General features: G+C 52.9%; 2 protein-coding genes and 1 pseudogene across 6 annotated transcripts; 1 reads left to right on the top strand and 2 right to left on the bottom strand.

Moving 5' to 3' along the window:
* The first annotated feature begins 19,907 nt into the window (after positions 1-19,907).
* LMBR1 (limb development membrane protein 1) lies at positions 19,908-94,757 on the top strand. 4 transcript variants are annotated; one of them, XM_037131937.2, is made up of 17 exons: positions 19,908-20,171; positions 27,414-27,486; positions 29,658-29,697; positions 35,315-35,454; positions 46,786-46,889; positions 62,293-62,419; positions 62,831-62,899; positions 63,809-63,873; positions 67,631-67,703; positions 76,193-76,273; positions 79,930-80,006; positions 80,673-80,750; positions 83,796-83,869; positions 84,105-84,195; positions 85,443-85,509; positions 92,656-92,817; positions 93,820-94,757. In XM_037131937.2, exons 1-17 carry the CDS (start codon positions 20,106-20,108, stop codon positions 93,903-93,905), a joined length of 1,473 nt encoding a protein of 490 aa, XP_036987832.2. In that variant the 5' UTR covers positions 19,908-20,105; the 3' UTR covers positions 93,906-94,757. The 4 variants fall into 4 exon arrangements, with proteins under 4 accessions (XP_036987832.2, XP_053527870.1, XP_053527869.1 ...); XM_053671895.1 differs by lacking the exons at positions 92,656-92,817; positions 93,820-94,757 and adding an exon at positions 88,509-92,644; XM_053671894.1 differs by lacking the exons at positions 92,656-92,817; positions 93,820-94,757 and adding an exon at positions 86,153-88,502.
* Positions 94,758-101,210: 6,453 nt separating this feature from the next.
* RNF32 (ring finger protein 32) lies at positions 101,211-123,659 on the bottom strand. Of its 2 annotated transcripts, none has more exons than XM_053671826.1 (9): positions 123,446-123,659; positions 121,867-121,957; positions 121,082-121,352; positions 119,589-119,731; positions 116,241-116,273; positions 115,589-115,713; positions 115,395-115,503; positions 102,675-102,842; positions 101,211-102,058 (listed from the first exon to the last, which is right to left on the bottom strand). In XM_053671826.1, the coding sequence occupies exons 2-9, from the start codon at positions 121,879-121,881 to the stop codon at positions 101,816-101,818; spliced, it is 1,107 nt and encodes a 368-aa protein (XP_053527801.1). In that variant the 5' UTR covers positions 121,882-121,957; positions 123,446-123,659; the 3' UTR covers positions 101,211-101,815. The 2 variants fall into 2 exon arrangements, with proteins under 2 accessions (XP_053527801.1, XP_036987762.2); XM_037131867.2 differs by having other exon boundaries at positions 121,082-121,346.
* Positions 123,660-125,591: 1,932 nt separating this feature from the next.
* On the bottom strand, positions 125,592-126,069 carry LOC119039248 (kxDL motif-containing protein 1-like; annotated as a pseudogene).
* Between the last annotated feature and the right edge of the window lie 11,985 nt (positions 126,070-138,054).

The following is a 138,054-nucleotide window of genomic DNA, read 5'->3' as shown; positions in this document are numbered from 1 at the left end:
TTGTTCACTCCAGGCACTGTGTTGCATAGCAGACCTCCTGACATTATTTCCCCTGCTAAACTGAAACTTCACAGCATCGAACCAGAACCCCGAGTTCCTCCCTCCCCCAGCCCCTGGCAGCCAACTTCTTCCACTCTCTGTGTCTATGAACTCGGTTACTTGTGACTCCTCAGGGAGCGGGACCCCGCAGCACTTGTCTTGCTGGACTGGCCGACTTCACTGAGCATAGTGAACAGCGGCTCTGCAGTTTCTTACTAAACTAAACACCCCCTCACGCAGGTCCCAGCATCCACACGCCTTGGTCCCCACCTGAAGGAGGTGAAGACTTAACGTCTCCACAGAAACCTGCACCTGGACGTTTACACAGCTTTAGTCATATTTGCCAGATCTTGGAAACAACCAAGACGTCCCTCAGTAGCTGGTGGATAAACCGTGGCCTGTTCAGACAACGACACCGGACTCAGCACTCGAAAGAAATGAGCTATCGAGCCATGAAGAGACAGGGAGGAAGCTTAAATGCAATCACGAAGTGAAAGGAGCCAGTCTGAACAGGCTACTTTCTGTGTGATTCCAACTCTAGGACACTCTGGAAACGGCAAAGCTACGGGAACAGTAAAAATATCCCTGGTCCCCAGGAGTTAGAGGGGCGGGGGGAGTGCCCAGGCAGAGCACAGAGGACTTGGGGGCAGCGAAAGGACACTGCATGTGACCCTATCATGATGGATACAAGTCGTTACATGTTTGTCCAAACCCGTAGAAGGTGCAACCCCCAAAGTGACCCTCACATAACCAGGGCTATGAGTGATTTTGACTGTGATACAGTTTGATACATTTTCATCCATTGTACCAAATGTACCATCTGGTGGGGGTCTTGACAGTGGGGGGGGGCGCTGTGCATGGGGGGCAGTGAGGGGGCTCGTGGGAAATCCTGTACCTTCCTCTTAATTTTATTGTAAACACTAAAAAGGTAAAGTCATTAAAAAAATAAAGAAAAGGCTTTGCCTAGACGATGGCTAGTGGGGATGAACAGTTAAAAAATTAATTTAGTTTTTACATCCTTTGAGCCTCATTAACTCCTTTTCAGGAAATTGCCTACTTAGGGGATGGTGCTCCACCCGTCTCTCCAACGGAAAACTCCTCAGATTTACCCTCTGTGCTCTGGGCCATGAGTCTTGCGAGGGCCAGACCTGGGTGGGCCAGGTGCTCCTCCAGGGCGGGGCCCCACAGGTGAGCCTCTTCCCCTCTCTCTCCTCAGGTGCACACCCCCGATCCCTTCCCAGGAAGAGGGAGCCAGAAACCCGAAGCAAACTCCGTGTGTGCGTGGATCTGAGGATGATTCTGTTCTACCTCCCTCTTGGTTGGTGGTGTGGCAGGTACAGAATTGTAGGTTGAGTGTAATCCCCCCCCCAACTTGGAAGGTGTGGCTTCATTATTCTCTAGCATCTGGTGGTGGTGTTGGTGAGAAATCAGACGCCATCTGATTCTTGCCCCTTTCTGAGTTTGGAAGAGCTGTGGGCCTTTTGCAATTACTGTGCTGAGAACTTTTATTTTTATACTTTTATTTATTTTTGCTACTTTCACTGTATTTTAACTTTCACTGCTAGAACACCACCTGGGTGGAGGTGAAGGAGGATGACCCTTCGGTAGTCATGGGGACGAGGACCATTTTGTACAAATCCCTCCCCTCCCCAACCACGTCTCGGATGACCAGTCAGGGCCACCCTTGTTGGCCTGTCATCCGGTCCGTTGGGGCCCGAGGCTCCACAGTGACAGGGCAGTCCCGGGTGTCAGTGGTGGTGGGGAGGCCACGGTCCTCTGTGGAGCTGGGCTTTGGGCCCGTCCTTGGGAAGCTGGGTGAGGTGGCAGTGAAGCTGCTGCCCCATGGCCCGAGTCCACGCCCCTGTCCATGTCCTCCAGTGGTGGACATGGTGGTGGCCCACCTGTCAGCAGCTTCTTGGTGGGCCTTGAGTTTATAATCAGACCCGCTTGGTCTGTTCGGAGTCGACTCTACAGGAGACATGCGTGAAGCACAGCTGGAGAAAGCCCTGGCTGCACAGAGTGAGGAGAAATGGCACCTCAGGGACAAGCTGAGCAGGGCCAGAGAGAAGGGCGCGGGGATCGGGTGGACCTTGGGTGCCGCTGGTGTGTGAGAGTCACTGTGTGTACCCAGGTTCACCGGCACCTGCAGAGGTGACCACAGCCTGCTGGCCACTGAGGCAGGACGTGACGCGCCCCTGGTGCCCGTGCTGGAGGAAGAGATGCACTGGCTCAGGCGAGAGGAGAGGGTGCAGAGGTCACAGGAAGAGGCCGTGAGGGTCACCATGTCCTAGGTGCCTTTTCGAACCTGCCAGGAGGCCAAGAGCTGAGCCCTGCCAGTGCCCTGCCCAAGCAGAACCAGGCCTTAAAGTAGCACCGTTCCTTCCTTCCACTCTGGCCTCCCCCAGCTGCTGCCGTGACCCCCCACCTCCCGCTGACAACCCTGGAGGCCAGAGGTGCAGGAGCCCCTTCTCCTGCCCACACTACACACAGCAGTCAGCTCCAGAGTGGGCAAACCGTCCACATGTGAGGAACACGGGTGTCCTGGGACACACCAAGATGTGGGGGCTTCTCGTAGTCATGGTGTTTGGGTTCTCTCAGCTGCAGTGAGAGAAACACTGTGCTTAAGAAATGCATCTCTGACCCAGCTGGTGTGGCTCAGTGAATTGAACGCTGGCCTGCAAACAGAAGGGTCACCGCCCAGTTCAATTCCCCATCAGGGCACATGCTTGAGTTTAGGGCTAGGTCTCCAGTAGGGGGCGTACTAGAGGCAACCACACATTGATGTTTCTCTCCCTCTTTCTCCCTCCCTTCCCCCTGTCTAAAAATAAATAAATAAAATATTAAAAGAAAGAAATAAAGAATGCATCTGAGAGGGCTGGATGAAAGTGAAGGGACTGACCAAAGAACATTTATGTATGGCCCATGGACACAGACAAGGACATCAGCATTGACTGAAGGGGAGGAGAGGGTGAGTGGGGGTAGGGAAAGGGAGAAAAAGCGGGAACAACTGTCATAGCCTGAACAATACATTTTTAAAAAATTAGAAAAAGAAATGCATCTTTGACACTAGTGGAATCTTCCTCAGACTGCATTTCTCGGTGTTTTGTAAGCATTGCATATACTAATTGTGTAAGTAAATATTTCCATTTTATTCTCTCCCTAACCACGGTGTTTTATTTTCCAATTGCAGTCTGCACCCAACACTGTTCTGTATTAGTTTCAGTTGTACAACACAATGGATAGACATTCTTTTTTAAAAAATAAAGATTTACTTAATTTATTTTTAGAGAGGGGAAAGGGAGGGAGAGAGGAAAACATGGATGTGTGGTCGCCTCTCATGCGCCCCCTACCGGGGACCTGGTCTGCAACCCAAGCATTTGTCCTGGCTTGGAATCGAACTGGTGACCCTTTGGTTCACAGGCCAGTGCTCAGTCCACTGAGCCACACCAGCCAGGGCAGGGTGGACATTCTTGTAGGTTTCAAACTGAGCCCTCCGATGTTTCTGGTGCCCACCTGGCACCAGGCAAAGTTGTTACAATATTATTGACTATATTTCTTGTGCTGGACTTTCTGTGAGTGTTCCGTAACTGTGCTGGGAACTTCTAATCTGAGGACTTGTGTCTTCTGCCTCTGCTAATTTCTTACGTTATTGCTTTAATACTATTCACCCCCAGTCTCTTTATACTCTTTCTGGGACACTCATTGGTTAGATGTTGGATTTGGGGGGACTGGTATTCTAACTCTTTTACTGTTTCCCATAGTTTTCATCTCTGTCTGTTTGCTCAGCTCTACCTTCCAGCTTTCCCATTTTTGTTCAGTTTCAGCACTTTGAAAAGTCTCTTACCTCATTTTTTCCTCCCCCTATCATCCCATTCCTGTTTTGTAAATACATTGTTTCCCTGTATTTCCAAGGATACAATTTAGAGTCTTGCTTGAAGTTCCACCCTGTTTCCTGTGATGGGTCAGATCACTCTAGTTTGTTTCTATTTTGAAACAAATATGTCTTACAATTGCAGAAGCATTGCGCATTTATGTAATTGGAAAATAGATCTGGAAAATGAAAGTGGGAAAATGTAGCAATAAATAAAACCATGTCCCCCTTTCTCTGCCCCAAGCTGGAGATTAGCTCTCTTACTGTCTGCATGCACATCTTTGCAGGTATGCACATATATGCACATGCATGACACATATATGTTGCTGTGCTTGCAAACACACTGTGCCTTTTTAATTGTGACGGGATTGTGACTACCCATGGTTTCTTGGTCACTTCTTTCTTGTTTCTCTTGCTCTTTCTCCTTCATATTCTTGGTTTCCCAGAAATGCCTGGTTGTCCTGTGCTGACCCGCCAGGCAAGAAGGAGGCGAGGGTGTGTCCAGAGTGGGCCTTGCAGTGTGGCCAGGGCCGGTCTGTGTCAGGCCGCCCTTTGGGGTGGGCAGGACAGGAGACCCACGGGCTTGTAGGGGATGTGCTTTGCACGTGAAATGGAGAGAGACACAGAACGTACAGACACAGGCGCTGTGGTCCAGGCCCACTTCTCCACGGGTCTGTGGTTCCTTTCCAAGGGCCCCAAGGGTGATGCCAGGGAGCTGCCCTGGGCTTGCTCCCGGGTGACTGGGACTGATGTCGGCTGCCTTGCTGGGGAGCCCTTGGTGCTGGAGGGCAGAGCAGATAAAACTTCGGACAGGCATGCTCACTTTTTCACAAATCATGCAGATCCCTTGTTCCATTTCGCAGCCTGGAGACCCCCTCATTCTCTTGGAAGTTGCAAACGGTGGATTCTAAGGCCGAGTCCTACCCTCTCCCTCCTGGACGAAGAGCGTGAGTCGGGAGCTGGTCCTCGCCTTCCCCTGGCGGGTCGGCCAGCCCTCTCTAACCGGCTGTTCACTCGGGGCTCCTCTCTGAGGTCAGCGTTCCGATGGTCACTGTCTCCGCGCCCCATGACATCAACCTGTCAGGGGCAGCTGGCCGCTGGCTAGCTGCGAGGCCTTTTTAAGCCGCAGGTTAATATATTAATGAAGACCCTGGCTGCTGCCCGATGTTCAAAAATGGCCGTGAATGATGGGAAGAAGAGCACCCCAGGTTCTCCCGCCGACCTTGAGATTGATGGGAATGGATCGCTCTGCCAGGAGAACTCAGAAATATGACAACCTTTTATTCTTCTGCCGTGCGGACGCATGTGTATTCACCTCTACGTCGTTGCAAAAAAAACCCCCTCTCGCCACCCTTCCGAGATGAAAACACATTAAATCATCTCGTTAATTATATCAAAACGGCGCACTGAGGTTCTGTGGCTAATCTAGTTTAAACTTGGCCTCTTCAGCTTATCCAATATTTTATTTCTACTCGGGTCATATTAGTCAACCGGGCATGGGCAGCTGTGTTTATTTATCTTATTAGTTTATTTTAGCCCAGTAGTAAATTGTGCTAGAATTAGAATCATTCTTCTGTTTATATCCATCTCACAATCCCATATGAACTTGACCTTTGAAAATGTGGTCTCCACACAGCATAAATATTAACACTTCCACCATCGTTCCTCCCACTTTCCTGGAGAAGTTTAAGCGGCTTAGAGTGCTTTTTTTTTTTCCCTCTGAAACCCTTCCCTTTGGTGTTTAACTGTGGCAAGATCTCTTCGTGCAAGTAGATACAAAGAGAGTCACATAGAGTATGATAATGTGCTTTAAAGTTAAAAAGAAAAAAAAAAGCAAGCAGCCCTGGCCGGGTAGCTCAGTGGGTGAGAGTGTCCTCCTGATGCACCAAGGTTGTGGGTTCGATCCCTGGTCGGAGGCTCACGCCTGCGTCATCTGATGAGTGCATCAGTCAGTGTGACAGTGAATTGACACTTCTCTCTCTCTCCCCCTTTCCTCCTCCTCTGTCTAAAATCAATCAATAAAAATAAACAAACAAACAAAACAAGGGAAAAGGAAGGGAAGGTGCTGGTGGAGGGTAGGGACATGCTGGGCTCTGGGACTGTCTCCAGCTAACAGATTTCACCAGGAAGGTCAGGGGGAGCAGCAGGGCCCAGGTCTCTTGGGACTCGGGTGACAGTTTGGTGTCCAGCAAGGAGGAGCCTCACTCTTGCATTAGCCTCGCTGACTCCCCTGTCACCCTGCACGAGGTGAGGACCTGGGGCAGGGGCTAGAGGCTCAGTTAAGCACTGGCTGCTTCCCAGGAAGGGCCTCCCAGGGTCAGATTCATTAACTCCGTACATTTGCTGCTGTGCAGGCTCACTCCTGAGCTTCCCAGGGTCAGAGACTCCATTTTAGCCAAACACCTGGAGCGAACCAGATTGCTGCAGCCACGTTTATGGAATTGGCTACAAGGACAGGTCATTGGGCTGTTTACCGCAGGGCGAGAGGGCCACCAGACAGGCCACCATCTCCCAGGAGGCAGGCCTCATGGGATGGAAGCTTAAATGCCACCAAGGACACCCTGGAGAGGCAGGGCCACTTCGGGACAGGAGGCCAAGGCAACCGGAGGCACCCTGGGTAGGAGCAGCCTTGCCTATGGGCCAGGCCCACAAACTGCAGCCACTGGGCCCCAGTCCAGTGAGGTTGGACTGCCTGGTGGGCAGCATGGGACCCCCACAGTTTCCTCGGGAGGGGCTGGCGTGTGGGCAGGGCCAGGGCCACTGTCCTCGCCGTCCTTGCATCCTTTTCTCTTTCATTATTCAGGGACACTAATGTGTCAATTAGTTCAGAGTTGCCTTTGCCAGAAGCCTCCTTCATCACCTCTCTCTGGCCTAAGTAACCCAATGGACACTGCCCACCACACACAGACCCTGACCCCTGAGCCCAGGGAGGCAGGGAGGCCGCCTGGGCCTCTTCAGCTTCCCCCTCGGGGCCTCCGCCGATCCCCTCTCCCACCCCCAGGCCGGGGCTGCGTGTTATCCTGTGAGGCTGGGCCAGCTCCGCTAGCTCACTCATCTCCTTTCCCATCAGCGGAGCGCTGGTTTTGCTATTTACCTCTGAAATCTCGTTTCCTTGATTTCCCAGTCCTTAGGGGACCCCTGACTCTCTCGCCACTGTCCTTTATGCACAGCAGTATATAAAAAGGTCCTGATTTTTTTGTTCCCGGAAAGACTTATAAACCAAGCTCCCAACCTCGGCATGGTACAAACCTCAGGTTTCATGGTGAATGGCAGAGGAATTACAGAGGAAACATCTTGCTTTGGAAAATGACACACAAAGCCCTGGCTGGTGTGGCTAAGTGGGTTGAGCACAGGCTGCAAACCAAAGGGTTGTCAGTTCAATTCCCAGTCGGGGCACAGGCCTGGGTTGCAGGCCAGGTCCCCAGTAGGGGGCGTGTGAGAGGCAACCACACGTTGATGTTTCTCTCCCTTTCTTTCTTCCTCCCTTCCCCCCTCTCTATAAATCTTTAAAAAAAGAAAAAGGATGCACCTTTATTCCCTAACTTTCTCCCATCGTGGAAAATCTCACAGCGCACAGAAGTAGAGATGACCGTGTAGTGAATCCCACGCGCCCCCCACACAGCTGAGGCGTATAACCCTCCTCAGTTCATCTCCCAAACCTTCACTTTCCCACCAGGTTATTTTGGACAAAGTCTCTGGCCTCATATTATTACACGTCCAGTGTCGTGCAGATAGCCATTTCTATGATTGTTTTAATGTGGTGGAAATGCACCTGACATCAATTTGCCCTTTTAATAATTTTTAAGTGCCTGGCGCAGTGGCATGGAGCTCACTCACTCTGCTGTGCCTCCGCCGCCGCTGTCTCCAGAGCGTCCTCATCTTCCCAAAGGGAAGCTCCGTCCTGTTAAATTACCCCTGCTGCCCCCGCCCACCACCTTCTGCTCTGCCCTTGACCCTGACCACTCCCGGAGCCCCCTGCAGGTGGCTCACACGGCATCAGTCCTTTTGTGTCTGGCTGAGTTCCTTTTACAATAAGGTTTCGAGGGTTGTGGATGCATTTTTAAAGGCTCAAATTGCTTAAAACTGTGCAGAATCTCCTACAAAGCTGTCTCTTATTTTACAGAGAGCAGAAAAAAAGAGTCAAAGCCCAAGGGGCAGGGGCTGGGAGGGAGTGTCCCCTTTAGATGACTGAGTCCCCTTTTTCCAGGGGGTGGGAGGGATGTGGAGCGAGGGAGAAAACCCTTCGCAGGGACCAGAAATGCAGGAATTGAGAGACTGCTCGCATGCACCGGATCCCCTCGAAGACTGGCTCTCGGGGAAGAACACCCCTGAAATGGCTGTAGTTGAGTGAGGGGAGCCCCAGCAGGCAGGAGACCACGGCCCCCTAGCGGAGCAGGGCTGCCTCTCTGGTGTCCGTTGTCCCTCGTCTGTCCAGCCTCCTGTTCTCTGCATCTCTCTGCTTCTTGGTTCACAGCTCTGCAGAAATGTCCTTGTTCCAGATGAAGCTGATACCTCGACGCTCCAATAACTAGTGTAATTATCAGACATACGCACCCGTCTCCCCTGACGTCCGAGCAGGGCCTGGCTGAGGCCAGTTAGCGTTGTTCTGCATCTATGGATCAGCTCTGTCTAGGTTACGTACGTTCCGTTCCCGGAGAGTGCTGAGCACGGGGAACTAATGGGCAACAAAAAAGTGATTGTAGAAGGTCTTCTTCACCCCACACGAGGTATCAGGTCCCCCTACTGAGCACAGAAGGAAGGACAGCACAGTCCCAGTTTCAATTAGGTGTGACTGTGGCCCACGGGGCAAGCTTGGCTCTCTGCCGGTTTGCAGTGGTCAGCAAGTGGGCGGCTGTCTGTTTTGACTCTGTGTGTCTGCACCCAGGCCAGAGCAGGGCATGTGGCGGCTGCAGGTGCGTGCCTGGCGGCGCTGACCGCCACATTCACGCTGACCGCTGCAGTCCTCTCCCTAGGCCCTCAGTGTCCGCCCTCCGGGAAGGGGTCCGGCGGCTCTTCAGAGAGCCAGTTCCTGTCCCTGCCCCTCGGCTGAGGACTCAGTCCACCAGCCGTGTCCCTTCCGTAGTGGCTGACCCCATGGGTCTTTTCTTGCCCTTGTCTGGGGAAGAGGGAGACCTGGCTGGAGGAATCACCTCCACCTGCCTCTGTGTGTCCTGGAGCCGTCCTGTGTCCCTGCTTTTGTCCTTGTACCTCACACATACCTGTTTATTTTTGCTGATGAGACACAGGGAGAAGGTGGGAATTTTTGCCATCTTAGATGTTATGCTTTATCTAATTATTTACAGGCATCTAGGATAGTCATTACGGTGCAGTCTTATTGCCTACCAGGATTAGCCACACTTGGATTTAATTAGAAGAGAACATCCATGGTTTCCAATGAAGCTTATTCCTCTTACTTTGGAAAATTAGTCTGATTTATTCCCACTTGGATGTCTCATGCCTCTGAAACAAATCTTCCCGAAAGTGGACAGCGCGTGCCTTCTTTCCAATGAGCTCACTTCAGAAAGCGGCTGAGCGACTTTGCAAAATAACTCCTCCTTTAAGGCGAGGTTGATTTGTGCGCTTTTTCTTATCATCATTATTCATTCAGTTCATGTCCATGGGTCGTACACATAAGTTCTTTAGCTTCTACTTTTCCTGTATTCTTAACCTTCCCCTGTCTATTTTGTACCTACCACTGATGCTACTTATTCTCTGTACCTTCTCCCCCTCCCACCCCCCTGCTGCTAACCCTCCATGTGATCTCCATTTCTGTGGTTCTGTTCCTGTTCTAGTTGTTTGCTTAGTTTGCTTTTATTTTAGATGTGGTTGTTGATAACTGTGAGTTTGCTCACCAATTCTGTGAGCACCCTGATTACCAGTGTTTGAACTGTGCATCTGATAGGTTGGCTGTCTCTTCGTCACTTAGTTGTATTTTTCCTGGAGCTTTGATCTGTTCTTTTGTCTGGGCCATATTTTTTGTCTCGGTGCATCTGTTACATGGTTAGGGGCAGAGCCTTAGGTGTTCTCCAGCACGGGGCAACCCATGCCTCTGTGTTGTGATGCTGTATGTGGGGGAGGGGTCCAGGAGGGAACAATGCTGCTCGCTCTCTGCCAGTTTTCAGTCACTTCCCCTGCTACCCACAAGCAAACTGGGCCCTTCTGGTGCTGATTCTTGGGTGGGTGGTTTGTGCATGTTCTTGGACCCCGTGGGTCTCTCCAATGTACTCTCCTGTGAGGCTGGGAGTTTCTCCTGCTGCTGCCTAGACCCCCACAGGTGCTTTCAGTCAGAGGCTTGGAGGCTTTATTTCCCCGAGGTGGAGCTCTGGGTGGAGCAGTCTGTCTGGCTTCCCAATTGTTCCTCCCGATTTATCTGTGCACAAATGTGGGACCACCTACTTCGTCAGCCACCGCCTTGCGGTGAGTCCTTTCCACCCAGATGCCCATCTCCACCCCTCCTACTGTCTGGGTGAGTTTTCCTTCTTTAACTCCTTGGTTGTCGGACTTCCATACAGTTTGGTTTTCTGGCAGTTCTGGTTGTTTTTTGTATTTAAATTTGTTATTGTCCTCCTTTTGGTTGTGCGAGGAGGCACAGTGTGTCTATCCACGCCTTCATCTTGGCCGGAAGTCTCTGCTTCTGCCTTTTTTGTTTCGCCTCTTCCACGTTGGCAGCGTGTTTCCCTTGAGGACTTTTTTCATCCAAGGAAACAAAAAAAGAAAGTCACTGGGGGTGAGACTGGGTGAATAGGGAGGAGGAGGCGTGCGGGTCCTGCCGTCTTTGGGTCATAAACTGCTGAACACACAGTGCGGTGTGGGCAGGTGGGCATCAGTCACCCATCATGCAATGGGCAAATGGGTTGAAAGAGTTTAAAAAAAAATTCACTGAAGCTGCACACCACCTCTCACAACAATGCCAGCTGGTGCATTGATCCAGAGGGGTTCCCAGGACACTCACCCAGTCAGGGAAGGCTGGACTCCAAGGGGCTCGCCTTCCAGGACATAATTCTGGGTTTTTGGGTTCCCCACCCATATACTACGACATCTTTAATTGGCTCTCTGCCACCTGCCCAGGACCTTTGAAAACTCCCGGAACAGTGAGCCCAGGCAGCAGCGGACAGGCGTGTGACACGGGGCTCCAGGCACAGCCCTGGGGGAAGCCAGAGTCCAAGGTCTCAGTCAAGGCCACCCACAAAGCCTGTACATTGGAAAACCCAAAACAATAACACCGACTGTAGCCTGGGTACTAGAAGAGCCACCCCATTCTGAGGTAAAAAACTGCTAGAGATGTGCCCGAAAAACAATTATGAAGATGTTGTTTTCAAACCAGCAGTTTTCTCTGTGGCCACAATCAACACTGATTAAGACAGATGAAAAATATAAAATCCCCCACGTGTCTTTGGAAAGCCAGCGGGCATCCTGAGAACACCAGACTTCACCAGCCTTGAGGACCTGATGAGGTTCAGAGGTGGTCTCTGGCCTGCTGGGCTATCTCAGGGCTGCGTATTAGCCCAGCCCTGGGCTGTCGGGCGGGATTTATGTGAAGGAGGAGTCCTGTGGGCGTTATTGATGGCGAATGGCAGACTTGCCCAGCGCTGGGAATCGGAAGTACCTCTGAAAACATCTCTTTGCATTTGAAAGGGCCATAAATCTAAAAATAATCTTGAATTCACAAGCAATCCTTTTATGCAATAAGTTGATAACAAATATATTACTGAAGAGACACTTAATTACCTTAAAATCTACCACAGTGAGGAATGTATTGCAGCTCTTAAATTATGATTTAACTTTGTAACGGTAAAAAAATAAATATTTTTACGGTTCATGGTTCTTCTTTGGAGTTCTGCCTTTTATCCTCGTACATATAAAGACCAAGTAGCACCATTTATAAACTGACATCCCAGGCAGCTCCAAAATTTCCTAAATATATAAAAAGCTGATTTTTAAAATCCTTGCCCAAGGGCATTTATTAAAATTGATTTGAGAGAGAGAGAGAGTGACATCTTAGTGTTCGGTGCCATGAGCAGGAATCAAACCCACAACATTTTGGGGTACATTTTTCTTTTATTTAGAATTGTTTTTTAAAAATATTTTATTTATTTATTTTTAGAGAGGGGAAGGGAGGGAGAAAGAGAGGGAGAGAAACATAAATGCATGGTCACCTCTCATGTGCCCCCACTGGGGACCTGGTCTGAAACCCAGGGGTGTGCCCTGACTGGGACTCTAACCAGCGACCCTCTGGTTTGCATACCCGTGGTCAACCCACTGAGCCACACTGACCAGGGCTAAAAAGCTAATTTTGATGAACAAGAGAAAGGGCGTTTTCTCATTTCTCTCAGCGAGTGACACCAGCAGTCACAGGACTCTCTGGCATGGCAGGGACCAATTCTACGGCATTGGCTCACACGAAGAGGACCTTCTGTGGACCCCAGGGAATGGCCAGGGGCTGCCAGTGCTGGACCTGGTGATTTCTAGCCACATGTCAGCATTTTTGTCCAGCCGGCTCAGAAGGACACTTCATAGCTGTGTCTCTCTCATCCATCTCTGCCTACGTAACTGTAGCTTCCATCTGCAACTGTCCCCACTCTGCCTGTCCCCACATCTATGGTTATAACTCTCCCCCTTTCTCTCCCCCCGAGGACGGCTCTGTGGGGCTCTGGACTTGGAGCGGACACCTGGCCTCTGGGAATTCCTCTACCATTTCTTGGCGATGCAAAGCTGGGTTGTGTAATTTAACCTCAGGACGTTTCAGTTTGCTTATCTGTTAACAAGGGACAATAGCCTTTATCCCTGGTTTATCACATGGAAAGAATGAGTGGCATGTGCCTTGTGAGCTATAAGATACCACACGAAGGTAAAACATCAGTGACAAAAATTTTAAGTCCAGTTTGGAAGGCGGTCACAGATTAGGACACGGTCTCTTTGGAGGGGCCCTGTCTAGTGAAGGGCTGTCTGCTACATTTTGATCTTGGGGAGAATCTGCAGGAACAGGTGGAGCAGGGCAGGACCGTGCAGTGGACCCTGCTGTGAGCACTCACCGCTCCTGGCCTCAGTTTCCCCTTGGTGACATCCTCAGTTGATTCCATTAGAAGACATTGTCCTGTTACAGAAAACAACTCAGCTGCTTTCAGGTGTATGGAGTGGAACTTTATTTATGGGTGCGGACCCAGAGGAGGCAGTCTCCAAATTCTAGGCCCTGAGCTCAGGCAGGGGCTTGTTTATATATTGTGGCATGCAGAAGCGATTTTACTAAACCTATGTGGCAGAAGCAGTTTACAGAAGCAAGAAAGCAGGGCTGCTGATAGGGTCATACAATGTTCTTTTGTTCTTAGTTACTTAGTTGCTCACCCCTCCTTATCTTAGTGGCTCAGCAAAGGGACCGTGTCCTTCTGACTTGTCTGGGCTTGTCTAGGCAGGTCTCCTGCTACAGTCCTACAACCCGGGTGAAGTCCATGATGAAGGGAAAAATTAAGTGTAAGGACAAGCAGGATAAATAGCATCCCCTTCAGTCCAACATGGACCGGTCCCCTGGGTGCTAAACTGGGGACCCCGGCCAGAGGAGAGCCTGGTGGTTCAGAGGCCCAGGAGCAGGAAGGGACACACTCTCTGTGCCAGCCCCTGAGGGTGTCACGGTGCTTCATGGACTGTTGCTGCCCCCTAGCTCGGCCCTGGCTCTCTGTGCAGTGAGGAGGCATACAGGGGTGTCCCCTCCCCCTGCAGCGGGACGCATGGAGGCAGCTTCTTGCAGTCCCTCCCCTCACATGGCCACACTGCAGGCTGGGCACACTGCAGACAAATGTGACCTCCGCAAAGTGTTTTCCACAGGCTGTGTTTTGCAGGCACGCACCTGTGCACAGTTCTGGTCCTGATTTCTAGGTGTTTGGTGAGGGGCACTTTGCTTCACTTGAAGATTTCTTGCAGAGGTGAACGAATAAGGCATTTATTTCTTTTTCAGATTTTATTTATTTATTATTTAGAAAAGGGAAGGGAAGGAGACAGAGAGGTAGAGAAACATCCATGTGTGGTTGCCTCTCAAGTGCCCCCTACTGGGGACCTGGCCTACAACCCAGGCTTGTGCCCTGACTGGGAATCGAACCAGTGACTCTTTGGTTCACAGGCTGGCACTCAATCCACTGAGCCACACCACGGCTGAACAAGGCATTTCTGAATCTGTCACTTGACCTCCAAGTCCTCATCTGCCACAAGCCTTTCCGGAGAAGCACTCTGAGCTCTGTGTCAGGTTCTGGACAGAGAACTGACAGGGGTATGGTCCCTCTGGGGGACGGAGGCTGAGGACATGAGTCACATGTACAGACGGATTCACGTTGACAGCATGGACTTGGGTACTGGCGCCAGATGTCCCCTCGCAGAACAACACAGGGGACTCGGGCTATTTCGTGTCCTAGTGGGCAGCTCACAGGTCTCCCAGCAGCCCCTTCCCCCTGGCTTTTAGCATTTATGCCTTTGAGAGGACTGCTGACTTCCTGGATAGAGTGATTTTATGACACTCACTGGAAAATGGGTTTAAAAGTGCTGTAAGAGAGGGACATTAGCAGCAGGATGTCGGGGAGTGCCACGGCTCAGGGGGCACGAAGGTGACAGATATTTGTCACGGTTTACAAGCTGCCTAGATCCGCCTCTCAGCTCCTTAGGGAACGCTGAGCTCCTCTTCCCGTCTGGGAGGAGGTTGCAGCCGGGGCTGCTGCTTCTCCCAGGGCCCACTGGGGTGGCGGACCTGGGCTTCGTGGAAATGCAGGCTGCCCCTGTGGCTGTGACCTGCCCCTCAGCAGAGAAGCCCGGAGGGGAAAACCCATTCCCAGAGAAACTCATCAGGAAGTGTGTTTTGTCTGCTGGTGTGGCTCGCAACCCAAGGGCTGCGGAAACCATGTCAGTTTACTGAGTATGTTACGTATAAAAAGACATGCACAGTATTAGATAAGAAACCTCAAATGTCGTCAAAATGTCAGTTCTTCCTGACTCAGCTCCCACCAGATGCCAAGTGGGTTCTGGGGCGTGGGAGGTAATGACAAATGATTCCAAGTTCATGTGGAAAAATAACCATTGGAGAGTAACCAGAACATCCTAATGGGGACAAGGGGATACTGTTAATGGTCACCCCCTCAACAGCCCTTGCCCCTTGCTTTCTGGGCCATTCTCAGTGTGTGGCCTGGGCTCTCAGGGGTTAAATCTCCTCGAGGTCAGGGGACAGTCCCAGCTGTCCCCCCTGGCCCCACAAGGCATGGCGGATGTTATTTACCCTAAGCGGGTCTGCTCCGGGACTTGGATCTGGGCGTGGCAGCCCCAGGGGAGGCCTGGGTAAGGCTTGTGTTCCCCAGAGTGAACTCCCCCAGGTTCCTGCAGGCACTGTCCCTCTCCCTGGCCAGGCCTGGTGGCCCGTGAAGACTGAAGAAACAGCCGCTTCCTCCCCAGCCAGCTCCCGCTCCCTCCCCCTTTGCTGCGATGGGGTGGGCCCAGGGCAGCCTTTTCCAAAAGTGCCTGGGCACCTTCAGCCTCCCCTGTAGCCAAGGAGAGGAAACTCCCAGACGGGGCGAGGCTCCACAGGTGTGCACAGAAACAGTGTTGCCTCACAGGGACACAAAACCGAGTGGAAACAATACGAGTTCACAGCACAGGCCTGGCTAGATAAAGAGGTAAGTAGGAATCAAGCCGCACATCTGCACAAGATATAAGCCCGCCAAGATGTAGTAAGTAAAAGTATCATGTGGCAAAATCTCACTTACACGGTGAAAATGCTTATATGCGTGTAGACAATTCTGGAGGGGTTGGTAGCAACACTGACCCCATTACTGCTTACAAGGAGCAGATCTGAAGGAAGGAGGAGGTGGCTAGGTTCTCATACCTTCTCACTGTTTCCCTCTTTCTCCTCCTCAGAAAGTACAATGAAAGAGTTAGCATAAAAGGGCAGGTTCCTAACTTCTCTGGGCTTTCGTTTTCAAAACTGTAGAGCGGGCACAATGACTACCTCTGAATACAATGATGGCGAACCTGAAATTACGTAATATAATGAGGCTATTGAAACCGTGCCAGGCAAACAACAGTAAGTGCTCAGACATGTTTGCTATTTTCACTGAAAAATGAAAGTTCGAAAAGCCAGGGGGTTTTAGGGATGGTGCAAAGTCGGGGGTGGGATGTTCCAGAAATGAGAGCAGCCCCGACTCCAAGGCGGAGCACAGTGCAGAGAAGCTGTAGCTCAAGCCGTTCTGCAGGATCAGGTGGGCTGGGCAGCCTCTGAGGAAGGCTGAGGCCAGGGCAGCAAAGGGACCCACTGCAGCAGGGGGTCCACGAGCTGGGAGGGTGGTGAGTTTTCCTCTCACCGTGGATGGGATATGGAGAGAGGGATGCGGGCTGGGAGTCAGCAAGCTTGGGGTTTCTGGTCATGAACTTGCATCTCTTCAGGAAAGCCCGGGTCTTGGTTGCAAGCAAAGTAGGAGCTCTCTAACTGCTGCTTTGCCCACCTGCGACGCCCCTGGGGGACCCTGGACAGTCTTGCTCCCCGTGTCGCAAGGTGAGGTGCACTTGACTGATTGTTCCTCTTCCTGGCTTTGACTCATTTCCCTCCTAAATTCTGTGTGTCAGACTTGGAAGAAAAAAAAAAAGTGAAGATGGGTAATTAAAGCCAAGAAAGACCGTGCATGACTAAATTCATTATAAGCCAATAAAAATGATTGAAGTGAACCTGCAGTAAGTTAATGTGTATTTATGATATTGCCTTTGGAGATTGTGCTAAATCGCCTCTTAGTTCACTGAACCCGAGCACTGCCCTGTATAATTGCTCCGAAGGGCTGCCATACGCCCTGCGTGAGGGTGAGAGGTGGGCCCTCTCACAAGATCGGGTGGTGGTTAAACACAAGAGACCCTATTGACAAATGGGGCAGACAGCGGGCCCTGCTTGTGAAGGTCAGTTCTGTGTCAGCGTGGCTGCGCCATGGGCACCCAGATGTCCAGCCTGAAATTACATGGGGTGTGTGTCTGGGAGGGTGTTTCTCTGTGAACATTAATATCTGAATGTATAGACCGGGCACAAGGGACTGCCCTCCCCAGGGGGACAGATCTCATCACAAGTCTGAATAGGACAAAAGGGGGTGACTGTATTTGAGCTGGGACACCGGTCTTCTCCTGAACTTGAGATGGAACCATGTCATCAGCTAGCTCTCCTGGGTGTCTAGCCTGCGGACTTCAGATCATGGGCACTTGTCAGCCTCCATAATCATGGGGGCCAACTCCTCCTCATCCATCCACCCATCCATCCCTCCATCTCATCACCTATCTGCCCACACCTGTCTCGCTGTCTCCTGTTGGTTATGTTTCTCTTGAGAGCCCCTGGACTTCAGGGTGGAGGAGGTGTTTGTGCACATGCTGAGGTACATGGAGCATGCAGAAGAATTTAGGGGGGAGGGGAAGAGGAGGGGCTGGGGCAGAACCTGGAACAGAGAGATCTGAGGGTTTTATTCCGCACCTCCCAGGAAGATGAAGGGGTTGAGTTTTATGGCTTTGAGGAAGCACCAATGCCGTGAAAAGAACTGAGTTGGTGAGTCAGATAGACCTGGGCTCAAAGGTGGGCCACGCAAACCAGGTCGGGTACTCACTTGCCCTGTCCAAGCCTCAGTGTCTTCAACCATCCTGAGAAGCTGGTAACACCTGCCTCACAGGATTATTGCCATGGTGATGTGTGGAGGCACCTGGGATGTAGTGGTCGTTCTACAAGTGCTAGTTCCCCACAGCCCTAGCTCTCTCTCACTCACGTGGACGTGAGGTGCTGCCGTAAACTGTGAGGACAGGTGAGCTCAGTGTCCCACAAATGGCTGGAAAGGTAACTCCTGTCACTCTTGTGTTTCGCCCCTGCACTCCATGAGAACAGCACTGAAGCAGTCTTCTCCCCACGTGTGTCCAGAGTCGTGGATGCGTGAGTGAAGGAAGAGACCGGAGCTGTCAGGGAAGGCTTTGTGCGGAAGGACGGGGTCCCTGAGTCTGATTGGCAGGGATGGGAGAGGCTGTGGGGGCATTCAAGGTGCCAGGCCTCCGGCCAGGAAGGCTCCGGGGAGAGGGGGAGCCAAGCTGCGGGACAGGAATCTGCAGGGAAAGAAGTGGGGACAATGGCTGGAAGGGTACTGTGGCCCCAAAGCCAAGGTCTGCAATGCCATGTTTAGGAGTTTGACTTTATGCCACAGTTCATGAGATAACTGCACCACAGTGCTCTGAGCAGAGGAGAAAAACTGTTTTGGAGAGATTCATGGTTTACAGGGAAGCGGAAATGAGGCTGTTGGCTGCGGGGGCAGAGATAACAGGACCACCTATCTCAGGTTGGTTGGGGCGAATTTACTCAGTGGCGGTTGGAGGGCGCCAGGGGGCTGGGAGAAGGGACAGGCCCTGATACACAAGCATGTCTCTGTAGTTCCCTATTTTCTAATGTCCCTTTGGCCAAAGAAAGTCACATGTCTAGGCCTAGATTTAAGGGTGGAAAATAGACTCCAGTTCTTGCTGGAGGGGCCAAGCCATAGATAGGCAAAGGGGTGAGGGTGGAGGGAGGGGTGAACTCATGACCATTTGAAGCTGAACCCTGGGCTAAGTGGTGTAAGTACCAGAGACAGGCAGGGAGAACCAAGTACCAAGACTGAGGTGGGAGACTGTCTACAGACAACCTGGCAAAAGGAAACAGAGAGGTTTAGATGGTCGGCATGTTGGGTTAGAGAGACCAGCCGAGCCGTTAGCACCCGCTTTCTGGAATAGGTGACAAAATACCACACAACCTTTTTTTTAAAAAAAATATTTATTTATGTATAGAGAGGGGAAGGGAGGGAGAAAGAGGGAGAGAAACATCCATGTGTGGTTGCTTCTTGAGCGCCCCCTACTGGGAATGTGCCCTGACTGGGAATTACAGGCCGGCACTCAATCCACTGAGCCACATCAGCCAGGGCTTGTCCTAATTTTTTAACTCAATTTTTATCTATTTGTATTTAGAGAGAAAAGCAATTATTGTATTCCGGGGTGTTATTTTGCATATGGTTATTGTTATTGCTCCCTAGAATTATCTCTTAACACATTTGGAATTAGTACTACCCATATATAATGTGTATTCTTATTTTTCCCTCAAAAACTTGGGCAAAAAGTACATATTATACATGGCAAAATATGGTACCTACCATAAAATCATTTGAAAGCAATTCGTAGATCTGCTTTAGGAAGCAAAGTGCTTCCTAATGATTTTCAATTAGAGATGCGAAAAAAAAATTGTAGCCAACAGGAATTTAAATGACTCCTACAGTCAAATAAATAAAAAATAAAATGATGAATATTCCTTCTAATGCAATATTATAGCAAAACAAACAAACAAACAAACAAAAGACCACATCAAGCCAAACAAAAATGAGTAAAAGATCCTTAATGAAGAATGGGGTGAATGACTGTCTGGCATGTTTATCAGCCCCCCCCCCCCCAATAAACGTGATGTCCAGGGTCTGCCTGTGCACAGGGCTACCCTGCGACTTGGCAGGGGCCCCACCTTCAGGGCTATCGCCGTTTGCCAGGTGGGGAAGCCCCAAAACTCTGGTCTCCGGAGCCCCTTATCGGACCCAGAGAAGTCAGGTTTCCGCCCACAGAATGTCCTGAAAGAACCGATTTCCGACCTGTACTTACTCCGGCAGAGAGCGACTTTCCCGTGGGAGAGCTCCTGCCTGGTTCTGCCCCAGGGCCCTGCAGGTTGAGCTGGGTGCCGTAAAGGACCAACTACTGTGACTAGAGCGCCATCACTGGGCCGGCCCGCGCATCTGCACATGTCACCCTCACTGGAGGGGAACTGCCTCTGCAAAGTTACTGCAATCGCCCCCTCCTGCGGCTCTCAGCAGCCTCCGTTCCCTGGGGGCGTGGCACCAAGCCGCATCCTGCCCCTACCGCCCTCGCCACGCCCCCACCGCCTTAGGAACGCGGACGCCGGGCGCGCTCCTCTGACGCTTCGGCGCCTTTCTGTGACGCCGGCCCCGCCCCAGCCCCGCCCCGGGTTGCTGGGCACAGACCTTCTACCCCGGGAGGCTTTTTCTGGGGCTGTGCTGAGGCAGTGGCTGTGGTTGCGGTCCTCCGGCCGGCTGTGGCCCGCTGTGGTCCCAGCTCAGCGCGGCAGCCGCTCAGCCCCTCGGATCGGCAGGCGATGGTACAGCGGGGCGCGTGGACGCGGGCATGACGGAGGATGGAAGCGCAGGACGAGGTGTCGGCGCGGGAGCAGCATTTCCACAGCCAAGTGCGGGAGTTCACGGTGAGCTGCGTGCCCGCTCTCCGACCCCTGCCTCCTTTCCTGGCCCCTCTGCCCCCACCGACTCCCTACCGCCCCGTGGCCTCCCCATGGCCACCTGCGCCGCTTCCTGCCCAGCTCCGCCCCCGCGCGCGCCCACCGCCAGCCCGCCGCCGCTGTGCGCGCGGTTCCCAGTCCCACACGGAGTGCTGTGGCGCCCCTGCCCCGCGGCGCCCGCACCGTCCGCACCGTCTCTGCCCTTCCTGGGCCAGGGTGGCCGGGCCTGACTGGGAGACTAGCGCGCGTGCGGGTCCCGGCAGCACGGGGCGCTCATCCCTGCTTCCGTCGCTCTGCTGTCTGCCTGCCTCCAGCTCATTTGTATAAAAGCCGAAACCACCTTCTGCTGGAGGAAGACAGGCGATTCACTGGCCGCATCCCTGCTGCTCCCAGGCAGCCTCTCGGAGGCCCCTCTCCTGGCCCTTCTCTGGTCCGCGCTGCTGCCGGGGTGTCAGGCGCTGGCGTGGCCGAGGGAACCTGCTTGGAGGCTTCTCAGGCGCAGGGGGGGGGCGTGGCTGGAGGGGAAAAGGTGGTTTCCCGTGGTCCTGTCGGTGCAGATGCTGATCTGGACTCCACGAGTCTCCGTGCTAAATCTTGCCCCGGAGCAAAGAGGAGCCCTAGATCCGAACTGTGGGGTTGGAGACAGAGTTTGCTTTCAATTTGTAAACTAAAGCTACGGTGACCGAGGGGGCGCACGACTGAGCGCTCGCCCAGTTTGAGGACTGCCACCCAGCGACTGGCACCCCCCCCCCCCGCCCGCTCTGCCGGGCTCCTCAGGGTCAAGTCTCAGTCGTGCGAGGGGATGCAGACGGCGGCTTGTCCGCGCGCGCTCACGTCTGGTTCTCGCCCAGCGTTGCATACGAAGCTCCTGCATCTGTACACAGAGTCCCCTCCGTGCGAGGAGCGCAGGACCTCTCCTCTTTGGCACGAGTAGAGTTTTCTGCCCTCCATGTACTCTCTAGTACGCGTGCCATGGTTTTTTATCGCACGAAAGATTTTATTGAATTTCCCCGGTAATTTGAATTTCAGAGAGCCTTTTCATGCGTTTATCAGTCATTTGGAAATCTTTTCTAAAGTCTCGCTATACACTACATTGGTCGGAGGTGTAGATGCCGCAACTCAGGGACGTTTTCTAACAAGCGGAAATTCTTAGTTTTAATACAGTTCACTGTATCATGTTTTTTTACGATCAGTGCTTTTTTGTTTTATGTCCCGTTTGAGAAATCTTTGCTTAATTCAAGGTTATGAAGAGGTTCTCTTGTGCTTTTCCCTAACTGCTTAATCAATTTTCTCCATCCCATTGAGACTTGAATTCATTTGCAGTTTATTGCTTGTGTGTGTGGCGAAATAGGAGCCATACATGTTTCTTTTTTAAAAATATATTTTATTGATTATGCTATTACAGTTGTCCCATTTTTTCTCCTCTTTATTACCCCCGCCCTGTACCCTGCTCCCACCAGTGTTCCCCCACTTTAGTTCGTGTCCATGGGTCGTACATGTAAGTTCTTTGGCTTCTCCATTCCCTACACTATTCTTACCCTCACCCTGTCTATTTTGTACCTACCATTTATGCTCCTTAGTTCTGAACCTTCTTCTCCATTCTCCCCCTCCCCTTTCCTGCTGATAAACTTCCGCGTGATCTCCATTTTTGTGATTCTGTTCCTGTTCTATTGTTTGCTTAGTTTCTCTTTGTTTTTGTTTAGGTTCAGTTGTTAATAGTTGTGAGTATATTGTCATTTTACTGTTCATAGTTTTGGATCTTCTTCTTTTTCTTAGATAAGTCCCTGTAACATTTCATATAATAAGGGCTTGGTGATGATGAACTCCTTTAACTTGACCTTATCTGGGAAGCACTTGATCTGCCCTTTCATTCTAAATGGTAGCTTTGCTGGATAAAGCAATCTTGTATGTAGGTCTTTGGATTTCATGACTTGGAATACTTCTTTCCAGCCCCTTCTTGCCTGTAAGGTCTCTTTTGAGAAATCAGCTGACAGTCTGATGGGAACTCCTTTGTGGGTAACTGTCTCCTTTTCTTGTGCTGCTTTTAAGATTCTCTCCTTTGCTTTAATCTTGGCTAATGTAATGATGATGTGCCTTGGTGTGGTCCTTTTTGTATCCAATCTCTTTGGGACTCTCTGAGGTTCCTGGACTCGTATGTCTATTTCCTTTGCCAGATTAGGGAAGTTTTCTCTTATTATTTTGTAGAATAAGTTTTCAGTTTCTTGCTCTTCCTCTTCCCCTCCTGGCACCCCTACGATTCAGGTGTTGTAACGTTCAAAGTTGTGTCAGAGGTTCCTAAGCTGCTCCTCATTTTTTAAAATTGTTTTTTCATTCTGTTCTGGTTGAATGTTTATTTCTTCCTTTTGCTCCAAAACATTGACTTGAGTCCTGGTTTCCTTCCCATCACTGTTGGTTCCCTGTGCATTTTCCTTTATTTCACTTGTCATAGCCTTTACTCTTCCCTCTATTTTGCCTCCGTACTCACCCATTTCTGTGAGTGTCCTGATGACCAGTGTTTTGAACTCTGTATCTGAGAGGTTGGTCACTTAGTTGTTTTTCTGGAGTTTTGCTCTGTTCTTTTATTTGGGCCATATTTCTTTGTCTCCGTACACCTGTTTTGTAATAAGAGGCGGAGGCTTAGATGTTCACCAGGGCAGGGCGGCCCAGGTCACTGCCTTGTGACACTCTATGTGGAAGAGGGGTCTGGGAGGGAACAGTGCTGTTTGCTTGGCTCTCTGCCGATTTTCAGTCACTTCCCACAAAGAAATTGAGCCCTTCTGGTGCTGATTTCTGGGTGGATGGGCTTGTATACATTCTAGGACCCTGTGGGTCTCTCCAGCAAACTGTCCTGTGAGGCTGGGAGTTTTTCCCAGTGCCTCAACCCCCACGGGTTTGTACAGTGAGAGGTTTGAGGCTTTATTTCCCCACCTGGAGCCCTGGGCAGTGGGTCTGTCTCGCTCCCCAGTTGTTCCTCCTGGTTTATCCACACACGAATGTGGGACTGCCTACTTCGTCAGCCACCACCTAAGCAGTGAGTCCTTTCCACCCAGATGCCCATCTCCACCCCTCCTACCGTCTGGATGAGTTTTTCTTCTCTAACTCCTTGGTTGTCGGACTTCCATGCAGTTCGGTGTTCTGGCAGTTCTGGTTGTTTTTTGTTTTTAAGTTTGTTGTTGTCCTTCTGTTTTTGCAAGGAGGCACAGTGTGTTTGCCTACGCCTCCATCTGGGCCGGAAGTCTCACATGTGTTTCTTCACGTGGATATGAAGTTGCCGAAGCACCACAGTGACCTTTGCCCCATCAGGTCACTGTGTGTTTATGGGGTTTGAGCATGGATACTGATGTTCCATTGGTCTGTGTGTTTTCAGTATATATTGAGTGAATTGGATGGTCTGTCATTGGGACTGTGGCCCCAGGTACGGCAGCCAGGGGCTCCATTGCCTCCTCTCCTGCCACCCCTTAGCTGCTATTGGTCAGGCCTCGGCGTAGTAACAGGGTTACAGGCAGACTCCAGTTAAGGAGGAGCATCTAGAGAAATCTGACGGCAAGGGAGGTGGGGGGCAGGGGGCAAAAACAAAGGCACCAGAGGGAATTCTAGCCTGACATCACCTACAGCGCCATCCGGTAGTCTGACTCACAGCCAGAGAGACGGGAAGCTTCGCATGGAAGGTCTGTTCACCTCAGTTCCTGCCACCTGGTACGCAACGTATTACCTGCAACAGAAACGTTACAAAGCATATGAAGAGGCAAAAACACAGTCTCCAGAGACAGAGTAAGCGCCAGACCGGACTCAGGTGTGACTGAGATTTGGGAATTCTGAAGCCGGAATTTAAAATAACAGATTGGTGTGCAGAGGGCTCAAATGGAAGAAACACACTGCATATAATAGCAGATGGGTGATGTGCGTGAAGAGATGGGAACTCTAAGGGGCGGTAGGGACCGAGGGAGCTGTCACAGAGATGAGGAGGGCCTTCGATGAGCTTCGCCGGTGACGACTCAGGGCCAAGGGAAGAGGGAGGGAGCTAGACGACGTGTCAACAGAAGCTTTGCAAACCGAAGAGCGAGCAGCAAAGGAGATTAAAGAAAGAAACAGCACAGCCAGGGGCTGCAGGACAGTCACAGAGGATGCAGCGCATGTGCACTGCAAGTACCAGAGAGAGAAGTGCACAGGGAGGGGAGAAATATCTGCGGCAGCGATGGCCGAGAATCTCCAGAAGTTAGTGCAGTCACCAAACCACAGATCCAGCAAGCTCGGAGACCACCGAGCAGGACAAATACCCGAACTGTCTAGACCCGGGCACATCATCTTCATGCTGCAGAAAAGCAGAGATGGAGAGCACGGGGAGAGGAGCCTGAGTGACAGCGCCTCCCATGGACAGGGTGGGGAGTGCGTTTCACCTCCCATCAGTGCACTGTCTGGGTTTTGGGCTTGGTCCCCAGTTGGGGTGCCTGCGGGAGGCAGCTCATCGATGTTTCTCTCTCAGCCTCCTTCTTTCTCCAAAATCAGTGAGCATCGGGTGCGGGTCTGACCGCCCTGACCGGTCCTGCTCCCTGTGCCACCCTCACATCCTGTGGTGGCTGCTCCGGGACCGCCAGTCTGTGCTGCTCACTCCCTGCACCGTTTCACCAACCCTGCAGCCCCTCTCCCGCTGGCCACTCTAGTTCTCTGCGGGCTTATCGACAGAGTTACAATGTGAGTTTTAATTACTGTGGTGGGTAGCTCCCGCCGTTCAGAAACACTCAGTACCTCTGCTGTTTCCCTCAGTTGCTCGGGCTCTGCAGGGGGAATGGGGCTGCTGACTGTGTTGCTGCAGACCTGTCCCCACCCCCTGACCCCCCTCACCCCGCTCCCCCACGTTGTCAGAGATGTGTTGGTGTTGCCAGCCTGGAACCTCCTTGTCCTTGCTCCTCTGTCTCTCAGTCGCCCTGAATTTGTTAAAGCCCCTCGGCCCTAAATGAAAAGCTGGGATGTACTGCTTTCCTGTAACACACTAGTTTGAATTTAGGTTCAAGCCTTGCACCTGGAATTTAAGGTTATTAGCTTTTCACAATGTTTTTTAAAATTCTCTAGGTTGCTGTGAGTGGGTTTCTTGGCTCCCATATGCCCAGCCGTCAGCGTCCAGCGTCAGGACTGACTGGGCCCCTGGAAAGGGCCAGTGGGCATCCAGCTGGTCCCCACGAGGTCTCTGCTGGGGGGCTCTGTCGTCCCTCTCCTCCCTTCCTGGTAGGGGAGGGGCCCCGGCTCCTCCGAGAACCATGAGCGCCCACCTCTCCTGTCGCGTGATTTCCCCAGTCTGCGCGCCTCTGGGTGTGGAAGGACTGGAGGAGTCCTCACCACCCGCTGCCCTCCTGCGGGCCGTCTCTCTGCTGAGTGAGTCAGACGCTCATGTACGGGAACCGGATGGCGGCCAGCCAGGCCCCTGGCTTCGGTTCCGTCCGTCACGGTGGTGCTTCAGTTTTCACAGGGGGTCACCTTTATTTCCCAGTGAGCCGAGTGCTGGCTTCCGTGGTTGCCCACCTCACTCCTGACCTGGAATGAGTCGCTCTCCAGCAGCCTTTTCACTGTGTGCCGTGCATCTGGGTCCCTTGAACCCCTTCTGTTCGTCAGCCTTCACGCCCTCCCATTCACCATGTCTGCACCAGCTCCTGAAACTGCGGTTCCCCACCTCCAAATACGGACTAAACATCCCCAAAACATCCTTCAAGCACAGTCTTCTGTTCTTCCACTTCCCTGGTCAAGTGCTTCTGCTGCAGCCGCTGCTCCAACGGGACCCTCTGCTCCCGCCCATCACCCCCTCGTTTCGCTGTCTCCCAGTCTCCGCAGGCCAGTCATTTCATTCCACTCTTGCGGGTGCCCTAAACCTGGGGTTCTCAGAGAGGGGTGCAGGGGTTCCTGGGTGACAGTGGTGACGTCCTGGGGCAGATGAGGTTGCCTGGGAGGAGCTTGCAGAACGAGAGCAGTTTCTGGCTCTGTCCTGGGATTGCAGCAGGGGGTGATGTCCAGTGGCTAACGGGCAGGGGCAGCCAGTGAGGGTCACTGGGAGAGAGGTTGGGGGCGGGGGCGTGCTGGCGTGCAGGCTGCCGGGCAGAGGGCAGGGGGCATCGTGAAAGCGTCACGTGGCTGCTGGGTCCCTCCTCGGGCCACTGTCCCAGGACAATAGGGAAAGCTCTGCTAGGAGGCTCGTGGTCTTTCTCTCCATCTTTTTAAAAAATATTTTATTTATTTAGTTTTAGAGAGAGGGGAAGGGAGGGAGAGAAACATCGATGTGAGGGAGAAACACCGGTTGCCTCTCACATGCTCCCCACTGGGGACCTGGCCCACACGCAGGCCTGTGCCCTGACTGGGAATCAAACTGGTGACCGGCGCTCCATCCATGGAGCCACACGAGCCAGGGCTTCCTTTCCGTCTTGAGTTGTCATTTCCTAGGCGATGTTACAGTGATGTTCACTGCGCAGGTCCAGGGTCATTCTCAGTCACGTGCTGCCGACCCTTCCTGAGAAACGCCCTCCCGAGGCCTTGTCACCACCTGGGCTGCTTTCACTTGAGAGCTTTCAGAGTGTCTGACTGTGGTCCACGGCTCAGAGGCCTTTATTTCTAACACACCTGGTCTTTGACGAGATCTGTTTTTCCACCCATCCTTTTTGCCTGTCATGCCCTAGATCTGATGGGAATGAAATAGAATTTAGTATCAATGTCTCGTGTTCAGCTTGTTTACTTTGACGCACGGTGTGTTTATTGAGCAATTATTATGGCACTGATTACTGATGCCTGTGTGTGTGTGGCCATGTGACGCACATTTCAGATGATAGAGACCGTTCTGCTAACCACAGGACGTTGCCCCAGTGGTCCCTGTGAGTGTCGCAGGCCCTGCATGTCATGTCGCACTCTGGGTTGGGGTGGCCTCACCCTTCCTTTGCTCCCAGCCCTGTGGGCCGTGTGCCGGCTCTGTACTGGCGCCTGACTTCAGGAACAGCTTGGTCAGGTCATGGAAAGGAAAATCCCCATCGCACTTCTTTTTCCCGGGATGGTGTTCAAACTGGTTCCTGTGAATTATTCCATCCAAACTTTATACTAGCAAAACACTTAAAATGTTTACTTTGGAATAGAGTAAATCCTTTTATCTATAGATGCTAAGGCTGCATCCTCTATTACTTAAAAAAAACGAAAAACTGGATTGCTAGCTGATGAGTCCACTTTGTTTTGTTCCAGATATGCTTCCTCCTCTTTGCCGCTCTCTACGCCATCTCCTACGTCGTCATCACGAGGTACAGGAGGAAGTCAGGCAAGTACAGACGCCGAGGCGAGCCCTCGGGCGTTCACGCTGGGCGGCCTCGGCAGAGCGTGCGGGCTGCAGTGTCCGGCAGAGGTGCATTCACTTGGCCCGGGGCTGAGGCAGGCAGTGGCCCTGTGCTAAGAGCACTAAAAATCACCTGCAGGGAACCTGGCCACTGCAGGCCATCCTCTCCGACCCTGGCCGGCCGGTCTGTCTCACCCTCGGGCCCAGCAAGCAGGTGCGGGCTCCTCGGCGGCCGGGGAACTCCCGAGTTTGAGAGTCTCTTTGGCTCCGTGAGACCGGCTCTGAGTCCAAGTGTGCTTGCCCGTCCCGTCCTGGCTCTGACCCCCAGGCGGTCTTTTTTGTCCAACAGTGACATGGAAGTCAGGGTCTCCCCGACACCAAGGCCTTTTATGATTCCGCATATATCTTGCCAGAGGGACCCCTGTATCTTTATTCCTTTTTTAAGGAACTTTGTGCTGATTTGTTGATTCAGACTTTAGTGCTGGGTTTATTAACAAGTACCCAGGCAGGCACCTCACTTGCTGGCGCTCTGTTAAAGCTCAGCTGTCCGTTCGCCAGAAACCACAGGGCTTGCTACCCGTGTGAGGTGGTGCTCATTCTGGGTGCCGTGTGGGTGCGTAGGGATTCCAGGTATTAAAGATTCCTCATATTATGTTTTCACGCTGCGCTTGTCGGACTTTTGAAAGCAGTTGGGAATGCTGCTGGCTGCAGCGGTCCCCTTAGCGCTCTCACGGTGCTCGCTCTGCGGCCACGCCCACGCGCTCCTTGGGTTCTGTAGTCTCTCAGCTTGGCAGACCCGAGACCCAAGGCAGAACCTCAGCTGGTTTAGAAGATGTTTTGGCAACAGGTTTCTTAGATCGTGGACACAGAAGTGTACACACACACACAGGCGATGTGAACGAATGTTTTAGGGGGATTAGGTGGTAGGGAACAGGCCCAGTGGGGACTCATTAGATGCCTTTTAGAGTAACCACAGGGATGGGTGACGAGGACTCGGAGTGTGGGGATAGAGTTGGGAAGATAAAACGTTGCTTGAGGTGTTGATTGGATGTGGGCACAGCGGTGTAAACATGAGTTGTGGCTGTGTTGCGTTGCGGTCCCTTTAGTCGTGAAGCTGTTGTGAGCAGCCCGCAAGCAAGAGTGTAGATGGGACTAAGAGACGGCTCGATCGCACACTGACGGTGAGGCAGGCGGGTGCTCGGAGCTGCAGAGACTCAGACAGGGCCTTGGAGAAAAGGCCAGTTTGGTCCTGAGGAGGAGGGGGGCCGTGTGCAATGTTCTTTTTTCTTTTTTTAAAAAGATTTTACATATTTATTTTTAGAGAGAGTGGAAAGGAGGGAGAAATACAGGGAGAGAAACATCGATGTGTGAGAGAGATTGTTTCTCGTACACACCCCAACTGGGAACTGAACCTGCCACCCAGGCATGTGCCCTGCCTGGGGAATTGAACCAGCGATCGTTTGCTTGGCAGAATGGCGCTCAACCCACTGAGCCGCACCAGTCAGGGCCAACAGCCTTGTCACTGGGTCAGAGATTCTTTGGCTGGTTCGTGTGCGGGGGAGGACCAGCAAGAATGCTGAAAGCCCAGAGAGGAGGGGGCGGGGGAGGCTGCCTGAGAAGGTCAGCAAGACCGGAGGCTCCTGTCTGTCACCTGGACAGCGGTGGTGGCGTGTTGCAGCGGGAGTGCCCAGGGTGGCCCAGGGTTGGCCGGGGGGGGGGGGGGTTGTCACTATGACTGCTAAGGACAAACTCAAATCGTGGGAAAGAACATGTGTGCTAAGGGTCTGAATTCTAATTATATAGCAACCTTTTTTTTTTGACCATGATTAACCAGAAAATTTCATTCACTAGCAATTTCACTTACACTGTGTAACAGTAGACTTGGAGGTGGTCCCAAAAGTCCTACTAGATTTGATTTTCTTAAGCACTGAATGTTTGGAACATTTTAATTTACGTGTGGGGAGTTTTGAGTACTCAAAACAGTGTCCTACCTGATGTAATGAGGTGCAAACTTGTGTCTGTGCTGAAATAAACCCAGTGCTGTGTAACGTGTTTCCAGTCAGCAGTGGTTTAAGTTTGTACTGTTGTTTCTTATAAACTAATGAAACATTTTGTTGGAAGATAGAGTAACATAAATACCTTAAACATTTTTGCAGATGAACACGAAGATGAAGAGGCCATCGTCAACAGGATTTCGTATGTATTTATTGTTTTTTCCCTTAATTCTAATTCTGCCCTTTGGGTGAGATGTGGAAGGAGCTTGCCTAACGCATCCCAGCACCTCCACCGGGGCGAGCCCCGCCCTCAGGCAGTGCACGTGACTCAGGGAGGGCTGATCATCTCTCCAGGAGACCAGCCTGTGCAGGGCCCTGTAGACTTCATCTGCAGAAGGGTAACCGGGGAGTGGGCAGCCGGCCCTTGGCTGGGAGGGGCCTGCTGGGAGGGCCCCGAGGTTCCGGCCTCCTGTGCTCAGGGCGGTGGTCCCTCAGGGCCCCAGAGCTCTGTGTATTCCCCCACACCGACGGGGTGGGGCGGGGGGACATACCTTTAGTCTGTTTAGGAATCAGAGTAGGTGGAGAGCAGTGCATTCCTTTCCATCAGTTTCCGTGATTACAATCTGAAATTCCACAGCTGCCCCTATGACACAGGTGAGTGTCTGCGTTCCAGGACCGTTGTTATGAACACGGAAGCTTCCCATCCAAATAGCCCCACATCTACAGGCTAGTTAGACAGGGGTGCAAAGCCTTTCTGCACCAATCTCTGGGAGCAGGTGCTGACTAGGGGTCCCCGTGTTCGCAGGACACGTTTGTACCTGAGTCCTGTGAGCAGTGCCTTGCCCTGCGAATCCCCCACAGCCACGTACACCCAGAAGTGGGCTCGCCCGCACAGCGGTGCTGGGCCGCCACTGTTGGCGTGCCGGTGGCCCGACAGTGCGCCTGCCCAGCTCAGAGCCCCACGCTGCAGGGCTGTGCCTGGTGCCTGCGGTTGTCTGCAGGCCGGAACGTGTCCTTAGAGCTCCCTGGTTCCCTGGCCTTGTGGGTTTGTCTGTTGGCCCCTCGAGACCAGTGTCAGATCACCCGGTATTTGCCGAGGTGCGCAGGAGGGGGGCCTGCGCGCACGTACTCACGTGCTTTCACTGCACTAGACGTCACTCAGCTGTGAAGCGGAAGGCAGCCCTGAGCCTGCCGCAGTGTGGATGGGCCTCGAGCGCACAGTGCCCAGTGAAACAGGCCCATTGTGTCACCAGAGGTTGCACAGCCCGTGATTCCCTTGAGGAAGGGTCCCCGCACAGGTAGACCCAGCAGCAGGCTGGGCAGCGCCCAGGGGCCGAGGGGAGGGAGCACGGGGGCTTGCTCTGGGTGATGAAGTGCTCAGCATGCAGCACGGTGGGCCCTCCGGCCGCCCCTGGGTCGGTCACTGCGGAGCGGTCGGTTCTGTGAGAATCTCACCACAGTAAAGAAGTGCTTTCAAGTCAGGAAGGGCTTGAACAGGACAGATTTGATTTGTAACTGGAAAATGAACACGGGTGGGTCCTGCCTTACTGGATTCGGTGTTTAAATTATTTTAAGCGCCTTGGGGGAAACACCTCTGACTTTACACCGGGAGCCCTTCCTTGGGTTTACAGCTCGGGCCTGGAACTCGGTGCACCAAGTCTGCAGGGTGAGGGGTCGTAGGCGTCACTCCCAGTGCTGTGACGTGTGTGAGCATTCCCAAGGGAGCTGCCAGTTCTCTGTCGGGTTGGCTGCTCCTGTGGGAGCACAGCGCCTGCCCCTCTTCTGTGCTTCTGGGGCTGCAGCCGTGCACAGGCGACCCCAGCCAGCGGGGCTGTCCCGGGGAAACCCTCTGGGGGCGTGGCAGGGCCTGTGCCGGCCTCTCTGCTCCGCTGGGTCTCTGGCCCACTGGGCGGTGCATTTGCTGAAGTGCATTTGCAGATCGATAGTTTATAAATAGACAGGAACATGCCGCTCTCGCAGTGTGTTTCAGGACAGCCTGCGGTTTCCTCGGGGGGCGGCTCAGGACTGGTTCCCGCCCCCATCTGCTTCAGCCTGCGGCCTGTCCAAGGGCCCGTCCTGATGGGGGTGGGTGTGTGCGCATCGCAAGGTCAGGAGGGAGGGCCCAGGGGAAGGCCCCCTCGCCCTGGCTCTTGCTGTCTCCCTCTGGCTTCTGTCCCTTCTGCAGTGAGAGGAGAGGGAACTGAGCCTGGGTTCCGGTTCTGACCCTGGAATGACCTTGTGTGCAGGGGAGATGGGAGCTGAGGTGCTGTGCCCCGTGTGGCCGCCTGGCCCGCCGCCTGTGTGGTCGAGGTGTTGTGTGGGAGATGCTGCACGTGCAGGCAGCGAGGGGCCGCGCGGCTGCGCAGGGGTGTGAGCTCGGGCATCCCCGCTCCCCGGCCCTCTCCCTCGTCCTTCCCCCACGGAAGCGCTTTGTGCAGGCACAGTGGAGGGAGAAGCAGGACCTGCGGCCTAAATGGCCAAGGAGAAGGTGTGGGTGTCACCTGGGCATCGTCTGTGTGCCAGGAGAGGTCAGGGAGCTCTGAAACGCAGGGTCCTCCGGCACTGTCCAGCACTGAGGGGCTGGCGCCGTGAGTCCGGCGCCTCAGTGCACAGGAGGCCCTTCCTCGGCCTCCCAGGTCGCTGTGGAGCCCACCCTTCGTCTCTTCTTGGCTTCAGGAGCCTGCCTTCTGCCATCGTCTGGGTCTGCCTTCCTGCGCCCTGCCTTCCTGCTACCACTCTCAGGATCTGAGGGGAGGGACGGAAGTCCCCCTGTAGAGGGAGGTCCGGCACGGGCGTCATCCCAAGGTGGAGAGGAGGGGCGCCCACAGGGTTTGGGGCCATGCTCTGTCACAGGGCGGCAAGAGCATCTCTGCCGGTAGCCTGGCCTGGGTGGGGGGCTCCGGTGGGGCAGGAGGGTGGGCTTGGGGCAGGACACCCCCAAATGGGGGGGTCACCTGAGTAGCAGGGCAACTCTGCATAGGGTGGGCTGTCAGTGTGATGGGAGCTGCGGATTAGTCCGTGGGAGGTGATAGAATCGGGCTTGGAGCCGGAAGAGGGAGCCCGGTTGTCCCTTTGGGGCTGGAAGTGCCGGTGTGGCCTCATGTCTCTGCTCAGGGTTACCGAGCCGGCTGCCGATGACAGTGTGGGTGTGTGCGGGTATGAGGGGGCCCCAGACATTGGAATTACTTTCTGGAGGGCAGGCCCTTGTAGGACAGGCTTTCCCTGCTGAGTGAGTGTTCTAGGAACCCATCTGCGTCCGTGCACCAGCTGCCGTTGTGGTGAGAGGCTGCGTTTGGATCCGGTGATTTTTTATTTTTGAAGACTCTTTCACGTTGTTTGCCCATTTCATGATGGGCGATTGAGAAGTGCAACTGCCCGCCGCCCTGAGTGTTCAGCACTTTATGACCAGTGATGGCAGGACCCCCACGCCCCACCCTCCTTAATCACCGGGTCTCACCTCAAGTGACTTTTTTTTGTTTCCTTGGATGAAAAAAGTCCTCAAAGGGAAGTGTTTTGCCGATGTGGAAGAGCGAAACAAAAAAGGCAGAAGCACGAAAAGGCTTCAGAATTGATGAGTTCAGAAACTGTTCTGAGCAGTGGAACAAACATTTCAGTGGGTGTGTCGCATCCAATGGAGAGTTCTTTGAGTTGACACGTGTCAGAATAAATGTCCGTCTGATGAATAAGTTCCAGGTTTTCTGGGCACACGCATGTCCTGGGGGGCTGTCACTGAGCGCCTGGAGCGTGATGCCTGGAGCAGGGAGTGCGGGCGGCACCCAGACAGACCCCTGTCTCGGTGCACTGCCGTTGCTCAGAGGGGCCAGGGCTCTGGGGGAAGCGGCTCACCGAATGGACCTTGTCGTGCTCCGGTGTGAGGAGGTGCTCAGAGAACAACGGGGCCGTGCCAGGTAGACGCGGAAGGCTTTCCCGCCATGTCAGGACGTCTGGGCGTCTGAGTAGCGGTGGTCACGGGCCCTGAACGAGCAGTCGTGGGACGAGGAGCAGGAGGCTGTCCTGGTTCCAAGCTCAGCTTTCATGCAGTACCTGCAGATAAAGGGAAGAGGCCCCGCAGGCGCCACCTTGGCCAGTGGTCAGCACGTGGCCCGTGTGGGGCAGACGGACTCAAGGTTGCCGGGGAGCCTGTAGTGAGACGGCCCCAGTGTGGACCGCACAGTCGGCTCCCGAGGTCCTGCTGAAAGAGCCACTGTGATGGTCATGGTGGCCACACAGTCAGGAGTTTGGGTCACCTGTGGCTTCACAGGTGTGAAGCTCTCCCACACGTGTGGCTCTGTTGGGTTTCACGCCCCAGTTTTGACTTGGAGATGGGGTTGGCCCTCACTGCCTGGTCTGTGGCGGAGTGTGGTGGGTGCTGAGACCAGGGCAGGGGTGCTGAGGGACGCGTTGCAGGGGGGCCCAGGGAGGGAGCTGGCCGTGACCCAGGCTGGAGGTGTGGTGCCCACAGAGTGCGGGGCTGCCGTGGCAGTGGGTGGGGTGTGGGGGAGCCAAGGGGCTGCTGTGCAGCATCTGGTGTGGGGCTGTGGGCTTGACCCTAGTCCGGGCGTGGGGAGGAGGGGGGGGATGCGCACGGGACATGTGCTCCCTCCGTGGGGCAGACGAGACTCCCGCCAGGCCCCTGGGAGACCATTGGGGGCGGCGGCCGTGGACCTGGGCCAGGACTTGTGCTCTTGCTCCACCAGAAAGCGTGTCAGGTCAGCAGAGCCTCTCAGGGCGCATCCTGCGTCTGGTTGGGACAATGTCTTCAGCGAGTGTCCCACGGTGTCCACATCAAGTGTACCAGTGGTTGGCAGGTTTCGACCAGTTTGACTTTGAAGTAGGAAGCACTTCTGCTGGTCGCCACAAGGTGGCGCTGACTGCGCAGTTACTCTGTTTGATGTGTGTATTGGACGTTAAGTGTGACCTTTTCTCCTTGTATCTTCTTATGTTTTTACATTCTCCCTGCATTTACTTTAGTGGAATGGATGTTAAATTGTTTCCTCCAGTATTGGTGAGATTCCCATTTTCTTCGCCATTGAAAAATGCTTAGAAATATAGATAAAAAATTTAAACTTCGGATGTGTGGCGGGGAGCCAAAGCCCTTTACCAGTCTGTTGTCCTACGGGATTGCAAGGGATTGCGCTGGGCTTCTTGTGCCTCTGTTTCTCTTTGTGTACATATGTGCGTTGGGGGGGGAGTATGTGTGTGTTTGTCCTGCTTTCTTTCAGTTTCTTCATTTTTACTTGTTTCTAAATTGGTACATATTAGAGATATTTTGAAACATGACAAAATAGTGCTGTACATACTGTTTAGTAGCATAATATTCTTTAATAGTTCCTTACTATTTAATTTATAATTTATTTACACTTTACTCATTCTACAAGATAGTGGACTAATGGCTTGGTAAGTTCTTTCTGCTGAAATAATTCGTGTTTCCTACAGCTGGCACAAGTAATCTTTCCCTCTGAAACAGCTGCTGCCTTGCTTTTAGCATATATTGCCAGAATTGTTACCGAAACACAACATGAGCTGAATACTTACCCTTAAAAGAGGGACGAGGCTGCCATTCATTCTCTGTAAAGTGCGTGGCGCGCTCTGTCTGAAGTGGGTGTTCCTCTCAGGGCGTCTCATCGGACTGACCGGCCCCGGCAGAGTCGGCAGCTCTAGGGGTCGCCTCGCCTCACTCCCAGGGTCACACGTGTGTCCTGTGCCTGCCAACGACGTGAGGTGCATGGCCTTCCCCCACAGAGGTGCTGAGGTAGACACGTTCGCGCCTTCATTCGTTTGTTCGTCTGGAGTCACTCGCACACTCTCCTCCCTTGCAGGCTGTTCCTGAGCACGTTCACGCTCGCGGTCTCCGCCGGGGCCGTGCTGCTGCTGCCCTTCTCCATCATCAGCAACGAGATCCTGCTGTCTTTCCCGCACAGCTACTACATCCAGTGGCTGAACGGCTCCCTGATCCACGGTCAGTACCTGCCGCTTCCTGCCGTCCCCGGCCCTGCTTTAACTTTTCCTGCCCTGCATCGTCAGGCTTTCCTTTCCCTTCCTGTGTCACGCACATTAAAAAGTTAGTAGGGATGGGAGAAGCTCGTCAGTTCCGCAGACTGAGAAACGGTGAGACGCCTGCGTGCGGGTTTCCTTTGGGCGATGACCGCGGTGGGACTGGGTGGGCACGGTGGCCACACAGCCCAGCCAGTGAGCTGGACGCCAGTGGACCGCTCGTCTCAGAGCGGTGGTTCCAGAGGACGGGAGTTTAAAATCAAAGTAAAACCCCAGCAGCGATGCGTGTTGGAAGGTGGGAGAATGATGGGAGTAAAACTGCAGCCTCAAGAGTCAGGAAACAATTCTTCAGTCACTGAGGTGTTTCCCCAGCGGGGCAGTTTTTGTTAAACTTGTGACTGGGGGAGGTAGGCACTTGTCACTCGTGGTTCAGTCTGTTACAAGATGAGCCGAGAGAGTCTGGCTGGGTCTTTGTGAGTCTGTGTTGACTGGTCAGTAGGAAGAGACAGTGTGTGGTGTGGACCTCGTGAGGAAAAAATGGACAGGCCACCTTCCAGTCCCACGGAAGATTTTTAAAAACCATACTTTTAGATACTATTTATTTTTATGTATGAAGATGAAAAGTCAGCCAGCAGTAAATTTTAATGTCCCCTTGTTAGTTAAATGTCACTGATGATTTCTAGTTAACTGGTCTGAGTAGCTCAGGCATTTGTCATAATGCATGTCACTGTAGTTATGTGTGATAACGATTTTCAACCACCGTGCTGTGCTGCAAGAATGTTTAAAACATGCAGTGAATACCTATTTAGTCAGGGGCACAGGCCTCTCTTTCCTTATTGTCAAGTCAAAAAATAACAGCAGGCAACATAACAATGCCCATTTGTTGTGAATGATTCAAAATTATACCTATTCTTTTTTTTGTCAAATCAACAAAAAGTATATTTTTTGGTATGTTGCAGGATTTTAATAATTCGTTTATGCGAGCCATGAGATGACAAAGGTTGAAAATTGCTGGTTTATAATAATTAAAATAAAAAACAATCTAAGTGTCCGTAGTGAGAAATTTGCTTAATTATGTTTTGGTAGAGCCAAGCGGTGGGTGCTTTTTTGACCAAGATAGATGATGGTGTAGGGGAGTGATTGTTGATTTGGAACAAATCAACAGTCAGGAAAAAAATGTTCTCCTCTGGGTGGCAGGGCAATATGATATAAAGGTTTATTTTAGTATTTGTGCTGTGTAATATTTCTACAGTAGGCATGTGTTGGTTTTTTGATAAAAGAAAAAAGTTATATTAAGGTAAAAACTTCACAACTCATTGCGAAAATTGTCCTTTTTTTCTGTCTTCTAACTAAATAAGCAGAAGCTATTCTAGTTCTAAAGTTCTCACAACGCTGATGATTCCAAACTTGTCTTCTAAGGCTTATGCTTTCTTGGTAGAATTTTAAAAAATTATATCGGTCATTTTTTGACAATTAGATTAGAACCTCAGTTCCACCGGAAGATTGGTTTTATCTTAGTGTTGCCGTTTTGGAATTATGGAGTATGGCTGAGCTCGCATGGACTTCTTGTTGGACTCAGGGACTTTCTGTCTGCGAGGAACAGCGGCGTCACCCGCAGCCCCCGGCTGTCTGCTGTGTTGTGAGCGCTTGGCGACCCCAGCAGAGGGAGCTGCAAGTTCGTGCATCCTGCGGTCGCCTGGCCTTCTGTCCAGCGTGGTTTGGTTTCACACTAAGTATTTGCGTATTACTAAATAATCTTTGTCTGAATTCAGATACTTCTTTCAGGAGTAGGCATTGGCTCTTTCAGAAAGGCTGTCACTAATACTGATTTAGACAAACCACAAGGGTTCGGAGTTTTTAAGATTCTGCTCCTGTATTGGAGCATGTAACTAACTTTCTGAAGTGGAAGAATTTGACTTATGTTTTCTTTTATTTTACAAATTGATGAGTAAGAAAATAAAGGTAGTGGTAGTATTTTATGTGTATTAGCCTTAATTTTAATTTAGAAATGTTTTATCAAAACTGTAGAAACACCCTTAGGGATATTTATGTGTGTGGGCCTGGTGTATGTTTGCAGGATGCTGAGAACTTAGTTTTAGACAGTTGCTAAGGTTGTATTTACTACTTAGGAATGTGTGTTAGATCTATTATTTTTCTCAATATTAGATATTCTCACAGAAATCTTATTATGTTGCAAACTTGATAATTAAATTGGCATAAGCTAAGTCAAAAACTTTCACATTTATTTATCATGGTTAATAAACTTAATTTGTTGCATTTAATTATTTGGACTTTGAAGAAAGCTGGTTATTCACGTGCCTTATACAGGAGAAAACCACCAACTCTCCAATTCTTTCTGTTAAGTGACTATCTTGCAAGAATAAACACAGCCGTGGGCAGCTTCACGACAGGAACCGTGGTGAAAAATGCGTTGTTGGGCAGTTTCTCATGGTGGGGACATCACAGAGTGCGCTCACACACGCCCAGGTGGCCGGCCCACTACACACTGGGCCATGCAGTGCAGCCTGTCGCCCCCGGCCATCAGCTGCCCAGCGTGTGAGCTCAGGAGACGATGCAGGGTTGAATTGAATCTGGCGCGAGAGAGCATGCTGCCGTGGGGAGGCATGATCCAAAAGCAGGGTTGTGTGCGGCTCTGCAGGCTGTGTGTGGAAAGAGCGCCCCCTAGAGAACAGTCCGAGTACAGCAAGTACAGGACGTGGCCCTGTAGTCTGCGTTATTCGTTTTCCAGTGTCATGTGCTGTGCGCAACTGGGTTGCTTTCCCGTTGCACGAGGGGCGGCGCTGTGGGTCTGTCTGCGCCGCGTCCCCGTAAACACGGGAGCAGGGGATGCGCTGTGACGTTTGGCTGCTGCAAGGTCATACTAGGGAGAGGGATTCCTCAGCTCCATCGTTGTATGTACGGTCGGTCCTCGACTGGCCCATGTGGTGGCCGCTCGCCTCCGCACTGGGGTCCAGATCACATCAACGTCTGTCCCGCGATCACTGTGGCCAGGGCTCCGGCAGGAATATGGAGTGCCCCGGGAAACGGGCAGTTGGAGAAATAACATTTTAAATGCTGTGTAATATATATATTTAAAGTTCCATATGAAGAAGGCGGCATCCAGTTTCCCGACCAGCTGAAGGAGTTGCTGGTGTTCGGAACTGGCGTGGTCATCGGGACGGTTTTCCGCGCGGGTTCAGCAGGCACTGCCGCTGTTCCCCTCCGCGGGGGCAGACTTCCCTCTTCAGCTTTTCATGGCCGTCTTGTTTTCAGTGTGTGGGTTAGTCAGGGTAGGTCTTTTACTGATGTGTGAGCTTCTGCCCAGGGCAGAGTTTTATGTCTTTTTTTATAAGTTTGTGTTTTTTATCTCATTTTATTTATTTTCGGAGACAGGGGAAAAGAGGAAGAGAGGGGGAGAAGCATCCATGTGTGGTTGCCTCTTGTGCGCCCCCTACTGGGGGCCCAGCCCACAGCCCAGGCCCTGCCCTGCCTGGGACTTGAATCCAGGGCCTTTCCTTTTGCAGAAGGGTGCCCAAGCCACTGTGCTACACTAGTCAGGGCAAGGGGGGTAATTCTGTAAGGAAGGGGTTGAGAGCCAACTTTCTTGTCTTTATCTGGTCTACCTGCTGGTGTGTGTCCAGAGTTTTCAGTGGTTTGGCCTCTGTAGTGTGTGGAGACGGAGGGGAGGGGCACTGGTGTCCATGTAACTCTGGGGGTGTGTTGCTTCTCTTCTGTTCTTCCGGAGAGCCCTGGGAGTCGGGGAAGAGCCGGTGTCATCCCAGAGGAAACACCATGAGGGTTGACGCCCCTTCCAGGTCACACAGCCGATGATGCAGGCCCAGGGTGCCAGACGCGAAGGGCCACTTCCCCGGCCCCTGCCATGGAGGCTGTAGAGACCTTTTGGTCACCGAAGTGCGGGTTGCTGGTTGTGTTAGAGAGCGTTACAGAGCAGTGGGCGTTTTCTGAGAGTGTGTGTGTGTGCAGAAGGCTGGGTGCGTGTGTACACACGAATGCAGGTACGTTGGAAACACAGCAGTAGAGAGGTATGTGTGGGAGAGACGCCCAGAGAGAAGGTGGCAGGGGACCGACTGGGGCATCGGGTGGAACGCTCCTGAGGGAGGAGGGATAAGAAAAACATTGGAGAAATTCATGCCAGGAAAATGTCAACATCAGGTGAGACCCGTAAACCCGCTGATCCAAGCAGCGCAACCGGCCTGGTGTGCAAGAAACTCTGCCGGGACGCTCCATCCGATCGGACCAACACAGTGACAGAGAAAACCTTAAAGGCATTCAGAGAAAAAGACATACGAGTGCAGAGGAGTGAGGGTAGGAACTGGCACGTTTCTTGTGGGAAAAAATGCCGGCCAGATGGCAGTTCCCTGCCAACCTAAATCCAGCAAGAATGTTTTTCCAAGACAAAGGCAAAGTAAAGACAGTGTCAGATACACAGAAGATAAAAATTCATCCCGCAGACTGTTGGTGGCAGCTGACTGGGGGGATAGGAGTGTGGATCTCCTGCCCTAGAAGTGCAGTTCATGGGTAAACATAATAGTTCTCCTTTATTGTATGTCTTATTAAAAGATGATTGGTTATTTCAAAAATAAAATGGCAGTGGTACATTGGGAGCTTTATAAGGTGTGCAAGTAAAATGTGTAGGCACAGAAGTGCAAAGGTGGAAGGAAAGAAAGGGAGACACGTGGGTGTAGGATCTTACGTGGCACGTGAGTGGCTGTGCTGTTGTGGGAGGCACAGTGTGATGAGTTAGAGGGGTGCACTGTGGACCTCCAGTCCTGCACACGGCGCAGCAAGAGGTACATCCAGTAAGCAAATAAAGGAGATGAAAGGGAATCGTTCGAAGTTAGCCCAAAGGCGCACAGAACAGCAGGGAGGGCAGATAGAACCATAGGCTGAATGGAGGAAAGAGCTCGCGGACAGACCTACCCGGACCGTCCCAGGAAACCCCAGTGGTCTGGATACTCGGTGCAGGGGCAGAGGCGGCCAGGCGGGGTGGGTGAGGGGGACACAGATCTGTGCTGCCTGCGAGAAACCTGCAGCGGCTCCACAGATACAAGCAGGTTAACGGCAATAGGAGGTGTGCCTTGCTAGTTCTAGCAAAAAGGAAGCTGCAGTAGGTGTTATGTGGGTATCAGCAAAGGGTGAGGAACAGAGCAGATCATTTTGTAATGATGAAGGGGTTCACTCATCAAAAGAACATGACAATAAATACCTATTAAATCCATGAAGCAAAATCTTACAGAAGTGGAAGGGTTAATAGCCGTAGTCACAATTATATTCAGATATATTTATACCCCCTCTTCAATAATTGGTAGAATAAGGAGGAAGGAAAAACTAAGAATATGGGCGAGTTGCATGACACTCTTAAACAACTTGGCCTAATTTGTACTTGCTAGAACACACCTTTTCAAGTACGCTGAGAGCATTTATTAAGAGACCCATATCCAATGCCATAAATAAGTCTCTGTACTTGTAGTAGAAGATTTAAGTCATACAGGGTATGTTTTCTGACAGCGATGACATTAAATGGGAAATCGGTGACCGCGGCACGTCTGGAAAACCCCCTCTACTATTTGGGAACTAAATAACATGCTTCACAGTAATGCATAGGTCACAGAAGTCAGAAGAAGTTTGAAAGTGCTTTAAACTGAGTAAAAATGGAAAAAACCATTTCAAAATGTTTGCCGCACCAAAATGCATGTTTTAGGGAAAAAAGTGTCAAATTAGTTCCTACAGCTTCTACCTCAACTAGAAAACTAGAAAAAGGAGAGCAAATAAATCCCAAAGTGAGAAGATGGGAAATAAAAGGTGAGAGGAGAAGCCAGGGGCATAGAAAACTGAGAAAGTATAGGAAATCAATTGAGATCAGTATCATTGATAAGCACAAATAATTAAAGAAGATGCCAGTTACCTGTATCAGGAATGAGAAAAATGACATCACCACAGTCTCAGCCATTGGAGGGATAATTAATGCATATTATGGACAGCGTTATCTGAACAAGTTCAACGGTTTTGAGAAATGCAACAATTCCTTGACTGGCACAAATTCCTGGACCCCTCTCAGACATTGCGGAGGTGCTGCAAATGTTATAAATAAGACTGTAGGCCAACGGGGCTTCGCTGTCAGCCCCGCCAAATGTTTAAGGAAGAAATAACACCAGTTCTACACAGGCCTTTTCAGAAAGTTGGCAATGAGGAAGCATGCCCTAACTTGCTGGGGCCAGCATTACCCTGACTCCAGCCATTGCAGGAAAGCTGCAGGCCAGTATCTGTCCTGAACACAGACGCCTGCATTCTAAGCAACATTGTAGCCAAGCATGTGTCACAGTATAAAAAAAGGGTGATACATGATGACTTTGGGGAAAAAAGTAAGTGACTGTAGTTTATCACATTCCCATGCTACAATCCCAGGGTCATCACCATGAATGCAGAAAAAGCATCTGGCAGACCTCAGCGTTCTGTCTTGATAAGCATCTCTCAGCCAACTAGGCACGAAAGGGAATTTCCCCCTCCTGATAAGGAGTGTCCATGAGAACCCTACAGGTAACATCGGGCTTCCTAGAGAAGGACGCAACGCACCCCCCTGGGCTCAGGAGCAGGGCGCATGTCCTCTCTCACCACTCGCCTGCAGCCTTGTTCTGGTGAGTTTGAACAAGTGACACTCAGGCTAGAGAGAAAAAAGGAGACCTCCGTTCCTAGGTGATCTGATGGTCTGGGTAGAAGTTCTGATGGGATTTCTTATTAAAAAGCTATTAGAATGAGTAAGTGAGTTTCGCAAGGTTTCGGGATATGAGATCGATGTACAGAACTCAAGTGCATTTCTGTTTGGTAGCAGTAAAAAGTTGGAAATTGATTCAAGAACCGATGCAGCAAAGTACAGTGGCATCACAAACATGAAACCCTTAGGGCTGTGTGTGCCCTCACACTGTGGGCCGTGGAGCCCCTCGGAGGAAAGCTAGAGTCCCCCAGCAAACCGAGGGGCAGCCCGTGCTCGAGGACCAGAGGACAGTTCAGATGTCCCTCCTCCACATGTTGACCCGTGGGCTCCACACAATCCTAGTCCCAATCCCAGCCGACCTTTTTGGTAGGAGCTGGCTAGCTGATCTAAGATTTGGATGGGAATTCTAAGAACTTAGAAATGATGAGACAACTTGGAAAGAAAACAAAACTGGAGCCCTTAGTATTTGACTCGAAGAGTACTTTAAAGCTGTAGTAACTGATGCCATGTGGCATCAGTGTGAAGACAGACAAATACGTCAACTCAACACAACAGAGTCCAGGAACACGAGGTCTGTCTGGAAGGAGTCCAGCCATGGTTAATAGAATGAGAGTGGTTTGTGTGACATCGATGTCACCTGGCAGCCAAGGAGAGTGGACTGGAATGTGCATACGTGAACAAAGATGACTTCCCTGGACTGGTCAGTGGGGGCGATAGATGCCCTTGAGTGAGCGTGTTCGCTGAGTGGCCACTGCATTCAAAATGACGGAGTGATGCTCTGGCTGGTGTGGCTCAGTGGGCTGAGTGCCGGGCTGAGAACCAGAGGGTCGCACATGCCTGGGTTGTGGGCCAGGTCCCCAGTAGGGGGCACTCAGGAAGCAACCACACATGCGTGTTTCTCTCCCACTCTCTCTTCCTTCTCCTCTGCCTAAAAATAAATAAGATCTTAAAAAACAAAACAAAACAAAACAAAACAAAATGACTTGAGTGAGCAGAGAAATACATTTGCATCAAATTTTGTGTTAAGCTTGAACATTCCTCCATAGAAACTATTCAGATAATTCAGAAGGCTGCAGCTCTGGGCAGCTGGTGATTGACAGCTTCATCACAACAATGCACCTGCTCATGCATCACATCACGTCTGTTGCAGAGTTTTTTTTGGCAAAACATCAAATCACCCAGGTGACTCAGCCCCACTACAGCCCAGATTTGGTGCCCTGCAACTTCTGGTTTTTCCCAAAACTAAAATCACCTTTGAAAGGAAAGCGATTTCACACTGTTGATGAGATTCAGGAAAATATGACGGGGCAACTGATGGCAATTGGGAGAACTGTGTTAGGTCCCAAGGTGCCTACTTTGAAGGGGACTGAGGCTTCATTGTCCTGTGTACAGTGTTTCTTGTATCTTGTATCATCTTTGATAAATGTCTCTGTTTTTCATAGTACATGGCTAGACACCCTCTAGACAGACCTTGTATGTCTATACGTCCATTATCAGTTTACTTTCAACAGAGGTGCAAAGGTAATTTGGTGGGAAAAGGGCATTTTCCACAAATGCCATTAGAATGATTGGCTAGCCAGAGACAAAAGATGAACTTGGATCCATACTTGACATTGTCTGCAGAAAGCAGTTCAGCAGGATCATAGATGTAAACCCTGGAACTGTGGCCCGTGCAGGTGACACTTGGGAGGAAGCCTGTGACATCAGCCCAGGCCGCAGTTTCTGGGGTAGAGGTGACCCATTCAAGCATGACCTGTAAAAAAACAATGTGATAAATCGGACTTCCTCAAAATGAAAGCTTGTTGTTTGGAACCAGCTGTTCAGAGGATGAGAAGACAGTGCGAGGACTGGCAGGACACACCTGCGGTGGCAGGTCTGATGAGGGGCTTGTGGTCCTCGACTCATTCATTCATTCATTCAAGGTGCAGATCAAGACCTTGCCCGACCTGGAGCCAGCGACCTGCAGGCCGCAGGTGTGCAGAGATGCCCCGGGAGAGCACAGAGGCACGTGGCAGGTGCGCTTGTGAGCAGGTGCTCACCGTTGGCCCTCCTCACTGGGGAGTCGCAGATCCACACAGGAACGGCTCCCTGCACAACCACTGGGGTAGCAGAGACCGGAAGGTTGTGTGCGCCCTATGCTGGCGAAACGCGGGTGAAATTTGAACTCGGCTGCTGGGGTGCAAGTTCATACAGCCACTTCGGAAGACGTTTCAGCCATTTCTTGGGGCGTTGAACATGCTCGTGTCTACTCTGTCACCCAGCTGCTGCACACCCCCATGCTTGCCCCGAGGAAGTGAGAGCGTGTGGCCACAGAGAGCCGTGCACGCGGGTGTGCAGAGCAGGCTCTACGGCAGACTGGGAGCGGCCCAGTCTGCAGGGGGGTGGCCGCAGTTCACTCCCCGAATTCCATCTGATCTGTACAGAGGACAGACACCGATGCGCACACCATAGTGTTGGAAACTCTCAAGTTACTGTGTTCAGTGACAGGAGCCAGACAAGACCAAGGGTACATACTACATGTACTGTGTGTGTACAGTTCTGGATAATACAGCCTTCTCTACTGGCATGGCTCGGGGCTGTCGGGAGAAGGGGTGAGGAGGGGAGGCGGCAGTGAGTGTGGACCGGGAGGAGGCGGCGGCGGCTGGCCGTGTGCGTTACTTTGTGGAGAGGCCATCAGTGGGAAGCACATCTGTGAGAGTTTGTGGGTTGTGCCCTTGGTGCAGTTATGTCCATTATAACTTGGTAAACTGAAGTTCATGTTTTTGCTTTTTACACGGTGAGCTCTCCTTCACTTTACACTGGCAGTCGAGGATTCATTCTCAGTCTTCCTCAGTTTGGCCCACGAGCTCCGACAGAGAAGGTGTTTCCTCGTTAATGTTGGGTGACATAGAACGTCAAGTCCATTCACACAACTCAGGGACTGGGCCGCGCTGACTGTCCCGCTGCGCTGGTTCCCTTGCCTCCCCGCCCTGCCTACGGATGGGGTCTTCAGCCTGGCTCTCGCAATGGGGACCTTGAGTTGGTAGGGCTGTCACCTGGGATGCAGGCGGGCAGGAGCCCAGGTGGCCTCTGTCCTGGGAGCTCTTTGGGTCATTAGCACTGTGGAGTGCCCACTGTGGTCACAGCCCCTTTCATGGAGGACCGGGCCACGGCGTCGCTGGGCTGGGGAGTAGAGAAGCGACTTTAGAAGCCTTGCTGTGTCAGAAAGTTCTGGTGACAGTTTTCTACTAGGAGATGGAAGATGTCTGAAACTTGTAAAACATTTTATTTTCTGCTAAGGTAAGTGTGTTGTCAGTTTTATTAAATCTGTGGCAATTTTTGAAAGAAAGCGTGAGCTGACTTGGTGACTTCTGTTGCCCTTCCTGCTGGAGACGGTGGACCTCTCTCCGGTTGGCCTGTACGAGCCCCCCATGAGCTTGTTTGGTTGGTACGTGCCGTGTGGTGCGGTTCTGAAGGGGCTTCGGGCAGTCGCCGTGGGCCCCGTGAGCTCAGGGCAGACCCCCGCGCCTGGAGCGCACGCCACCAGGGCAGCCGTGTCTGTTTTGCTTGCCCACTGGTGGGTCTCAGCGCCCGGACCGCCCCGCCTCGTGGATGGGGAGAGGATGGAGCGCCAGTTGCCCACGTCAGAAGCACTGAATTGTATCTGTGGCGTAGTTTTCATCTTTGACTCTGGAGTTCATAAGTTTTATAAAGAGTGCAGCCATCATTTTGAAAGTAAGTTTTAAACTTTGGTGTTTCACCTTTAAAGAGCAGGAGATGTTGAGCCAAGTGTTGCCCAGAGGACACAGGCAAAGGTCTCCTTTTCTAACAATGTTCTTAGCTGCTTTTTACTGTGGTTTTCTGAGACCTGCAGAACGTGCTGGCGAGGGAAAGCGTTATGGGAGCCTGCCTGTCTTCCTTTGCTTCCCCACTTGGCAGTGCTCACTGAACCACCCACGAGGGGTGCTTTGTGGACACCCCAGGAGTCAGAGCTGCCACCGCTGGCCCAGCGGCCTCCGCACGCTGTGACCCGCCTTTGCCCGGGGCCTGGGGGGTTGGGGGCGGTGCCGGGACGAGTGAACGGGTTTGCATCCTGTCCGTAAATCACTTAGACCAGCACTTGGCACAGAAGGGCTCAATAAATGCTAATTATTCCTTTTAGGGTTTTAATGAGGCTTAAATTAAATGAGATTATGCATGTAAAATGCTTAGTAGAGTATCTGGCATTTATTAAGTGCTCCATAAACGCTGGTGGCTCTAATTCAAACGCTCAGGTGCCAGTGTGTCGAGGGAGGCTGTGCCTCTGGGTCTCTACGTGTGGCGTGGCTTTGGTGCCTTTACCTCGGGGCGCAAGGGAAGGTTTCCACGTTGGCCGTGGCCAGTAGGCGCGTGTCGCGAGATCACACAGACGTTGAGGAATTCCTTTCTGATTTGTAAGGCTAGGCCGCTCGCTAGGCCGCTCGGTTTTTGCCGTGGGTTTTTACTGTTCGGGAGCACAGCTCTCTGACTGGCGCTGCCCGTGCCGGGGTGCCCCCACGGCCCGGCCTGCGGGCCCCTAACCTGTCCCCCATGTTGCCCCCGCAGGTCTGTGGAACCTCGCTTCTCTCTTCTCCAACCTCTGTTTGTTTGTCCTGATGCCCTTCGCCTTCTTCTTCCTGGAGTCGGAAGGTTTCGCTGGCCTGAAAAAGGTGAGTGAACCCTGTGTGGGAATCACATTAGTTAAAAACGGAGAGGTAAATATTATTCACGTTGCACTATAAAAATGTGGCTTAAACAGCCGTTGGACTGGAATGTAAAAGTTTAGTGAATAACAACATCTTGTGAATATAACTGACGACATTACCAGTCACATTAGTAATACTGCTTGTTGAATGACTCTGCCTGTCCACGGGGTGGGGGGAGTCACCTTTGACCTCTGAGTGCATCTGCGGGCCGTGTGGGCATGGTGGGGCCGGCCTGTGAGGACCAGTGGCTGCCCTGGGGCAGCAGCGGCGGCCCCTTCCTCACCTTCCTCCTGCAGTTCAAGGCCTGGCCCGGACTTCCAGAACGTGTCCTGTTGGGAGTCGTCTCACCTGCAGTGTTCAGGCCTGTAGTGTGTCCCAGTCTCAGCCATGTGCTGGCAAGCAGTTGGGGCCCCGAGGCCCTCCCTGGGGCTCCTGCGGGGGTGAGGCGGGCGGTGGAGGAGGACCTGGCAGACTGCGTGGGAGCACCCCGTGCACCTGCCTGTCCCGGGGGTAGTGACTCCTGTCTCCCTGCGGCAGTTTAAAGGGAGAACAAGAGAGTTCCTGCTTGTAGTCTGTGGGGCTCTTTGCTGTAAACTTGTGGAATACAGTGCAAAGGTTTGAGTAGCTAACGGTTTTTGCGTGACTTTTAGACTTGGTGAAGTGAGATCTGCCGTGGTGGTTTACTTGCAGGCACAGCAGGCTGCCCAAGTCCCAGTTCTCTGCGCGCCGTGGTGTCTGGACTGGAGTGTGTGTGTCCCATGGGTGAGCAGGGCGGTGACGTCAGGTGCACGGGTTTGGCCTGGGCAGTCGTGCACGGGGTGTGCGCTTTTCTTCCCTGTGACTTTCTGCGGGTTTTTAGGGGTGGAGCGGCTTAGCCTCACATTGTGACAGCTCTCTGGTTTTAGTCTGAAGGGCACCTGTTGCAGACACGTGCACTGCTGGGGGCCGGTGGGCTCGCCTCCCGGGTCTGCAGACACCAGTCCTCACAGTGTCTGCAGCCCCCGCCAGGGCCGGGATCCGGATCTGAAGGGATGGCTGTGTTTGCCACCCATCTGGACAGCGAGAAAAGTGGCTTCTACTGTTGGTTTTCGTTACGATGTATCAGGTTGGCCAAAAAGTTTGTTTTTCCCTGTAAGATGGCTCCAGAAGCGCTTAGTTGTCTTTAACTTAATTTGAAACAATTTTGTTAGATTGTATTGTGACAGCTGTCCCGTCGCCTGCATTTAAGAAAAAACTTACCCAAATCGGGGAATTTTTGTGCAGCCATTTTAACACTGACGATGGAAGAAAATACACAACAGTTTCGGCATAGTTTGCTTAATTAAGTCAAGAGAGGTAAAAATGTAACTGAGGTGCAAAACCAGATTTGTGCCGTGTGTGAAGGTGCTGTGACTGATGGAGCGTGTCGGAAGTGGTTTGCGGAGTTTCGTGCGGGAGGTTCCTCGGTGGACGTTGCCCCCTGAGGTCGGGTGGGCCAGTGGGGTTGACACCGCCCTCGATCAGTTCGAGACCGTAGTGAAAGCAACCCACGTTCTGCCACGCGGGAGACAGTTGACACACTCAGAATGTCCAGTTCGATACAGTTATTAGTGAACATGAAAAATGTGTCTTATTTTATGGAAAAAACCAAATGGACTTTTTGGCCAACCCCATTTATTTTGCACCTACAATTTTGTAGTATTCTTCCCTCTAAATTTTTTACTTCTAGTCTCTCACTAAATATCTGAAAGGATTTTCCTTTTTAAGCACATTTTTGGTTATGCTACTGTCCTCACAATCCCTCTGGGTCACCAGCTCCGTTGGGGATCGCCAAGGGGATGGACATGGGGAATGAATGTCTCAGGCCGCGGTCCACCCGAGTGCCCGAGTCACGCACACACTGCCTCAGAGAGCGGAGGAAGAGGGTGCAGGCAGCGCTGAGGGCGGCTGCGGTCACTCTGCCTCGGGAGGTCTTGGGCCTCCGTGCTGTCAGGGCAGGAGGGCGGTGGGGCTGTGTCCTGGGGGCTGCGGAGGGAGTGTGAGTGCTGGGGGTCCTTGGAGGAGAGAGCAGGGTGCAGAGGTGGGGGTGGGACGGCCGGGTGGGGTCGCCTCAGCCGGGGCTTCTCTGTGAGACGGTTGCCTGCTGCAGGGTGAGATACGACCAGAGGGGAGGATTCGTGGAAAGCGAAGCCCAGGACTTAGCTCAGTGAGTGAGAGAGCGCCATTGCCCTTGTCCTGGAACGGAATGTGTCTGACTAGTCAGCACTGTGCCGTAGAGAACCCTGGTGTGGTGCGGGGCGCCCAGAAGCCCCCGGGTGCAGTTAGCTCGTCGTTGTTTGCTGTCCCCGGCAACGGGTTAGAGTCCCATTTTGGAACTGCAGACAGAAGCAGAACCCACCCTGCTTGCAGATGGTGCTCTCTGGGCCGTATTGGAAATGCGCGGGGAGCTCTACCATTCGGGCGATTGCAGCCTGTGTTCTCCAGTGCTCCTGCGTCTCCAGTTTTAAGTCACTGGCAGCGACGTGGCAAGGGCTGTTGGCACTGTCTGGTCACGTGTGGGTGTGTGAAGTGCACACTCAAGCCTCTTAGTGTCAGGTCTCAAGGTGCTCCTAGATCGTAGGTGTGACCGGTGCGGGTCCCAGGAAGCGTGAAAACACGCAGCCCCAGGCTGTGCCATAGCTGCCGGGCGCTGCCGCTCACTGAGGCGCTCCCATGGCCCGCACAGCCAGCCGGCAGGTCAGTGAGTTCCTCTGGGTCCCGGAGCAGCCCAGCTCACCGGTGACGTTTGACACATTGGTCCCCAACGATACTCAGGAGAGTTTAGAAAACACCTCTAATTGGAAGACCCAGCACTGCGATTTGTGTGGCGACGGACTTGTAACGTGGTGAGTTACAGTCCCTTTACGTCCCTCGGCCACCCTCCTGGGGCTGTTTTACTGCGTCTGAGTCTGGTGGGGGTCCCGGAGAGGCACATGGCCCCGGTCCTCCCATTGATTCCCCTGGGCCATCGATTTTAAAGCGGCCTCTTGCATATCGTGCCGAGATGCGGAAATTGGCCACTAGCCACGGGCGGATGCAGAGCTTGAATTGAAAATCAAATTAAGCAGAATTCTCTACTTAGTTTTTAATTAAACCGCCATGTTAATTCAAACAGGACATTTTAGGCCTGGGGGGTTGACCATGTCCTTTTAAGGGCCTTAAATAGCCTTTCTTCGGCCTCCTTGCCGCGGCGTGTGTTTCTATTTTAGGAGGCCGTCTCCGTGCTGTTCCTACTCTTTATAGTTCTCAAGGGTGGGTGGATGTAAGTGGTTTTGATAAAACTTTTTTTTTTTTTTTAAGCGAGAAGGTCACTTTTATCTTGGAACTCTAACTTATTGCTAGAAGTGCAATGTTGATCAACTTTAGGTTGTGTCTCGGCCACGTGTTTGTAGTGAGTGTTGTGTATGACTGCGTGTGTTTGAACCTGACCCCACCCTCCATTTTAATGTTTCAGCTCTGATGAAAAGGTCGCATCTGCTGGTTCTTGTTTGTTTTGTGGTGGGTGATGCTTCCCCCGCAGTTTTTCTCTCGGTCCCTGAGATGAGCACTGGAGTGTGAGGGGCTTGGGCCCCGCAGCTCGTTCCCCGGCAGCCCAGCCGGCAGCCGTGAGGTTTCCTCTGTGCACGGCGCCGGGGAGGGACCCTGTGACGTCCTGGGTGGTGTCCGAGCACGGGAGGAGCCGCAGCCAGGGTTCGAGCGGGAGTCAGGGGCGTGATTGTCTCATATAGCGTTTCACTTCTTCCTTTGAATTAAAATGTTTCGAGGAAAATATTCGATAACATAATGAGAGTGAAACAAATCGCATCTGCGGCAGATTAATTCAAGACGAAGGATGTTTCTGGGAGCGGCTTCCCCCTGCGCCTCACCGCAATGCGATCTTTGATTTGAAGTCACGGCATAAAATGTAACCCGAGTGACAGCGACATCCTGACCAATTACCCGATGGCCCAGACAGCCCCCAACGTCCAGAGCATACATAGCACGCGCTCTGTGGGATTAGGAGGTTAACTCCCGAAACTTCAAACGGAGTGCTTGATAATAAAAGCAGAAAGTACAGAATTCGAGGGGACTTCCTTTCTTAATTAATTGGACCGGCCAGGTGGGGCGAGGGGCTGGGTGCTGGTGCTGGACGGCCCATAAAGCCGAGCACCGTGACGGCCGAGCACGAGGGTCGGAGATCGCTTTAATATGTCTCTATCCTGTGTCACAGTGTGAAACTGTCCTGGTTTATGTCCCTCTTGGCAAACTTCCATAAAAGTGACCCTGTACTGTATTTTATGGCCAGACGGCTTTGCCCCCAGTGGCTAATTCATATCAGGCCTCCATCTTCAGGAGACGCAGGCTGGAGAGGAAGCCCCGCGTGGTCGCGGGGCGCTTTCCTGGCGCTCTTTCATTATTTTTGCTCGTTTTTGCCACTGATCATCCATAAATTGTTGGAAATGAGTGATTAAGGAAGTACTGCTTAGTGTTAGCGGCACAAGCGCATGTTGGTCCGGCTGCTGGGGGTGAGAGGAAGTGGCCGAGGGAGAGGAAAACTCCCGCTGGGAGGTCTCCGAGGAGCCTCACCCAGGGTCGCGTTTTGATCTTGGAGTTTATGACAGAAAACGGAGTCCTATCGCACTCAGCATCGTTGTGTGCTCACTCGATTTCCCCAACACCTCCGAGAAAAAATCATTCAGTAAGTTATTAATAGGCTTCCGCAGGCCCTCCCCCCCGGGTGGGGAGGACTGGTTTCTTCCAGAGAAACACCATGGACCAGAAGGGACGTTTTCCAAGTACACGACCTCTGCAGTGGTGCACTCGGGGCTGCTCGGCCGTAAGGTGGGGCTGCAGCCCGGGAGGCTGGGCAGGCAAAGGCATACCTGTGCGGTTTTTAGTGGAAGAGTGCATTTGTTTGATGTGAAACTTGGTTTGTAGAGATTTTCAACAGACCCGTCCACCTCATGCCTGACACTAATCTTGCCTCTGTCCTCAGCCCCACTGCCTGTCGGAGGAGCGAGGAGGGACCTCACAGAGGGGCAGCTCTGTGTTTTTGCAGCAGCAGTGGCAGCGGCGTTGCTGCGTTGCCTGGCCCCTGCGCTTCGTGACGGTCTGATACTTGGGACTGGACTCTTAGAAGTCACTCTTATGCTCTCGAGTTGTCAAGAAGTGGGAGTGTCCTCCTGTCTGGCCAGCTTGTCTCTTTACTTGTATCACAGTGTGGTGGCAGGAGGGCCAGCCCCGGCTCTCTGCAGGCCGGGCCGGAACCCCAACCCCGCCCCTTCCCGGCCTGGGACCTGCGGTGCGTGCCTTGGTGTCTCCATTCGTGACATGGGCCGGTGGGCCTTCCCCTGCTGCCTCAGGCTCGGCCACCTCCCCCAGCCTCTCGCAGGGCACCTGCGACGTGGGCGGAGCAGCCGTGACTGCTGGGTGCTCCAATGTGGGGCTGTGTGACAGTCCACACGGAGGCACTGGGGAGGTTTATGCGGGACCACCCGTCACAGCAGGGGAGCGATCTGAGCAATTCCGGCCGCGTGGACCGTTGGTTTCGTGATTTATTTTTTGTCTCACACCAGTATGGGCTGTAAAAGCAGGTATTATGTTTAATAGGTAACTAAACTTCAAACTTTATTTTATATGATGATTAAATTGCTAACAAATGTCTCATAATCCAGGGCTCTTTGTTAAATGAGGAAAAGTTTTGGTAGGGAGGAAATAAAAAATCACCAGGTTTAAAGTAATTGTACTTTTCATTAAACTGGCCCTAATACTTCCAATATTCATGAAACAATTTTATGAGATAGTCGTCGTCGATTAGAGTCTCTTTTCTAGAATGTTTTTTGGGGGAGTTGAAAACTATCCACTCTTGGTTAGAAAGGACTTTATTTGAAAATAAAATTAAATGTCGATCTTAAGTCTAACTAGAGAGCTTTTTACATGGTTGTGATGCAGGCCACAGAGTTGTAGACCAGAGCTCCCCCAAGAGACTGGAGTTCCGATTGTTAAAATCTCGTATTTATTTGGCTTTTAAACTCATATTTATTTGTCTGTAAATTCATTTGTTCATCACGTCACTGTTAATCTTTGGTCTCTGTGACAGGTTTGCTGATGCGCACTTAAACTTGGTCGGCCCCTTTGCAGCTCATGTGTTTGGCCCGTCTGTACCAACGGCCCCTGCTGTGCTTTCTCTCTGCCTGTGAGGCCTCCCGGCCCCGTACCTGGAACACTGTAGAGACTCAGTTGATTTCGGGCCTTTTCTCGGGACTGGGGGCTCTGTGGGCCCTTCTTGAGTCAGCGCTGATCCCTTCACCAGGGATGGCCCCGTCTTTTCTTCCTGACTCTGCTCTTCAGCTTCGGAGCGGCTAGGCCTCTCACGGCTCGAGGCTGTTTCAAGAAGAGCTTTTCCAAACCAGGGCACAGAGACCCCTCCCTGAGGCTCTGGAGGCCTCTTTCCTGACTGCGTCTGCGCCCCAGAGCGCGCCCCTTGCTGCTTCCCAGCTCCGGTGGGTCCTGCATGACGCATGCTGGCCAGACTGCTGATTTGGGCTGGTTTTCTTGTGTATCTTCACGTCTGTCATCTTTTAATTAATATTTTAACTTTAATGGAAACAATTTTAGAGAAGCCAATTAAGCCCCTCCCCTCATATTTTATATCATTCCAAATTACCTGTCAACATCTGTGCTCAGATCATTGCATAATTATAATTGGGTGTACATATATTTTGTGTCCTTGCTTGAATAATTCAGCTTACCAACATAAATATTCTGGTGCAGGGAAAAAATATTCTGGTGCAGGGAAATCCTCCGAGACTTGGAGGTGAGCAGAGGGGACCCTGGGTGTTGTGTCTGGGGCCCCGCGCTTGGGAGGCACGGCCTGAGCGGTGAGGACTGCTCTTCCTCGGACTTGGCGGATTTACGGCTCCGAGGGGTGAGGGTTCGCTGCTGGGAAACCCGGAGTGGTGCAGATGGCCGCGTCTGACCGGGGTGGGACCGGTCTCCTCCTGTGGGAGGCGGCGTGGCGCACTGCACTCTGCTGTCCTGCCGGACGGCATTTGTTGGTCTCACATCCGTGAGCACACCGGTTTGAGCGTTTCCAGTCATCTGAGTACATCTGGACTCCTCGAGTTCTCCTTTGATGTGGCTCTAACAAAAACCGGCTGTGCTGTCAAAGGGCGTGAGGCAGGGAGAGAACCGGGTGCTCCGGGCAGCCACGGTCCGCAGGCGGCAGAACGCGTGCTCGGGGAGGGAGTGCAGGGTCAGGGCGGTGCTGCCAGGTGTCCGCCAGGACGGAAGCACCGGGACGCCTCGCCAGGACCTCGAGCCACGTCCACAAGAGCAGGAGAGGACAGAGAGGACAATCAGGGCAAAGCTCTTACGTGTGAAGACAAGAGGGGCTCTGAAGTGGCCAGACGTCTGGGGAGAGCCGGCGTGGCCAGGGGTGCCAGATGCAGCAGGCACACTGAGAACACCTCTGCCTGGCGTCGTGTGAGGAGAGCAGAGGAGAATCAAGTCAAGCGGGCGCCTCGGACAGGCCCGGAGCGTTCTCGGCACCACCAGTAACCGTTCGGGATGAAAACGCAAGCTGGGAACCAGAGGGAGCATTTTCCACGCGACAAGGGCATCTCCCCAAGCCTGCAGATGACATCGTTCATCGTGGAAAAACTGTACTAGTGTCTACTTTTAACACTTGGAGGCTGACTTAAATATTTTTATTTCTCATAAGAAATATCACTGTAGTTGAGTTCTTTTTACCAGTACAGTTAGAGAAGGAAAGGAAAATTTGAAAGAAACAAACAAGTCATTATTAACAGATGATACCGTCTATTGAAAAATCCTACAAAATCTGAAGATAAATTGCTAATTCAAAAAAGAAATTCAGCAGGGAAGGTGGATATGGGATTAATATAGAAAGTCAATAAATATCAGTGACGAATAGACAATCTAATTAAAAATGCCTTTTATAATATCCAGACAGCCTAAGGTATGTTCAGATAAATCCAACAAGTAATAGGTGAAGTCTTTATGGAAGGAATATATGGAGACAAAACGTCTTACTGAGAGATGTTAAAGAAGACCCGACCCATGGGCAAACATTTCTGTGTTTGTGCACATCTTTAGATGGTGACAATATCAGTTCTGCAGTTCCTGTTGAGAGCCGGTACGATTCTAGTCAACAGTCCAGCAGGTGACCACCTCGTGAAGTGTGACCAGCGGGGAGGGAAGTTCTTAGGGAGGAGCAGGAGGTTGCAGAGGTCGAGGCGGTTGGGAGGAAGGTGCATGGTGCTGGACCCTTGTCAAACATTAAGTGACAGAGGACTTGAGCAGATGGGTCTCTGTCTTCCAGCTGCTGTCAGCTGCGCAGCCATGACAGCTGGGTGCGAACACCTGTGCCGCCCCCGCCTGTGGTTCTCTGGGGCACACGCCCAGCCATGAGGCAGCTCCATTCTGCCTGCGGGGCAGCTACCACTCTGGTCCTTGGTTCACATCCCGCCGACGGCACACACGGGGTTTGATGTCTCCACTCCCTCACCAGCTGCTTCCTGGTTGTGTGTTTGCCTGAGTGTGTGTGTGGCCACATTAACAGGTGTGAAGAAGCACTCCGTCGTGGGTTTGATCTGCATCGCACAGTGTCCCGCCCGTCTGTGCGCGGGATGCGTGGGCTGTCACGATGCGGTGCGCCTGCGCCCGGGCTCTGGTTCCGCCTCAGGGGGAAGGCCGTGCTGGCGCGCCACCACTTAGGCGGCCCCTGAGGGCCGTGCGACAGATGTGATGGCAGAGAACCCCTGAGACCAGTGCTTGTGAGCCCACCTGTGAGGTCCCTAGAGGGTGCGAATCACAGCGAGTAGCCACTGGGGGCGGTGGCAGGGAGGCAGGGCGGGCGCCGGGTCCCTTCGGGAGCTGGGCCATTCCCGGCAGCGGCACAGCACGCGCATGCGCTCAGGGCCGGAGTGGTGCGCCGGCACCCGGGCTGACCCGCCGGCCTCCGGCACGTGCGCTTTGCCTCAGTGAAAAGCAGGTCAACGACCGACACCGCAGTTCAGGCTGGTGGTCCTGGGGGCACGCTGGTGCAGGGGTTGTGGCTGGGAGGCCCTTGGGTGCCATGGTGGTCACGGTGATGTTCCTTGAAGTCAGCTGGCATACCCATAGGTATTTTGCAAATGCACAAAGGTAAACAGTGGACTTTCATGATTTAAAAATGGAAATTTAAAGAGGGTGGTTTAGTTCTTGGCGATGGCTGGCAGTGCCCACACCAGCTACTGTGGACAGCCACCGTGCCAGGGCACCCATCTGCAGTGGAGAATATGGTGAAGTGCGCGCGTGCGCGCCTGCCCCTGAGGTGGCTGCCATGAGGCGGGGGAGGGCTGGCCGGCTGCAGTGGCGTGGGCGGCCTTACTCTGTACGCGTGAGAGCTCTTCCATGGTGTTCCCCGTTCCTAGTGCTTTTGGTGTGAATGCCCTCTCTGCCACGTAAGCAGTGTGACACTTGTCCAAGTTGTCGTGTGGCCTTGCATCACAGCCTGTCCTGTACCCTGGTGCCATGTCCACTGGGCCACAGTGGTGTGAGAGAAGCTGACCCCTGCCGACGGTCCTCTTGCTGGGTCTTGCTGGAGCTCGTGCCAGGGGTTTAAGGAGGCAGGCAGCCAGGCAGTGGCTGCGACGTCTGCGACGTACTGTTGCAGTGTCTTGTGGGGCGGAGCCTCCTCCCTAGGGCTGCCTCCTGTTCTGGAGAACCAATGATCCAATGTGGGGAGCCTTTGTGTATTTTGCTGGACCCTTTTCCTGAAAGGGTAGGTTTGTCTTAAGTACGTTTGAAGCATCCTCCCTGCTCCCCGTTTCCAGGTTGCTTTGTCTTTTCTGGCCTGTGTCTGTCTCGTGGGCAAGTAAGAAGCCCAGGGTACCCTTGGCAGCCGGGAGGTGAAGGCGTGTCCATTGGCTGCCGAGTGGTACCCACGGGTGGGCTGTTGGACTCTCCTGGTGTGAGCATCCTTGTGCTTCACAGCTGGTCCCCTCAGCAGACTGCAGAGGCTCCAGGACGTGGAAGGCGGCCGTGGGAGCTCCCCACCCTCCAGTCGCCACTGCCTCCTGGCAGGAACTGGGCAACTGGAGGCCGAGGGGAGATCTGCGTGGCCCAGGTCGCACCCTCGAGATGGGGTCCTGTGCTGGGAGCCCTCCTTTGAGACTCAGAATTATGTCTCACATATTCGATGTAAGGTCCCAGCAGTCTTGTTGCAACAGGGTTCTTTCATTTACGTGTCGGAAACTCGCTGTTTTAACTCACTGACCTGCATTCTGGAGGATTTTTGTGCAGCTAATATCATGAGAAACCATGGATCGTGAATTTGAACACAAATTTGAACACATCCTAGTTCAGCGGACTAGAGCTCTTAGTGTTTTTATTGTAACTTAGCCCAAGGTGCTTTCTGTCGTGTTTCAATAACTCAAGTGCCTCACAGTTTTTTCCTGTCTTGCATATACTGCATTAAGTGAGTGTGTATACGTACTATCTGCAGAACATGCTACTGTTAAAATCACTTTACCATAGAATTTAATACAGCTTTCCATAAAGCTGTTTTCCTTGACTTGGGTCTAAAACTTTTTGTCCTGCTCTTAGGATTATTTCGAGAGCAAAGTGGGAATATTTGACACTCTGTGGAGAGGCCTGTGTGAAGTTTTTCTGTGGCTGAAAGTAATCCGTACCTGTCTTCTCTTCCTGTCCGTTCTCCCTGCTCCGGTCCCTCCTTCCCAGATGCCTGCGAGTGTGTCTGGTGCAGCCGGTGTCGTGCTGAGCAAACCTCCTCGTACCGTTACCAGGAGACCCTTTTTGTTCAGTGAAAACAGTGGCCTGATATTTATTTTAAGTGTTCTGTGAACGTAGACATTTTTCCCAGGCTTTCTTAATGGGTGGAGACACCGTCTATAAAGTGGTGTTTACACACCTTCCCAGAGGTCAGGATGTCCAGGCAAAATCTTGTTTAAATGTTCATCACCATAGAAACCTGTCGGCTCGCTGGCGGAGCGTTTGTGAGGACATTGCGCTTTTCCCTTCGTTGGTGTTCAGTGCGGCACAGTTGAATGTGGGGTCGGCCAGCACCCAGATTTCAAGCCGCAATGAGAACTGGTTCAGTGTGTTAACTGCGCTTTCAGTGTTTATTTACTGGCTTGCTAATCTAGTTGAAACTGTTATGTTGTTGAGAGAGTTGGATCACATACCAAAATAATGGTTGGATTGTTGAGGTATTTTGGATTACATACCAAAATAACACTGGTGTGAAGCTAGCGTGGTTAATTATACAGCTTACTTTTCTTCCAAACCGTGTGGTGCTTCGCGGGCAGACAGTTCTTGGTTTCGGTGGTGCTTCTTACCACTGCCCTGAGTGCTTGTTAGGACGGTGTCAGTACATGGGATGGGGCGTCCTCTCAGTAACTTGGGCTTCTGGTTTTTGGGGGGTCAGTGAAGGCCTGACACAGTCCCTGGAACCCTAGCAGTGCACTGCATGGGTGACGCATGCACAGCCCTGTGGGGGAGCGCAGCTTGTGACAGCAAGTCCAGCCCCCACAGCTCTGTGACCTGACATGCAGGGGGTCCTGCTCACGGTGGAGAGGAGCAGGGGAAGCCCCCCTCCGCACCCCCACTCCAATGTCTCCTTGCCACTGTGACGGCACAGGGTCTCAGCAGGTGGCTCTGACATCTGGCCACCTCTTAGCTCAGCTCATGGAAGAGGGGACTTGATGGGGACCTTCCCCTTGGGGCCTCCTCGCTCCCGATCCCCGCCCAATCCCGACTCCTAATGGAAAGATGAGCGGCGGGCATCTTTGTTTGCTCACACGCTGTCCCGCTGGCGATTAATGGCTGTGATAAAAGCTCTCATGCCGCCTCTCCTCGCGGTGCCGGCAGAGGCCCATCCCAAGTGCAAGCCTCGCCATGAGCGCCACAAGGCCCGCTTCTTGAGGTTGCCCTCCTCCCGAGGAAGCTCTGCTAACGGGATCGTGGGGGTACCTGGCGGAGCTGCTGACGGGGAGTCAGAAGCTGGGGTTCAGGGTGTGGGCAGCCCCCGCTGCTCCCCTTGCTCTGCCCCCCTGGGGTGCGTGAGTGAGCAGGTCTGTGCCTGCCTCCCACACCGGGTACCTAACGGGCTTCAAGTTGAGCCGATTTTGTCTCATTTAGTCGCAGAGACTAAAATTAACAAAAGGAAACAGCATTGTCCCGGCCCCCCAGGGGGCCAAGTCGGAATGACAGTTACCTTCCCGCCCTGTCCCTGTGGCCTCAGTGTCACACCGCCGCTCCCCGCGGGCCTGCCGCACACTCCTTACGCCGCTCCTTCTCTCTCTTTACTGTTAGGTTGACTGCTGCGAACGGTCTTAGTTACTTCCTGTCTTTCGGAGGGAGTTTTAATCAATTTGAAGTACATTTTTTAAGAATTTGTATGATTTGCCTGCTTCAAAGGTTTGTTTGGGGGTTTTTTGGTTAAATATTTTTTTCTGTCACCACTCAAGCGTGTGAATATACATTTTAGACATTTCTTCCTGGTATTATTCATATATCTATAATAGAAAGGGCATCCTGTTGGAGTCATGTGGCTTGTTTCTGTTTAGAAAGGCTCATTCACATGGAATTTTTTTACAGCACATACGAGACTTTGGGGGGCACTGGGGGGACTTGGGGTGTGAGCATATGTGCACAGGGTCGTGGTGGTTAACCGTTAGGGCTTTCTGAGAGGGTCACACTTAGGTTGTGTTTCAAATACTCGAGGAGAGGATATGCTTTTTCTTAATGTAAGCCGAAGAGGGTAGTATGAGAATTTAGTAGATTTTCTGTTTTCAAAGAATCTGGCAGTACAGTGATCGTGGAAGAACGGACCGGAAAGTGCTCGGGAACCCAGAGCCCTGGCAGGAGGGTCTGTCAGGAGCAGTGGTCGCCGGTCCTCCTGGTGACTGTCATCACCCCCTTGTGGCTGTGTGACCGCAAGGCGGCTACAGCGGAGGAGAGTGTGCCCCCTTCTCTGGCCCTTGCTCCCTGTGCGCAGCCTGCACGTGGCTGGGACCAGCCTCGCGGTTGTCACGTGGGCGCAGGCCTCTCGGCCTCGCCCCTACTGCCGCCCGAGGTCATCTCGTGAGTCCCGGCCAGCGGAAGAGAGAGCCAGGTAGCCTCTCACTGGCTGCGGTGGCGCCCGTGAGACCAGACTTCCCGGGTGTCACTGTGTCCCTGCCCCCTGCGCGGCGGCTGAGACGCCATGTGTGCCTGCGAGCTCCCAGGCTGGCCTGCCAGGTGCTGCCTGGGCGAGGACTCTGGGCCCGACCCCGGGCCTCACAACTCACGGCACAGCAGGGCGAGTGAGCTTCTGGCTCCTCTCAGTTCTCCGACCGCAGCCCAGAGGCGCTGCGTGGCCAGGGGCCATGTCCACAGTGACCCAGCCGAGGAGCCCCGAGCTTGGGTAGCCCACATTCTTTAAAAAGGGCTGCAAGCAGCCTGCCGCCCTTTGCTCTGCTGGTGACACGATCTCTGTCACACCAGATGGTGACAGACCTGCCCCTGCCTCCGAGAGGCACCGCATCTGTGTTTCAAGCCTGTGTGCGGGGCAGGCCTCCTCTGGAGGCCCCGCCCCTGCCTGTGAACTGTGGGGAGATGGGAGGGCCTGGGGCCTGGTCCCCTGCCCTGGACAGGCTCACCTCTGAGGACAGGCACACTTCACCGCTACTGCGTGTTTCCGAACAGAGCGTTGGAGGAGGCGGTGTGTCTTGTGGAGGTCGAGCCTCTGACATTGGCAGCCATCACCTTGGCACTGGGCACACACGTGGTTACGTTGTTTTAATGGACATAGCGACTGTGATGCACCGTGACAACACCTTTGTCTGGGGGGCGGGTGTCGACCCCTGGGCACTGTGGCTCAGCCGCCCTCGATCTGCGCAGCTGTGCTGTTGACCCCTGCATCGCGGCCCTGGGGACGTGTGTGCAGAGGGCTGTGGCGACCCTGACACTCCTGTGGGCTGCCAGTGTGCGACAGACGTACCAGAGCACCCGCTCTTTTTACCTGTTCTGCTCACGGGTTCTCCACACCGTGTTGAGTGTGCCGCGGAAAGACTCTTGCTTAGAAAGGGAGAAAGAAGGACAGAACAGTCAGGTTGAAAAGCGGGGGTCATGCTTGGCCCCCACACGGTTGGGCGTGTCCGTGGAGTGGGTGTGTGTGTTGCGACTGTTCACGCTCCGCCCCCCTGGGGAAGCGGCTGCTGTCCCCCGAACTCGAGCCCCGCTCACTTCGGCCCAGCGCCTCCTGTGCTGTGAGCCCTGCGGATCGCCGACTGCAAGCCTGAACACGCTGGCTGTCCCGCCCCTGCTGGGACAGACCAGGAAGGCCACTTCAACTCTGCGTCTCCATGTGGGTCAAGGGGTGCCACTCTGCCCTCTGCTGAGTGCGAGGAGCAGCCGGTTCCTGTAGTCCACAAGATGGAAAGTAAGTTTAGGGCAGAGTCAAGGTGAGTGTGTGTTCAGGGTCGTTGTTTATAACTCATGTCTTTGCCTTCTCTTCCATGTGGAAAGAAAGGTCCCGTGGTTCCTTAAGGACACGGACGCACTTCTGACGTTGTGTGTTGTGTCACATGCTGCACAGTGGTGACTGCAGCATCGCTGTGACTCTGTGAGCCGTGGCACAGACTCAGTCGTCGTGTGGTCCTCAGGAGCGTGAGGGAGGTTTAGTGGCTGTCTTGTCTGGGAGGTTACCAGCTGACAAGGTGTGCCTCTAGTTGGGCCCTGGGCTGGACTTGTTCTACGTTTAGAACAAAGTGTGCACAGGTCCCAGCTGTGGAGGAAGGACAAGTCTCTGAGGGAGGGCTGCACTCTGGACTGTAAAGACTGTCCTCCTGGGCCCCTCCTGTCGGGCGCGGTGGAGGCCTCCGCTGCCCACTAGAGGGCGCCGGCGGCCCGGAGCTGCGGGAGCTGGGCCCCTGCGCCAGCGGGCTTTGTGCCTGCAGCCGGCAGTGCTCGCCATCTGCTTGGCTCTGCGCCGTAATTAGCCTTGTATCTCTTGATTAGAACCACAGATAAAAGTCGATTAATCTGCTTCTGAGGTGGAAAGTGTTGGGAAAGTAATTAATTGTTTAGGATGCTCCTGTTCTGCAAAATGTTTTCACAAAGAATCTTCTTTGGTACTTTCTTCAAAGCTAATGGTATTTTACATAATTCTGGACAAGGCAGACGGAATGAAACCTTGAACTAACAGGACATCACCAGCTGTGAGCACGTCGTGTTTCTGTCCTGCCGGCGAATACACACTCGCTCCCCTTTCCAAGGGGCCCTGTGCTTTCTGGGACGGGCAGAGACCTGCTTACTCGAGCGCTGCATCCAGACGTCACCATCACACGTCTCTGTTTTCCAGGGCATCCGAGCCCGCATCCTGGAGACGCTGGTCATGCTGGTGCTGCTCGCGCTACTGATCCTCGGGATGGTGTGGGTCGCCTCGGCGCTGGTGGACCGCGACGCGGCCAGCATGGAGTCTCTGTACGGTGCGCTGGGCTGCCCTGCCCGTGTCCCCCGGGGCCCGCGGTCGCTGACGTGCCTTGTAGGCAGCTGAGCCTTTCTGCGTAGTGTCAGCCCTCGTTAGTGTGCAGAACTAAGAAGCCTCCCGACACGCCGCAGGAAACCGTGAATGCCCACGCACGCCCTGCACGCAGAGCGGCTGTGAGCCGGTGTCTGGTCTCCCCGTCCCAGGCTGGCTTTTCCCACTTCCAGACAGGCTTGCAGGGGGGCTGCTCCCCGCCCTTCTCCCGAGGCTGCTGCTCCAGGGGTTCAGAATCTGCTTGGGGCGCCAGGCTTGGCCAGCAGCTCCGCTGCACACTGCACGTCCCCTCGAAGTCGGCCCCGTCCTGCCGGGCAGTGCGTGGGGCTCACTGACGTCTGCTCCGTGTGTTTTGCAGATCTCTGGGAGTTCTACTTGCCCTACTTGTACTCCTGCGTCTCGCTGACGGGATGCCTGCTGCTTCTCTGTGAGTATTTCTGACGTCACGTCCGCCGGAGGGTTGAGCTGCTCTGTGTTCCAGAGAACTGTGGGGAATTTTCCTGAGGGCGCTTCGTAGCAGCTTGGAGAGTTTTCCAAAGTGGACCCTCAAGCATTTTTATGTTCAAGATGAATTTTGACAAACTGAACCCTTGAAACAATAAGGCATTTGTATTTTCTCTAAGAAAAGCCTCTTCCCCGGGGGTGGGGGGAGGGGGGGACACAGGGCACACACATGTGCACACAGATGTGCACGCCCATAGACATGCACACGCAGACACAGAGCAGACACAGACGTGCACACAGACCACACTCAGGTGCACATGTGCCCACACGCACTCACAGCACACATGCACAGACCTGCATGTGCACACACAGACATGCCAATCCCCCACCCCCCGCCACTGCACACTAGACTCTGCTTTCGGATGCTAGTGGTGGGGACGTGTGTGCGATGACTGGGTTCTCTATCGGAAAGTTCGCTTAGTTTTCCTTCAGACGTCACAACCTATCTCAGGGATATGACCAACTGATAAATGTCGTTAAAAGGGTTCAAGGTTTTCATAGTCACTTCCGGGTATTCTCGTCTGCTTCTCAGTCCCATTAGTACTGGACATGTAAGCTGCTCTTCAGCTGGTTTTCTGTAACTCGTTTAAGTGAAAAGGCCATCATTGCTCACCTGCCAGAGGTTCGCCCATGCGTGTTCGGCCCGTAGCCGCCATCTGTCCTTCCTCAAGCGGCAGAAGGCGTCCCCCCAGCCTGTCCTGATGATGTGGAGGAGCTGAGCCCTCTGCAGACTTGGGGGTCTGATGCCGAGACCGCGCTTTCTCTCCAGCACGGTCTGAGCGAGCGTGGTGAGCGTGCTCGCCCCTAAGTGTTCCCATTGTGTCTCCCGCAGTGTGCACCCCCGTGGGCCTGTCCCGCATGTTCACCGTGATGGGCCAGCTGCTCGTGAAGCCGGCGGTGAGTACGGCGGGAGCCGTCTGTCTGGGGTGACGGAGTTGGCGTGGTGGCTTTCGGGGTGTCGGCCGGCACTCAGAAGCAGAGGGAGAGTGTTTTTGTGGGTGTGTGACCCGATTTGCTGCTGCTGTTTTTATTTTAATCTTTTTCCTTTTTGGAAACCGCGTTTGTTTTTGCTTTTAAAATACTCACTATAGGCACTCAGGTAAAGTTTCTGTAGCAAGTTTTAAGGCAAGATTTACAAATATTTACAGGTATTTTAGGTATTTGTTTCCTCATATTAAATAGTAACTATTACGTATCAAAACTTACCACATACGCTCTTTGATTTACAGAAGCAGTTATGTTTCTGAAGGTTTGTCTACATATTAGGTCTTGTCCCTTTAATCTCAGAAGTCATATATATTCATTTTCAAAGATTTACAATTAGCAGTAATTCTAATCACTTGTTTCTTTGGCCTCTAGGTATTTTGTCAAGGGATTAATAACATGAAAATGATTCTTAGCTGTGTGTAGGAGATGTGTTGCTCAGACCCGAGCATGGACCCTCACTGCCCACGTACTCTCGTCTGAATGGCCCACCTGTTAGGAGGCCTCTGAGCCTGCCTGCACGGAGTCCACCCTCCCGCCCCCACTGACGCTGCCCCGCACTCACGGCCGACCAGGGTCGCTCCCCCGCCTGGCAGCCTCCGGAGGCCTGGCCCCAGGACCCGCTGCCCATCTGCCTGACTTTGGCCCTTGTCTCGCTTCTTCAGGCTACAATAATGAAGCTCCTTCCTCTGCATTTCTCACGCTCCCTTCTGTTTGTGTTTTACTGGTAGTATTCCTTAAATTTCTATGGCTATATGTTTGTCTTCCTTCAGAAAAAGCTAAGGAAATACAACGTATATTCTTTTTTTAAATGCTAGTTTAATTTTGAAGGATTTTTTGAAGAGATAAATGGCATTCTCTTCATATCTTTAGAATAAGATTGGATTTTTACTTGCTACCTAAGCGGACGCTCCCAGACACCGCACGCGCAGTCTCAAGTCTCGAACTCACTCCCGTCTTAAGCAGGACCCGTGGCACTTCGTGCGTCCGGCTTCCTCCTGGCTCTCTGCTCTGTTTGTTTGTCTCGGTCTCTTTCTCCGTTTTCATCTCCTGCCCCTGAATACAGGCAGATGTGTCAGGTTCGTAGCTTGCCCTCAAGTGGCTGTGCTCTGCTGTCCTGGCCACCTCGGCCCTGCCCCGCCCTGTGCCTGACTCGGGTGAGGGCGCGGCCTTCTCAGCGCCGTGGTGAGTGCTCGCTGAGAGGGACCAGTGCCCGCGAACCTGGCGCCTTCTTGACCTCCCTCCCGGAGCCGATTTCCTGCCAGACTTGTCTGTGTGAACAGTGTCCTTTGCCTCTTCTCTTGTTCCTCACCTCCAATCATAATCTTAAAAATTTTTTAAAATTCAATTTCACTTGTCCCCATCTCTCCCCCATTATTCTCTCCTGCCCTACCCACCCCCCTCCCACATTTAATCCCCCCTGCCACGGTCTTTGTCCCTGGGTCCTTTATACATGTTCCTTGACTTGACCCTTCCCCTGCTTTCCCCCGTTATCCCCCTTCCCTTCCCTCTCTGGTCACTGGCAGTTTGCTCTTTATTTCCATGTCTCTGGTTCTATTTTGCTCAAATGTTTGTTTTGTTCATTAGGTTCCACTTAGAGATGAGATCATATGCTATTTGTCTCTCTGGGCTTGGCTCATTTCTCTGAGCATAATGCTCTCCAGTTCCATCCATGCTGTCACAAGGGGTAGGAGCTCCTCCTTTCTGCCGAGTAGTATTCCATCATGCAAATGTACCGCAGTTTTCTGATCCACTCATTGGCTGATGGACACTGAGGCTGTTTCCAGCACTTGGCTGTTGTAAATTGTGCTGCTCTGAACATTGGGGTGCGTAGGTTCTTTTGAATTGGTGTTTCAGGATTTTTAGAGTATAATTCTAGCAGTGGAATCCCTGGGTCAAGGGGCAGTTCTATCTTTAGTTTTCTGAGGAAGTTCCATGCTGTTTTGCACAGTGGCTTCCCCGGTCTGCATTCCCACCAACAGTGCACTAGGGTTCTCTTTTCTCCACATCCTCTCCAGCACTTGTTGTTTGTTGATTTGTTTTGATGGCCATCCTGACTGGAGTGCACTGGTATCTCATTGTGGTTTTACTGTGCATCTCTGATGGCTAGTGCTGCTGAGCGTCCTTTCCGTAATGGGCTTCTATCGAGTCGTTGATTCTAGGGTGTGTGCCCGCGGGGCGTGCCTCCTGTCACACACATGTCCCCACCTGACCCTGACGGCGGACATGCAGCTTAGGTGGCGGCATCTTGTTTGTGGCCCAGTCACCCTGAGGGCTGCTGTGGAGCCCGCTGTCCCCACCCAGGACTTGTGTGTCTTCTGGTTGGGGAGCCCCTCTCTGGCGTCCCCAGGTAGTGTCCCCGCACTCTCTTCCTGTCCCTCCTCGCTCACAGGGTGCTTCTCTTCTGCGCTCATTTAGATTCACTGTCACTTACTGTTAATTTGCTGCTAGTTCGAGGCCATAGAAGAGCCTTGGTATTTATTGAAGTCCTGGGAGTTAGGGGATTGCTGTGAATCAGCTTTAGGAAATCCTGCAAATTCAGTGCTTGTCAGGGACCGCACGGTCTGAGGCCCCTTGTCTCAGCAGTGCCCCGCAGGGCGCTGAGCGGCCGGCTTGTGGAGCTTCCGTCCTTCCATTCTGTCCGGGACGCCTCACAATCATTGTGCCGCTGGGAGGAGCGGTTTGGGTTTGCGCGACACAGAGCCTTGACCCCAGCTCTGGGCTCCTTCCAGGTTTTCCGCAGCGCCAGGGCCTGCTGACGGAGCTGGCGTGGACCCACTCCGGGCGAGTGGGCCTGGTCACGGCGCAGACACTAGCCGACATGGTGGCTCCTCCGCGGGGTTTGGGGGCCCATGCTGTGCGGCGTGGCAGTGAGTGGTGGGCGTCCCAGCCTGCGGCCCCTCTGGGGCTCTCTCTGTGGCGGCAATGTGTGACCGTGAGCCACAGGAGCGCTTCAGACACGTGGTGACACATGGCGACACCCGGCAGTTTGGGCAGGGCGCTGGCCTCTCTTCCCGTAGATGGCCAAATGAAAGAACAGCAGCAGCCAGGGCAACGATAGCCGTCCAGTGCGGATGAATCAGAATTATTCCTGGTTTTCTGGTCAGATCGGCACATACACGTTTTGGGTGTGCCACAGAATTTTGGTCACTACTTTATGTGTGCCACGGGATGAAAGAGGCTGTGGAATGGTCTCAGTCGAGCCGGTGTGACCTTCAGGCTGTAAAGGTGACTCGAGGGCAGAGCCCTCCCAGGTGCTGGTTTAGTGTGTGGGTTTGCTGTGCGCACCACTCAGCGGGGCAGTGCTGGTGAGGGCTGGTGTGGGCCCGGTGCCCCGCCCTCCCTGCAGTGGGGCCCCGCTGCCCCCCAAGAACAGAGGGGACACTCGGCTTTTCGCCCACGCAGAGCTGACCTGCTGGTTCGCCTTGGGGGCTGCAGGGCAGCCTCACCCTTCGGACCTACCAAAAAGCACTCAGTTTTGTGGTTATCAGCTTTCACGTGCTTAGTTAACGTACCGAGACATTTTTACTCTGTACATTGAATGGTTTGACAGCGTTTTTATGTTGGATTCCTTGTAATTGGAATGCTGAGTCACGGGCCAAGTGGCCCGAGTGTTCTCGTGAGCACCAGTTCTGTGTCCATCACTCGGTGGTTTGGTCTTTGACTGCAGATCCTCGAAGACCTGGATGAACAGACTTACATCATCACCCTCGAGGAAGAAGCGCTCCAGAGGCGGCTAAACGGTGCGTATGGGTTACGTGTTTAGACCGGGAAGACGCACTGGAGGGGAAAGACACAGCTTCTTGGGCCTTTGCGCTGTTGCCTTGCCCTGGTCACAGGACTGGTGCTGGGGGAGCAGAGGCTGGCTGGCTGGCGACCGTCCCTGTGCTGGCAACTGTCCCTGTGCCGGCGACCGTCCCTGTGCTGGCAGCCCATGACCCCGCTCTGGTGATGTCCCGGACGTCCTCTCCGGGTGAGGCTCCTGGGTGAAAAGTGGCTTTGACACAGAGGTGCTGGGGCGACTCTCTGAGCTGGGCCTGGGCCTTCTGTTGGAGTTGGGGATGCTGCTTGTTCGCAGCCGGTAATCGGGTAAGGACAGCACAGATTGTGAACTTCAGGTTTAAATTACTGATTCCTGTTGGCTTTAAATGAAGACCAATGGAGGCAGGAATAATGACCTGGCGACAGATGACACGGTTTGTGTAAGTTTTGTTTTGATTTTTACTTAGATGGTTTTCACCCTGCATACTTTTCTCTTAAGGTATACATTTTTAATATTGAAAACCCAGCACCAAAACCAGATTATTAATAGCTAACTGTATTTCAAGCTCATAATTCAGGAGTAGGTATGAAGTGGAAAGTTACTTTAAGTATGAAATATTGAGAAACAGGAAGAAATATACCTACTTTCTTTAATTACAAATAGCAAATTTAAACGACCAACCCAAGAGTGTTGATGACATTTCCCGCTTTGTTCTTCGGTGATGAAAATTCAGATGCTTCTCTGTTCTGGAGAATTCTCGTCAGTAATGCTGTGCATTTTGATACCATTAACTTTTAGCCTGGAACTACTTGTATCTTTTATTCTTCCATCATTTTAAAATACTTTAAGATCAAGCATATTTAATTCCAGAATTATAACCACAGTCAACACTGTCAGCTTTATAACGTTTCATTAAAGTGTAAATAGAACGATAAATTTGTCTCCCTTAGACAGTCGCTCTCCTGTGTAATAAACACGCCAGGGTGGTGAGGGGAGCTGTTGAGCAGATGCCTGGGGTGTGGGCCGCTTCCCCTAGACCGTGTGATGCTCCTTACCTGCGGGTCAGGGGCAGGCCCCGGGCGGGCGGGTGGGGGGGCATGGTGCTCTGTGCACAAGAGAGCGGGCGTTTGGGCTGATCAGCACCCAGTCAGGCCGGAGGCACAGCCTTTCCTCACTTTGCCCGTCCACAGAAGGGAAATTCGGTCACTCAGAGTCTTTCTGGGCCCTTCGGCTGCCCTTGTCAGAAGGGGTTCATGGCATCTAAAGGAATTAGAAAGGAGATCCTTGCCAGCAGGCTAATGTGTGTGAAAAGGGAACCAGGCCAGACAGACAAACCCGCATCTCGCGTCCCCAGTGTGGGGAGTGGGAGGGGCCGCGGAGGTGGGGCTGCTCGAGCTTCCAAGTCCCTTTGTCCTGTGAGGCCAGCCACAGGTCACTTCTGAGGGCTGGGTGGCAGGCACATCTCTGTGTCTTTCTGGGGAGACCCCCCAGCCCCCTGCCTTCCTGCTATTGGCCAGCCCGTTGCTGGGGTCCTTCTGTTCTTCCCGGTGGACTGGCGGTAGGACCCTAACCCACCAGGAAGACCCATCCTGCCTCGCTCAGCCGTCCTGTCACTGGAGAAGTCCGGCCCGCCCAGCACCCACTGCTTCTCCCACACCCAGCTGCTCACCTGGGCTCCGGCAGCGGTCCTCTCGTCCACTCTGGCTGTCTGCACACGCCTTGCGTCTCAGCCCGTACCCCTGACCCCCGACCCCATGCAGTCTGCCTGCCCAGTGCGCTCTCCTCCGTCCCGGGCTAGCCCCCCTTCCCCTGGACTGTGCTGTCTGCTCCCACCTGCTGTGGTATCTGAGACAGCGGTGCCCACCTGGGCGACGGCCGTGCCGGGGAACGTCCCCTGAGCCCCTGCAGGGTGGCCACCCAGCCCTGCCATTAGCGGCCGCTTGGCCTTCGTGGCTGCACAGGCTGCCAGCCTCTCTGCAGCCCACTTCCCGCGGGGCTGCGTGTCCCGTGTTATTCTGCGTCCGTGACACGCCCTCTGCGTCCTCCGGTGCATCCTGTCAGAGTCCCTCCAAAGCCCGTGTCCTGCTGAGGGGCTGTCTGCACCCCCCACTGGCCCCCCTTGTGGTCTCCTTGCAGTCGTCTCTCCCTGTGTCCCCTCCTGCCTCAGGGCCCCTCGATGGACTCACTGCTGCCCTTCGGCCGCCCTCAGCCTCGGGAGCCTGTGGACGTGATTCCGGCCCCCGCCCACCCCCTCCTGCTCACAGGGTCCCTCAGTGCTCCCACTGTGTGCCGTCTGGCCTCCCCGCGCTGCAGCCGCATCGGAGCCCCACCCTGGAGCAGGACCCCCCAGCGCAGGGGCTCCTGCCGGCCTAACCCGTGTCCTGGTCTCTGACCCTGCCCGGCACGGGCACGAGGTGCTAGCGGGGCCAGTGGCCATTTCCCCACGGGAGTGACAAGGGAGAGCACGTGAAAGATAGAGTCTTGTGGACGGAGTGCCCGGGAAAGGCCGTCGTGGGGACCCCTGAGGAAGAGCCGGGCCGAGGGCTCTCCGGAGGAGGCGGCCTTCCCGGGTGGGGAGCCTCGGGGCGGGGCAGCCAGGGCCCCACAGAAGGCCCTTCGGGCGGACGGCAGCCTCACCCAGGTGAGGAGGGTGGCGGGTCATTAGCACGTGAGGTGTGTAAGCAGCACGGGAGCGTTAATTGAAGTAATTAGCTTTGGTGAGTGCAGTCTGTGGGTGTCCGAGGCCACTTAGAAGTGCCGTGCTGCCTGGGAGTGCGTTTTGGTGGTTGAAGTTCAAAACCTTCACCGTTCTTTTAATGTGCTTCATGTAACAATGTTGTGGGCTTTGAACTTGATGATCCGGTGCGGTTTTGTGAGGCCTGTTTGCATCTTCACAGTGAAAAGTTAGTGCGTCCCTCTCGGTGGCAGTGACTCCCCTGCTCGATTCTAATCTCTTTGGAAGCCCTGTGCCACTGGGGCGGGATTCATTCTTTACTCTCAGGAGCGCAGAAGACGCACTTGTTTCCTTGCTGCTCAGGGTCGGGGTGTAATGCCTTTGCATCCTGGGAAACGAAGTGGTGAAAAGCCGCCACATCAGCCTTTTCACGCACCTCGGCGACCGGTCAGGAGCACTGTCCTCGTCTGTCCTCGAATCTTGCCGCTCACAGCGGAGTTCGGTTGGCCAGGCCGTTTGAGGTGACACTGAGGTGCAGGGAGGCATGGGTGCCCGCTCTCCTGACCGGTGGTGCCCACCGGGGCTCGCCCACCTCCCGGGTGGACAGCTGGCTCCTTCGCTCACCGCTTGCCTGGTGTCCCTTTCCTCATACCGCTGGCGATGTAAGGGAACTTCAGCCCCATTTCCTCCTGTGTTCTCATACATAAGTGCATCGCACTTTTATCTGGACTCTGAGTGGCCTCCAGTCTATCAGTAGTCACTCTGAGAACACTATTGACCATTGCGTATAGCACTGAAGTGAAAATATCTCAGATTTGCAGACCCTGGGCCAGTTCGAGAGAGGTCCAGGTTCAGACAGGCCAGGGGTGATCAAATGTCAGCTTTCCTGAGGAAGACACGTAGCAAAACTCTGGGCAGTGAGTGGCCCCTTCCTCGGCAGTCCTGTGATGGAAACACGTCTTGTCTTGACTTCCTGAGCTATCGGAAAAGGCACTAAATAGTTTCCATCTCAAGGCATCAACAACTGGGTTCGAAGGTCTGAACCAGAGAGGTGCCTTGTTACAGTTTATTCCGCTCTCTGGGGCCTGCTGTCACTTTGTAGTGACGCTGGAGTGTGTCCCAGACAGGCCATTCGTTGCCAGACGAGGTGCCGTGACTGGAGAGATGGAAGCTGGCGCGCCACGCCCAGATGGGGAGTACTGCAGGGTGACGCAGTGTAACGCAACTTGGAGTCACGTGTCAGACAGCCTCAGGAATTCAGAGAGCGGGATTGCTCTGTGTAATGGCCCCAAGTGTCTTAGCAGAAGATGCGTGTCACGTACATGAGCTGCAGGTTCGACCACAGCCTGTTTGGAGAACGGTGTCTCGATGGGGATGCAGAGAAATCTGAAGTTGAGAAACAGTCTAGGTTAAGGTCTTCAGCATCGACCAAGCGCTTGTATCTAAAGTCGAATAAAAGCCGGTCGAGTCAGTTGTCCATAGCGTTACGGATGTTCCTGAAGCTCATCACTTAGTGCTGTCTGCCCTGCTTGTAATCGCTTATAACGGAGGTGCATTTGCGTTTCCATAGTTGTGTTGGAAGTTGGGTGTTTCTGGGTTGCGCACCAAGCCATATACCTGTGGTTATGTCAGAAGTAGACAGAAGCTGTTTTTTAAGCCAGTATCACATTGCGAGTGGAACAGAATGGGAACTGGAGCGTCAGGATGTGAGGGCTGTGGCCTCCGCTGTGGGGGGCAGAGGCACCGCAGGGGCGGAGTCCCTACCACCTTTCCACAGCTCTGGGGGCAGTTGCCTCACCCGTGCGGGGTGGTGGGCAGGCCTGGTGCGGGCGTAGGGGGTGGAGACTGTGTGCTCAGTGGCCTGTTGGGTGTCTTGGGACACAGTAGCAGCGGCATTTGCTTGAGCCACTCGAAGTGACTGGCAGGACTTGGGGGCCCCCCTCCTTGGTGTGGGAGAGCACCCTGGTTGGCCAGCAGTGAGGAACAGAGTCTAGATTTCGAAGAGTTGCTGCCAGATAACAACAGGTCTTCTGCCTGAGTCTTTCGGTTATGTGCTGGATTGCAGAGTGAAGTGGTCTGTCCTAGAAGCCCCTGCCCCACTCATGGCTCACCGTGGGGCTGCACTCAGGGGCTGCGCTGTCCGGGAGACATGTGTGCTGCTGGCTGAATGTTTTTGGGTGGTTTGCACACAGAGCAGAGACTCAGATTTGTCTGAAGAAATCAGACATCGTACATTTTAAGCCAGATAGTTCGTGTCTGCCCTTGAACATGTGTCTGTCAGTTAGGGCTGTCTGATGTGCGGAGAGAAGACACACCTCAGTGGTTGGGAAATGCTGGGCTTTGGGAAATCCTGTTTTCTTGGAAACAGAGTATCAAAACACTTTCCATAGCACGTGAGTCTTCCAGCCTCAGAGGAAAGCCGGGAAAGGTTGCCTTCAGCTATCAGTTTTCCTGAATCCAAGGCGATGGGTGGGGCAGGATCAAAAATACTTACTTGATCAAAGTTATTGGCTCTGAAGTCATCCTTCCCGATGTAAGGAAGATGAAAGGTATTGTTTTTATTGCACGCTAGTAACAGTGTAATTTTGAACTAATTGGTGTTGAACTGCCAATCACCTGGGGGAATGCAAATAGATACTCTTACAGTTTCCTTTGAGGTAGGGAAACCTTGTGTCGAGGCTGGAAGGGAAACAGAGTAATACCGTTAAATTGACCTTAAACGAGCTGCCTGTGGTTGTTTTGGAGAACCCCTTTTTATTTTTCCCGACTCGCCCAAACAGGTTTTGTCTGCCAGTTTGCCTTACCGACTAGACAGCTGCCGCGAGCGTCCAGCCCGTTCTGAGATGAGGTGGCCGTGGTGCTGCTCTGCAGGGTGTCGTGGCGATGCTGCTGGCTCGCCCTGAGTCCATGTCATGTGCCAGGGCTGTCTGCGGTGGGCGGGGCTCCTCCCCACGCACGGCCTTCGTGGTGCTGTCCTGGGCGCTCACCGTGCAGGGCCCCACCCAGACGGGAGGCCCCTGTGCTCACCTAGGAGATGCTGCTGTGCCCAGCGACAGGAGTGTCTTTGAGATCTCTTACTCCTGATGAGCCTGGCTGTGTCCTAGAAGCACAATTTCTTTGAGGACAGTACGAATGTTTTCCTGATGTTTGTGTGAAGTTAGTATTTATTAACTGCCTACTGGGTGCCTCGCACTGTGTTACCCAAAGTAAGCACACGGCATTTCAGAAATACTGCTTTCGTCATTTTCCTTGGAAAAATAATACTTGGGTCAGTCTAGGCATTTGTGCTGAGGTTCGTAGACATCGTGCCTACAAAGTATGCACGTCCTTCCCGTGTTTTTAAAGTGGCGGCAGCAGCAGCATCGTTACCCTGACCCACACCCCCTTTCCGAGTCCTGGATGCCGTGGGGTTATGTCTGTGGCACTGCACCAGCCGCCGGAGTAACGCCTCTTGACCCGTCCAGGGAAGGGGCTACAGTTGGGAACTGTGTTGGTTGTTAATCAGACACAGAACTTAACTGGGCACTAACTACAGAGACCCACTGTGTAACTTACACAAAGTGGGGCAAAAGGTAAAATGTACTTACTAAGACCTTTACATTTAAGGACACTTGAAAATCTTACAATGCTGTGGCACTTCACTGTAAGTTCCTTGCTATATGGAAACATCCATTAGCCTGGTAACTTGGTTATTCCCCTCTTTGCTCTGGCTAGCAGAAACGCTGAACTAGATTTGTAGTTAAAATTGAGTAGTTTGGGGGCACTCTACCCGGACATCTCGGCTCTGTGCTCACCCCCGTTCCCTTGTAAGTTGTATATTGACGTGAGAGATGATCCCACTCGGGTTCTGGGGACACTGAGAACATCCAGGGTGTTCAAGGCCCCCGGCTTCCCCAGTGGGCGGGCGGAGGGGCAGCACTCACCTCTCCCAGGGACCTGGGCAGGGCTGCAGCTCGGAGCCGGGCCCTGAGTCTCCTCGTGCACCCTGGGGCCCACGGCCCGTGTGGGGCGGGGGCTCCTCCTGCAGCCCCTGCCTTGGGGGTGAAGTGCTGCTTGCCCCCCGAGAGGCCCCCAGCATGGAGACTTATGCCTCCCAAGTCTGTGTTTCTGCCCACGTCGCCCCCTGTCCCCAAGAGCTTTCCCTCCACGTGTGTTTGTCGCCGGCTGAGGGCTGGTCCAGCCTGGTTAGGGGAGCAGGGCGCAGTGGCAGTGAACGAAGGGAGATGGCGCCTGTGCGGGCCGAACACCTCGGGGGCTACGTCTGTTGTGCTTGTGCAGTGAAGTGTCACTGACGCGGCGTGACCCTCAGTAGGCGAACGTATGTCTTCAGTCCGACGCTCTCTTTGTTTCTTCTGTGTAAGCGAGGCAGGTGAAAACCGGGAGAGAGCGGAGCTCAAGGCGCAGACAGAATTTAAGTTGGGAGGCATCAGACACTAGGAGGCTCCTTACGTGGTGGTGGGAGGCGCGGCTCATGAGGAAGACGGCCCCGTCTCCCAGGGACAGAAAGGACTCAGACTAGTGCAGACACGCGGAAAAACCAAACCGTGGAGAGCCTGACCAAGTGAAGCTCTAAGGGGGGCTTTAATCTTTCTGTTTCCAGATTCAGCAGGTAATGCAGAAGGAATATGGAGGGACATAGACCTTTAGAGAAACAGTCAGAGAACGTGAACAGGGAGAACCCACGTGCTGGCTGGGCACGGAAGGTGCTCGACCGCCTCTGGGGAGGTGCAAGTAACAATAAGGAAACGTCTCTACGAGTCGAACTGGCAGAAACTGAAGAGTTATAACGTCCAGTGCCAGGGAAGATGGGAAAATAGATGCTGTCAAAAGCTGTTGGTGGGAATAAAGTATTACATTAACTGAAGCTATGATAACAAATTATAATATTTGAAGGGAAATAAACTTTAAACATCTCTTATCTGTAAATCACGCCCTCCGCCTCAGCCGTCTGAGTTTCGGGAATCCGGCCTACAGAGACAAGGGATTCAGGGTGTACTGGACATACATAGAGAAATGTCCACTGCAGCGTTGTTTGTGCTGGCAGAACATTGAGGAGAACCTGGATAGTGACAAGTGGAGTAACTGTGAATAAAACCTAAGGACACCCGGCCTGTGGAATGGGACTCAGCTGTTAGGGACTTGGCCCTGCCCACATGACTGTGTGACTGGGTCGGAAGGACGGGGTGCCCTGATGTGACAGACTGACCTGTTCTTATGAAACGGGTACAGAGTCCACGTGGGTGTGTGAGGCTCACGTGAGCATGCGACTGTGTGTATGGAGGTGGGGATGGTGTGGTGGGGCCCACCAGACTGATAGCTATGGTCACTGGGGGTGGGGTGGGGAGGGGACATTGACTTCCTCTTTATAATAAGCACGTGATACTCTTACAACTGATACAGATTAATAATAGACCAAGTAAGAGCCTTACCAAAGTAGCACATTTTCTAGGAAACGTGTCAGATGTGGAAGTGTTAAGTGGTAAAAAAAGGATGTGCTTTCCTGTGGGCCACGGCAGCCTCCTGTTCATCCTCATAGGGTCCTGACTCATAGGGTGCCACTGTTACACTGTAACTGTGGGTGCCACTTTTTCATTGTAATGAACCGTGGGTGCCACTGTTACACTGTAACAAATCATGGGTGCCACTGTTACACTGTAACAAATCATGGGTACCATTGTTACATTGTAATGAACTGTGAGTGCCACTGTTACATTGTAATGTATTGTGAGGCTGCCTGTTCTGTGCTCCTAGTTCTGTTGTTCTGCTTCTGAAGTAAGTATTTCTGCTTCCGGCAGGGTTGTCTTCGTCAGCGGAGCACTCTGCAGTGGCGTTGCAGCAAGAGCTGGAAAATGTGAAGGCTCTGAAGACGAAATTAGGTACGGCACGTTTTTTCCTTGACTTCCATTTTGGTCTTGGTGTTTTATTAAAGACTTTTCCTGTTTGAAATGTTCAAAAGTTGTAAACTCTTTGTTTATATTACAAGCTTTCATTCTGTCCAAAGCCATCGAGAAAGAGTGTGCGTTGGTTTGGGCAAAGGCTAAGCCTATATTTATACTCACTTTTTTTGTTTTGTGTGTGTACAGAATGAACTTTTCAGACATACCTGTGTTCACAGGTGTTGCTCCCTTGCCTTTCACGGGACCGACTCCAACCACAGCGTTGCTGGCCCCCCACCTTTCACTGTGTCTGTGTCTTCTCCTCAGACCCTCTTCACCCCAATATAGGGCGGTTGGTCTGTGATGTGCCTCTGAGAAGCTTTCTTTGTTTCCCATCCTTTGGGTTCATTGACTTCTTTTTGACCTGGGAATTTATAGTTTTCATCTAACATGGACAGTTTTTGCTATTATTTCTCCGAATAGTTTTCCTTCTTCTGTTGGTGCCTCCCTTTTCAAGGGCTCCGTGAAGTGGCCCCACAATTCAAGGACATTCCCTTGTTGTTCATGTTTTCTGTTTGCTCCGCGTGGGTCAGTTTGGATGGTTTCTGCGCCGTCTTCATGCTCACTGACCTTTCTCTGGAGCGTCTGACCTGCGCTGGATCCCACCTACTGCCCTTTCCAGATGCCGCGGTCTCCCTCTCGAGGTTCTGTCCAGGCCTGCCCTGCGTCTCCCACCTGCCCAGCGAGTGTGTTCGGTCTGCGTGCCGCGCCTTTCGGAGTGTGCAGGGTGCAGTGCAGTGATGCTTTCAGTGTCTTTGTCTGCTCCCCCGAACACTGTGTGTGTCCTGGAGAAGTTTCCATCAGCGGACTTACTGTGTTCTGTGCTTTTTTGCATGCACGGGCGCTTTTGATGCACAGTAGGCCCTGTGAGTCTTGCATAGCTTCGTGCTGGTACTTCTGTGCTCCTGTGAATGCGGAGCTTGTTCTGGGCTGCAGCGCAGTTACACAGAAATAGTCGATGGCATCAGGGCTTGCCCTGCAGACTTGGTAGGCTGGACTGGAAGGGCACTCCTCTGAGCTAGTGGTGCCCCGCTACCAAGACTGGGCCCCCTCAGCGCTCTGCCCAGTGCCCCTGGATCTCAGGGATGTGGCATGCTTCTTGGCCCTTTGTGATGATCAGATGCTCCTTCTCTTCTTCCTTCGGGTGGTGCTTCCATTGGCCAGGTGTTCTCTCTTGTGTGCCTGAGTGGGCGTTGCCCTCCACCCTCCTTGGAGTTCTCTCTCTGTGCAGTTGTCCCCTCTTGGATGCTTTGCCCAGCGAAACCCTTCTGGCTTGGTGTCTCCAGACTCCTGTTGCATGTCCTCCCCTCCAGGCACGCATTGGGCTCCACCCAGTCCTGCTCCCTGCACTGGGGCTGGAATTCTCTTCAGACAGCAAGCCGGGACAGACACAGGGATGTTCTACTTGTGTCCCCTTCCAGAGACCTCTGTCCCTCAGTGACCAGTGTCCAAAGGCCTTGAAAACTGTCGTTGCACATGCTGGTATGTTTTGGCTTCTTAACTGTTTCAGGCAGATGGGAGCTCTGGTCCCTGTCATCCCTGTTTTCATGAGTACAGGCCCAGCACCCTGTCGGCAAAAGTCATCTCTGCAGTTCAGTCACGTTCACAACTGGCATCGTTGTATCGCCGGGAGTCGCTCTCTGCCTCCTGCTGTTGATGAGCCTGTGATGTGTTTCCAGTCTTGTGCTGCCCAGAGTGGTGTTGATGTAAATGCTCTTCTGCACATCTCTTGGTTAGAAGTGGACTAGTGGGGTCACTGAGTATGTGCGTGTACAGCTTGTTCAGACGTCGCCCAGCTGCTCTCCCTGGCGGCTGTGTCACTTTGCGTCCCCACGGGGCCCCTGGGAGGCCCCTGTGGCCGCACATCAAGGGCAGCAGGCGGCCGTGCTGGGTGCGGTGCGGCTGCTTTGGAGTCTCAGTTTGTGTGGGCTGCTCTGTGCTGCTGGCATTTGCTTATCTTCCACTTGGGAAATGCCTGGGCGGGTTCCACGTAGTGCTGGTTTGCTGGCCACGAGTGCTCGCTCAGGTTTTGTCTGTCTGGAAACATTCGGGCCCTGCTTTCTTGTTCATAGGGCGTTGGTGCTGCCATGGGATCCTCACTGGGTGGTTTCCACACTGGGCAGATGTCGTCCCAGGGTCTGGGGTCTGCCTCAGAGCCGCGTCGCTGCCCTTGGAGGGGCTCTGAAGGTTCCCTTTGGTCTTCGTCTTCCTCCTAATCTGTCTGCCGCTTCTCTGTCTTTGCTGGTGCGACTGTCTTCAGAACTCTCAAACTGTTACTTTGGGCTACAGTATTTCTCAGTCGTAGATGTTCCCGTTGATTGTTTTTCTGCACTCAAACTGTGACACTTACGGTCTCGTCATCTCCCTCACTGAGCCTCTTAATCGGGCAGCGGAGGCCGCTTCCTGCTGAGCCCAGCCGCCGGGCCACCTGCAAGTCTGTTGCTAGTCTCTCTTTTTTGGTTCCGTCTCCTTATGCTGTTGGATTGAATGCTAGATGTTTCTTAGCATAACCGCAGAAAAGTGGATGGTCTTTCCCCTTTTTGAGAGGACTGACTCTGTTTCCGGTAGGCAGTTAGAGACGGGACAGATCTGTTTGGTCCGTCCGGGCCGGGGGTCATCTGAACTGGGCGTTAGTGTTCACCGGGGTTCCTCCCGGGCCCTGAGAGCCCGCTGTTGCTGGCTGTCATGCCGCCTTCCCTGTGGGCCCTGAACCCTGGTTTTCTCCTGCACAGACCAGGAGCCTGACAGGGCTGCGCTTGGTTGGCTTCTCTGCCTCTGAGCGGCACCCTCCCTCCTGCCCTCCTCTCAGCCGCCACCAGGAGGCCTCGACGGGGATGGTGGCTGCCTGTCAGATGCTCATCCCCTTTCCTCTTCTCCCCGTGCCCTGCCACTTGAGTTCTGGCTGCGTGGCTGCCCCTAACGCCGATCTCTGTGTCCTTGGCTCCGCGGAGTGTGCGGGAGGCTCTGCCACGGCAGGTGGGCTTCCCTCGGCCACTGGTTTCTGTGAGCTCTCAGCTCTGCGGGGCGGGCAGTTTCCTCCTGGCATGTGGTGTGACGGGGCGTGTTCTTTTCCGTGCATCCCCCATACCACAGGCCCCTCCGTTTTGATTGCCGTGGTGGCTCTCTGGTGCCTCTCGCACAGCTACTGAAGGGTTAGAGTTATTAAAGGGTCCAGCTGTTCATGGTGTGAGGGCTGGGGCGACGGGGGCAGACCTTGTAGGGGCCAGCGGGAGCCTGCTTTTGGGAGACGAGGGGCGGGGTTTTCCTGCTGCTGCTTCATTCACTCAGACCTGAATCGGTGTGGGGGTCCGCTGTCACATAGGGTTTTTCTGCACTTTCAGAGTAAGCCGTTCATGGACCGTTGATTTCATCACAGAACTGAAATTCAAGCATCACAGGCTTGAACTGTGTAATGTAGTAATCTGGTTTTAAAACTCTGATTTCTATAATTTGTAAAGGAGACCTTTGAATTATTTATGCTCTTTTTAAAAGAACTTACGTAAAAGTAACAGCTTGGTTGTAGTGGGAGGACCTGCACCTGGAGACTGTCCTTGGCAGCCACTGAGACCTCGTCCTGCTGTCTCCCCTCCCACTAGAGCGGCGGAAGAAGGCGTCAGCCTGGGAGAGGAACTTGGTGTACCCTGCTGTCATGGTCCTGCTCCTCGTCGTGACCGTAAGCGCAGCCCGGCCCGGCCGTGGAGAGCACGCGAGGCCGAGACGCCCACCTCGCCGTCCTCGCGGGGCGGCCCCTCCGCCGAGCGGGTCGGGGAAGCCGGTGTCTGCCAGTGAGGTTGCACGCATCCATGCCGTCATTCGCACACACTCGACGGAGCAAAAACAGACACCAGTGTGATCGGGAAGGGGTCTGGAGCTTCTCGGTTTCTTCACGAAACCAGGGAGTCCGTCCTTCCATCTCATTAGCCGCCAAGAAGAGACAGGGCGCTGCAGACGCCGCTGTGGACTCTGTGACGCGGTGTGAAAGCCACATTAAGAGAGTAGTTTCGGCAGCATTTCAACCCTTTTAAAAACGTGGGCAGTTTTGGACCTCCAGTCGGGGAAATCAGTCAGTAAATGGATCTACTACGGTATTAGCTTTTATCCTGAGCTTTGAGGCTGGGGTAGTTTACAGGGTCCTTCAGAATTCACTCTGGAGTGTTCGCAGACAGTCCGACCACTCCAGGCCCACCTGCAGAACCGTGGTCCTGACCGCCCTTCCTCGTCCCTGAAGGACGCGGTTGGACGGCCACGCACGTCATTGCGTGTGTGTGTGTGTGTGTGTGTGTGTGTTGGCCAAGCGGCTTGGGAACGGAGGGCTGACGGCTGACTTTTTGTTTTGCAGTCCATTTCGGTTCTCCTGGTGGCTTGTAATATCCTCCGCCTGTTGGTCGATGAAACGGCCATGCCAAAGGGGACAAGGGTAAGGTATAATGTTTTAGAATGCCCCTCTTTTGCAAAAGTGTCCTGCACGTACATCCCGTTTCAGATAAGCCGGTGGGAACAGTCGCCCTCCTGCCTGCATGTTCTTCACGTGTGCACGTTTCTTCATGTGAGCAGCCTTCCCGGGCGGGGCTGGCAACTGAGATTTTGTTGCTGACCTCCTGCTTTGGATTGCCTGGACCTTTTGTCAAGAGTCAGAGTTTCATTTACACTTTATATGAGAATATATCTTTGTTTTACTGAAATACATTGCCTGTGAGTCTGTGAAGTAATGACATGTGAGGAGTTTCCTAAATGGATTCACTGGGTTTTATGAAAAAGAATCACATGTTTTATGACACCGAGTCAAAGCATTTGGTTACTGGAGGAGAGTCAGAGGTATATTTTTATAAATTAACTTACTTTCCTCTCTTGTTTAAAAATGGATACTTTTATTAAATTCTGTGAATTAGCTGATTTGAAAATATTCTCTGTAAAGAAGGTAATTACAGTTCTGGCTGGTGCGGCTCAGGGCTTTGAGTGGCAGCTGGTAAACTGAGAGGTCACCGGTTGATCCCCAGTCAGGGACAGGCCTGGGTTGCAGGCCAGGTCCCCAGTAGGGGGCGCTCGAGAAGCAGCCAATCACTGTCTCTCTCCGGAGTTGATGCTTCCCTCCCTCTCTTTCTCCCTCCCTTGCCCTCTCTCTAAAAATAAGTGAATAAAATTTTTTTAAAAAAGAAGGTAATTAGAACTACATATTCATATTTGACATTGTTTTTCTAGATGTTTCCATAAACTTTTGGATAAAGTAGCATTTTAATTTGACATTTCAGTATGTTTTCTAAGTCAGCCACTTTTCCCATTCCCCATAGAGGGGACTTCGGACTCTTAACTTTTGATGCGCTTCTCTCTCTGAACCAGAGGGTAAACTTGTCCTCTCAGAGAGAAAGGCCATTTTCTGTCCTAATTCCTTCCCTTCAGTCCACCTTGACACCCGTTCTTCCCAAGGCTGATCCTTGTAGCCACAGTCTCACTGTACACCTTCCTAGGACGCCGCACCGTCGGTTACCATCATGGTCCCCACACTGGTGTGGGCCCCCCCTCGGGCTCCAGCACCTCTTCCCACTAACAGATCGTGGCAAGAAGCAGCCTGCTCACCCACAGCCTTTGTCTGTGGTTTAGACCCAGTCCTGCCGACAGAGCCACAAGTCACCTGCGGTGTTGGCTTCTGTCCCCTTTTTAGCCCACTGCTGTACACCGCACTCCAGCTGAGTCCTACGTCCCACAGCACGGTGCCCAGTGGGGAGGGACCGCACCGGGCAGGCCCCCTTCTCTCGACATGGAATGTTTCCAAAATGCTTTTCATCCCCGTTGCTGGGGAGGAAGATTTCTTCTTCTGCCTTTCTAGGTTCTTCTGGCTGGTCTCAGAGCTAAACCGATGTGACACAGAAGAGCAGGAAAAAAACGAATTTCGTTACGCACACACGTAAGGAGGCCCCGTAGAAGGGAGACCTCAGGAAATGGTCACAGCCTGTAAATGTGAACCATGGTCAAAGCCGTCTGTGCATCGTTTCTAGAGAAAGAAACAATTACTCGTGAAGGTTGCATGAGACAAACAAAGGGTTTGTGTTTCAGTTGACAACTTAATAAAGAAGTGACAGAGTTTGTCCCGTGACCTCTGCCCCAAACTCCCTCTCTGGCCACGAGAGCACCCTGGTCCTCCCGGCCGGGGTGCTATGCTCCTTGGGCCTGGGGGGCGAGGGGAGGCCAGAGGGTGCTGGCGCCACCGTTCCTCCAGTGCCTGATTTGAAGCGATTGATGGGCTGCCTCGCGTGTTTTGGGGGGATCTTCCCGGAACCCGTCAGTCAGTGCGCTCTCTCGGTGTTGGCATGAGTCAGTTCTTCTTCAAAAGATCCACAAAAGTCAAGAAATTCTTTGTCCTTAGTTACGCATGAATTTTCCATGGCTGTACTTATTTCTTTATACCTAAATTAAAAAGTATATAAAACACATATATACGGTAAGGTTTTATTTTATTATTTAGAGAGAGGGAAGGGAGCAAGAGGGGCAGAGACATTGATGGGTGAGATGCATCACTTGGTTGCCTCTCGTATGCACCCAACTGGGCAGCTGGCCCAAACCCAGGCATGTGCCCTGACTGGGAATTGAACCGGTGACCCTTTGGTTCTCAGGCCAGGCTCAATCCACTGAGCCACACCAGCCAGGTCAAAATACTATATTACTTATCAGTTTATTTTTTCACAGTGTGACTATACTTTCTAAACCATCCTGGTATTTCTGTTAGACCTAATAAAAGCTGATAGTAAAATAAGTCATGTATATTCATGTAGTTCCTTTAGTTATTAAGCTGTGAAAATATTATTCCCACTTCAGTAAGAAATAATATTTTTTGCCTATTTGATCTCCTTGACATATACTACTTTTCTCTTTGTTGTTTTTTTAAGTCCCAGATAAAGATAGGTTTTGAGAATAGGTGTAGTGTTTAGGAAAAAATTTATAGCATTACATTAAAAAAATCTGGGTTCCTTAAGTTATTATATCTTTTAAAACTCTGACTATCCAAGGAAGGCTGGGGGCAAGGGAGCCCCAGAGGTAGGAACAGGGCTGTGCACACTCCCGCCCTTCCTGGCCTCACTCTGGACACATGCTCCCTGAGTGATTTGTATGCGCTGCCTCAGGGTAGGGCTAATTATATATTGTATTCCTATTGTACTAGTAGGTTTTTAAAAGATTTCTTCCAAGACTAGTCAGGATTTCACACTACACATAATCCCATTAGTTTGATAAGTAACTTAAATTTGAGATAAATCAGAAATGGTTTGAGCTTGTTAAAATTGTTAACATGTGGTTGAATTAGTTAATGAACTTGGTTTGATGTCTCGTTCCATTTGTCCTTTAAAGTCTAGATGTTATTCCAGGGTGTTAACCCAAATTTCAACCGTCCCGTATTTATGAAACAACAATTTTAGGGAAACCAAATGTAATGGTGTCACTGAATTCTGAAAGAGTTTCTTTTTCCCCCCAGGGGCCTGGGATAGGAAATGCCTCTCTCTCTGCTTTTGGTTTTGTGGGAGCCGCACTTGAAATCATTTTGATTTTGTATCCTTTCTTCAACGGAACATTCTGTCTGTTAACAAGTTTTCTGTCTAGTTTTCTGGGACAGTGGCAATTCACTAAGACACTTGCCTGGAAGAAAAAACAAGCCATTCTTCCCCAGGCACTCCAAGTGGCCTTGGGTTTTGTGTTGTGTCCCCTCCGGGCCTGCAGACTGTGCAGCCCACTGAGAGCTGGCGCGGCCGGCATTCCTGGGAGGCTTTCTCCTTGACTCCCACAGCTATCTCATGGTGTCCTCTGTCGTCGGCTTCTATAGCCTCCGGGGTTTCGGAGACTTTCTTCCCAGAAAGGATGACACGACCATGACGAAGGTAAGGTCAAGTCTCAGGTGGTGGCGCCTCCCCTTTGCCTTGCAGACCAGAGTGTTTTATGGAGTAATCGCTCCGAATGGTTCATTTGCTCTGATAGGTATTTGTTTGTAAGTTGCGTAAACACAAACTGGAAGATTGTCAAGGCGCTGACCGAGTGGGAAAAGGCTGTGCTCTGTTTAATTTGGACGGCGTCCATTCACTTGGAAAGGCGCGGGCGCAGAGCTGGTTAGCTGGCTGCAGAGGGCCCCTGAAAGGACCCTTTTTCCTCCAAAGAAAACCTCTGCTAATGAGCCACTCGGGCAGCGCTGACCGTGTTTCACGGGCTTGTTTGAGGTCTGAAGAGCCTTGTTGCTGCAAGTAGCAGAGACCAAGTATTTCAGATTTGAATAATTAAAGCAAGACGGAAGAGTCCTATTCAGAAACGTTTTGCAGTCCGAGGCTGATTTGACTTCTTACAATGCGTCCTTGGCTTCGGAACGTCCTGGGATGTTGTACGCGGCGACCGCGGCTTTGGGAAGCGTTCCCACAGGCTGACAATGACGAGTAACTAAGGAGAGCTGTTGGCTTCTTTTATTTGGGGATACATTCCATATTGTTGCCCTATTTTAAGAACGACTGTATTTTCTCTTTATTTATTTGTCTATGTACCTATTTATTGATATATCTAAAGTACTACGAGTTCTTGAGATCCTTAGCATCTAGTTTAAGTAATCACAAGTATTAATCAGTATTTTCAGCTCTCACTTATGGAAGAGTAAGCATAGTTTACACAGAAAATGAGTTACTAGATTTATGTGTTTTGAACTTCTAGCTTTTTGGTATTAAAATTTTATGATATTTAAACATGTTAGAAGTAAATCTTATATATGTACCTTGGGCGGTGGTTGGTTTTAAAAATAGAGTCGGAAATATTAAATGTATTAATTCTTTGCTGCCCGGTCCACGGCAGGGCCTTGTGAAAGGGCAGCCCAGGCGGTAACTCCAACACACTGTCTGGGGCGCGCAGTGACCAAAGCGTCTGTGAACTTGTGTCCGTGCCCGGCGCTGTGGACGTTCCCTAGAACTTACAGGCAGGGCTTTAGATGTGCCCAGAGGCTTTTCCTCGTGTCTAAACTCTGTAGTGGACGGCATGCAAAGCGGTTAGCGGTGTGGCAGGACCCTGGGATGGGCAGCGCCCTCCCGGGAGGCGGTGGGTTTTGTTTGTCACCTTTTTGCTGACCTGCCTGGCTTTCCTCACCCCCAACCAGATCATCGGCAACTGTGTGTCCCTATTGGTCCTGAGCTCCGCACTGCCTGTGATGTCCAGGACACTGGGTGAGTTTTCGGGGCGCCTTTGTCCAAGGGCTGTGTCTCCGCTCAGCTTTCCTCTCTGCTCTGATTCCGAAAGGCCGAGCCCCCTCCCATAATGCTTTGCACCTCATGGGCCTCATTGTGTGGGGCCGCACCAGAGGGCACTTCTACTACATGGAGTCCATTTACTTTTTTAAACTATTTAAAAATATGTCTCTTCAAACAGTTGGCTTTTTTTTGTTTACCGACTAGTTAAGCTTCTGAATTTGTAGTGAGGAAACTGCTTCGTTGTTGTTACATTTTTATTTATTTTATTATTTTATTGTTGTTCAATTACAGTTGTCTGCATTTACCACCCCCCACCCCAGCTATGTTTTTTAAAAAGTGTTTAATGTTTAGAACATATCAAACCAATTTTTCTCACACGAAAAATTTTAAGAACTTATCATTTAGTACGTGGTGGAGGAAACTGGGATCTGTCTGACTCATCTTCAGCTGCTCTGTGCCCATGCAGCAGCCGGAGCCCGCGGGGAGCCCGCGCTGGTCGGAGGGGCTGCCCGGTCTCTGGGGCCTCCCGCGCCTGCCCTCCGAAGTTTTCTCAGTGTGTCAGTGGACAGGATCGTGACTGTCTTTAAAAGTGAGGCGTTTCCCTTTGTCTCGAGAGTAGCCGGAGATCTTCACGTGGCCTTTGTACTGCCTGTGTGGGCTCTGCCTGCGCAGCTCTCGGCTGGACGTCGCTGCAGACAGTCCGCGGGAGCTCCGCTTGGTCTCCAGACTCGGGGTTCGACCCGAGAGTGCTGCCGGTGGTCAGGGAAACCCCATCATCTGGCCTGGTTGTGGCTCACGAGGGGGGTCACCAGAGACTCCGAGTGGCTTTGATTCAGCCCTCCCATCACATCGCTGTTTACTCGGGACCCAGGTGAGAGGGTGCGAGCTTCAACGTTCCCATCACCTCTGTCATTCTTCTGGGGGGGCCGTGCTCTCACAGAGAGCGAGGGCTCTCCGTACCTGCAGAGGGGCTGCTCTCTGCGCACTCACACAGAGCTCGTTCATCCCGCACTTCTTTTGTGTGGGCTTCATAAGGCCAGTCGCTGTTTTCCCGTCCGCTTATCATGTGCGAATCTTGCAAATGCCAAAGGTGCACTTCTGAGACTCGATTGGTAGCTAATTGTCCTATGTACAGTCACTTTGCCATTTATGAAACTCACCGTGCTCTGAATTTTAAAATTCTTTTTTTAAATTTAAAATTCTTAACAGTTACACTTACTGCTTCTACAGAAGAAAATTACATGCTGAGTATAGTTTTAATACAACAAAGACAAATTAATGGTAAAATTTGCGTTTGAAGATCAGCACTTTAAATTCCTGAGTAGTTTGCCGTAGAGATAAATAAGAGGAAGAAGCAGAAGATGGAACAATTGGAACGCGGCTCACAAACGCCGGCCCAGCTGTCCAAACAGGATTAGCCGGGGCAGGAGGGGCAGCGGTCACGTGTGCTGTGCGCGGCGGCACGCACGCTCGCCCGCTCTGCCGGTGGCGCTGAATAGATGAAAAGGAGTAAATGCCCTGAACAGATTCACGGAGGCTTTTCACAGGCTACAAAAGCAGATTTCTAGACTAAAAGAAAAAGCTTTATTTCGGCCTGATGGGAAATGCAAACTCGAGAGTTACTTTGTAATTCCTCTATTAACTCTTTAGAAGTGAGTCTTTGATTTTAAGAAGATAAAATATAGAGATTGTCACGAATATTACCCTACTGTATAACGGGATTTTGATTTACTGGCTGAAAAGCTTATCCGACTAGAATAGAGGGTGTGTGGAACCACCAAATGCCAGGCCGGGCACTTCGCTGTCCTGCGCTGCCCCTGCCTCCCCGGGAGCCCGGCAGCTCGGGGCCGCGTGGCCTCCCTGTAGCCATGCGGCTTTCCTCTCCCTTGAACAGCGTCTTAGTGACGACTGCAACTTCAGTTACCAGTTGAAAACATATCGAGTCCTGCATACAAAGTCGGTGAGGTGTTCTGTGGTTTTTTAGAAACATTTGCCCGCTCCTGTGGTTGCTGCCCCGTAGGCGTGGACCGTGGGCATGAACTATGGGTCTGGTGTGATACGGCACATTTATCAAAGACTGCTCTCAGAGTAGCTTCTTATATTTGAAAATGGTGCTAATTGCAAAATTAGTACTAATTGTACTAATTGAGAAATTACCACTACGTAGATTTTATAAGCACACCACTGGCCGCAAAGGTGTGTGGGATCAGTTTGACCATGTGTTTTTAGTCAAATGCAGTGAACATAGACGATAGCTTTATTATTTATAGGAAGCACAAAAAACGTTGTTTGCTGCTGCTTCAGGCTTCAGTTTTCAGGAATCCGACATCTGGGGAATCTGATGTCCGTGTTTTTAATAAACAATAGACCCTCCGGGTGACGGGAGGGGATGTTGGCAGGTATAGCCAGACCCAGTCAGGCCTTGCGGACACCCAGACCGTCCTGTGGTCACGTGTCGGGAGGGCGGCAGTGGCCTCTGCAGGGGCGGGTTTCGCCTGGCGGCCGCCAGGTTCTGCATTGAGCTTGATGGAGGAACAGCAGGGTGGCTGACAGGTTTCCGCTTCCGCGCTTGAAGCCTCCTTTACCCAGAACGTTCTTCTCCGCGGTAACCGGCAGACCTTCCAGTATTTTACTAATTTCCACTCTAAATTTGCTTTTGGAGTTCTTTCTTCGTCCTCAGGTCCTTTCTGTGACTGGTCAGTTAGACTGGGCACAGATGCCGGTGTTAAAAAACGTGCTTGTGACCTGAACACAGAAGCGCTCACCCTTTGAGTCGGCTTGAGTTCCTCTGTGTTGGGTCCACATACTCCCAATCACCATTCCATCCAGTCCGTCATCTTGCGGGAGATAATATAGATTATTCTCCGTTTGTTCCTCGGTGAAGGGATTCTGTGTAATCACCCTTTTTGGAGGGGTTTTTCGTTTGGGGTGCGGTCAGTACCTGGCTGGTCTTCACCCTGGGCCCTCCCCTCCAGTTCTCAGTGCGAGGCTCGGAAACAGCAAAGGCGCAGCAGAGGTGTCGATCATCACGTACACCCCCGACTACGACGTCGATGAAGAAATACTGATGATGCCAAACCTCGTCCTGAGAACTTCTCAGCAGGAAATTGGGGCCCGACTTCACCGTGTTCAGTTGTTTTGTAGAAAGCAGTCGGGGGTGGCACTGATGAACTTCTGATGGATCACCGGTGTCCTCAGGGCTGAACACTCCCTGTGTGTGCGTGGTTTGGGTTTTCGACCAGAGAAAGTGTCCCGAGTGTCCTCGAGATCAGAGCGGAGCCGCTGCCCGCCTGTGCACCCTCACTCCCCACGCCCACCGCCCTGGCCCCGGGCCTCACCCTCTCGCCTGAGGAAATGTCACAGCCACGCGTCATCCAGACAGCGCAGCTGTCTGTGGACATGCATCCGAGCACCTTCACGTGGAATTTGTCATGGACATTTCCTCAAAAGGCATGGACATGCCTCAAGATGCAGCTTTAAAATGCTGACAGTTAACACGGGATTGTAAACTGTGGTCAGGGGCCAATTTATACTAAGAACTGAGCGCCCAGCTGGCTGAGAACACCAGCAGGACACGGGCACACTGTCCCCCCGAGACCGGGCGGCACCGCAGTGGCAGCAACATCGCTGCTGGGCCTGGTGGGAAGGGAAGGTGCTGTTGGCCTGTGCCAGTCCCCGTTGTGTGTGTGTGTGTGTGTGCACGCGTGTGTGTTGGAGACGTGTGTGTGGACCAGAGCGCCGGCTCTGCGCTGCTCTCACTTGAGGAGAAGCTGTGGTCTGGCCCTGGACGGGAGAGTGCACTGCAGACACCGGTCAGGTGGGTTGACAGTGTCACCCACGTCCCCGTGTCCTCACTGAGCTTCCAGCCACTTGTTATTCCTATTGACAGAGGGATTTTGGAAGTTCCCTTAACTGTGGGTTTGCTCATTTCTTCCTGTAGTTCTGTTGGGTTTTGCTTCATGTACTTTGAAGCTCTAGCGTTAGATGCATAAATATTTAGGATCGTTATGCGCTCTTGACGAAGCGACCCTTTTCTGATTACAACGGTGGTGGTGACATTCTTTACCCCCGGTAATGCTCCCCGCCCTGAAGCCCCCTCTGTGTGAAACCGACACAGCCATTTTTGCTCCTCATCCTGCTCCTGGGGTTCACAGAGTGTGCGTTTGCTGTTCTCGTGAACCCCCCTCCCCCCGTCCTTGTCCATATTTAATTAGCTGGTTTTCGTCAGTCATGTATACTTGGGTCTTGCTTTCTTACCAGACTTTCGTCTTTGAGTTTGGATATTCAGACTATTTCCATTGAATAGGATTGTCGATACCATTGTTTTTGAGTCTCCTGTAACGCTGTGCATTTTCTGTTAGACTTGCCTCTTCTTTGTCCCCTGTCCCCTTTATCTGCGTCCTTCCGGACACGTTGCATTCCAAGAAATGACTCCCGGTCGGGGCACATGCCTGGGTTGCAGGCCAGTTCCCGGCAGGGGCTGACGAGAGGCAACCGTACATTGATGTTTCTCTCCCTCTCTCCTTCCCTTCCCCTCTAAAGATAAATAAATAATAATTTAAAAATCTTTAAAAAAAGAAATGACTTCACTTTACCTCTTTTGTTGGCCTACTTGCTGGAAGTCTTGGTTGTGTTATTTGAAGAGTCGTTCTCGTGTTTAGCGTGTGCATTTTAAACTCACTGTCATCTCCCTCCTGGTGGCAGAATCGCAGCTAGCATGAGAACCTCGCAGCAACGCACGGCTGACCCTTGGTGACAGGGTGGCGGGTGCCAGGTGGCCGCACGGTCCAAAGTGCTCATAGAACTTCCGACCCCTGGACCGGGCTGTGTTGGCGTTTTAACACACGGGCACATTTTACAAGTCAGTTGTTGCCACGGTGGAAGCATCTCAGAAGGTCAGCGGAGTGACTGTCCCGGCCCCCAGAAGGTTCTCGGGGGTGGAAGGTGGTTTGTGCCGTCCAGCGCAGCACCTCGCTCAGGCAGTGCTGGTTGGGCGGTTTGAACACTCCGCCGACACCCGTGTCCATCTAAGGCTTTGCCTGGCGCCTCAGCATGCAGCTGGGGCGGGCTCCTCGGTTCCTGTCTGCGGGGCGACCTGAGTGTCGTTCTGGGGACAGAAGGGCACCTGCGGCCTCGCCCTTCGCTTGGCGGTTCCGCTCAGGTCGTGGCCCCGGCCCCCCGGGTACCCAGTTGAGCCCAGGGAGAGGCTCTAGGAGAGCCACCCCCGCGGCCCAGGGTTCGGAGCGTGTGCTCCCGCTCTCTGTGGGCGCCCCATCCCAGTGCCCTGCGCGTGTGGCGGGCGGTTTCGACAGCGAGCGCAGGCTGCGGTCGGGGTGGAGTCCAGTGCGGCGGAGCCTGTGCCCTGGAACTCACAGGAGGGCCGTGGCTGTGCGAAGAGACTGTTGGAGCTGGTGTGTCTCTGCTGTCACAGGGCTCCTCGCACGCTTCGTTTCGTCTGCAGACCACGTGTGTGTCAGTGACCAGTCCCCACAGAGTTTGTGAGCACCACCGGCCGCGTGCTGGGTCGTCCGGGCCTGCGCAGGGTGGCGTGTGGTGCGGCACGTTTCAGACTAGAGCAGACTCTTCTGGAGAGTCCGTCTGGGCAGGGAGTTCTGTTCTGCGGGCTCGCGGGTCTTCGTGAAGGCGTCACGCAGCAAGGTTCCGTGTGTGGGCCTCGGCGTGCTTCTCTCAGGAAAGGGCCCGCAGCTCCTGCCAGGTTCGCCAGGGCAGCTTTGGCCCCAAAGGTCAAATAAACGGCTTCCTGGGATCTCGGGCTGACACCGCGTGGTGCGTGTGGTAGGAGGACCACATGTTCTGTCTAAGAAACCACCTCGCAGTTCGATGTGCGCTCCTTCCCGCCAGCAGCGTCTCTGACTAGGGATCCGAGAAGCTGCACGAAGCCGGGACCTGCGGCGTCGCGCCTGTGTGTCCTCCACTGCGGTCTAGTCCCTCGACCTCCTGTGGGGAGACTGTCGTGTGTTTCTGTGACTCCTGTCCCTTGAAGTGCTGCGGCAGCTTAGTGCCCTTCGACGGCAGAGGCCCCGGCCCTGGGTTGACCTGACTTCAGGGAGCTCCTTGGCGAAGCCGCCGGGTTTGTGACACGGTTTAGATGGGAGGGCTGTCTGCCGTCTCTGGGGACCTGCCCTGCCGCAGGCGAGGGGGAGGCGCTAAGTTCCAACCAAAGTTGGCTCACAGGGCGAAGTTGACTTCAAAGTGAATCTTCGTCCTCAGGCCGTCCGTAAAGCAGACACCCATGGTTCGGTTTTACTGTGCTCTGCGGCCACGACTCTCTGCCACCCCGTGTGGCTCTGAACTGTCTCCCTTGAAGCAGGTCGGTGGACTGAAGGCCAGTGGTCGGGAAACTCGCTGTTCCCTGCCTTCCAGCAGCGTGGGTCCCGGGCCCCACTCGGTGGAGAGGGCGGCCATTTAAATTCCCTGTTTCAATAAGAGGACCTGTGTTGTTTTTTTTTTTAAAGATTTTATTTATTTATCTTTAGAGGGGAAGGGAAGGCGAGAGGGAGAGAAACATCAATGTGTGGTTGCCTCTCATGCATCCCCTGCTGGGAACTGGCCTGCAGGGAACCAGCATGCAACCCAGGCATGTGTCCTGACTGGGAATCGAACTGCGATCCTGTGAACTGGGAATCGGACTGAGGCCCGTGCTCAATCCACTGAGCTGCACCAGCCAGGGCAGGACCTGTTTTTTTAAGTAGCCGCAGTGCATCAGGAGGCGGCCACTGCATTTCCAGCTTCGCCGTGTACTCGACAAGCCTGGAGCATGCAGTTCAGATGAGTGATGTTTTCCTGAGAGGACTCGCTCGTGGTTGGCTCGCTGATGCAGGAAGTGTGCGGCGTGTGCGAGGCACTGCTGTGGGCACTGCAGTCGCAGGCCTGCGGAGGCCGAGTCTCTGTCTCTCCTCCCAGAGCAACAGACTTTGGATAGAGGCCCTGGAGGCCCAGCCGTCTCTGGTGGGGGACAGGTGCCCTCTCAGAGGGGAGGACGTCATGCAGTGGCAGTGTGTGTCCCCCGCCCCCACCCAGAGTGGCATGCGGTTCCTGCCGTGGAGGGCGGGAAGGGAGGCGGGAGGACCGGTGTCATGGGCTGCTTCCGTGTCCCTGCAGGCATCACCAGGTTCGACCTGCTGGGAGACTTCGGCAGGTTTAACTGGCTGGGCAGTTTCTACACCGTGCTGTCCTACAACCTGCTGTTTGCCGTCGTGACCACGCTGTGCCTGGTGAGGAAGTTCACCTCGGCCGTGCGGGAGGAGCTGCTCAAGGCCCTAGGTAACCCTCAGCTCAACACGTGACCCCAGGGCGCTCACCTTCCCCACCCCTGGCCCTGTGGGAAACCCTCGGCCTGCCCCCCTCGTGTGCAGAAGGGTGGCGGTGTCTTGGTTTCAGGATGGCTTGCTGTGCGTTTACCTGGCCTGGGTCCTGTGGTCCAGAGCCTGGTCCTGGCCCCCGGGGAGGGTCTGGAGGCCTCAGCTCGGCGGGCTTGGCGGCTGCTGTCACTCTGGGGTGCTACCGTGGGGTGCCACCCTGGGACCAGAGTGTGTCCTCTGGGACTGGTTTCCCCTCCCCCACCATCAGACAGCCCCCCCCCCCCACTTCCCCCAGATGTGCCTGTGACAGACTCTGGGATGAGGAGAGAGGTACTGGCTGCACCGATCTGCAGAGCCTGTGGCCGGCGGGCAGCCCTCTGGGGTTGGTGGAGGAGAGCCTGGCCCGAGAGTGAGCCCCCGGACACCTCGTCCTGAGGCCTCTCCCGCGGGCGTGCTGCCTGGCTCTGCCCGACTCTTGCTCCATCTTACCAGTGCGCTGCGGCCTCTGCAGCACAGAAACCCCGTGTCCTGTCCCTGGAGAGGTCGCAGGACCGTGCTGAGTGAGGTGCTTTCTGTGAGCGACCACTGTGTGGTGCAGCGGTCACGGTCGCCCCCACCGGGGCTCTTGCCTCTGAAGCACCTCTGAGGAGTGAAGTGTCACTTGCGGTCACCGTGTTGTTCTGCATTTCTCCCCCCTTCCCGTTGGGCATTGCGTCTTGCCGCCCAGCCTTTCCGCCTGGGGCCCTGTCCTGGTGTGTCTCCCGAGTGTGCTTTCCCAGGGACACAGATCGTGCTGGTCTGGGGCTGGGCCCCCCGGGCAGAGTGGCTCTGCTGGGACCAGGCTGGTGAGGGCGGCTGCTGAGGGTGGGCCGCAGCACGTCACCCTCGCCTCCCCGGCGGGCGCCGCCCTGTGTCCTCTCCGCCCAGGGCCCCGCCCCTCTCACTGTCTCCTGTCTGTCCGCAGGGCTCCGCAAGCTGCGCCTGCCCACAGCCTGCAGGGATGCAGAAACGGCCAAGCTGTCCGCAAACGGGCACCAGAAAGTCCTGTGAGGCCGGTGGCGCCCCTCCGCAGCCCAGAGGCCCGGCCCGGCCGCCCAGCATGCCTGTGACGGACGCCTTGGCGGGCCCACGGTCACGTTCTCGTCACCCACAGGAACCCCGTGATCGTGGGTCCCCTTCCTCTCCGTGAAGCTCCCTGCGGGGTCCCGCCCCACACTACACCTTCTCGTGCCCGGCACTGGCCACGTGGGAGACGGCCCGGGAGACCCTCCACTCAGGCCGCCCTCAGTTTTGTGTGGGATGCAGCTCACGGAGGCCCTGGTGCTGGGACGGGTGGCCAAGGCTGCGCAGAAGGTGTGACCCTGGGTCCGTGCAGTGGCGTGGGGGACGGCGGTGGTCGCCCGCGGTGCCCTCCTGTCCATCAAGCAGGAATGAAGCACGGCTCTGCCTCACGTTACAGAGGGCGCCCAGGGGCTGGGAGTCGAGGGAAGGTGGGGTGCTGCCTACCGCTGAGCCCGGGGACCGCACGCTGGGGCCAGTCCCCCCTCACAGCACACTGGCCGGTGTGGAAAACACGGTCCCTCGGACTCCGCCTTCCAGGCTATACACACACTCATTTTTTAAAGCCCTTTTTAGAAAAGTCCCTTACTTCCTCACGTTCCTGTGCCTGTTAGGAAACTCGGACTGCGCTGTGGTGGAGACCCCTTCTTTCGCTGGACGTGGCCGGCCGTGGCTGCTTTTGCCAATTTACACCTCAGGCCCGTGAATGTGGCCAGACACTGAGCACACGGTATCGGTGCCTGGGACAGCAGAGTCGCCCTGCTGTGCGCCCTGCGCTGGCGGTCTTCCCACCATCCAGCTGTGCGTGGTTCCGGGACGGTCTCCTGACGCGGGCACTGAGGGTTGGCCTTTGCAGGTTGTGCGTGCGGAGCCCAAGAGCAGGTTCTGAGTCTGTGGACGTCTTTACACCCACTCTGTGTGTGCGGTGGGTCGTCTGTGCTCGGACCACAGCAAAAGGCCCTTCTCAAATTGTTGCATCTACAGCTTTTTTGGGGGGGGATGATGAAAACCAGGCTGGGTATACTCAACATAAAGAGTGTCCACTTAGAGCCAAACTTGTAGGAAAAGCAGATCTGTGTTTGTGTGCCCCACGGACTCCACCTGCCCTGTGTGTCTGCATTTCCCGCCGAGCCCACTTGTTGAAAGAACGTCTCCGGAGTGCAGACCACCCTCAGGAGCCAGTCGCTCTCGCACAGGGGGCTGTCGGTGCAGGGCCTGAACACAGAGTTGATAAAGGTGGGCTGCTTTGTCGTTTCTCTGGTTAAGCACATTGGTTGCAGACTTTGCTTTTCACCGAGACTTGCTTGCAACCCATTCTTCGAGCAGACCAGGCCACCGGAGAGGAGGAGGAGACGTCTTTCAACCAAGGGCTATCCAGCATCAGTCCCGCGGGCCTCAGGGCACGCGCAGCAGAGGCGCTCCTGCGCCCTGGGGAGATGCCCGCGCCCTCTGCGTGAATAGTTCAGCTTCTCCGAGTGAATGCCAGGCCGAGTAAATGCCAGGCCCATGCTCACAGGCACCTGTGGAGGGCCCAAGCCCCGCCTGACCGGGAGGCGGCACTGCCACTTCCTTGCACTCCCGGCGCCTCTGCCCTGGGGGGCCTGCTATGTGCCCGCGGTGTTCTGCACGAGTGCGGCCAGGCCAGGCCCTGCCGACGCAGGTGTGCTGGTCACTCGGTCCCTGTGCAGGGCGTCCAAGGACACGCTGGGTCAGCTCTAGGCACCTGTGATAGGCACTGGTGAGGAGAGGCATCCTTCTGGCTCCCCAGCAGTTGTGGCGGCCAGGGAAGGGGCTGTGGCACCTCACTGGTGCCGGGGGGGGGGGGGGGGGGGGGGGGCGGCGTCTGAAGCGGTGACAGGCGGGGGCACTGCAGCTGTCTGGAGAACTAGCCAGCTCCTCTCATTAACTGGTTCTGCATATTTAAATAAATTATTTTGGAATTATGAAACTTGCAGACGGTGGCGTTTGTGATGACGTTCCAAGGTGTTTCTTAGGTGTGATGGTCACGTGGCTCTGTGCAACTTCTCTGTAAGACAGACCCATGTGCAGTGCACACACACCCACTCGCCTAGGCTCCTCACACCCCACGGCGGGGGCGGGGGCGTGTGAGACGGGACCTCCCCGCACCGCCGACTTCTGGGCCTGCCCCGGGTCTGTGCGCACCTGCTCCCAGGGTGTGCGCACCTGCCTGGGGCCTTTGTCACCCAGGACCCGCCCCAGCGCTGGCCCAAGGTCGGAGGCCCCATGGGGCGTTCTTCCTTGTTTGCACCATATTTAATGGATAAAGGCAGAGTTCCTACAGTAGTTCTTTTTAGCGAGTACTAGTATACACAGAGTGCCAACTTGAAACGTTAGGAGCCTGGTGTGACGCTACTTCAAAGGTGACGTCCGGGCGCACGGGTGAGTGTGAGCCTAGCACGCACACGTGTTTCCGTGACGTGTTGCAGTGGGAACTTCCAAATGTCTTGGAACTCGTGTTTTATCGGAACGCGTTCATGCCTTGGTTTGTATGCACTGAAGTGTGTTTTTTAGAAGGTCTCAGACACCATCACCTGTAAATCTCACGGGTGTGGATAGGTCACTTCCATTTCCGTTTTAGGGTTGAATTGAGGAGGAAGTGGCTTTTCTCTCGTCGTTCTGGAGTCCCCCGTGGATTCGATTCTTGCTGCCTGAAGTACAGCATCTGTGCTGCCTTTATTGTTGGTGCTGCTGGGTTTGTCTGCCGCTTCCAGCCTCTTCCACGAGGTGACCCAGCCGCCAGGACCGGGCTGGGCTGCTCCATCTGGAGTTCTGGGACCGGTTCTGGGTCCTGGTCGCTTCCAAGCTTTCTGACCAGAGGGTCACATTTCACATTGTGACTCAGTGTGTATGCACACCCAGATCTCTATATAGAAACAAAAATTTAAGAAACAATCCATTTTTTTACTGTGTGTCACGTGTGCTGGCGTTTCTGTGTGTTTCGTCACTTTTTAAAATGCTAGACACAAGCCACTGAGTGGCTTCCTGACCTCCCAGCGGACGGTGAACTGCAGTTTGAGAAATGCAGCTCTGGGGTCTGATCCAAGTGGGAACGACAGACCTGCCCTTGGCTTCCGACAGCGGTTCACCGGGTAAACTGTGTTACTCCAAACACCAGCGAAGCAGAAGCATCGTGCGCAGGTGACAAAAGTGTAATTCAGATCAGTGTGGATTGTAGCCCTGGCCAGGCTGTAGTTGGAGCAGCGTCCTGTACACCAAAAGGTCATAGGTTCGATTCCCGATCAGGGCACAGGCCTGGGTTTTGGGTTCAATCCCAGTCCGGGTGTGAGCAAGAGGCAACCAATTGACATTTCTCTCTCATATTGATGTTTCTTTCCCTCTCTCTCTATCTCCCTTCCCCTCTTTCTAAGAATAGGTAAATAAAATCTTTAAAAATAATACATGGATTGAAAATTCTGGAACGAGGTGAGTGACCCATCTGACTTGGAGGGACAGAGGGGAAGGCTAGTTTTCAAGAAGTGGTTTAGCCTCCAGCTCTGTAGTTCAATTGGGAAAATGTCAAGTTCAAATGTAACCAAATAGGAGATTCAGACGAAACAGTGTCTTCCGGACAGGGTGTCGGTGTCACAGCTGTCGAGATATGTAAACGGACTGAAGAAGCACTGGCCTTGCTTTTGACTCGCGGACACCAAACACGCCTTCCTCACCCAGGGGCTCAGAACTGGCAGAGGTGCACCGCGCCCTCGCTGTGCTCACCTCTGTCCCTGTGAGCAGCTGAGTTGCCGCCGCCTGGCAGTCACTACGGCCCTTGGGTCACAGAGCTCAGGGGACGGGCTCTGTGTCTCAGTCACAGTGTGCAACCAATCCCTACTGCGCCCCCGCAGCCCAGCCAGCAAGCGGGAGGTGCAGGCTTGTGGTGGCAGCGGAGTCTGCTGCCTCGTCAGATGAAACAAAACTGCAGTTTACTAGCAGCCTAGTAGTACAGCCGTGGCCAGGCTGGCTCAGTGGGTTGGAGCGTCGTCCCATAAACTGGAAGGCGGCAGGTTCAATTCCCAGTCAGGGCTCACACCTGGGTTCGGGGTTCCATCCCCACTCAGGGAGCGTATGGGCAGCAGCTGATTGGCGTTTCTCTCTCCATCCCTCTTCCCCTCTCTCTGAAATCAGTAAGCCTCAGGCAGGGTTTGCTTATTCTCAGGTGGGGATGAATGTTTTTTTTTTTATCTCCAATTTTTTTTCATTAAAATATTTTTAATATATTTTATTGATTATGCCATTACAGTCTATTTTTCCCCTTCATTCCCCTCCACCCTGCACACTCTCCCCCACCATTCTCCCCCTTTAGTTTATGAACACGTGTCTCAAGTTCTTTAGATTCTATATTTCCCATACTATTCTTGCCCTCCCCCCTATTTTCTACTTACCGTCTATGCTACTTATTTTCTGTACCTTCTCCCCCCTTCTCCTCCTCCTCCCACTCCCCTGTTGCTAACCCTCCATGTGATCTTCATTTCTATGGTTCACTCCTGATCTAGCTGTCCTCTTAGTTTGTGTTTTAGGTGTGGTTCTTAGTAACTGTGAGTTTGCTGTTCTTTCACTGTTTATCTTTTTTATCTTCTTTTTCATAGATAAGTCCCTTTAACATTTCATATAATAAGGGCTGGGTGATGATGAACTCCTTGAATTTGATCTTATCTGAGAAGCACTTTATCTGCCCTTCCATTCTAAATGAAAGCTTTGCTGGATAGATCAATCTTGGATGTAGGTCTTTGGATTTCATGACTTGGAATACCTCTTTCCAGCCCCTTCTTGCTTGTAAGGTCTCCTTTGAGAAATCCGCTGACAGTCTGATGGGAACTCCTTTGTAGCTGACTGTCCCCTTATCTCTCGCTGCTTCTAGGATTCTCTCCTTCATTTTAATCTTGGCTAATGTAATGATGATGTGCCTTGGTGTGTTCCTTCTTGGGTCCAACTTCTTTGGGACTCTGAGCTTCCTGTATTTCCTGGAAGTCTATTTCCTTTGCCAGATTGGGGAAATTCTCCTTTATTATTTGTTCAAATAAGTGTTTCCACTGGTGGCTGTTCCTCTTCCCCTTCTGGTACCCCTATAATTCGGATGTTGGAACGTTTAAAGATGTCCTGAAGGTTCCTAAGCCTCTCCTCCTTTTTTAAAATTCTTGTTTCTTCATCCTTTTCTGTTTCGTCATTTTTTTTCTTCCTTCTGGTCCACTCCTTTGATTTGAGTCCCAGTTTCCTTTCCATTACTTTTGGTTTCCTGTGTATTTCCATTCATTTCAATTAGTTTAGCCTTCATATGTTCCTCTAATTTGTGACTAAAATCAGCCAGTTCTGTGAGCATCCTGATCACCAGTGTTTGGAACTGTGCATCTGGAAGTTTGGCTATTTCTTCATTGCTTAGATTTATCGGCTCTGGGGCTCTGAGTTGTTCTTGAGCCTTGTTTTGATCTGTTCGTGCCTGTTAGGTATGAGGAGGTGTTCACCAGGGCGGGGCCGCCCAGGTCGCAGGTTTGTGAAGCTGTATGTGGGGGCGGGGTCAGAGAGGGACAATGGCGGTCCCCTCTGCCACTTCCCATCACTGGGGCCTGCACGGTCTGTCTCACTGCTTCACTCTTTCACCGGTTTATCTGCACTTGAATGTGTGACTGTGGTCAGCCCTCAGTGGGTCTGCCCCCTTCTCCACACCTGGGATCCGCCCACGGCTGCCATCGCGCCTGGGTTGCGCGCTCCGGTTGGTCCGGTGGATCTTTCCTGCCTGACCCCTGCTCTGCTGCTGGGTCTGCCCCTCTTACTGGTTTGTCTGAAGGGTTCGTTTTTGTCAGACTTCCATGTAATTCAATTTTCTGTGGTTTGGCTGCGTTTTTGTTGCTAAAACTTTGTTGTTTTTAAACTTGGTTGTGTGAGAAGGTCAGTGCTTCCACCTATGCCTCCATCTTGGCGGAAGTGAATAGTAATGAAATACACATCCACCTGGAAATGTAGAATGCTGTTTTAAAATAACTGCAGAGATTGGTGGATTAGGGTGGACTTAAGTAGCACCACAGAATTCCCTCTGCTGAGTCTTCCAGTGAACCCCCCTCTTGGGGCCCCACCTCGTTCTTGGTCCTGGGCTGGCTGAGGCTGGGACAGGATCCTGGGAAAGTCTGCAGTCACTGGGACCTGACCCGGCGCTGTGTTGCCACCTTCAAACTGCCCAGAGAAGCAGATGACATCCAGTCATGGCTCCGTGGCTGCAGCTGGGTGTCCTCACACCGTTGGTGGGTGGCTGCTCCTGATGGCCTCTCCAGGGGAAATGACCAGGTGGCCATAGGTGGTCACCCCTGTACAGGCTGGCTTTCCTGCCTTGCCCCGAGGTGGTTGGCCTGGGTTGCCTCCCTCCCGTGTTCCTGCAGCTCACCCCGGGGTCAGGAAAGTCCTTGGTGGAGAGGGGAGCTGTGAGCGCAGCCCATTTTAGCAGGAGAGGACCTGCCTGGAAGGACATGGGCCAGCTCTCAGACTTGTGGGCAACTTGAGAGAGGGCCTCAGATGCCCGGGACAGCACCCCCGTGGACCCGAGCTGCCACTGAGAGACCCAGGCACTGCTGGCCTCTCCCTTGGGGTTCCAGGGTGGGGCAGAGACTCGGCCAGCCGGGCCCTGGCCACCGGCATGGCTCACCTATCAGGGTCTCGTAGTGGGCATCCTCCGTGCTGGCTGCTGTCCTCCAAGTCTGCACATTGGGTGATGGGAGCTCCCTCAGGTGACACGCTGGAGCGTTTACTCAGCAGTGATGGGTGCACAGGCGACAGCAATGAAACAGACCAGACTGGTGTTTTAAAATGATGAGGGACATAATAGACAGGAAGGTGCACTTCAGCTTTTCTCCCTGCACAGCTTGGGGACTGGACACCGGCACACCCGTGCTTGTCCACCTGTGAGTCCCCCACCCCGCCGGTGCTCTGCCTCGTGCCACGTGTGGCTGGGGCTGCAGCTATGTGGTCCCAGATGCCCAAACAGACCACTGTCTGCCCTTCCTAGCAGGCGAGGCCACTCGCTGGGTACCCAGGGCACAGGGGACATCAGGCCACCAGCCATGACGCACGAACTGGCAGGAGACATGAGTGGTGTGGCGGCTACGAAGAGCAGACCCTCTGCCCGCCCCTGCCCCACCACGTCCCCTCATCCCACTGCTGGGACTTGGGACCTCATTTGTTGGCAGCTGCTGGGCGTGTAACCCTTACAAGTGTCCCTGGCCATTGTCACCACCCTGGTCCTGGGGAGAGTCCCCTAGGGTCAGGACACTGCCCATCAAGAGGTTATGGATTTCGTCCAGGCTGAGCTGAAATGGTGTGGCCCTGCGTTGTGAAAAGGTGGTTGACCGTCTCCTAATGCCGAGCAGTTTATTTTTATGTTTGGGTTCACACACACAAATGCCCCTGGGAGGGTCATGTCACACAAAGAAGGAAAGTTCCTCCTGAGAGATCTGGTGGCAGAGGGTCACGAGGCCCTGGGCGGTCAGACACCTGTGACGGGCAGTAGCCACGCCCCTGGGTGCTGCCCGGAGCCTCGAGAGCCGGCCAGGGGGCCGGCCTGCCTGGGAGAGGGCAGGTGCATGCTGTCCCAAGCGCCCATGGGTCCGCTGGACGCACAGCAGGTCGGTGAGGCACAGGGCCTCAGAAACTCAAGTTTTAGCTGTCATATTTCAGCTGATTGAACTCAGGCACTTGACGTTTTCTTTCTCTAAAGATGAAAACTGGATCAGTGGTCAGCTTTTAAAAATATAGTTGTGCTTTCCATGTACAAGTATTAAACATTTTCTTCACTGCAGAACAGTTTATCCTGTCATGCTCAACCCCAAACTCCCACAATTCATCCCAAATTAAGGTCCACTTTGCCCCAGAATTGTGGGATTTTTTTCCTTCCTGTGAACTCAACTTTCCAGAATCCGCTTCTGGTAGCAGGCACGGCAGAGGGGACAGGCATGGAAGGGGGAGGCGTCCCCCCAGGAGAGTTGCTCCAGGGCCAGGAGGCAGGCGTGGTGGAACACGTGTGAGCAGGACAGGAGCGCCGTGGGCCGCGCTGGTGAGCTGCTGTCCATCCCCGAGGGGCTGCTGGGGCCCACGGACAGCGGCGTGAGGCAGATGGAGCACTCCTGGGTGTCCCGGAGCAGGGCCTGCAACACGGGAGGCGTGAGCTATACTGCGGCTGCCCGGGTGTCGGCCTGGGTCAGAGCGAGGGCGGCGGGCCCAGGGACTGGGCCCTCTGCAAGGAACAAGGGGCGTTTTGTGTGCACTATGCCAAGTGGGTGCTGGTTGTGCACGTGCTCTGCTACTCGTGTGAGGAGTGGAAGGGGAGAGTGACCTGCCTGTGCTGGGAAATTTAAAGACAATCCTTTATCACATGCTGTGTTGAGAATCTAGGTTTCTCATTCCTTAAGCAACGGCGAGGCCTTTTTCAGAAGCCTCACCTCAGCGGAGCTAGGAAATGCCTTTATAAAGTGGCTTGTGTTGAGGATGCTCAGGTCAGTTTTTACTCAGTTGGATTCTCCACAGTGACTGCAGACCCAAGGGGAGACCAGGAGACGGTGGGGGGCGGCCACACAGTGGGGCTGTTCCCTTTGCTATTTCTACCGCTCACAGGTCGGCATCCTCAAAGCAGAATCTCCAACTGAAGGGCCTTGAGGTTGCCCCAGAGTGGGTGTTGAGGGTCCATGGGGCCCCGGGTCTCCCCTCCGAGTTCACCACCGACCCCTGATTACCGAGCTGCTCCGGTCACTGAGCGAAGCCTACCTGCGTCTGGATTTTCTGCCAGTCATCGTCGGTGAGCCTGCGGCCACACTGCTGGTCCAGCTGCTGCAGGACGCTGCGGTTGACGGCCAGGCAGTGGTCGATCTCTGCCAGGAGCTCGTCGATGTCCGTGTGGTAGGAGCAGAGCATGCGCTGGCTGATTTCTGTGAACTGAGGAGGACAGGAGCTGCTCACCTGAGCTTGGGGTCTTGGGGAGCGGGGGGAGGGAAGCACCTTCTGGAGTCCCCACCACCTTCTGCACCAACTCCATGCAGGTCTCTGCCTTCAAATAATATTTTTTGGGGAAGCCAACATGTGGCTCTCTGTTCAATGACCCCACATCCAGGAAATTTATACCGAGAGATCACCCAAAGGGCCGTCTGGTTGTTCGCTCTAGTGCCTGTCAGCAAGGAATACACCGATATTGAAAGTTGACAGGAGAAAGGAGCTAGAATTTTATGAAATTAGCTGTATGTCATCCTGCCCTGGCACCCTTCACTGTCACTTGAAGAGGACGGTGGCAGCACAGTGCCCCAGTCTGCTCCCGCTCCCGGACAGCTGGTGACCAGAGCTGGTGCGTGGGTCTCTGCTTCCTGGCCACCTTCCCACTGGGGTTGCAAATTATGAATTACTGTTTTAGCATGACCATAAAAAGGGAAATCAAGGGAAAGATGATCACTTTCTATTACACGAGCTTTTCAGTCTGTTCGCGTCGAGCTCTGAAATCATGATTTGAAAACCCCCATGGCCTAAGGACCTTAAGATCTCTGAACAGAAGCTGATGCTGCCCCTTTGCTACAGAACAGATCTCTAGGATATAAAATTTTCTTTTTTTTACTGCTAGCAGAGATATGGGGGCAGCATATTACAGCTCATCTCTAACTTTTAGAAAGTTTGCTTTGATGGTAGTGGGTGTAGATACAGTCTCTAATGTTCCTCCAAGCTCAGTTCTTTCTATAAAGCACTATCATTTTGACCCAAGATTTAGAGAAGCAGAGACACCTTGGGACAAACGATTTAACTGGATAGTGTGGGTTGTGGTGTGTGGTGCTATTGCCTCCTGCTGGCAGGGACCGGAATTGCCAGCATAAGCCCACCCAAGGTGGACCTCGCTGCAGGGCGGGATTTGTGGGGTGAATTTGCTCCTGTGACTAGTAACGTGGAACAACTCTAGATAATGCAGGTAATGGATGCCGGGGTGACGCCTCCCACTGGGCTCGTGTTTCTGCCATTATGAGGTGGCAGTTGCTATTGCAAAGCAGTCCAACCTGACACCCTTCAGGCTCCTCTGGACTCAGGTTTGGCCACGGGCTTTACTGCCCTGCTCTCTGTGAATTTTAACTTCCAGAATTAGGAAGCCTCCAACCCTTCTGCATATGCCCTTCTGGCAGGAGGTCGTCACCTTCCTTTTTAAAAACATAAAGTCCTATAGATACTGACTTATTAGAAAGTTAACATATCTTCAACTTTACTAGGCTTTTCATGGAGACTGGTTGTTCCTATCAGTGTTTTTGCTACAGATGGTTTGCCCCTTTTCCTGTAAGTTTTGCAGGACTTTGGGGGAATATTTGCATTAACAGAAGCACTGAGGCAGGTGATGCGGGGGGGTGGGCTCCAGGAGTCTTGGGGCGAGGGGAAGGGGAAGGGCTGGCTCAGGGGTTCCGTTCAATTGTGCAGACCTGGCTTATGGGCAAGGACGGGCATTTGCTCTCGAGCAGACCTCACAAAACAGACTGGAAATAGTGTGAGCGCACGAGGGAGGCAGAGTGAAGGTGTACGATACTTAACCGCCCCCTCCAGCCCGACTGTTGTTAGAACTTCCTAAAATGTAAGACTTCAAGCTCCTCTAGGTGGGCCTCGCCCAAGAGAAATGGAACCTTCCCCACACTGGCAATCTTAAAACTTCCAGGGCCAGTTTTAAAATGGGTTTAAAGAGGTGAAATTACTTTTCATGATGTTTTTCCTTAACCCACCATACCCCGACCATTATCATTTCGGAAGGTATCAAATTGAACGAGCTATGAAAGAGACGCTTTCCAGTCCTTTTTCTCGTCCAGCCCTGATGTGCCGTGTGCACGGTGTGTTTTCAGCCTGTCCGATCCGGGCCGGCCTCCCTCCAGGGCTGGAAGGCACTAGTGGCCCGTGGCTGCCAGTCTGTGACAGCGTAGGCCGAGGGCTCATCACCGGCAGGGGCCCCGTCGTCCGAGGCACAGACAGGTAGCCAGTCCTTTGTCAGATTTTTGAAGGCTGATCTACCACAAACGGCAGTGGAACCACCTGCTGCTTAGGCCGCCGTGCCACCCGGACACGGCTGCACGGCCAACTTCGTCACACGCACGAGGAGCCCACGCCCAAGTGGTAACGGTGCAGGGAGCACTTGGAGCGTACTGCCGTCAGCACTGGCGGCCTTGCCCGCCCTCCAGGATACGTACTGGACGTGACAGGGTCGCGGTGCGGTCACAGGCCCCGGGACGCACAGGCCCCTGCCCAGCAGTACTAGTCGGTCACGAGAGCGCACCCTGCTATACGGCTGCCGCCCCGCACTACGCTGGCTGCGTGTTCACGTCACGCAAGGAGACGTCAGGCGGTACGTCATGTCCGGAGAGACATCTCGTCAGGTTGGGAGGGACGTCATGTCTTGTTTGGAAGGTATCACCGCGCCGACCGGCTGGGTGGGGCCGCCTCAACCCCGCAGTGGCGGTAGGACTTCCGGCCCCGTCGCTCTGGCGCCCGCAGCTGTCATGTGTGCTTCTCGGGGACTGAAACGTCCTGGGGCCTGGACGCATCCTGTGGAGCTCCGGGAGGACGGCACGGAAGCCCCTCAGCGCTGTGCCTTCGTGGACGCTGCTGTGGAGCGTGGCCGAGGTGGGTGACTCCTGGAGGGGGGCGGAGCGAGGGCGGGGCTGTGCTCTGGTCGCGTTGGTCGGGTTGTGAGAGCCGGTAGCGTCGTGGTCTTGGGGGCGCTGCGTCAGGGCCTTGCGGTTCACGTACTGCGCTGCGGGCCTGTCGGAGCCCCCGTGATCTCGAGTAAGACGCTGGGCGGGGCAGGGAGACGCCCAGCCTCCACATTATGAAAGGCCCCCCCCGGACACTGAAGGTTTTGGGAGGCGGGGTTTTGGAGGTGCGTGCTGCGCCTGCGTGATGAGCGTTTTCCTTGCCGCGTTGTTGGGCCCCTACGCGGGCTGGGCTACTCTGACTCACCCACACCGCGTCTGTAGTCTGGGCCCTGGCCGCCGCGAGGGCACGGTGAGCACGTGTTCTCGGGAGGGTGTGGGTGCACGCACCGGTTCTGTCGACGGCGCTGACCCAGCCGTGGCCCCCCCCCTTCCTCGCGGGGGCGCGGGCTTGCCCACGCCTGAGGTCTGCGAATCCATCTTGGCAAAGCCACGGGACTTCCCCCGCCGAATCTTGGGCTCCCTCTGGGGCGCACCTATCAGCTCGAGGCCGCAGGTGGCTCTGGGGACTTGGGTCTTCCTGCTGGTTGGCGTGGTGCTGGCCTGTTGCACTCCCCCCATCTGGACCCGGCTAGGCTCTCAGTTCAGTTCTTAGTGTGTTTCTGTTTCTATTCCAATTTCTTTTGACCAACGGGTCGTTTAGAACTGTTTCCTGGCTGGCATATCTGATAAGGGGTTAATGTCCAAAATGTATGAAGTATTCATGAAACTCAATGCCAAAAAGCAAACAAGCCAGTTAAAAAATGGGCACAGGACCTGAAAGACATGTCTCCCAGGAGGACATATAGAGGGCCCAGAGACATATGAAAATACCATGAGCATCACTAGCCATCAGGGATGCAAATTAAAACCACAATGAGATGCTACTTCACACTGGTCAGAATGGCCATCAAAAACAAATCAACAAACATCCTGTTGGAGAGATTGTGGAGAAAAGGGAACCCTAGTGCACTGCTGGTGGGAATGCAGGCTGGTGCAGCCACTGTGGAAAACTGAAAATGGATCTGTGTTTTGACCCAGCAATTCCGCTGGTGGGATTATACCCTAAGAACCCTGAAACACTGATCAGAAAGAACCTATGCACCCCAGTGTTCATAGCAGCATAATTTATAATAGCCAAGTGCTGGAAACAGCCTAAGTGCCCACCAGTAAATGAGTGGATCAAAAAACTGTGGTCCATTTACACAATGGAATTCTATGCAGCAGAGAGAAAGAAGGAACTCTTACCCTTTGCAACAGGAAGGTGGAACTAGAGAGCATAATGCTAAGTGAAATAAGCCAGGCGGTGCAAGACAAATACCACATGACCTCACTCATACGTGAAACCTAATGAACAAAGCGAACAGGCAAGACAGACAGACTCATAGACGGTCATAGATGGAGAGCAGATGACAGCTAGTGGAGGTGGGGTGGCTAGGGGTGGGGGGATGGTGTGAAAAGGAAAAAGGACTTGTGGACACGGACAGCAGTGTGGTGATTGCTGGGGAGAGGGGGATATAAGGAGACTGGGTGGTAATGGAAAAATATAATAAAGATTAAATCAATAAAAAATAAAAATAAAATCGAAGTTGTCACTTAATCCTACATTATATGACATTTTGTCAATGAGAAAAATAACGATTCTCTTCATATGTAGTGGTGGCTGAAGACTATTAAATTGCAGTTTATTATGTCTCAGCTGAATAACTTGAACTTCACCGATCAGCGCTCGCCCCATGAGCGACCTGCGGCCCGGAACAGTGCCTGAAGCAGCGGCGTCAGCGCTCTGGGAACCACAGCTCTTTTGGCGGGCTCTGTGCTGGCTCGGGGCTGCACAGCTGGGACACCTGCTTGCTTGGACTGGAGGCTGCAGTGGGGGCTACATGCTGGTCTGGGAGGTGGCAGGGGTGGGCAGGGAGTTGCTTTATCCAGCCTGGTGTCTGCACCTCCTCTGGAAGCTGAGGGCCTGCGGGCCTTGTGCCACCCGTCGCCCTCGCTGCTTCCCTGCATGAGTCCGCAGGTGCAGACTCCTTTCTGTTTTCATGACCTTGTGCGTGTATGTTCTCACGCGCTTGGGTTGAACTGAGTCCCGCTTTCGACTCTCGGAGCACCTCTGGCCCTTCCTCTGACACTGCTCATGGCTGGATGCTTTTTCCTTTTCCTGGTGTGTGCTTGTTTGCCTGAAGGGGTTCCTTGGATTCGAGGAAGAGCCTCACTCGTCTCCGTGAGGCCCTGGCCATTCAGTACACGTTTTCAGCGGGGCTGGCAGTGGAGTAGAAATACACCTGGAGTGCACACCCGGGAGAGGCGTGGGGTGATGGTCCTTTTGGGGTTGAGAAGTAATGGCATGTGGAGTGGTTTTGAAGTGACTGTCCATCTCGAGATGCCACAAAAGATGGGTGTTCAGCTTATAACATAACCTTGATATTGGCGTGTTAATAAGTGTACGGAACAGCCTTCAGTATGTACTTCAGTCAAGTTTCTGAACGTGAGCTGGTGTGAGTGTCTTCATCCTCGTAGCTTCAAGTGTTTGAAAGTTAGCAAGGGAAATATTTCAGAAAGTTAAATATATTTATTGACTACCTACTGTGGCCACTTCAAAGCCGTGTGCTAAGTGTAGCTTTTATGAAATATTTCTTAAATACCAAGTTCTCACATGCTCACTGCCCACCTGCCTATGCTAACTCCCTCACAGCTCCATAGGTCAGATGCCCTGAGTAAACGAAGGGCAAGACCTAGCTCCTCTCAGCCACCCCCCCAGCAAAAGACACCTGAGTGCTACTTTTTAATAAAAAATAACGGTCACTATTTTTCTATAGAAGTAGACAAAATATGTAAAGTTTCCAATGTCAATGAGAGTGACCATCTTCGTGTATTTTCCTTTTAAGTCTTATATTTCAGATATTTGGTAAGCGGTTGAGAGTCTGGGTTAGCGATATGTAAAGCAGCCCCTGGTCATTACAAGTGACGTGCAGGTCGAACGTTACAAAGTGCCCAGGTGAACTCTGTCTGCCCAGGAGGCCTCTCGGAGCGATCCATCTTGATGTCAGCAAATTGCTTACTAATGTGTTGACTTAGGGCCGCCCTCAAAAGCAAAATGAAAAGCCTGGAATTTACAGCATATCAATGAATCAGTTGATAAGCTTTTACTGGTTTAATATCCTTGCAGTCTTGCTGCTTGGAGCCACTTCAAGTTAGCAACAGAATGTTTGCCATCTCTGGGTGATAAAGGAGCTCAGAGGACTAAGCAAACTTTCGGACCATTACGCTGTTTGGTGAGATGTAAATGAAAAAAGGAAGGGAGATCTCACGGGAGGGTGTGGGAGCCGGCGGCCCCTGAAGCCAGCCGCGGCTCTGACAAGCCACTAACTTTCTAAACAACGGTCAGGACTTTTAGGCTGGGTGGAGATAATATAATGCATTTGAAAAGTTTTAATTGCAGCCATAAAAAACCATGCCTCAATTATATGACATACGCTTGCAGAACTTCCAGATAAGGATCAAAGGCTTTCAACGACCGACCGACCGACCGACCGCTGCATTCTGGGCAGCACTTGGCCCCTCTGTGCAACCGCTGACAAGCGTGAGGCTCCGGGCCCTCTCCGGAGGCTTTGATCTGAGCTCCCCGTGCCCGGGACTGCTGCACTGTCCTCGCAGCTCCCGTGCCCCTCTGACGGGCACTGCTGACTCCAGCTCAGTTCCCGACATTCACCCACCGGTGCAGAACTTGGGTTTTTAGCCCAGGACCGCCGTCTCTTTGAAGGAAACTGTGTCACTCTGCTCTGGTGTACTTTTGTTAGGAATGTGCCAGGGACACCTTGAAGCAAGGCGAGTCTGCGAAAAGGAGTTCTGTGTGTGGAAGCATTAGCATTTATAGAAAGGTAACCTCTGTATTTTTTAATTAGTTAGTACCCAGTAGATACACGAAAACTGAAGTAAGAAGAGACTTCATTAACTCCCCCTGTAAGAAGAGTGAAAATACAAGGCCGCAGTTCTTTCACAGGGAAGACAGATTGAGTTGTAAAAATAGAACGGCCGCAGCTAATCTAATCTAGGGTATTAAAGACATATCCATCTTCTCTAGCTCTTGAAACTTTAAAGGAAACAAGCACTTCCTAATTTATTGTGCCTAAAAATATCTTCCTATTATCCCTCTTTGCTTTTCTCCCCCTATTGATTAGACTTTTTCCCTGAAGGTAACTTATCGTTGGTCTAACCCAGTGGTTCCCAAGCATGGCAGAGAAGTTTTCACCTGCTTGCCAGGGGAGGAGAAAAGTAATTCAGTGGAGTGAAACTTGCGTACGCTGTATGTCTTCACGGTGATCTCCTCTAGTGTGGGGCCAGGTAGGCCTGCTTCTGTGGCGTTGGCCTAGTTGTCCTTTCCAAGATGATTCTGATAGTCCCAGCAGTATGGGGATGGTGGGGTGTACAGGTGCACAGGCTTCGGGGGAGGAGGGGGGGGTCCCGCTGGCTCTCCTGAGTCTGGGCTGCTGAAGCCGTGGAGCCGCTGTGTGCTACCGCTGACTGTGGGCTGCCACATGACTTACTTCTCCTAGGAGTGTGTGCACTGCCGTTTTTAAGACTAAAGTACGATGAATTTGCTTGGATTTAGCACTCACCAATGATGAGCATGGAGCTACAGCTGAGGATGGCGGCTGCTGGTGCCCACGGCCCCCCTGGGTCGGAGCCTGCAGTGTCCCCGGCGTCTGAGGGCTCGCCCTGTCCGACACGGCCGGCTGCCGCACGTCTTGCTCCGTGAGCGTTGTAGCTCCTGCAGCTGGGGCTTAGACCTCTGGTGGTTCCTCGCACTTGGTGGTGGTGGGCTGGCCGGGTGCAGGCGTGTGGAGAGACAGGAGTCAGAGGCCGAGCTCTGAGGCACGCCTCTGCAGGAGTGTCCGCTGTCACAAAGCTGGTCCCCTGCCGAGGGGCTGGGAGAGGGCCGTTGCTTGTGCTGCGGAATGCGTTTATTTTTGAGTGGGTACTGACTCTTCTGAAGCTGGGCTTGAGCACGCATGTCAGTTCTGGAAAACCGGGAGTTCCACTTTCGTTTCACGTGTCTTCCCCTGTGACTTTTCATCTTGACATACTAAGTTGGCCAAAAAGTTTGTTTGCTTTTTCTTGTAGGATGGTTCTAGTAGCTCTTAGTTTCCTTTACTTCATTCGAAAGAATTTTGTTAGCAGGTATTTAAAAAACATCAGAATTGGTGAACCTCCGTGCAGCCATTGCACTATTGGAGATGGATGAAAATAAGGAACGTTTTCAGCATGTTATGCTCTACTATCAAGAAGGGTAAAAACCCAAAGGAAGTGCCTAAGATTTGTGTAGCGCACAGAGAAGGGGCCGTGACTGACCAAGTGCGTCGGAAGTGGTTTGCGCAGTTTCGTCCTGGAGGTTTCTCACTGGACGATGCTCCATGGTTGGGAAGACCAGTTGAAGCCGAGAGCGATCAAATTGAGACAGTAATTGAGAATAACCAACATTATACCACACAGGAGGTAGCCGATGTACTCAAAACACCCAAACCAGTAAGTTACTGGTGAAAATGAAAGTGTATCTTTTATTCAACAGACAGAACTGGACGGGCTCTTTGGCTAGCCCAGCATAACGTGGGCGAGTTTAAGGCCAAGGACGCCATGGTGCAGAACGGCCACCCACTGAAATGGCTGCTGCGGCGGGGTCAGCGGAGCCTGTCCCCACTCCCGTCTCGGCGACTTCCAAGCACATGATGCGGTCGCGCCGACTGGTCCCCGGGCTCTGGTTAGCGCTGCGGAGCCCGTTCATCCATGACCGGAAACGGTGTCTCCCAGCCCCGGCAGCTGCGGGCCTCCTGTGCTGACCCGGGAGTTGGGCTTTCGGCCTCGCTTGTGGGTGGTGCCCTGCAGTCTGTGTCTCTGGTTTACTCCGCTTTGCGTGGTGCCCTCAGGCTCCGCGCACGGCATCACTGGTGGCAGGCTTTCTCTTGGCTGAGAGCAGCCTAGACCCTGGTGGGCGGCTGGCCTGCCATCCTCACCATCTTTGTCGCTCACCAGGGATGGACCCTCCGCTGTTGCCGTGTCTTACCTGCCGTGAACATGCGGCAGTGCCACAGGGTGCGGGTGTCTCTCTGAGACCCTGACCTCATGTCCTTGGAGTAAATCCTCAGAAGCAGGGTTGCTGGATGATATGGTGGTTCTATTTTTAATTTTTGAGGAACATCCCTGCTCTATTCCACAGTGGCTGATTCAGTTGACACCCCCGCACGTGGCACACGGGTCCCTGTTCTCCGCAGCTTTGCCAGCACTGGTCGTCTCTGGTTCTTGATGGCAGACACCCCAGTGGCTGAGGTGCACACTCAGTGTGGTGTGGGTGTGTGTTTCCCTGGCGACGCGTGATGTGGAACACCTTTCTATGTGCTTGTCAGCCATCCGGGTCTCTCCTTTGGGAAGAGGTCTGTTGAGGTCCTCTGCCCACCATGCAGTCAGACTGTGTGTTCTATTGCTGTTGAGCTGCCGGGGCTCTCTACGAAGTTCAAAGTTTGAGAGTCCAGCCCTCATCAGGGGCAAGGCCTGCAGATATCTCTCTGCTCCACAGGCTGCCTGTTTGTTTTGTTGCTTGTTTCCTTGTTGTGCAGAAGCTTTTTATTCCCATTTATTTACTTTTTGCTATTTTTGCTTTTATGTTTCATGTTATATCCAAAAAATCATTGTCAAGACCAGCATCGAGGAGACTTTTCTCTGTCTTTTCTTCTAGTTTTGTGGTTCCAGGTCTTTAATTCACTCCGAGTTCATTTCTGTTACGTCCTCTGGAATCGACCCTTCATCATGTGGAATGGTCCTTGTCGCTTGCTAGAGCTTCTGAGTCAAGTCCGTTCTGCCTGGCAGACGCGCACCCAGAAGTGCATGCGGTGCGCCCGGCCTCCACTCGGAGGGCCTCCCATTGTGCACACTGAGCCCTCTGGGCCTCAGCGCCGGAGGGCACCTCGAGTGGGCTGCGCGTGGTGGGCCTTTCGCTTTTAACCTGCTCGTTTGTCTTGTGAGTCATTGTAAGCCTTGAAATGGGAAAAGCTAAATCTGTCTACGCTGAGTGATCACGGGAGGTCAGCACCGCTGCCGCCACCTTGCTGTCCCGTGGCCCTGCTGCAGCCCCAGGCTGCTGTATTATGGAGCTCCCCCCACCCCCCCAGCTGCTGCGTCTCCTCCATGGCATCGGCGTTTCTCTGTCAGGGCCAGCTGCTTTGTGGGACGTCCCTCATTCTGGATTCACTTGGTTGCATGTTTTCTCTCGACTGGGTTTGGGTTCAGTGTTTGGCGTGAGAGTGCATAGGTGGGTCTTGTCCCCGTGCGCCTGTCACAGGAGGGCGCGTGGGGTGCTGGCCGGGTGAAGACGCAGCGGACTTCCAGCCCTGGAGACCCCTCTTTTGCACGCAACCGCTTGTTTGTCGCAGTGAGGCTTCCCTGTGGTCTGGGCTTGTGGGTGGAGTCCTGGGTCACGTGAAACTCAGTTTCACGTTCAGACTTTCCAATTCCATGAGCCTACACCAGCATTTTAAAACTGTAGGTTAAAATCTTAGCATGTTATCCCCTACACTGAGCCTTTAGCTCACAGAAGTTGAGTCCCACTGAGTTGGAAGGCAGGGAGAACTGTGGAACTGCCAGGGACTCAGTGGCTGACTGGTAAGTGGCCTGCAGCTGGAAGCCGGCCTCTGGGCTCTGCTCCCTCGGCCCGAGGGAGGCGCAACGGTGAGCGGCTGGGGGGCAGTGCAGGCTGCCGCTGGCGTCAGGTCGGACATGAAGTGCAGTCCTCGAGTGTTTGCAGTGGGGTTTGGTCTGCAGGTTTTCAGTGCTCGTGGCCAGGTGGGGTGAGTGAACAAGGGTGGGGTGTGGAAAGCGGAGAGAAGGGTGAGGAGCTGGCGGCGGTAGCTCGGGACTCTAGAGGCCATTGAAACATGGAGAGCAAAGCTATGTGTAGAAAGCGGGAGAAATTACAAAGTTTGCGCAACAAACTGATCTCACCAAATTAACACCGTTGGGGAGAAAGGTCTAAATTACTGCGTGCACATGTGTGTGCAGACATACAGTCCGTTGAGTCTCATGCCTCTTTGCTGTGTGTGGAAGGGAGCACAGTGCAGCCTATAGTTTTAAAACTTACTAGAACAGTGGGTGCAGATGAAAAAATATAAACTAAAAATGACTATCAGACCTGCAGTTAAAATGTCACAGAAAATCATGAATCACTTATGTGTGGAGAGCCAACACTGTCATATTCTGGAATCACTGAGAGGGACTGAGAGAATGCAGGGCGGAGCAAAGCCTGGACAGGGTGCCAGGGAAGGATGCAAAGCAGTCCTGACTCAGGAGTGAAGGACAAAGGAGAGGCGACTGGTCTCCAGTGGAGGAAGAAGGGCGGTGCCAGGAAGACCACCAGCTGGTTAGGAGACCAGGTTCCCCATGGTGGTAAGCACAGGGGCCACAGAGCAGGCCGAGATGGCGTCGTGGCTGAGAACAAGGACTTCCAGGAGCAGATGACCTCTGTGGACCTGAGATCCAGAGGTGGCGAGCTCGACACGCTCCAGGCAGACAAAGAGGGGGCTCAGGGCCCAAGGAGAAGGGAGGCAGCACGCACCAGTTTTAGCCACTCACCAGTGTAAGCTGGTTTGCTGCCTTTACTGCAGAACCAGGGTGTTTGGGGCTCTGCAGGAAAGAACGGGATGGGGTCTTTCACAAGGACTCTGTCCCCCTTCCCTTAATAAGGGGCATGACTGACTTGGACATATAATGGTTCCACACAGAAGCATGGACAAATGTGGACCTGCAGCCCCTGTCCACAGCCTCCCCCTGCTGCTCACCCCCCCGGGAGGGGACACTGCCCAGTGCAAGGACAGGATGGCACCGTGGCATCTCATCTCTCCACCCCCAGCTTCGACGGCTTTGTTGTCAAGATGAACAACAGTTTTCGTGGTTTGCTCACATGGAGTGTTTCACGCTGTCCTACTGATGAGGACAGAGCAGGGTGTTGTCTCAGGTACACTGAGACATCACACTGAGCCACAGTTCTGTCTCTTTTCTGACCCTGCGGTACCTGTGTTGCTGGGAGGGAAGGGCACTGGGTGTCAGCTGCGACAGAGTGAGGCCCAGGTCCCCTTCCTACAGGGTCCCTGCATGGCACTGAGACCTGTGAACGTCAGAGGGCGGCGTGAGGGCCCAGGGACTGGCACCTCGGCAGAGGAGGCCCACCGGGCATCCCAGGAAACCAGGAGCCTGTGAGTGAGCCCCCTTCCTCCCTCAGAGCAAAGGGCAGGAATAGTTGGGGTGGGGGGCCTTTGTACGGTGAGCAGTAACTCTTGTCACTCGTGACCCCAAACAGAGGGCAGGGATCTAAACTCTGTGTATCCTGGGACGTGACCATGGGTTCCCCCTGAGGGTCCGAGCTAACACCCTGTCCAAACGCCTGCTGCCCTGCGATGCCTTGATGGACAGGAACCGGAACCGCACATGAACGGTTATAGTGAGCGCCTGCTGTGAACGTCACTCTAACTCTTGGAACGGCTGCACAGGGCAGAAGGTCGCCCCTCTACGTCGCAGAGGAAGGAGGTGGCCAGGGTCGCGGGCGGCTGTTGTTTGACCCACAGAGCTGGTGAGGGTTGAGCCAGAATTTGAACCCAGGCCTCGCTGCCCCCCCCCCCCCCGCCTTGCCTGTCTTTTTTGCAAGGGACACATGATGGAAAACTGTTAAGCCAAAAAAATATACAAAAAATGGCTAAAAGAAAGGGTAGAAACTGAAGTTTCTGGAGGGTTTAGGGTCTGAACCTACCTTTTCTTCAAAGAATTTTCTCCTCAGCTTGGCGTCTGTGGGTGGCAGTGTCCTCCTCAGGTCTCGGTACCACTTCCTGACCACGTGTCCCCTCCAGCAGGCTTGGATCCTGGAGCGCGGGGTTGGAGAGGGACTGTCAGGGCCGGGACGCCTGGGCCACTCAGTGGGGGTCCCAGGGGCAGGGCCCTTCTCACCTCGTCGCACACTTTCTTTTGAACAGCTGGGCCCCGTCGTGAATCACCCGGGTTTGGTACTGGTTCTGTCTGCAGAGGGGACAGGTTTTGTTACCCGTGACCTTTTCAAAGGCTTGAAGGCACGCCTGAGGGGAGACATTGCACTTCAATCTTTACGGGTAATTACTTATAAACAGCATTTTTACTTCTAATATAATTACAGTGTTCTTTTCCCTCATAATTATGAGACTTAGTGCAATTTAGATCGTGAAGAAGTTTCATCAGATGTTAACACCTTGCTCACGCAGCTTGTCCCCACATGGTGTTTTACAGGAACACTCCTGCAGACATATCACAACCTCTGAGAAGGCAGAGGGCACTGTATCCAGGTGGCCCTGCGCTGTCACAGGACGCGGGCTGTCACTCACTGTAATGGACATTACTAACAGCCTGCTAGACAAACATTTATGTTCCTTTGTCACGTAAAATTCACAGTTTTTCTAACCAGGATGAATTATACTGTAGCCCAAAGTCATAATTCTAGTGACCAATGGTGATTACAGACAAAACACATGCCCCTTTGGGGAGGTTCAGGGAGGAGGACGAGCCCGTCCCCTGCAGCCGTGGGCGACAGTCGCACACATGGCAACGGAGAGGGGGCCGGGCGACTCACCCTGTGGAACACGTGGGAGCAGGAGAGCAGCACCTGTCCACAGGGAGACAAAAATGTTTGAAGTTTAAGTTAGTTTAACAGAGAAGAAGCATAAATGCATTGATTAAAAAAGCACCAAATGCTTGAAAGTTAAGCTGTGTTTGTTTCTTTGACAATTTAAAAAAGCAAATTAATAACCTTAATGTTCATAATATTTAGTGTTTAAGTTTAGCATGGCTGGCACAGGTGTATAATCTCAATGGGAAAAGCCAAGTTAAACGTCAGACACACCAGTGAAGGTTGCTGTTGAGCCACTGGAATGACTGTACATTTAAAAATGAAACAGTCATGAAGGGGATGCATTTCCTGGGCAGGTCTGGCAGGCGGGGGGAGGGGACAGAAGGGTAAGCACATACCTTTTTCAGAGCTTCGTTCAACTACATTGCACTCTTAAAGTTTTAAAAATCATAGTTTTATTGAGATATAATTCTGACACTCAAGTAGCAGTAAGTCGTAGAATCACTTTTAGTTTTATAAATGTAGCGAAAGTGCAGTCACAAGAAGAATCTTCCTTCTCTGTGACCAGATTCCCACTAAGTAGTGACGCTATTCTGGGTTGGGACAAGACAGCGGCTTAGACCCAGTAAAGAAAAAGGCGGTTGGTTCTCCTGGAAGGGAAGGCAGGGAGGGAGAAGCCCAGGACAGTCACGCCTGTCCGGGAGCAAGCCTCAGCCACGGGCCCTGTGGGGGCAGAGACATTTCTTTGGGTGACACTCTGGGTGAGGTCTCAGACACCAGCCATCGGGTCTCAGGAGAGCTTTCTAGGTTTTCAAGTGATCGTCCTCTTGCCCTCATTCAGTTGGCACTTCTCTTCCTGAGTGGGGAGAGCGAAAGAAGTAGAAGAGTAAATGTGACTTGGAAACCTGGAGCCTTTCCTTGAAACTAACGGCCAACAGTGAGCCTGCACTGGAAAAACGCAGTAACGTCGGTCCTTTTAAATTATCACCGTTTAATCGAACAGCAGTCTGTTGTGTACCTAATACAGTAATCTTTCAGAGTGTCTCATCAACGGATGCTTGATGATCTGTGTTGAAGAATGTTACACTCTGTATATTTAAAATATACCTGTAAATGCTCATAGGTATCTGCTGTTGGCAAACATTCTCTGAGATAATGAAAATAAATGCCTAGGTGGTGGAAAACGCACAGAAAACATCCTCGGAAGTGAGGATCAGAGTCCAGCTGGACCCGAGCATGCTTCCCTGCCCCACAGATGCAGGACATTAGTCAGAGACCTTGGAAGTCAGTGAGCATCAGAAAAATGCCAGCTCTTGCTTAGAACCAAGGGAGACTTCAATATGAGAGCAACAGCAAGAAATGCAAGATGAGCACAAGTGTCTCTATATCCACAACCAAACAAAACATAGAATTCAGTGAGAATTTAATAAAAACAATGGAAGAAATGTGTGTAATGCATGCTAGCCCCTCCCTTTTTGATAGATCAGGTTGTTTACAGTGTAATCAGGAAAAGCAGTTAGAGATGAGGAAGTTCCCATAAGACTATCAGCCACATTCTCAAAAGAAAGGCTGCAGGCTGGAAGGGAGTGGCGAGAAATACTCAGTGATGTGAAGTTAGGACCTACAGCCAAATGACTCTAGCCAGCGAAGGTGTCATTTAGAATCAAAGGACAAATCAAGAGCTTCCCAGATAAGGAAAAGCTAAAGGAGTTCCTCGTCACCAAGCCATTTATTACGTGAAATGTTAAAGGCAGGGGTCCCCAAACCCCCGGGCTGCAGGTCGGTGCCAGTCTGGGCCAGTTAGGAACCAGGCCACGCAGCAGGAGGTGAGCTTGAATGTAAGGTGCTTGAATCACCCCGAAACCATCCCCCACCTCTCATCCATCTGTGGAAAAACTGTCTTCTATGAAACCGGTCCCTGGTGCCAAAAATGTTGGGGACTGCTGGTTAAATGGTCTTCTTTAAGAAGAAGAAAAGGTAAAAATGTGAACAGTAAATGGCAATAAATAGGGGTCTATCAACAGTTGAATCTAAAAAACAAATTAAATGAACAAGCAGAACAGAAACAGACTCACAGATACGAGAACATTTGACAGTGCCCGATGGGAGGGGGTCGGGAGGAGGGGTGAGGAAGGTGAAGGGGCCGAGGCGCGGGGACGGGGAGTGTTCTGTGGACTCAGTGGCGTTCCAGTAACCGTGTTTGGTGCCGGGCGGTGTGGGATTCGTCAGGATGACCACCCAGCAAGTCACACAAAGGCTAATCACTGGGTGTGCATCCGAAGCTGACCTGATGTGTGTGTCAGCTGTAACTGAAAAATACAGAATGATTAAAAAAACAGACAAAAAAAGAGGTCACCAGGGCCTGGAAGACTCCTTGTGGCTTCATTAACTGTCTTGTTACATTAAAATGTTAAATTGTCCTAGATGGTAAACCTGTGGTTTAAGAGCAAAAATCTTTCAGAAATTCCCGAGTCGCACAGACGTGGGGTTAGGTCCCGACAGAGAACTGGAATAGAGTGTGTGTAAAACAGGCTGTGAGTTCACGTCTGTAAAGACCGGCAGTTTCGCTATGCACTAACTCGGTAACAGTGAAACTGATGAAAACATGCAGTGTGAGCGTTTACCCGGCAGGGCGGCAGGGGACGCCTGCCTTTCACTCTGCCTGCTGTGTTTCCCCGAGTCCGGGCGCCCGTTCTGGGGGAGGCCCTGTCCTGGGGCCATTGGCTTGGAAGGGAAATGACTGCAGGGGGAAGTGCCCCTAATGTGCAGACTCCAGCTAACGAGGCAGACCGAGTGTGCACGGGGAACCCGTGATATGGATGGATGCTGCAGTCTGTGGAACCCTCGGTCTCACCGTGACAAATTCATGAGTGGGGGATGAGAGGCCTTACAGAATGTCCCACAGATTACTGAGTTAGCCGAGCCTGGTTTTTTTTTGTATTCGGTTTGCACACCAGCTTGAAAATTCCTTTGTGCTCCCCACCCCCCCATCGGGCCTGGAACACCTCCCTGCACCCTGTCCTCCGTGGCTCCCTCTGTTTGGCCTTCGTGGCTGGCAGCACAGGGTTGATCGGCCTCTGGACTCGATGCCTGAGTGTGAGTCCCCGTTGCCTGAGAGAACCCGCCCGGTGCGGGGCTCAGCTCCCACTGGCATGTGACCTTCATGAGTGGGAGAGGGTCTAAGTGTCTGAGGGCCCCTGGGGGAGGGAGTGGAGAAGAGAAGCCCGGAGTCTGTGTTGGTGCCTGGCTCACAGTACCCACGTGAGAACAGCCCCAGTTCGGTGTCCCCCAGGAGTGGGACCACTGGGCTTGCTCATCTCGCCCACCTGGTGCACGCTGGGGGCTACGCACCTGGGGGCGCAGCTGGAACTCTTCCTTGCACACTGGGCACGGCTGCGTGGAGTCTCCTTGCGAGACGGACCTCTGTCTCACTTTGTCCCATTCGTCTGACGAGAGTGGCAGTGGAGGGGATTCGAACAGGCCCAGCTTCTGCGCTAACGTTAAAACAATATCAGCAAAAATGTAGGTGATGGCATGGTGCTGCTCATGGATAATTTTAACTGCTCTGAGCTCCACCCCTTTCTGGAGCACAGCCAGCTGCTAGCAGTTCAGAGTGAAACAGGAAGGTGTCTGTCGGGCACGGTGGCAGCCCCTCTGTGCCAGGCCCTGTGCCTGTCCCACTGGTGCTGGGACACAGTGTCCAGATGCACCTGTTCCCACTCCCGGCATCTTTTGAAAATCCTGTCTCTAACTTCCCATTTAAAGTAATTTTGGACTTGCAAAAGGTTGTAGAAAGTGCAAAGAATTCTTGTGTGTTTTTTTCCAGCTTCCTGAAAGGCTAACACGCAGGGCCAACCAGGCAGTTAACATCGACCTAACGCTGCCCATCTGCTCCTGTGTGGGGGTCACTCTTGTCTCACTCAACCCCCTTTTTCTGACCCAGACTCCACACTGCACTCAGCTGTCGTGTCCTCTTTGTCCCCGCCCCATCTGGGACAGTTCCTCAGTCTGTATCTGCTTTTCTGGACTTGATACTTTTGGTTAGTATTGGCTAGGAATCATGTAGAATGTCGTCAACTTGGGGTTGTCTCACGCTTCCTCAGGATTAAATTCGGGGGGGCACTGTGGCGAGAATGTGCCCTTTTCAGAGTGCAGGGGAGGGAGACACCTGACATCGGGGTGAGTCCCTCTGTGGGACGGTCGCTCTGATCACTTGGTACGGTGCTGGCTGCCCTGTGTGACACCTCTGTCAAGCTGCGGGTGTGCCGTTCCAGAGGTGGCGGACTAGGGGAGGTGCTGTGGGACTGCATCGCAGTGTGGGTTCCCCACCAGTGGGTGTTCTCACTGTGCCGCCACCGAATAGCGACTTCCGGTCTCTAGCACCTCTGCTGAGTTAGCGGTCACTCTGCTGCGAGAGCTTTCTCTGCATTCCTCCCCTCACTTCTGTCAGTGTGGACGCATAGATGCTTACTTATTACTGTCTTCGTTTACCTGCCTAAGTGTTTAAAAAGGTTTTATTTATTTTTAGAGAGAGGGGAAGGGAGGGAGAAAGAGAGGAAGAAAAACATCAGTGTGTGGTTGCCTCTTGCTCATGCCCCACAGTGGGGAACCCGGCCTGATGTGCCCTGACTGGGAATCGAACCAGTGACCATTTGGTTACAGGCCGGCACTCAGGCCACTGATCCACACCAGCCAGGACCCCCATTCTCATTTTTAAACTTTAGTACATGTGTCTCTTTCTATAAGATTACAAATTATTTCTGTTCGAGGAAAATTATACTATCAGTCTCAACTAAATTCTTTAGGTTGAAGAAGCCAGAATGTGAATGATGAAATCAGCTTACCCAAAGTTAGTGGTGGTGGTTTGGGATCGAGAACATACTCTCTTTCTGGATCAGCTTCTCTGGGGCCTTGTGTCCTCCTTTGAAGTCCTGTGTCTATTACAGCTTTCGCATTTCTTTTTAGAGATTTGAGTTCATTCTCTCTCTTCTGTGTCTTTGTCTGGGAAGGATTGGCCACCGAAGGGTTTTGTAGTTGAAGGTCATGTAAAATGTGATCTTGTAAAGCAACCGCAGTGATTGCTAAGTTACCGCGTCTACACAAGTGCCCCTGAAACTCATAGAAAAGCAGCACACACAGAACGTTACGTAATGTGTCACTCAGAAGAAAACTGAAGCTTTAATTCTTGATCTCAAAAGTGTACTAGACTGAATCTAGCAGGGAGGGTGTGCAACCCGTTGCCAGCCAAGCTGGAGCCGAGCCCAGCCTCCTCACCCATGGTGACGACACAGTAACGTCGCTTCATTTGATCACCGAGGCCGCTAATTACAATATGGATATATTTATTATGACCCATGAAGGACGTGCATGCCCAGACTCATTCCGTTTCACTCTGATTAAATCAGGCTGCAGGCGAATGGTGCTTCTCTTATCCTAAAGAGAATGCTGCGTTGGTGAAAGTTACCGGGAGCGAAGTTGCCATGCAGCTGAGAGGGGCCTGCAGTGAGTGCTTAGCTGACAGTCCCTTGTGCACGCATGGTCTGCAGCCGTCCTGTGCGCTCCCACGCAGCCAGATGAAAACATACTCACGACTGAAGCCACGTGTGAGCGTCTAATGAGAGTTGTGTACCTTATTTTTTAACATGCCAAACCAGGAAGTGCTGCTGCCCGCTTGGCTGTATCAAACCACGTCATCACATTGCATTCCTTTCATTCTCCTCCTATGAAAACACAGTCAGCAGGAAGGCAGGGTTAGACCTCACTTGAAAAGGAGAACCCTCCAGCGCTCAGCAGAATGGTGCTCCATGCATGTGCAAAAAGCCTCAGCCCAAAGGCCAGGGGGACTGAGTGGAACCTGCCCTCTAGAGGTGACACTCACCTGGGATGAGAGGGACAGAGGGACGTGAGCACCTACACTGTGGGGACTTGAGTGCAGGCTCCCCACTTTGGGGGGAGAGAGAGCAGAAGGGGAACGCGGCCAGCATCACTTCATCCACACCTCGAGCAGGCACAATATGGGGACGCACTTGGGATTCACTCTTGCCCCACCTGTTTGTCAGGCAATTTACCTTTCCTATCTTAGTCTCAGTTGTGTGTGTGTGTGTTTACCTTAAAACGGGTATAGTAATACACACCTTGCAGAGTTATTGTTAGGATTAAATGAGACAATCTTTGTAACGTATTTTCTGTGGGCCTTTCCCACCAAAGATACTCTGTAAAAGCTTATTATTGCTTTACTTCCTTGCTGGGAGACTCTGTAATTAGCCCTTTCAGGTTTTAGACAAGAGTCCAAAATATTCTGGGAAGAAACAGTGAGTTACCGAAGTAATCTAGGAAATAGTGCTGTGGGCCTAAATGTGAGAGTGGAAATGAATTAATCCACAAGAGGGATCTAAGGCTCCACCCTTGTACCAGAGGAGCCTGGTAGAGTGAGCTCGTCAAGGAGCCAGGGCAGGGAGAGGTGCGGTCTGCGGTCTCCTGGAGTGGTGGCTATCGGTACAGATGTGTCCAGTTCGGCTCTGGACCTAGGGACACAGCAAGGGGAGTTCTGTTGTGACAGTCACTTCATCATGACAGTGAGGTGGCAGGCATAGGAGCAGGTCGTGCTGACAGATGTCACTGGAGTGTTCTACTCTGCGGTGTCATTACACTGCAGAGTTGAGACTTCTCAAATAGTCAGCCTCCCCCCACTTTCTGACAGGTGCAGAGATAAGGCAGCTTGCAAGAGTGTGTGCTGAGTCTGTGGCAAGGGTAGGGTTACACACTGAACCCATGTCCTGTGTTAAGTGCTGAATTTAACGGGAACATTCTTTCTCTGTAAACTCTAGTATTAACAACTAGTTACAAGAGGTAGGGCTTGGTGAAAAAAATACCAGTACGGTGCCAGAGCTTGTAGTTCCCAATTTGTCTCCTTGACCTCAGGCTGCATACTAAAACATGCTCACTGAACACCCACACGAGACACAGACCTATGGTTTGAAACCGCGGTTGGACCCCTGGTCTTCGGTCCTACAACTGGTGGTTCCTCTGGGCCCGCTTTGGGGGACAGTGTACCTGGGACAGCCAGAGGAGCGCGGACAGTGTAAAATTAAATGGTTAAGACACTCCGCCCCACTTGGCCATGCCTTTGGACTCAGCCCTGGCCAGTGCCCAGCGGCGTTGGGCTTCGGAAGTCCCCGATTGCTGACCGGGACGTTTTTAGGACCTACCGGGTGCAGACCCTGGGTGCCCTAGGACTGAGGGCCCTGGCAACCCTGTGGAAGTCGGGGGGATGCGCAGGCGGGGGTCTCGGGGCCCAGTCCTCCAAACCCTGCAGGGGACAGGGTTACACCCACTCCTTCGCCCTCACTCGGCCTCGGCAAACTCTTCACGGCCTGCTCCCAGGACCTGACCGCTCGCGGTTACCTGGCAACCACTGCGGCCGCGGTCATGCTCCAGCGCGCATGCTCAACGGCCCAGTCATGCACTGCGCGTGTGACGAGTTCCGGTAGTGGCCTAAGCTTCGGCCGCCCCCTCCCCGCCCACCCCGCAAGGCGGTGCTGCGCATGCTCGCCAGCCTCGCTAAGCCCCGGGCCGCACCGCGCATGCGTGCATTGGTCCGAGGCGGTATGGGGGCGGGGGCTTGACCGTTGGGGTCACAATGACCCCGTGATCGCCAGTGTCTGACACGCTCCCCAAAGTAGGATGCTTATAGGGGCTCTGGGGGATTTCTTTTGAGCCTTGTGCTGGGATTTCACTATCCTTTATGGATCTGTAGTTTTCAGTACGTTTGAGAAAATTACAGACATTTATTTATTGAAGTATCTTTTCTGCCTCCCACCCCAACCCTTCTCTGTCCTGGAATCTGGTTACATTTATACCTGACTTCTTTATAGGTATATTTACAGGCTTCTCTACCACCATTTTTCAACCTGACAAGTGGTGCAAAAGCAATTGCATTTGGTAGAAACCATACTTCCAATTTTGAATTTTGAACTTTTCTCAGGCCAGGGATATGCAGTGGGGATACTCTGTGGGATGCTGGACAGTGCAGCGGGCCGCAGCTCCGTCCTGAAGTTCCACACCTGGCACTCTACTGTGTCACGTTAAAATGCACTTTCCACTTGAGATATTTTCAATTATGATGGGTTTATCGGTGTAAACCCAACATAAGTCAAGGAGCATATGTAGAGTCTGTCCAGAAAAAGTCCAGCCATTGTTAATACAGGGAGAATGGTTTGTACAACATCCATGTAACCTGGCGGCCAAGGACAGTGGACTGGAATGTGCATGTGTGAACTGTGACGACTTCACTGTACTAGTTAGTGGGGGTGGCAGGTGCCAATGGGTGAGCACATGTACTGTGTGGCCGTCACATTCAGAATGACTGAGTGGTAGAGCAACAGATCTGCATCACATTTCCCATTCAACTTGAACATTCCTTCACAGAAACTGTGTGGATGATTCAGAAGACTGCAGCTGTGGGCAGCTGGTGATTGGCAGCTGCCTCATGACAACACGCCTGGTTGTGCGTCACGTCTCCTGCAGCTTTCATCTCAGAATGTGCCTCTTCTGTGTCTCCCGCCTTCTCCTAACTGCTTGTGCTCTCCCCCAGCTGCTTGCAAACCTGGTACTTATACTCATGCCTTTATATGCTCGTCTCCTTTTCCTTCTTAGTAAGGAGTCTTCTTATCGATGTCATCTGGCAGCACTGGGCACAAAAGTACTCGGTTAAGGTCTGTTGTCAGTGGTGGCTTGGCTTGCTTCATGGAAACCCTGGGAGAGGCCTGCAGGCCTCCGGGGCCTCCAGGTCCACAGCTCTGGTTAGACAGACCTGGATCTCATCACACTTGGGGCTGAGAAGACAGTCGTGGGCGTTCTGCCCGTTTCAGAAACTCAGAGATACTGATGGGAGAAAGTATGTAACACTTTCATTGGAGGAAGGGACAGGGAGGCCTGAATTACTGTGCAGGAGTGGGGTGGGGTGACCTCAGGCCTGAGCGTGCTTGCCTGCCTCGAGGAGGACCTGACTGGGGTGCCGAGCAGGGGATATCTGGTGTGTGTCTTGGGTGTGTGTGTTAGGAGCACACCTCAGGCCTGGCTCTGGGAAAGCTTCCTTGTGCCCAGCTCAACGGCTCCAGGTGACTGCTCATCCCCTGGTCTGGCCAATCTGCAGGACAGGGACGCAGTCAGAGAGGGAGGGATGGGGAGAGTGGACCCCAGGAATCCCACACCTGCAGGAGAGAGCCTTATCTCCCAGGGTGCCCTGGCAGACAGAATTAGGTGGCAAAGCTGACAGTCTGGAGGCAGGGTTACCCACTGCCACTTCAGGCACCTGGAGAGCCCTGCCATCCCTCTGGGCACCTGGGAGCCAGTCTACTCACCCGACATCTCCTTGTTGTCTGGCTGTGACCATTGATGACAGGTGAGTCTGGCTGGTTGTTGGACAGGTCCTTGAAGCCAGGGCCGAGAGAAGGGAGATGCTGTTTGGGCTGGCGACATGAGGGCCTGTGCCCTGTTCCAAGGTGGCAATGGTGGTTGTGCCAGGTGGGATAGGATCTTCATTGTTGCCCTGCAGGAGGGAGGCCTCTGGAATGTGGCTGGAGGCCTGTGGGCGCTGCCAGGATGGCTTCCCTTCCAGAGTTTCCATTCCATGGAGGATGCTGTCCAGGTCCCGCTTCATCTCCCCCAGGGTTCTGGTGCGGTGAGGGAAGCGCGCATTCGTCTGCTGCAGGTGGGCACTCAGTAGGTGGTTGAAGTTCGCTAGCACCTCTCTGGTCTTCTCAAAGTGGTCCAGCATGCTCCTCTGGGCCGGGGTGTCGGGCCTGACATCACCCACATTTCCCACACTCATGAGGCCGAGTCCAGGGGTCTGTCTCTCCCTCCTCCTCCCCTGCTGCGTGTCTGGTGACCTTGCTCCTGTCTATGTGCATCTTTACTTGTACTCGTCTGTGCAGTTTCTGGGTCCATTGATTCCTTTTTCTCCTCATTATGGGCTGTATTTTCTGCTTTTCTGTGAATTTTATGTTGTTTGTTTTCCATGTTGCTCTAGTGATTTTGAGCTTTGTGTGTGAACGTGTGAAGCACCCGGAAACAGTGTTGCCTTCAGCCCATGGCAGCTTTGTTCCGCCGACTGGACAAAGCCCTCTGAGCACGATGTCAGGAGTCCCCATACTGGCTGTTGGGGCCTGGGAATATTCTCAGTCGGTGTGGGGCCCTGGGCTTGGAGACTTGTTCCACCTCCCCCATCAGTAACCCCATCCCCCCTGCCCCACCGTACAGGGTGTCCCCTGGCATGTGTACCTGTGGGGACTCAGGTCAGCCTGCAGAGAGGTGCCGTTCCTCCAGCCTCTTTTCTCTCTGGTCCTGCAGTGCCCTCCTAGACCACAGACCTCTGCACCCTGCATTCCGCTGGGTTGCTGGCCCCATTTCGTGGAGACCTGGGAGCTCTCTTGGCTCTCTTCTTATCCACTCTCTTAAGAGTCACAGTCTACCTGGCCTGTGGTCTGGGGTTGGAAACCATTGTTTCATAGGTTTGGTCCATTTTTTTTTAGTTGTTTGAGGTAAGGGCGAAGCTGGTCCATAACACTCCATTGTGCCCAGGAGCAGAAATCAATAGAAAAAAATCTTAATGACAGTGACTCACCTGTGCTATTTAAGCTTCTGTTTGTACTGTTACTGAAATAAAGTCCAGCTGAAAGTACAAAGAAAACATATGAAATGTGAATCTTCTTTTTTCTTCCCTGACAGTGAGGTCTGAACAACCTACCAACTCGGCTCATTGGGAATGGACCACTGACTGTTAAAGAACTAAGGGTTAAAATGTTTGACATACCTTTGGAATCGATGATATTGTAGTCAAGAAACAAGATACTTTGAGGCTCATGTAAGATCATTTTTCTCTTAGTGGAATTAAATTTTCTAAGCTGGCCACTCTTATTTGGAAGTTTGTAAAAACAGACTAAAAAGAAGCTAAATTCTATTTTATTTTTTAAAAAGACTTTATTTATTTGAGAGAGGGGAAGGGAGGGAGAAGAGAAGGAGAGAAACATCAGTGTGTGGTTGCCTCTTGTGCGCCCCCTATTGGGGACCTGGTTGGCAACCCAGGCCTCTCCCCTGACTGGGAATCGAACCAGTGACTCTTTGGTTTGCAGGCCAGTACTCAAGCCACTGAGCCACACCAAGCAGGGCCAGGTTTGTTACTTTAAAAGAATAACTTTAGCCCTGGCTTGGTGGCTCTGTTGGTTGGAGCATTATCCTGTACACCAAAAGGTTGTAGGTTCAGTCCCCGGTCAGGGTGCATATGGGAGGCAGCCAGTCAGTGTTCCTCTCTCACGTTGATGTTTTTCTCCCTCTCTCTTTCTCCCTCTGTCTCTAAAATAAGTAAATACTTTCTTAGGTGAGGAAAAAAATAACTTTACTTTTTTTGTAAAATGATAGAGACGTGTTCTAAAATCTCTTAGTACCATGTAGTTAATAGTTAAAGGAGAAAGCAGACACCTGTGCTCATGTGCATGAGATTGGGGTCCCCCCTCCCTAGTGTGATTCCCATGGACACGTTCCCAGCACCTGGGGACAGAGAGAGTGTGGACATTACTCCGAGACGGGACCACACTCCACATGCTCTTTTAAAATAAAAAGTGTCGGGATTTGTTTTTAGAAGGAAAATCTTCAGTACAAAGTTCTGTAGGGAGGAAAACATTGAGGAATTGCTGCTCCAGTTTCCTGACCAAGTTCCTCCATGGAACTGTTTATGAAACGAGCTCCACACAAGGTCCCTGCCCCTATATCGCACCGTCTGTGCCGTCAGCGTCCCTGCGAGTCTCCTGCAGACGGGGCACCATGAGCTGTGGCGGAGGCAGGGCCGATCAGTGGTGCAGCTGAAGTGACAAACTGTGTGAAAGGTGGAGGGCATCGTGTGGCCACTCCTGGCCGAGGGCCTGGCGGAGTAGGACTGGGTGACACTGGACTGGGTGACACCTGGACGGGGAGCCGCAGGAGAGGAGGGTGCCAGTGGGGGGAGGAGGGGAGCTCTTGGGAGCACTCAGAAGAGTTTCACACCTTTTGTGAAAACAGGCCACCTTGAAAGTCAAGGTTGAGGGGAGTGACTGTCACGCTCTAGTCTTCAGTCTGGGTCTGAGTGTTGTGCAGCTCCTCCCTTTGCTCCCAGCCATGCTCGAGTGCGTGTGTGTGTGTTGGAGCTCGCAGTCACGTCCACGATCCTGCACCCCTTCTTGCTCTGGAGATCCAGAGCCATCGAACGGGAGCACTGGGCTGTTTGCTAGAGCGAGGGGCCGCCCGCCTGCCCCTGGGTGCTCAGACTCCGAGGGGAGCAGTGGCCTGGGGGCCTCACTGTGGAGAGGGAGCTCCTGTGTGCCTGATGGCGGCTGCGGGTGTGGGGAGCTGGAGGCGGGCTGCAGAGAAGTGGCATCTCTATGACCGGGTTGGGGTGCACTTGGCCTCCTCTGGCTTCTCCGGACTCCTGAAGTCAGGGCAGGACAGGTGAGGGCTGCGGTCACCAGCCAGTCCCCACTGTGCAGAGCCAGTCGCTGCAGAGGTGCTGCTGTTGTCGTGTGTGGCCTGGACACTGTCTTCTTGCCCGCGGCCTGCTGCAGCCACAGTGCCACAGTGTGGTCCCGTCTGCCCCCCGAGTTCAGTGGCCTCCAACTGGAGAGCTTACCAGGCTCCAGAGGAGGCAGGCAGGCAGGTTGGCCCTGTTGGCTGGGTGGTGCTGGAGGTCCCCCTTGTCTCTACTGACACCACTTACCACATGAACCGGCAACGGACAGGAGGAGCCAGGAAGAGGTATCAAGCTGACGAAATAGGAGCTGCTGGTTGACCAAGGCTGGCTGGGCCCCCTGGGTCGCCTGGCTGCTCTGCGTAAGCACTCTACGCTCCATCCAGCCTGCGGCCCGGTGAGCTCTTGGTCATGGTGGCGAGGGTGAGGTAGGGACAGCACCCTGAGTGCAAGCCTGTCGAAAGCCCTTGCTGGCATGACTGTCAACATGCCATCAGTCAGAGCAAGTCATGTGTCGGGGCCCAGAATCAGGATGGGGGTTCCAAAAAACTAACTGGCAGAACACTCGAGTCAGGGGGGAGTGACAAGCTGCAGTCTCTCCCCTAGGACTTTGCGTTCTGCCCACCCTGCTCCAGGGTTCGACCACGTGTTCCTGCATTCCAGCGAGTTGGATGTAGGGTGTGAGGGACAGCAGGGACGACAGTGGCTCAGTGGTTCTCACAGCTGCTGTGGATCCTGATGACTTTTTAAATGAGGTCTTAGCCTGTGAGTCCAGGATTCGTTAATTCATAGGTCAGATATTTAAAATGAGACCACTGAACTGCTTTTCTGAAGTTCACATGTCTTTTTCACAGAGCAGGTAATTTGGAAGCAGGTGTTTTTGTGGAGAAGTTTGTGTCCTGTGTCTCATCTGGGCAATACCCTCAGTATCGCTAACCCCCCCGGTTCCCTCAGCGACGTCTCCATCCAGTTCTTCTTGACTCACCTCGTTTCTCAGGTATGAGCCTTTAGGTAGCATCTGCCTTGAACATTGGTTGTGCTTTTCATCCGTATTAAACCCTCTTGTAATAACTGTCACTGTCTCTTTATCGCCCTCACAATGCATCATAAAGCGAGGGAGTTCGGGGTACATTGAAGGCCAGCAGGTGTGTGCCTTTGGGAAGATGCCATCGAGCCTGTGTACACAGCAGTGCGGGGGGTTGACTGGAAGGGGCCAGCTGCCTTGGCCGTGGCAGTGTCTCACTGTGACTGCCTCCGAGAGCTTCATTACCTCGAAACCGCCCCCCAGAAGGCGGCTTCTATTTTTAATGATTTTTTTCCTGGCTTACTTTTTAAATTAAAATTTGTTTATTACAGTTCACATTCAGGACTTTTGGGTAGTAGTTTCGGGTGTGCAGCATCGTTTCCGGGTATGTCTTGATTGCTGCCCACAGGGTGATTTCCGTGTTGTTCTCGCTTCACCGGTGCAGGGAATTGGGTGGTCGTCCATGGCTTCAAAGCCAGGTCTGGCTCACTCGTTTGCCCAGCTGGTGTTCATTGCACGCCCGCTCTGTGGCCAAGCCAGGGCCAGGGCCTGTGGAGACAGCCAAGTGCAGCCAGCTCTGGGCCCTGCTCTTCGGAGACTGCAGGGGAGAGGGAGAGGGAAACGTGCACCCAAGGAACTGAAGTGTCATTACGACACCGGGGACACATGGCCAGTACAGGAGATGCGTAGTCAGCACGGTCCTGTGACCAGGCTGAGCCCTGGCAGGCGCAGGGTCCCCGGACAGAGGAGTGTGGAGCTGGGGAGAGCTTTCCAAAAGGCGGCGGGGCTAGTTTAGGGAAGGGGTGGGTGGGCGCTCTCCCGGGCTCGAGGGCCAGGTCCCGGGGAGCGGGCAGGGGACCTGGTTTGTGCAGGGCAGCAGCAAAGAGTGCGCACATTCCTGCATTGACTCAGGCGGTCGGCAGTCGTTAGGACACGTTTCATTATGAAACTAAGAGGGCTTTGGATTCCTAAGTGAAAGGCCATCCTTTTCTTCCTGCAGGGTTTCCATAATGGCCTTTGTAAAAGATGTCTGTAGCTGTGGGACGTGAATCTCATGGTCAAGGCCAGTTGAGGACCATGAGCTTGCTCACTTGCTCACGTACTGATGACCCCTTGCTGTCACCACCGGCGCTTGCGTCAGTGTGCCCCCTCCAGTGCTCCTTCAGGCAGCTGCCTCACTGCCAGTCAGATGGGGAGGGCCGGTAGCTTCCACCTGGAGCCCCCGTTCCTCTGTGCCACGTGCCAGTTCTTGGTCCCTGCTCTGGCCGCCCAGGCTGTGTTTCCTGACTGTTCTGGGTCATTGTGGAGATGAAGGGGCAATGAAAGGTTGAAATGTTGACTGGTCGGTTAAATTTTAGATTTACTAATTTGTAGCTTCTGCCAGGACACCTGAATCCAAAAATACCTTTTTTTAAATATATCCGGAACATACTTCTCACAGAATCGGAAATGATTTTTGCTTGTCTTCTTGATTGTGGTGCCCTCCCGCACAGCCTAACCCCCTGTCCGTGCCTGTGAACTTTTGTGGACTATACAACTTCCCACGTGGGAAAGCCCTCCCCACTCAAACTGCTCGGTGAGGGATGAGACGGGGACCTCAGGGTCAGGAAGGAGTGTGAAATGAATGGTTAATGCGCCCATTCTTAAGCCATTAGAGCAACTTCTCTGTTTATTATAGACTATAATGGAAGCTTGGGTTTTAGAAGTGAAGGGACTGAGGGTCAAACCCAGGCTCTGGCACTTACTAGATGTGTGTGATCGGGGCAAGTCCTTGACTTCTTTGTGCCTCAGTTTGGTCATCTGAAAAATGTGCACAGCAATCAACCCTCACAGGACCCTCTGCAGGGATTGAATCCCGTGCCATGTGTGAGCACTGAGCCGGTGCCAAGCGGACGGCAGGTGCCCCGCGTGAAGCCCCGGACCGGGGTTCAGGGTTACTTAATCACGGTTCCCTGTGAAAGGGCGCCTCGTGGGCGAATAGGCAGTGGTTTTGTCGCCTGGTCCCATCGATAGCTTCTCTTTCCATGGTCTGGTTGGACCCAGGCACACCACAAAGCCCTTTTCAACCAGGAACAGGAACAGAGGGTACATGGGTGTGTTTCACTTGAGCCCGTGCCGCTGCGTTTGACTTCTGCAGTGAGCTCCAGACAAATTGAAAGCTCGGCCCTCTGACCAAGGAGTCAGCACTCACAGTGTGTGAGCCGTGTTTGCCTTTTCCTCCTCTGAAGCTCTTCGCCCTTTGAGAGTGTGGTAGCGCTCTGTCATTTCAGACCTCAGAATTAGCATTGAAAACACGGGATTCTCTCCCTGGACGGATGAAAGTAATTGATTGTTTGCCGGGTCAAACGCAGCATGCTATTTGTCACACTGCGGTTTGTGTATCTTTCTAGAAGCTTTTCACTTTGATCTCACTCAAAGCACACTCAGTAGCACAGATGACAGAGTGGGGAAAAACGCCCCAGTGATGTGCATTGTCACTCATAGAAACTCTGTGTCAACAGCGCGGAGACTCAGAGTCAAGCCCTGCTCCTTTAGAGAGGCTTGTACGTTCTTGTGCGGCAGCAGACCTCTGCCTTTCTGGGGCAAGACAAAGGTGTGGGACGATTTATTAGGTAAAGACGGAGTTCGCCGTGTGCAATCAAAAGGCGCCTCTTCAAGGCCGGCCCCGGCCCTTGCCTGCATTTTTAGGTAAACACCCGCGTTTGAAAGACTTCGCGGAGCAGGGCCCCGCGCACATAAAAGCGGCTTTCTTAAACTGTCATCAGAGTGGGTTTTAGAACGTGCTTTTAATACTTACAAGGTTGATGTTTGCCTTTTAGAAAATGCTATTTGAGATCACTCTTTATTTGACTTTCCCCCCGGCATGCCTTTTACCTGACTCGCGGCAGCTTGAAGGAAACTCGCCCCGTTGTGAGACCAGACGAAGGTTTAGGGAGATGTCGCGCATGTGACCTCTTGAAAGTCAAGGCTTCAAAAAAAGAAAAGAAAAGAAAATTCCTGTCCAAACACCATAAAAACTGGGTGGAAAACAAAGGCAGATAATCTTCATCTGGACATTCGGTTTCAGATTCTTTTTATTGAGCTCAGGTTGATGATTCTGCGAGATAAACTCACTGTTTCCCAGGCTGGCTCTGTGCCTCTGTTTCCTCCCTGGTTTTAACAAGCCACGACTCAGGTCAATAGGAAGGTCAGGAAAAGAGAGTTGTGTGGGATGTTTGTGAACACTCGAGTCCCCTCTTCTAGGTCACGGCTCTTCTAAAAGACACGCACCTCTGCGGCTCAGTCTGCGTTTGGAGAGGTGACTATTAGCAGGGACTCCCAGCGGGTGTGTTAGTAATATTAACATCTGCAGTGTGATGCACGGTTTGAATGTAACATTATTTATTTAGGATGCCTCTATTTATCGGTATTCCCTTAGGTTCCTGTTTTGAACAGTAACTGTCCTGTTAATTTATGTTTCTGTGCCTAGTATATTGTTAGTACAAGCACGTGGGGGTGAAAAACCTGCACACACCTTTTTAATCGTGTAGGTTCGTGTGCTTTGGCTGACGCACGCAGTCAGTAACTGCCACCAGAGCCACGCTGTGCAGCATCTTGTCACAGCAGCTTTCCCAGCCCCTGACAACCACTCATCTGTTTTTGTCCCTGTGACTCTGCCTTTCCCAGAGGTCACACAGCATGTGGCCCTTTGAACATGGCCTTCCCCCTTAGCGTGACACATCTGAGGTGTAGTCGCGCAGTAACACGCATGCACGGTTCCTTTTCATTGCTGGGCTGTGCTCTACCGGGTGAGTATGCCTCGCTTTGCTCTCCTGTTCCCCACGCCATGGACATTGGGTTGTTTCCAATCTTTGGCCTTTGTGAACTGAGCCACGATACACGATACGTGTGGGTGGGTCTGGGTTTTCATTTTTCCTGGGTAAATAGTTGTTTAACCTGGCAGGGGGTTGGGTGAGTGAACCAGTCGCTTCCTGCCTGCACTTGCACGTGGTCCCATCCGGTGTTCTCTCTGGGCCTGGGACATCCTAACGGTGCGGTTGGTGCCGTCTCGTTGTGGTTCAGAGTCTTCTGTGCTGCTCACTCTCCATCTGTATATGCTCCTTGGTGAAGTGGTGGTACAGGTCTTTGCCCGTCTGTAAAACATCGGGGTGTTTGAACCTTGTGGTTTCTGGGTGCAAGTCCTTTGCTGGATAACGTATATGCAGATACTTACCCCAGTCTGTGTCACATCATCATCTCCACAGTGCGTTCGCAGAGCGGACATGTCTTCTGTCAGTGTGGTTCGCGTTCCCAGACTTTTGTTTTCTGTGGCTCATGTGCTGGGTGTCAGGCCTGAGGATCGCCCAAGCCCAGGTCACGGAGATCACCGCCGTGATTTCTTCTGAAAGTCTCACAGCCGGATCTTCCGTGTCAGACCTTGAACACATGTGGGGTGAACTGTTATGTGGGGTATGAGGTTCCGATCGCACGTCATGGTGCCTCTGGTGCCCAGTCACCCCGGTCGCACGTGTTGGAAAGATGGCCCTCCTCCCTCTGACCGCCTTTGGACTCCTGTCAGAGATCAGACGGCCATGCTTTGTTTTTGTGTGTGTGTTTAAAACTCAGCCCCTTGAGCTCCACAAAAGCCCTCGTTGAGACTGAGCTTGTGGCTCCACATCTACCTCGGTGGCCGGAGACCCGTGGTGACATGGCGTCTCTGTCCCCCTGTGCTGTGGTTGCTTCTAGTGACTCCCGTGAGACTTGAACCCGTGTCTCCGTGCAGGTCTTCTGCCTTCCGTCAGTCAGTCTTGCTCCTCATCCCTCATCCTCAATAGAAGGTTTTTTTTTCATTTGAACAATGTCACATTTTTTCCCTTCCCTCTTACTGGTCAAGAAATAGTGTTGACTGTTGTGTGTGGGTCATATAATCAGCTATTTTGACAAACTCTGATTATTTCTAATAGCTGTCTGGATATTCTTTGGGGTTTTCTGGACCCAGTGTCTGAAAACTATAAAATTCCTTTTTGTAAAATTCTCATGCTTTTAGTTTCCTCTTTCCTTACCATGCAAGCCGCACCACCGTCCGCTGTTGGCTGAGACAGAGGAGCGCTTCTGGTAGTGGAGAGGTGCCTCGGATGTTTCACCACTGACGATGCGCGATGCGGGTTTTGGTAGACTTTTTATCTGGCTGTTGTCAGCAGCGCTGCTCTGAACACTGGGTGCATAGGTCCTTTTGGGTCGGTGTTTCAGGGTTCTTAGGGTCCCTGCAGTGGAATCACTGGGTCAAGGGGCAGTTCCATCTTTAGTTCTCTGGGGAAATTCCATAGCGTTTTGCACAGTGGCTGCACCAGTCTGCATTCCCACCAACAGTGCACTGGGGTTCCCTTTTCTTCACATCCTCTCCAGCACTTGTTGTTTGTTGATTTGGTTATGATGATCATTCTCATTGGTGTGAACTGGTATCTCACTGTGGTTCTAATGTGCATCTCTCTGATGGCTAGTGACGCCGAGCATCCTTTCTTACGTCTCTGGGCCCTTTGTGAGTCCTCCTTGGAGCAGTGTCTGTTCAGGTCCTGTGCCCATGTTTAAATTGGATGTTAAAGAAGATACAGATAAATGGAAGCACATGCTGTGCATGGACTGGAAGAATTAACATCGAAATGTTCATGCCACCCAAGGCAGTCTACAGATGCAATGCCAAAAACAGCCTGGAAGTTACTCCGTCTCTCGATGAGGAAGCATAACATTGGCACAGATCTTTTTTAGTTTCCTGGTTTCATGTTGCTGTTGTAGCCTCGGACCCATGGTGAAGATTAGCCTTTGAGACACGCCCCGGCCCAGTGGCAGTGGCAGGCCCTCTTTGCTGACTGCCGTGGGTGCCGGGCTCCCAGCACGCAGGCTGCAGCCTCGTGGGGGCCTCTGCTGTCATGGGCCACATGGGTGGTATCCAGAGGTGGCTGTGCAGGCGGCAGGGATGGGCTCTTCAGCCGTGAGTTTATGGTGCTGTTAACTCGGAGCACCATTACTGAGACATAATTTTTATTATTACAGTTAAAGACTGATTCGATTTTATGAGATCACACATTTTTATTTTATGAAGGCTTTATAGGTAAATTCAATTTAAAAATTAACTGTGTTTAAAGTAAAATTTAAGCAAAATGTAAGTACTTCTTTTGCAGATTTGGTGTTGAAGTTCCCATGCAGCTGATGGCTTTGGTAGGAACAAATGTTTCCTGAAAGAACTGCCTAAATAACTAAAGAAAAACAGTCCTGGTTGATTCTGTTTGTGAAATTACAAGCATTGTTTGCTCATTAAATGTATCAAGTCTAGTTAGGCTTGTTGTTCGTGTTCTGTGTGGAACATGAAGCTGCTTCCCGCTCAGCTGGTGGATCAAAGCGCACTTCCCTCGCCACTGCATTGTGTGCACCGTGCAAAGCGGTGGAAACGGAGGCCCGCCACTCGAAGTGCCTGCGCTGGCCTTTCACAAAGGGAGGGCGGACGGGATTCAGCCCCGAGGGCGGTCCCGTGGCGGCGAAGGCCAGCTTATGCGTTTGGAAGCTTGCATGCAATATTTGCAGGCTTTTTTTGGGTTCTGTTTTGATGGCAGGAAAGAATGTAAAAGAGTATTTGTACAAAATAGATTAAGCTGTTAGTAAACATGTCCCCTTTAAATTAACTGATGTGGGGACAAAGAAAGTGCTTTGTCGTTGTCAGCTGGGTTTGTCTTAAGTCACAGGGACAAACAAGTGGAGCAGGGACCCTCTCTAAACCCCCCTGGGAGGGAAGTCAGAGGTTAATCAGAAGGGGTCTGTGAGGCCGGAGAGTGGAATTGGAGTCTGCCTCCCATTCTTTTGGGCTAAAAGCTTGCTCTTCTTTCTCTCACGAGCCTTTCTTGAGAGGGAGACCTGGGTTTTCCAAAATCAAATTAGCGTAGGAACGAATATCGCTCAGGAATGTGAGTTCCTTTCAAGGCCTTAACACTGGTGATGGACAAGTCCTGCTTGGTAAGTGGCTGGTGGCCCGTCCCTGGGGCTGCCCCAGTGCCCGGCTGGGCGACAGTGAAGCTCACTCTCAGGCTGTTGAACAGAGGTGGCTTGTTCGAGTCTGTGGTCCCGGCTGATGGGTGGGCTGGGCCCCTGCCAGGGCCTGTCCTTGAGTCAGCTGTCCTGTCCTGCGGGCACAGCCCTTAGTCACCCGGGGCCTTCCCTTGTCACAGACAGAGGGGGAAAGAAGAAAGGACACATGGTTCGAGGGGACTTTGTGGGAAATGGCCCTGGGAAGGGAGGAGAAGCCCAAAGAACTCTAAAAAAGGGGACCCAAGGGCGTGGCCTTTTGGCAGGAGGTGGTCAAGCCTTTTCTTCAGAATGTGAGTGTTTGGGTTTAAAGTGGCAAGTGTCTGAGCTGCGAGATCCAGCATCGAAATGTATGATGTGGACGCTGAGGTTCTCCTCCATTCGGGAGTTTTTTTTAAGGAATAATTATTTCCAGGAACTAAGTGAAGCTCCGGTCCTATCAGCTGTCCAAAGATGGCTTCCCGAGAAGGTAAACATGGTGACGGGACGTCCTCCTGCAGGAGTTCTCAGAAGACGGATGCCTCTGCCGGCAGCTGTGAAGGAGGGCTCTGGTCAGGGGCCAGGCAGCATTTGAAGAGAAGGGACTGACTGGAGGGTGGCCTCCGCTCTCTGCCAGGTCCACAGTGGCAGCTGTGCCGTGGTGGCCATCCCCAAGCCCAGAGGCTGCATGTTTTATTGGGAGGTGAGGACCTTGGGTGCAGGACCACCCGCTGGTTTTGAGGCCTTGGCGCCCTGGGGTTTGACTTCGTGCCCATCTCACAGGTCGGCGGGCACCCCCCCCCCACTGGGCTAGGGGTCCTGGAGAATGGGGGCTGCATCTCTTCCTGCTTTTGAGGATTCCTCCATCTCCAAGTGGGCATATGAGTCCTGAATCCACAGATGGTCAGGAGGGTTCACGGGATGACAACATGCTAAACATGCAGCTCGGGCATGACCAGGTTCGGCCCTGGAGCCCATCAGAGACACCCAGGCGGAGTCCCCTGCCCTGCTCTGGCTGACCGCTGGGCTTGGGTGGCACACCGATGCGGGACAGTTTGCAGCACCGTCACTTAGCCCTGGTGGCCCAGATTAAGAACTTCCGATGAGTTATCTCCTATGTGTGACTTTGTGATTTTGTCACAGAGTCACCAGGTTACTGCTCAGAGCTGGCCCCTCTGCAGCTCCCCGCCCTCTGCCATGCTGGTCCCTGGGGGCGGAGCTCTGAGGTCACTGGTGGCAAAGCCCCCAGCAAGTGTTGGAACCAT

Source organism: Artibeus jamaicensis, unplaced genomic scaffold (genome assembly GCF_021234435.1).
Source record: "Artibeus jamaicensis isolate MK-2021 breed Jamaican fruit bat unplaced genomic scaffold, CSHL_Jam_final contig_718, whole genome shotgun sequence".
Taxonomy (NCBI): Eukaryota; Metazoa; Chordata; class Mammalia; order Chiroptera; family Phyllostomidae; genus Artibeus; species Artibeus jamaicensis.
This window is presented reverse-complemented; position numbering and strand designations above follow the sequence as displayed.

Excerpts from the sequence above, each read along its gene's own strand:
- RNF32 (XM_053671826.1), bottom strand. Across the intron at positions 115,714-116,240 it reads GCTCCCACGTGTTCCACAGG|GCGTGCCTTCAAGCCTTTGA; the intron begins GTGAGTCGCCCG and ends GTCTCCCCTCAG. Across the intron at positions 115,504-115,588 it reads AAAAGAAAGTGTGCGACGAG|GATCCAAGCCTGCTGGAGGG; the intron begins GTGAGAAGGGCC and ends CCCGCGCTCCAG.
- LMBR1 (XM_037131937.2), top strand. The coding sequence starts at position 20,106 with ATGGAAGCGCAGGACGAGGTGTCGGCGCGGGAGCAGCATTTCCACAGC. Across the intron at positions 35,455-46,785 it reads GAACGGCTCCCTGATCCACG|GTCTGTGGAACCTCGCTTCT; the intron begins GTCAGTACCTGC and ends TTGCCCCCGCAG. Across the intron at positions 85,510-92,655 it reads TGTGATGTCCAGGACACTGG|GCATCACCAGGTTCGACCTG; the intron begins GTGAGTTTTCGG and ends GTGTCCCTGCAG.